The 144179-nt window shown below is 46.3% G+C and overlaps 2 protein-coding genes across 3 annotated transcripts; both read right to left on the reverse strand.

Annotated features, from left to right (window-relative positions):
- Positions 1 to 27358: 27358 nt before the first annotated feature.
- On the reverse strand, positions 27359 to 29625 carry LOC121000868 (gastrula zinc finger protein XlCGF71.1-like). The gene has a single exon (XM_040431610.1). The coding sequence runs from the start codon at positions 29341 to 29343 to the stop codon at positions 28525 to 28527; it is 819 nt and encodes a 272-aa protein (XP_040287544.1). The 5' UTR covers positions 29344 to 29625; the 3' UTR covers positions 27359 to 28524.
- Positions 29626 to 35749: 6124 nt separating this feature from the next.
- Positions 35750 to 82534, reverse strand: LOC121000843 (zinc finger protein OZF-like). 2 transcript variants are annotated; one of them, XR_005778917.1, is made up of 4 exons: positions 82447 to 82534; positions 79318 to 79388; positions 50412 to 52398; positions 35750 to 35762 (listed from the first exon to the last, which is right to left on the reverse strand). XR_005778917.1 is itself a non-coding variant. In XM_040431558.1 (3 exons), the coding sequence occupies exons 1-3, from the start codon at positions 82482 to 82484 to the stop codon at positions 50996 to 50998; spliced, it is 1515 nt and encodes a 504-aa protein (XP_040287492.1). In that variant the 5' UTR covers positions 82485 to 82534; the 3' UTR covers positions 49506 to 50995. The 2 variants fall into 2 exon arrangements, 1 of the variants encoding a protein (XP_040287492.1); XM_040431558.1 differs by lacking the exon at positions 35750 to 35762 and having other exon boundaries at positions 49506 to 52398; positions 79318 to 79384; positions 82440 to 82534.
- Positions 82535 to 144179: the final 61645 nt, after the last annotated feature.

Below are 144179 nucleotides of genomic sequence, written 5' to 3' on the forward strand. Positions count from 1 at the left end.
ATCCTGTGTGATACTGTCTGCTGAGCTGTGTATCTAATCCTATCCTGTGTGATACTGTCTGCTGAGCTGTGTATCTAATCCTATCCTGTGTGATACTGTCTGCTGAGCTGTGTATCTAATCCTATCCTGTGTGATACTGTCTGCTGAGCTGTGTATCTAATCCTATCCTGTGTGATACTGTCTGCTGAGCTGTGTATCTAATCCTATCCTGTGTGATACTGTCTGCTGAGCTGTGTATCTAATCCTATCCTGTGTGATACTGTCTGCTGAGCTGTGTATCTAATCCTATCCTGTGTGATACTGTCTGCTGAGCTGTGTATCTAATCCTATCCTGTGTGATACTGTCTGCTGAGCTGTGTATCTAATCCTATCCTGTGTGATACTGTCTGCTGAGCTGTGTATCTAATCCTATCCCGTGTGATACTGTCTGCTGAGCTGTGTATCTAATCCTATCCTGTGTGATACTGTCTGCTGAGCTGTGTATCTAATCCTGCCCTGTGTGATACTGTCTGCTGAGCTGTGTATCTAATCCTCTCCCGTGTGATACTGTCTGCTGAGCTGTGTATCTAATCCTATCCCGTGTGATACTGTCTGCTGAGCTGTGTATCTAATCCTATCCTGTGTGATACTGTCTGCTGAGCTGTGTATCTAATCCTATCCTGTGTGATACTGTCTGCTGAGCTGTGTATCTAATCCTATCCTGTGTGATACTGTCTGCTGAGCTGTGTATCTAATCCTATCCTGTGTGATACTGTCTGCTGAGCTGTGTATCTAATCCTATACCGTGTGATACTGTCTGCTGAGCTGTGTATCTAATCCTATCCTGTGTGATACTGTCTGCTGAGCTGTGTATCTAATCCTATCCTGTGTGATACTGTGTGGTGAGTGTGTATCTAATCCTATCCTGTGTGATACTGTGTGGTGAGTGTGTATCTAATCCTATCCTGTGTCCACAATCCCTGGACTCAAAAGATACTAAAGGGCGGGTAGAAGGGAGAGGCAATACTCGCCTCCGTGTCTTTCATAAAATCATGACCTTACGTCATAAAATAGGAAAATCATGCAATTTTATTTCAAGACACGGAGGCTCCTATTGCTGGTTCAAAGCTGCTCCATGACAAAAGAAAAGGCATGCTGAGGAGGGCGAAAATAGAACTCCCTAAACGTGGAAACCCTAGACCAATCTGGTAGCCTCATGATGTCCTCCAGCCGCGTCCCCGAGATCACCATAGAGGTAGCCGAAGCCCCTTTCACGGAGTGAGCCGTAAAAATTGATGTGTTCCCCCCTGCCAAGGTCATGATCCATTTAACCCAACGCGCCAGAGTGGTGCTAGTGACCGGAGCAAACGGGCGGTAGAAGAAGAGAAAAAGATGGGGAACAGCGGAAGATCGATGCGCCAACGTCTTCAAGCAGGCCACCGGGCAGAGTGATGGGGAAGAAGAAAACCTGGGATACGAGACCGATCGAATGTGAGTATTAGTACGATGGGTGATATTAAAGGAAACCCCTTTAGGGGTAAAAGATCTGACATCGTGATCCAGGACGCGGACATTCGAAACCCTCTTACAGGAAATGAGGCAAAACAGAGTAACCAATTAAGCTGACAACTGGCTCAGAAGTATGAAAAAGTGAAGTTATCCAGACTGTATGAAAAACTCCGAATCGCACTGGCAACTGTAACACCTTTCAAAAGCACTGTTAAGTGGGAGCAAGAGCTGAATTGCCCCCCACTACAGTGGTCTACTATTTATAGGAATGTGAGAAGGGTGTCAGTTTCCAGTGCGCATAGGTTAATCCAATTTAAGATCCTTCATAGACTTTACTACACGCCTAAAATCCAAGGAAAATTTCCCCAAAATAAAGATCGGGATTGCTGCTGCTCCAAATGCGGATATATTAATGCGGACTATGTCCACTTGCTTTGGAGCTGCAGCAAAATAAGAAGTTACTGGGATGAGGTTTTCGCTACCCTACAAAGGGAGAGCTCAATGAATTATAACCCAGGGATTCTGATAATGCTCTTTGGAGAATGTGGGTTAGAAGGGGAAGTCCCGGCCCAGGTCAAACGGATTTGGATGCGGGGTTTGATGGTCGCTAAAGCTATATTGATGAAGTATTGGGGCTCTGTCTCCCCGCCCTCAATAAGGGAATGGGGTGCATATCTTCAGAAAATTAGAGTTTATGAGGACATTGAAAGGAAACGGAGAATTGCACGCAGATCTACATAGCCATAAATTGTTATTATTGTAAACATTAAATGATGGAGTGGACGGCAGCCAATGGGGGGGGGGGGGTGGATATAGTTATTAATATTTATTGTCGTGAGGGTGTCCTTGGGATGTTGTATAGAAATTTTCTTTTTGTAAGGATGTTTATGTTTGCCATGTCAGGCATACCGTTATGATCATTACTGTCTTATGTACTAACTATTTTTTTTTTTATTTTTTTTTTTTTATTTTCCAAATCACTATGATTTGGAAAATAAAAATATTAAAAAAAAAAAAAAAAAAAAATATTACTTAATAATAAATATGTTCCCAAATAAAAAAAATAAAAAATAAAAAAAAAAGCTGACAACTGGCGCAACGACAAGTCTGAATTAGACGGTGTGACAACCACCCGCCAATCCCGTCGTACTAAGCCACAGTTGCCATACAGGTCTCGTCCACTAGAGACTTCTGGAGGCGAATCCACTGTGAGCACAGAAGACGTTTAAGATTGGTTGGTGGGCCCAGACAGGATCCAATCACGATTGTATGTACAATCGGTAAAAATAAAATTACTGATTTCACGCTGGAAATCAACTTAATTTGCTGCCACCACTCTTCGTATTGAATTGGGGCGAAGAGACCCCGGCTAGCTAATCCTAAAGGGACGAAACGGTTATTTGCAACCTAGCTAGTAAATTAACAATTTATAAAAAATAAAATAATTTGGTAGTATGTCTTCTGAGGACAGAGTTCTTAGCATAGACAGGTCATCAAGTAACAAGGGCAAAACTGGAACGATGAAATCGTTAGTTTTTATTCTAAAACTATACACAAAAATATATACATTAAACCTGACAGATAAATCTACCTGCCAGTTGGACAGATTGGTTTGGATAGAAATAGGTAAGAGGTGGAAGGGAATAGAATGTCTGTAAGTTCAGAATTACCGTGGTAGTGTCCAGTAAAAGGCAAAGTCTTTGTAGAATAATCCAAGATGGTGGGGTGTGCCCGTGTCCAGCGGGCGGTCGTGATGTTCGTCGACGTCAGATGGTAGAAGAAGGACGAAGGACCTGAGTGTGACACTGTTTTTACCCACTCTGAAGCGGGGAGTGGTTATGACACGTTCAGGTCCAGCCTTGTGTAATTGGAACAGGGGCAGTCCTTTGCCCCATAGGGAGAAATTCTGGCAGAATCTTTGCTTTGCCCATTTCTCCATATCCCGTAAGTCCAATCAAGAAATAGAGTTGATTTTGATAATCAGTACAATTTTACGCATCATCTGATAACAAATACGACTAAAAGATAATACAGGGTGCCTGAGAACCTTTATATCTCAGAGCGGGAATCTCTGATTTGCCCGCGGGTTTCCTGGAAGGTGGGTTAGAAGAACCAAAACCATCTCTGAAAAGATGGTTCCTTTCACATTTCCATAACCCATGAAATATTAGGAAAATATGGGAAAAATATGAAACTTATGGATTGAAGGGGACTTTCAGGTCATCTTCCTTCCTGTACCAACCAGCTGTGTGATAAGGATCTGTCCTTTTCTTCTGAAGCTCGCTGCCCAGGCTAAAGGTGTGAGACCCCTGCTGGTATTGGAGACACTATGGCTGCAGAAAGACCAGGTTTATGAGGTTCTGTCATAAGAGAACTAGATTGATGGCTACTCAACTTGGCCTGGGCAGGAAAGGTTTGTCACAAGGTGGTGATAATGGCACCTCTGCTCTGTGAATTACTCCTTTAGTGAAAAGAGAAGATTTTTAGTGAAGGCTCTTTTGTCTTTGTGATTGCGAAATAAGATAGGATAGGGGGCTATCCATAGTATTCAGTATATTGTGCAGACTAGATGGGCCAAATGATTCTTATCTGCCAACACATTCTATGTTTATATATTTCTATGTTGATATGGCGCATTTGCGATTTCCTAGTATCGCAAAGCGTCACACCTCCCCCCTTTGGAAGATTGGGGAAGGAGTGGTCAGCAAGACTGGGACTGAAGCAATCCCAACTCCCTATTTGAGCTCGTTACAGCGGGAAAGTCCGTCCGCATTCTGATGGCGACTTCCCGGTTTGTGCTGAATCGTGAAATCGTACTGTTGGAGCGCTAGGCTCCAGCGGAGAAGTTTTCCGTTGGTACCAGAAGTACGTTTCAGCCAGCTGAGAGGGTTGTGATCTGTGATGACCATGAAGGATCGTCCATATAGGTACGATTGTAGTTTCTGTAGGGCCCATACGATCGCTAGGCACTCTTTCTCAGTGGTGCAGTATGCGGTTTCCCGCGGAAGTAGTTTTCGGCTCAGGTAGAGGACAGGGTGCTCATTCCCGGTTGCGTCCACCTGACTAAGGACGGCTCCCAGACCGTGGTCTGAGGCGTCAGTTTGTACTAGGAACTGACGGGAGAAGTCGGGAGCTTGAAGGACAGGAGCACTAGCTAGCGCTTCCTTCAGGGCCCGAAATGCCTGTTCTAGTTCCGAGTTCCATGTGACCGTGTTGGGTTGTTTTTTGCCCGTTGCATCGGTCAGTGGTTTAGCCAGAGTACTATAGGATGGAACAAACTTCCTACAGTACCCTGCCGTTCCCAGAAATGCCTGTATTTGTTTTTTGGTGTTAGGCCGTGGCCATGCTACAATGGCATCGACCTTCCCTATCTGAGGTTTCAGGGTCTGGCTGCCTACTCTGTGTCCTAAGTACTGAACCTCTGTCATGGCAATCTGACATTTGTTGGGCTTAACGGTCAGATTGGCAGCGGACAGTCTTCCCAATACCTGTGACAGATGGTTAAGGTGATCTTCCCAGGTTGGACTATATATGGCTATATCGTCCAGATATGCTAGGTGTAAGGGATCGCCTCTCATTCGGGGGTCATTCTCACAAGGATCTTCATAACCACTGGGTTTCAGGTCCAAACAGTGCAATTTATTTTACACTCTTCATACACAACATGGCATAAAACAAAAGCCTGCCCGTCTGGGCTCTACCTAAACATAATAAACATCGTATCCCTAACTCGGCTATACGATAGCGTTCACACATGGAACCAGGTGCGGCTTACCCCAGACATACAGTCCACCAGCCCTCAGGCTGTAACAAATGCAGTACCTTTGGAGGGGGTTGTGGTCTAGCAGTCCTCCTGACTCTGACCTTTCAATGCTTGTTCCTGGGTGTCGCTGAGTCCCCCAAAGTCCAGGCTATTGCATAGCCTCGTGGCCCCTCAGCCTTGCCTAGCTGAGACCACACTGACAGAGCCTCACCAGGCCTCTGTCTGCACACTCTCCAGAGTGAGACACACCCAGGATCCATTAGCAGGATTAAATAGGATCCCTGGACATGAGCATGCCCTAAGTCCCGGACTGGAACCTGGGGAAACAACACCTCAATGTTCACATTGCCACATATCCCCCCCCTCTGTTCAAACCTGTGGGGGTGAACACATGTACCAACTGGATGCTCGTGACAGGGCATCCGCATTTTCTTGCCATCGCCTGGCTCAACCTTCCCCCTGGAAGATGTGGTCAGGGTCAGAGGCTTCCCTTTATTTTGCCAGACCCATGCCATCAGTGCTTGGTTTGTTACCCACACTGACATCTTGCCCAAGAGACATTGTCTACAATGTTCCCATGTCCATGTGACAGGCAGACCCTCTCTTTTTATTTTTTATCTTTCTCGCTCTTTGACTTACACAGCTGCTTCAGCCGAGCACGCTTCTTATGACTCGCCTCTTTTTGTCTCTTTATTTTAACAGCAGATCGTACATTTCTTTTTCCTTTACTCTTAGAATTTCGATCTCGGCTTCTGGAACTCCCTTCAGAATATATTTTTATGCAAACGACAGACTCTCTGTTTGACTTCGCTGGCTCTTGCAGACGCTTAGGCCTTTTCTTCTTGTCTTTGCGAAGCTCCGTCAGCAGAGCTGGCTTGCCCCCGCTCGCTTCTATTAGTGACTCTAGTTCCTTCAGTTCATTCATCTCTTTCTGTGACTCCTCTGGAGACTCCTGCAGTTGCTCTGCGAGAACCGCTAGCCCCATTTCTAGTGTATCTAGCGACTGTGCGGAGCGAGAGAAAACATCTTCAAGTTTGTAGCTGTACTGTCCTGTCAGGTCATCTACAACTGTCAGGATATGAGCTTCAGACACTAGGCTGTCACCCGACTGAACTCTCGTCTCGTCAGATATAACTGTCATCTGGTCGCTAGACTCGCTACTAGTAACCACTTTAGTTTTGCTGGGTCTTGACATGGTAGCCTCACTCCCAAAGTTGCTAACTGTCACGGCACAGAAACACAGCAATTCCTTGGCAACATTCAGCAGCACCTTCTCTTTTCCGCGTCAGGTCGTTGCCCCTAGCAACCTGCTGTTATTGCCCGCATCCTCCACCATATGTAAGGGATCGCCTCTCATTCGGGGGTCATTCTCACAAGGATCTTCATAACCACTGGGTTTCAGGTCCAAACAGTGCAATTTATTTTACACTCTTCATACACAACATGGCATAAAACAAAAGCCTGCCCGTCTGGGCTCTACCTAAACATAATAAACATCGTATCCCTAACTCGGCTATACGATAGCGTTCACACATGGAACCAGGTGCGGCTTACCCCAGACATACAGTCCACCAGCCCTCAGGCTGTAACAAATGCAGTACCTTTGGAGGGGGTTGTGGTCTAGCAGTCCTCCTGACTCTGACCTTTCAATGCTTGTTCCTGGGTGTCGCTGAGTCCCCCAAAGTCCAGGCTATTGCATAGCCTCGTGGCCCCTCAGCCTTGCCTAGCTGAGACCACACTGACAGAGCCTCACCAGGCCTCTGTCTGCACACTCTCCAGAGTGAGACACACCCAGGATCCATTAGCAGGATTAAATAGGATCCCTGGACATGAGCATGCCCTAAGTCCCGGACTGGAACCTGGGGAAACAACACCTCAATGTTCACATTGCCACATAGGGCATAACCTTGCATTCCTTCCAACAGTTCATTCATGGCCCGCTGAAAGGTGGCGGGCGCATTCTTCATCCGAAAGGGCATACGAGTAAACTCATAGAGGCCAAAAGGGGTGATGAATGCGGATTTCGCTCTCGCCTCTGGCGCAAGCGGAATCTGCCAGTATCCACGGCTCAAGTCTATGATTGTTAGATAGCTGGCGGACGCCAGCTGATCCAGCAATTCATCAATTCAAGGCATGGGATACGCATCGGTTATGGTGATGTCATTCAGTCTCCGATAGTCGACACAGAACCGGGTTGTCTTGTCCTTTTTGGGGACTAAAACAACCGGGGCGGCCCATGGACTAGAGGATTTCTGGATGACCATTAACTGTAGCATCTCATCAATCTCTCGTTTGATCTCAGCCTGCACTTCGGGTGAGGTGCGATAGGGGCCCTGCCGTAAGGGCTTGTGGGTTCCCGTGTCAACTCGGTGAGCTGCTAGGTTGGTTTGGCCAGGGATGCCTGAGAATGTGGCGCTGTGCGCACTCAGGAGAGTGGTGAGCTGAAGCTTCTGTGGGTACGAGAGGTGGGGGTTGATGTTCCAATCATCTGTCACATCTCGTAGCTCTGCTAGCAAGTCTATCAGTGGATCTGGCTCTTCGGGTTCTAGCTGGCTACACACTGCTAATACATACTGCTCTCTTTCCTCGTGTGCTTTTAACATGTTCACGTGGAACAGTTTCTGTCGCTTACCCCCGAGACTCACGAGGTAAGTGACTGGGTTCACCCGTTTCAGAATGGTGTATGGCCCGTCCCAGGCAGCCTGCAATTTGTTCTGCCTGACAGGGAGTAGGGCGTATACCTTCTGACCTGCTTGGTATGACCGCTCTCTGGCATGCTGATCATACCAAGCCTTCTGTTTGGCCTGTGCCTTTGTGAGGTTTTCCGTCACTATGGTCATGAGGGACTCCATCTTGTCCCGAAATTTTAGGACATATTCAACCACTGAGACTTCTGAGGGTTCACCTTTTCCCTCCCAGGTCTCCCGAATCAGTTTTAAGGGCCCTCGGACGTCTCGTCCATATAGGAGTTCAAATGGTGAGAATCCAGTGGACTCCTGTGGCACTTCTCTGTAAGCGAACAGCAAATGAGGCAGGTGCTGCTCCCAGTCCTTCCCCTGCGATTCCACGAACGTGGCCAGCATTTGCTTTAACGTTCCGTTGAAACGTTCGCAAAGGCCGTTGGTTTGCGGGTGATACGCACTGGAAGTGGTGTGCTTGATTTGCATCCTCTCACAGAGGGCTTCCATTAGCTCCGACATGAAGCAAGAGCCCTGATCAGAGATCATCTCAGCGGGGAAACCTACACGCGAGAAAATCCCGATCAAGGCGTCCGCCACCGTGGCCGACCTAAGGGAAGACAGTGCTACCGCCTCTGGATAACGGGTGGCATAGTCCACGACCGTTAAGATGTAGCGCTTGCCAGAACTGCTAGGAATGGGAAGGGGACCAATTATATCCACTGCCACTCTCTGGAAGGGCTCTGTGATCATGGGCAGTGGCTGCAAAGGAGCTTTGCGGGGTCCTCCAGCCTTCTTAACCCTCTGGCAAGTGGTACACGATGGGCAGTACTTAGTTATGTCCGTTCCCATAGTGGGCCAGTAAAAATGGTTCTGAACATGTTTGTGGGTCTTTCTGATACCCAAATGTCCTGCAAGGGGAATGTCGTGGGCTGCTTTGAGCACCTGTGCCCGAAATTCCCTAGGGACTACCAGCTGTCTCGTGTTCTCACCTGCGCCACCTTTTGCAGGCTGTACAGCTTCACAGTACAGTCGGTTGTTCTCCCAATAGATTTTATATGGAGTGCCCTCACCTGGAGGCTGGCCGGCTCGGGCCCTAAGTGCCTCCAGACTAGGGTCACCCTTCAAGGCCTGCACGAATGCAGCGCCACCGGTCTCCTCCAGCTGACAAGTGACATATGAAGTCAGCTGTGGAGAGTTACCTTCAATGCTGGGGTCAGAGGTGGGTGGAGGGACGGCTGGTTCTGTCCCCGCAGCCCCATCTGAGCCCAGGTTATTGGCGATACTGGAAGCGTCTACCAGCGCAGTGACACAATCATCATCATCACATGAGAAGGTCGTTCTCGCATTGTCATCCGCCTGAGGGTCAGAATTGCCCGAGGGTGTCCCTTCGGTCGGTTCTGAGTTCAGGCGGCTGGCCATGGAACGTGTAATGGCCAGAACAGGTACAGCATCATTTATATCACCATTGCTAACACTAACACACGCATTCGGATCAACAATGACAGGTGCAGAAGTAGGCAAATGACATTCGGTTGCTTGTACATTTAAATCTGATACCTCCCTAGGTGCGTTAGGGACAGTAGAAATAGCAGGCAAAGTGTCCCCGTCTCCCTGTTTCCCCAAAGGGCTGTACAGTACCTGGTTTTGGTCAGGGAGTCCTGCTTGGGCCTCCTGCGCGCTTGCAGGGTATTCGTAATGGGAAACAAGGGTGCCCAAATCAGTGCCAAGCACTGTGGCAACGGGAATATCATCCAGGACCCCAACAACCCGCTTTTGCCGTCCCATTCCCCAATCAATGGTGACTTGGGCTTGGGCCACATGAGTGCGAGTGCCCCCAACTCCGGTCAGAGCGAGGTACTTTCCTGGAAGGATATCCTTCTCCGTAACAAGATGTGAACGGACCAAGGTGACATCTGCACCGGTATCACGGAATCCGATGACAGTCTGGCCGTTCACAGTGACAGGCTGGTGATTCTGGGATCCGCTGTGCACCTCGGGTCCTCCGACCAGCAATACAGCAGACGAGGTAGGTGTGGAAGCGTTGGCCCCCTTAGGGCTTGGCGTCGTCGTGGTGCTAGGAGGTTGGGCCGGCTTCCCTGCGTAACAGGTTTGCTTGGTGTGACCGGGCCTGCGACACAGCTCACACCAGGGCCTGGTTGTCTCACGGTTCACAGGGCCAGCGGGCCTGCCTTCTCTCCAGTTCTGGGACATGGCTCTGTCCTGGTTGGGTACTGGAGTTTTGCGGCTGTCAGGTACCAGGGGTTTGTGGATGTCTGATACCACCGGCCTGCGGATGTCCGTCATCACAGGTTTGCGAATGTCCGGTACCCGGGTTGCGACAAACATGTCTGCCAGCTCAGCAGCTTCTTTCACAGACTGGGGCTTGCGCTCCAGCACAAACTGTCTCACATCTGTAGAGCATATCGCAAGGAGTTGGTCATGTATCATCAAATCCTCAAGGTGAGCATAAGTCTTTTCTTTAAGAATTCTAGTCCATTGGCGGAATGTGGTGCATAAGCGGCAAGCCACATCCGCGTAAGAGTCTGTGGATCCTTTCTGGATGGCACGGAACTTTCTCCGGTAAACCTCAGGGGTTAACTGGAACTTAGCAATTATGGCATCCTTGATAGTCTGATAATCGCAATCTTGGTCTGTGGGTAGTTCCGCAAAAGCATCCAGCGCCTTACCAGTCAGCTGAGGCGTCAGGTGTAGAGCCCACTGATCCTCAGGGATGCAGAACTGCCGGCATGCTCTCTCAAACGAGCGTAAATATAAATCAATGTCCCCGTTTTTCTCCATAACTGGAAACCTTGCTTTGGGGACCACGGGTAGAGGAATGCCTCCTGCAGCAGGAGTGTTAGGAGAGGAAGACCGCTCGGCCTGTCTCATTTGGGCCAGTTCTAGTGCACGCTGGTGTTGCAGCGCTTCTCTCTGAAGCTGGAACTGATGCTGTTGCTCCTCTCTTTGCTGCTGCATCTGAAGCTGGAACTGATGCTGTTGCTCCTCTCTTTCGAGCTGCATCTCCAGGTATAAACGCAAATCCGTGCCAGTCAGGCCTGGTAACAACTGCTGGCTCATAGGGCCCAAGGCAGTGAAGTTTAGTCCAGAGCTGCTTGTTCCTTGCTGAGGGTTAGCAGGAGCTGTGGACATGCTGTTATCCAGGGTACCTGCATCACCCGGAGCTGAAGTAGCAACCTCAGCACTCCCATAGCTGGCGATGCTGGGTGACGTTGAACGAAGGGGCAGCGAAGCCTCCCGTATGGGATTGGAATCCTTCATCGCTTGGCCGTCTCTCTCCGTCAAAGCTTTGATCAGCTGTGATCGATTTTTGTGTAGAATGGCAATGCCTTGCGACTCACACACGGCTTGTAAGTCGGCGACAGACCAACTTAGGTAATTTGGAACTGAATCAGACATTCAGAAAAGAACAGAAAAAGAATAGGATATAGCAAAGAAAAGGTGGGGAAAATATAAACCAATCTATTCCTATCAATGTGTACCGTTTTGCGCCCGGAACTCAAGTTCCGCAGGACAGGATACTAAGTAACCGCTGTCCTATTGTTATGATTGCTCAGAAAGCTGCACTTGTCAGTTCTTTGTGCTCTGATCTCCCAAAAGCTGACTTCTGCCTGGTTTTGGGTTCTGCTATCCCACTAGCTGCCAACAATGTGACAACCACCCGCCAATCCCGTCGTACTAAGCCACAGTTGCCATACAGGTCTCGTCCACTAGAGACTTCTGGAGGCGAATCCACTGTGAGCACAGAAGACGTTTAAGATTGGTTGGTGGGCCCAGACAGGATACAATCACGATTGTATGTACAATCGGTAAAAATAAAATTACTGATTTCACGCTGGAAATCAACTTAATTTGCTGCCACCACTCTTCGTATTGAATTGGGGCGAAGAGACCCCGGCTAGCTAATCCTAAAGGGACGAAACGGTTATTTGCAACCTAGCTAGTAAATTAACAATTTATAAAAAATAAAATAATTTGGTAGTATGTCTTCTGAGGACAGAGTTCTTAGCATAGATCAGGTCATCAAGTAACAAGGGCAAAACTGGAACGATGAAATCGTTAGTTTTTATTCTAAAACTATACACAAAAATATATATATTAAAGCTGACAGATAAATCTACCTGCCAGTTGGACAGATTGGTTTGGATAGAAATAGGTAAGAGGTGGAAGGGAATAGAATGTCTGTAAGTTCAGAATTACCGTGGTAGTGTCCAGTAAAAGGCAAAGTCTTTGTAGAATAATCCAAGATGGTGGGGTGTGCCCGTGTCCAGCGGGCGGTCGTGATGTTCGTCGACGTCAGATGGTAGAAGAAGGACGAAGGACCTGAGTGTGACACTGTTTTTACCCACTCTGAAGCGGGGAGTGGTTATGACACGTTCAGGTCCAGCCTTGTGTAATTGGAACAGGGGCAGTCCTTTGCCCCATAGGGAGAAAATTTGGCAGAATCTCTGCTTTGCCCATTTCTCCATATCCCGTAAGTCCAATCAAGAAATATAGTTGATTTTGATAATCAGTACAATTTTACGCATCATCTGATAACAAATACGACTAAAAGATAATACAGGGTGCCTGAGAACCTTTATATCTCAGAGCGGGAATCTCTGATTTGCCCGCGGGTTTCCTGGAAGGTGGGTTAGAAGAACCAAAACCATCTCTGAAAAGATGGTTCCTTTCACATTTCCATAACCCATGAAATATTAGGAAAATATGGGAAAAATATGAAGCTTATGGATTGAAGGGGACTTTCAGGTCATCTTCCTTCCTGTACCAACCAGCTGTGTGATAAGGATCTGTCCTTTTCTTCTGAAGCTCGCTGCCCAGGCTAAAGGTGTGAGACCCCTGCTGGTATTGGAGACACTATGGCTGCAGAAAGACCAGGTTTATGAGGTTCTGTTATAAGAGAACTAGATTGATGGCTACTCAACTTGGCCTGGGCAGGAAAGGTTTGTCACAAGGTGGTGATAATGGCACCTCTGCTCTGTGAATTACTCCTTTAGTGAAAAGAGAAGATTTTTAGTGAAGGCTCTTTTGTCTTTGTGATTGCGAAATAAGATAGGATAGGGGGCTATCCATAGTATTCAGTATATTGTGCAGACTAGATGAGCCAAATGGTTCTTATCTGCCAACACATTCTATGTTTCTATATTTCTATGTTGATATGGCCCATTTGCGATTTCCTAGTATCGCAAAGCGTCACAGACGGCCAAGTGGAAAAAAGGGACAGAACGCAGGAGACATCCCACGTAGTGGAGAACTTCGGTCTCGAAGGACGAGACAGATGCGAGCCCCACAGCAAATGGCACACCAATGGGTGCTGACCTGCCAGGCAACCATCGAACCCCTGATGAGCGGAGGAAATGGCCGATCTAAACAAATTAATCATGCGGTAAGCCTTACCGTCCTCGAATAACGACGTAAGGATGCGTAGAACCTCCGTTACAGGTGCCGAAATGGGATCAAAATCCCGAGTCAAGCACCAGCCAGACCAAGATCTCCAGGCTGCTCTATAAGTTTGTCTTGTGCCGGGAGCCCACGCATCATCCAGAAGTCTTCTAGTCGCATCCGAAAGTCCTCGGACTCCCCAAGAATCCCTGAAATTTTGCATGCTAGAAGCCGCAGGGAGCCGTCCAAAAGAAGGGGATGCTCCAGACGAAACAGTCCTTGAAGGAGACCTGGAATTTCTGACAGAAGAAAGGGGATCTCTACCATCAGCTCCAGTAACAGACGAAACCAGGACTGGGTGCCCCAACAGGGGACTACTATCACCAGATCGGCCCGGTGCACCTGGCTCCGGACCTGCGGGATCATGGCGAATGGCGGAAATGCGTACATTAGGGATCCGGACCAATCCTGGAGGAAGGCATCTACTGCTTCTGCGTCTGGATCCGGGCACCAACTGTAGAATCGGGGAAGCTGCACATTCAGACGGGAGGCGAAGAGGTCAATAGAGAAAGGACCCCAAAGAGACGAGATAGCAGAGAACACCTTCTCGTCCAACTTCCAGTCGCTGCCGTCCGAGAGATAACGAGAACTCCAATCCGCCTGTGAGTTGTGTAGGCCCGGGAGATACTCCGCCAGCACAGTAATGTCTCTGGAAAGACACTACGACCAAAAATCCGTCGCTAGATGAGTAAGCATGGCCGAGTGTGTACCTCCCATGGAGTTGACGTAACGGACAGCCAAGGTGTTGTCCATGCGCAGCCTGATGCAAGCCCTGGCCATGCCGTTCGAGAAACTCTGAATAGCAAACGAGCCCGCCAGAAGCTCCAGGACATTGATGTGAAGTCTGGATTCATCTTCTGACCAGCGTCCTCCTGTGGTTACACCATCACAATGCGCGCCCCAACCTTGAAGACTGGCGTCTGACTCCACCGTAAAGTCTGGTCGTAGACCGCAAATCGCCTTGCCATTCCAAGCAGAGAGATTGTGGATCCACCAGGTCAGTTCATCCCTGGTCTCCGAATCCAAAGATATTAGGTCCGCATACGAAGCTCCGGAGTGGAGATGAGCAGTCTTCAGACGTTGAAGGGCCCGGTAATGGAGTGGGGCTGGGAAGACCGCTTGGATACAAGAAGACAGGAGGCCGATGATCCGGGCCAGGTGACGAAGAGAGATCTGCGACATTGCCAATGCCCTGCGCAATTCCTTGGGGAGGGAGGCTTAAAGTCTCCGTTAAGGAGTCTACCATAAAGCTTAGGAATTCTATGGTCTGAGATGGGACCAGCAGAGACTTCTCTCGATTGAGTAGGAAGCCTAACCGGGAGAGGAGGTTCACCGTCCAATTCAGATGTTTCAGCAGAACAGAATGATCCTGAGCTAAGATGAGAATATCGTCCAGGTAAATAACCAGGCGCACTCCTCGACTGCGGAGCCACGCCATAGCTGGTCACATCAGCTTGGTGAAATACCAAGGGGCGGATGAAAGACCGAAAGGAAGACAGGTTAAACACCAGATCTCCCCTTTCCATAAGAAGCAAAGGAGGTCTCTGCGACCGGAACAGTCAGGTACGCATCCTTGAGATCGAGTTTCACCATCCAATCCCCCTAAAGAAGTAAGTCTCTGAGGAGGTGAATACCTTCCATCTTGAAATGTCGGTATCTGACAAACCTGTTCAAGGCCCGGAGGTTGATAACGGGGTACATCTGACTCTTCTCCACCAGAAAGATGTTGCTAAGAACCCCTGAATGCGAGTCTAGAGCTTGCTCAACCGCCTCTTTTTGGCAAAGGTCTGACATCTCCCTGTCTATCAAAAGTTGAGATGACCCCGAGAGAACCTGAGGGTGGGGAAAAGGAAAATGACGCGGGCAGTCTACCAGCTCTATGCAGAACCCCCAGACTGTGGACAGGACCCAATGGTCCGAGGTGATGCATGACCAGGCGCGAGAAAAATGACAGAGTCTGCCCCCTACACAAGCATTTGAAAAATGTCGAGGTAGGATGCTTACCGCAAGGTCGTCTTGAATTTGTGGTCCCTCTCTGGTAGGGAAGAATACCGATGGTTGTCGGGCCTCCTGGTAAGAGGATCTTGGTGCAAAGGAAGATCTATGCGAGTAGGAGCCTCTGGTATGAAAAAAGGCCGGACAGACGGTCCCTTGAACTGCCGACCCTGGTGAAAACCCTACCATGAAAAACCCTCATTACAGAGGACTGGGCTTTATCAAGAGCCGTAAAGGCGCCCACAAACTGTCTCAAATCTTTAATAAAGGAGTCTCCAAAAAGCAAACCTTGTGCCTCCTTGCCTGCCTCAGTAAGGGCGAGATTGGCCACCTTGGGCTCAATCTTGAACAGAATGGCCTTGCGTCTTTCAATGGAAAGGGACGTGTTGACATTGCCGGCTATACAAATGGCCCTTTGGATCCAACCTCAATGCTCTTCCGGGTCCACCTTTCTATTGTCCGCCCTAGCGGATTCCGCCAATTAAAAAATTCTGGCTAAGGGGCCAAAGATATCCAGGAGCTTATCCTGGCAGGCTTTAAGGGCCAACTCCAGGCCCTTGCGGGGATTCCAACCCGACCTAGACAGGAACTGTGCCGTCTTTGGGTCTACTACCGGGGTATCGCAGACCTTGTTGGGCACTAGCAGTCTAGGACATTTCGCCCTAAGTTTGTTGCGAGCCTCCTTACCAAGAGGGCAACGCACCCGGGCCTCTAAATACTTGGCCACACGGTCCACCGGGAGCCACTCTGCCAATCTCGGATGATGGCGGCCGACCGGATCGAAAAGTGGTTCGCCGGATGGATCTATCAAGGAGACCGGGGCGCAGTAACGGCTTCAGCTAAGGAACTGCTTTTTTTTTTCCCATCCTACGGGAAATTCCTCATCTAAGTCAAACAAAACATCTGACTTAGCCTCCTCATCAGATCCGACCTCGGATTCAGATTCAGTGTCAGGCTGTGCTCTGGCACATTTCCAATGTCATGCCTTTTCTGCCTGGCGCGGATAGGCTCTTTTGAGCGTTATGGGTGCGCTATCTTGGGTGGTAAAAGAAACACCATTCACAGAGTTTCTGGAGGCAGAGTTTCTGGATGCACAAGGGTCCTGTGTTCGCGGCTGAGATACGCAAGCACTGGGGTGACCCTGACCCCTGGATGGCTGGGTCTGAAAGGCCTCAGAAATGGACCTAGAGAGGGTATGCGACATAGACCCCATGGCCGCAATAGTCGCGTTCGAGACCCACGCTGAATGGCCGCCGCCTGGGACTCATCCAACAAAGGGATGTCATACCCTGTGGATGGATGAGGAGCCCGGTTGTGGTATAGGTTCTCAATATCAGGATCCTCAGGGGCTTGAGGACTAAGGGGGGTCCCCTGCCTAGAGATAATAGAGAGATTGTCTATGGACTAGCAAAAATTTTAATATATATATAAATCTAATATAAGCTAGTGGGAGTAAGTCACGTCCCACAAGCTAAGAGAATACCCCACAAGCTCTGTCACGGGCGGATAATAATGATTCAAGGTCCCCAAAACCTACAAAATCACCCTGGGCTCTGCCAACTAACCGCCTCGCTGGCAGAAGGACGCTGAGTGAAGATGGCGGCTGAACTAACGCGCGAGCACAAACGCGTCACAGAAGGGGGCGTGGCCGCCAAAAGGCAAGGAGATGCGTCACAAGAATAGGAGTTAGCGCAATGTAAGAGCTAGCCTATAGCAGAGTGGCGTGAGTAGTGGAAGCAGAGGAGGAGAAAAAGAGAATCCAAGATGGCGGCAGAAGTCTCGCTATATTTCGGGCGCGCCAACAGACTGGAAGAAAAGGCCACAGCGCGGGAAGCGGGACGAGGCGGGCGCCGACCGGTAAGAGAGGAGATAACCCACGCCAGTCCACCAAGGGGACTGGCGTGGGGAAGAGGGGGAAAAAGGAGAAAACAGTCAGAAAACAGAAAAGACCCTAAAGAAGAAGGGGTAAAGAAAAGGGAATACAGCCCAGGAGGGCTGAAAGGGGAAAAACTGGAAATGGAAACCCAATATATCTATATAAATATATATACAGTACAGACCAAAAGTTTGGACACACCTTCTCATTCAAAGAGTTTTCTTTATTTTCATGACTATGAAAATTGTAGATTCACACTGAAGGCATCAAAACTATGAATTAACACATGTGGAATTATATACATAACAAACAAGTGTGAAACAACTGAAAATATGTAATATTCTAGGTTCTTCAAAGTAGCCACCTTTTGCTTTGATTACTGCTTTCCACACTCTTGGCATTCTCTTGATGAGCTTCAAGAGGTAGTCCCCTGAAATGGTTTTCACTTCACAGGTGTGCCCTGTCAGGTTTAATAACTGGGATTTCTTGCCTTATAGATGGTTGGGACCATCAGTGGCGTTGAGGAGAAGTCAGGTGGATACACAGCTGATAGTCCTACTGAATAGACTGTTAGAATTTGTATTATGGCAAGAAAAAAAGCAGCTAAGTAAAGAAAAACGAGTGGCCATCATTACTTTAAGAAAAGAAGGTCAGTCAGTCAGCCGAAAAATTTGGAAAACTTTGAAAGTAAGGGCTATTTGACCATGAAGGAGAGTGATGGGGTGCTGTGCCAGATGACCTGGCCTCCACAGTCACCGGACCTGAGCCCAATCGAGATGGTTTGGGGTGAGCTGGACCGCAGAGTGAAGGCAAAAAGGGCCGACAAGTGCTAAGCATCTCTGGAAACTCCTTCAAGACTGTTGGAAGACCATTTCAGGGGACTACCTCTTGAAGCTCATCAAGAGAATGCCAAGAGTGTCGAAAGCAGTAATCAAAGCAAAAGGTGGCTACTTTGAAGAACCTAGAATATGACATATTCTCAGTTGTTTCACACTTGTTTGTTATGTATATAATTCCACATGTGTTAATTCATAGTTTTGATGCCTTCATAGTCATGAAAATAAAGAAAACTCTTTGAATGAGAAGGTGTGTCCAAACTTTTGGTCTGTACTGTATATATCAGGCCCAATATATATACAGTACAGACCAAAAGTTTGGACACACCTTCTCATTCAAAGAGTTTTCTTTATTTTCATGACTATGAAAATTGTAGATTCACACTGAAGGCATCAAAACTATGAATTAACACATGTGGAATTATATACATAACAAACAAGTGTGAAGCCACTGAAAATATGTCATATTCTAGGTTCTTCAAAGTAGCCACTTTTGCTTTGATTACTGCTTTGCACACTCTTGGCATTCTCTTGATGAGCTTCAAGTGGTAGTCGGACTGGATTAATGGGACAAGTCACTATTCGGATTTGTCCTTGGAAAAGGGGTTCTGTGCTCCCTGGTCCTTGGTGGCGCTGCTTCATGCTAGGCTGACGTGCATTCCTGATTGTATTAAACAATCCATACTTATAAAGAACACTATAGCAACCTGGAGAATATTACGGAAACAATATTGGTTGTCTTATAGAATATCTAAACATCTCCCGCTATGGAATAACCCAGAGTTCATACATAGTCACACTAATAGCCTATTTGCAGAGTGGAAATCTAAAGGGTTATTCAGGTTAAGCACTTGTTGAATGACCTGGAGCCCAGATGGCTTCAAGAGAAAGAATTAATAGACAAATTCTCTCTGCGCCCTTTTCAGACAATTCAGTTTGCTCAGATCAAAGCAGCTCTTATTTCACACCTAATAGTGGTACACAAGGAAATGAATTAAAACATACTAGATACAATTCTGCCACCAATCATTTTAATACTGGAGAGGGAGGGAGGGGGGGCCGCACTGGCCACCAATGCTTTTAATACTAGGGAGGGAGGGAGGGGGGGGGCCGCACTGGCCACCAATTCTTTTAATACTGGGGAGAGAGGGGGGGTCTGGCCCCTTCTGCCTGGCAGCACCCGATCTCTTACAGGGGGCTGAGATCCGCACAATTAACCCCTCAGGTGCGGCACCTGAGGGGTTAATTGTGCGGATCACAGCCCCCTGTAAGAGATCGGGTGCTGCCAGGCAGCAGGGGGCAGTCATGTACACAGTTCTTAGTATATTCTAACTTGAAGTGTCCCCATCACTATGGGAACGCCTCTGTGTTAGAATATACTGTCCGATCTGAGTAAATTATTTTTTATATTTTTTTAACCCCTCCAGCACTATTGTACTATGCATTCTGTATTCAGAATGCTATTATTTTCCCTTATAACCATTTTATAAGGGAAAATAATAATGATCGGGTCTCCATCCCGATCATCTCCTAGCAACCGTGCGTGAAAATCGCACTGCATCTGCACTTGCTTGCGGATGCTTGCGATTTTCACGCAGCTCCATTCATTTCTATGGGGCCTGCGTTATGTGGAAAACGCACAAAGAGGAGCATGCTGCGATTTTCACGCAACGCACAAGTGATGCGTGAAAATCACCGCTCGTGTGCACAGCCCCATAGAAATGAACGGGTCCGGATTCAGTGCGGGTGCAATGCGTTCACCTCACGTATTGCACCCGCGTGGAAATCTCGCCCGTGTGAACTCAGCCTTAATGTAATGTCCACATATAAATATTGGAATGGCTAAGGTTCAGAGTGTATATACTGTACAGTGTATCTACTGTATTTATATATATATATTGCTGGCAATCATGGATCTTGTGTAGTGGTTATCTGCTCACTACAGTACTATTATATGGTAGTAATAAAATGTGCAATTGTATTTTTCTATTTTTTTGTTATCTTTTTCAGTTTTTTTTAAATAAGGATACAGGGATTTTAGTGATTTTATGCACAGTAAATTATTTAAAAAATAAATAGATTAATATTTTATATACAGAGCCGACCATCGATCCTATATATAAATATATGCAAAAGGCTAGGCACAGTACTTTCTTATTTAATCTGTTTTGTCCATAGCGATAGTGCCAACATTACAATAAAAGATGGACACTTTACTTTCAGTGAGTCCGCGATCTCGAGATAACACCTGGTGCTATCAAAATCCAATCCACTTGTACCGTCACAGATCTAAAGACACACTGTACACTAATTGAGCGGTGTATACAGATCAGGATTAGCAGAGCTCAAGAGACCTGGCATTCTATTCATGAACCAGGAGGTGCAGGATGAACAGTGATACAGGTTGAACTTATTGTACTAAAAACCGTCATGCTCTGGTGGCAAGGACATGAGGGGGAGTTCTAGTACTCCTTATTACCTTCTACCTTACTACAGTATTTAAATAAATAGTCATCCATACTGGGTACAGATTATGTCACTGAGCTCTCCGTTTATGTATATAGAGAAAAACAAATAATAATAATATATATTATATCTTCTTATTAACGAAGATAGAAAATATGGCGCTATATTCTCTATCTTAGTTAATTCTAGCAAGCAATTTTTATTTATTATTTGTTTTTCTCTGTATACATCAATATATATTTAGCATATCCAAAGCTACAGGTTGTCTGTTATCACTATGAGGGAGTGGTCTATTGTGGTGGAACTACAAGTGCCAGCATACATCATTAATAAAAGTGCAGCGCTCCAGTGTGACTTGTACTTGAAGGGCAGGCACTTCATCATTTCTGAGGCTGCGGGGTTAGAATACATACTATATACACTCAGAAAGATACCATGGATAAATATAATGAGAAGAATAAAACAGAGTTTCCCCTCCCCCCTCTATTTCTGGTTTGGTGTTACACATTTGGTCTGTTACCCTCCCCCCCCCTCCCCCAGCTAAAGAAAGTACTATATGCACTACGTTTTTTTTTTCTTTGAGAACAATAGATGATAATTGTGGGGGTTGGGATTAGGCCTCATGCACACGACAGTATTTTTTAGCGGTCCGCAAAACGGGGTTCCGTTGTTCCGTGATCCGTTCCCGTTTTTGTTTCCGTGTGTCTTCCTTGATTTTCGGAGGATTACCAGACATGAAGGAAAGTGAAAGAAAATCTAAGTCAAGTTTGCCGTGCAAATGGTAGGAAAAAAACGGACGCAGATGACAATCTTGTGTGCCTCCGTGTTTTTTCACGGACCCATTGACTTGAATGGGTCCGACAACCGTTGTCCGTGAAAAAAATAGGACAGGTGATATTTTTTTGACGGACTGGAAACACTGATCACTGACGCGGATGACAAACGGTGCATTATCCAAGTTTTCAACGGACCCATTGAAAGTCAATGGGTCCGCAGAAAATCACGGAAAACAGAACGGACACAGAACACAACAACGGTCGTGTGCATGAGGCCTTAGTCACCGCAGTTGTGAGTCCAATGGTTTGAAGCGCTCTTCTTTCTTTTTGTTAGCAGCTGTAGCTGCGCTCATGCTAAGCACCGTCACAGGACCAACTACTGTACAATGGACGAACTGTACGTTCATATATTTATGCATCACAATTATGATTCAGTACATCTAGAATATTAGACTATATATTTGCATATGCAGCTCTATAATATATCTGTATACACCGCTCCATCATGTCTTTACATCTGTGATACAAGTGGATTAGATTTGGATAACACCTGGTGATACATTGTACCGGATTTTTTGCGGTCTACTGCATACAGATATATAATGGAGCGGTGTATACAGATATATAATGGAGCGGTGCATACAGATATGTAATGGAGCGGTGTATACAGATATATAATGGAGCGGTGTATACAGATATGTAATGGAGCGGTGTATACAGATATGTAATGGAGCGGTGTATACAGATATGTAATGGAGCGGTGTATACAGATATATAATGGAGCGGTGTATACAGATATGTAATGGAGCGGTGTATACAGATATGTAATGGAGCGGTGTATACAGATATGTAATGGAGCGGTGTATACAGATATGTAATGGAGCGGTGTATACAGATATGTAATGGAGCGGTGTATACAGATATATAATGGAGCAGTGTATACAGATATATAATGGAGCGGTGTATACAGATATGTAATGGAGCGGTGTATACAGATATATAATGGAGCGGTGTATACAGATATGTAATGGAGCGGTGTATACAGATCTATAATGGAGCGGTGTATACAGATCTATAATGGAGCGGTGTATACAGATATATAATGGAGCGGTGTATACAGATATATAATGGAGCGGTGTATACAGATATATAATGGAGCGGTGTATACAGATATGTAATGGAGCGGTGTATACAGATATATAATGGAGCGGTGTATACAGATATGTAATGGAGCGGTGTATACAGATATGTAATGGAGCGGTGTATACAGATATATAATGGAGCGGTGTATACAGATATGTAATGGAGCGGTGTATACAGATATATAATGGAGCGGTGTATACAGATATGTAATGGAGCGGTGTATACAGATCTATAATGGAGCGGTGTATACAGATATATAATGGAGCGGTGTGTACAGATATATAATGGAGCGGTGTATACAGATATATAATGGAGCGGTGTATACAGATATATAATGGAGCGGTGTATACAGATATATAATGGAGCGGTGTATACAGATATGTAATGGAGCGGTGTATACAGATCTATAATGGAGCGGTGTATACAGATATATAATAGAGCGGTGTATACAGATATATAATGGAGCGGTGTATACAGATATATAATGGAGCGGTGTATACAGATATATAATGGAGCGGTGTATACAGATATGTAATGGAGCGGTGTATACAGATATATAATGGAGCGGTGTATACAGATATATAATGGAGCGGTGTACAGTATACAGATATATAATGGAGCGGTGTACAGTATACAGATATATAATGAAGTGTTGTATACAGATATATAATGGAGCGGTGTATACAGATATATAATGGAGCGGTGTGTACAGATATGTAATGGAGCGGTGTATACAGATATATAATGGAGCGGTGTATACAGATATATAATGGAGCGGTGTATACAGATATGTAATGGAGCGGTGTATACAGATATATAATGGAGCGGTGTGTACAGATATGTAATGGAGCGGTGTATACAGATATATAATGGAGCGGTGTATACAGATATATAATGGAGCGGTGTATACAGATATGTAATGGAGCGGTGTATACAGATATGTAATGGAGCGTTGTATACAGATATATAATGGAGCGGTGTATACAGATATATAATGGAGCGGTGTATACAGATATGTAATGGAGCGGTGTATACAGATATATAATGGAGCGGTGTATACAGATATATAATGGAGCGGTGTATACAGATATATAATGGAGCGGTGTATACAGATATATAATGGAGCGGTGTATACAGATATATAATGGAGCGGTGTATACAGATATATAATGGAGCGGTGTATACAGATATATAATGGAGCGGTGTATACAGATATATAATGGAGCGGTGTATACAGATATATAATGGAGCGGTGTATACAGATATGTAATGGAGCGGTGTATACAGATATATAATGGAGCGGTGTATACAGATATGTAATGGAGCGGTGTATACAGATATATAATGGAGCGGTGTATACAGATATGTAATGGAGCGGTGTATACAGATATATAATGGAGCAGTGTACAGTATACAGATATATAATGGAGCGGTGTATACAGATATATAATGGAGCGGTGTATACAGATATATAATGGAGCGGTGTATACAGATATATAATGGAGCAGTGTATACAGATATATAATGGAGCAGTGTACATATATATAATATAGTGGATACAGAGTATTTATTAGCTATGTTCCTATAGTGGCTGAATGTTAATACAGTATCGAAAAACAACATGTACAGTATGGATACATTTGTACTTAGCAAAGCCTTTTGATTAGGGCACTTTCACACTAGCGTTTTTCTTTTCCGGCGCTGAGTTCCGTCCTAGGGGCTCAAATCCGGAAAAGAACTGATCAGTTTTATCCCCTGCATTCTGAATGGAGAGCGATCCGTTCAGGATGCATCAGGACGTCTTCAATTCAGTCTGTTTCACTGATCAGGCTTTTCAGAAAACCGTAGCATGCAGTATTTTTACCTCCGGCCAAAAATCCTGAACACTTTGACTGAACGCCTGATCAGGCTTTTTTCCCATTGACTTGCATTAACGCCTGATCCGGCGTCGTGTGTTCAGTCAAACCGGATCCGGTTTTTGCATGTTAAACCCGAAAAATGTGAAAAAAAAGTTAAAGTCCATAAATGGCGGATCCGTTTTTTTCAATGCATTTTTTCATTGTGATCAAAATCCTGATCAGGATTCAAATGTAATCCGTTTTCACACGTTTTTCCGGATCCGGCGGGCAGTTCACGGGTCGGAATTGAACGCCGGATTTAAACAATGCTAGTGTGAAAGTAGCCTTATTTCCTCCTTGCCGGCAGCCCCCCCCCCCCCCCCTTCTGCCAGGACAATTCCCACACCTATTCTTGCTATTCTTAATGTTGGATCTTTCTTCACGATTGTGCAATGGAAACCTAATATGAATTATGATGTTAACACTGACACCATTAAACAAATAATATTGTTACATGAAAACCAAAAATAAATAAATAAATAAAACTCCATATTATAGCCTAAACTGTGCCTTTTTAGACTGGGTTAATGCGGTAATAGCAATCACTATTGTGCCGTAATAATCTATCTCATATCTATCTTTCTACATATCAATCCTTCTACCTAATTAATGCAGTATCATCGCAGGATCATAGTGGCAGTAGTATAGTAATAAATCAATACAGCTGCAGCGCTGAGTACGTTTTAAAATACACCAAACAGGCAAAAATAGACCAATATATACAGCGTTGCTGCTATATTGATTATTATAAATATATTTATATAAATTTACATATAGAATAATTAGTATAATATTGTATAATTATTTTCTCCATGATCCATATGTGGTATGGTGATTTAGATATAGTGTATTGTACAGTATAATGGACATATAGAGATATAGATAGATAATCATCTAATAATTATACAATATTACACTAATTATACTATATGTAAATGTATATATAATATAAATATATAAAATATATATAAATATATTTATATATAATAAATCAATATAGCAGCAACGCTGTATATATTGGTCTATTTTTGCCTGTAAACTTTTGGTGTATTTTAAAACTTACCCAGCGCTGCAGCTGTATTGATTTATTTTTGGTTTTCATGTAACAATATTATTTGTTTAATGGTGTCAGTGTTAACATCATAATTCATATTAGGTTTCCATTGCACAATTGTGGAGAAAGAGATCCAACATTAAGAATAGCATTATACACTTAAAGGATAAAAAAAACAGATGAATGCAATAATATAGATTGTGTATCTGACATACTTGAAGAAAACTATTTTATTACTTGAAATTGGGACATTCTCTAATAACTTTCTTATTCCCTAAACACTGAAGGTATTTAGATGCAAATTGCGATTCATATGCTAATGCCGCCCTTCATTATCACATGTGAACAAGTGAGGGAGTCTGTTTAACACTATATGGTGTTACTTTACACCCTCAGTATGGCTGCAATAGGATCTAATACAGACAAGCAGTGGAGCCAACACACAAAAACCCTATACAACCCCATACATGTCTTGGGATCGCGGACTCACTGAAAGTAAAGTGTCCATCTTTTATTGTAATGTTGGCACTATCGCTATGGACAAAACAGATTAAATAAGATAGCTATTGTCCTGATTTTAGTTAATAAACACATACTCCACCAGAAGCGCAGTGAAAGGCACCAGCAGTGAAAGGGTCCCCAGCAGGAAAATAACCTGCACTTTACCTGCACTACTGACTGTAGTTCCATGCACCACCTGGTGTTCACAAACCAACATTGCACCCTGAATTTTCTCAATGGCTATTTACGCGATTCGGGTTTGCTAAATGAATTGGAAATCGCTTTGCGCTGCCGCGATTCTGAAGGGAGCGCTAGCGATGCTATATCTGTATATACTGCAAATATGGTTACAAAAAGAAATGCCAACAATACATAAAGAGCAATTAAAAAAAACTATTTCTTATGGAACGCTTAGACATAATGAAATCCAAGGATAGACATACACACAAACTCTTTCAAAAGTGGAAATGCTTTATTATCACATATATGTCTGACACAGAAATACAAAACATAATGCAACCTTTTTCTCTAACAGAATGGTATTTGATTGAGCAGATGAAGGGGACATTGGGTAGATTGTTACTACAGCACATGAGCCTGAGACCTGCACAAAATACCTACTAAATAAGGTATCACTGGTTAACACAGGGACGGCTCAAGATAGAGTCAATCGGTAGAAGGAGAAAGTGATATAAGTTTACATCTGAATAAAAATATTGCTTTGAATGATGCTCAATTGATGTGCTGAGGGGTACCCTAGATTTATATCATACAGTTTGAAGATTTACGGATTTGTTTGGTACCGCAAATCATAATTATATTTACATATTATAAAAAAAAAATGTTTGGGTCTGCGTACCCAGCTGTTATTTAATAATAATAATAATTAAAACTACAAAAAAGCACTGCTGATGAGGAGGATCCAGGCGAGCACGCGTGCCGTGAAGCTTCCTTTTTGTTAATGGGAGGCTACATGTTCCCATAACTTATTGGTATAGTCACATACCATAACATATAGCAATGAAGTCATAAAAATATGTAGGGAAAAAAGAAATCTGATGGGAGCAGAGAGGCATATACTGAATGATAACATGGATGGACAGATCAACAGCACACGTCAATCACAGGAACGAGATAGTAAGAGTAGAAGAACAGGTCTGAATGGTGACGGTGATGGACCTGCTGTATGGTGCCATCAGATGACAGGAGTCATCACATGTGTGGAGCGGTGGTGAAAGCTATATCCAAACTATTGTTGAAGTCGCTTTTAATTGAAGCGTTTAAGATACACTCTGCGGCTACAAATCAAGGTTCCCGAGGAATTTATATCCACGCGTGGAGAGACTAGACACCGACACAAAGAGGGTCAAGGCAATCTCTTTCTTTATTACAATGAGTTAAGCTGTATATACATCATCTTCAGGCTCATGCCATTATTTCATTAGCTAAGAAGATAAGATAACACTTGGCTTCTGCGCAGTGTGCACTGTCTTACAAACCTTGGTATGTGAACTAATGTGAACATCTGGGTGTCAGCCGCCATCTTGTAATGGCCTCTTACTAATATCAATACTGCATATGTCATATGTGACACTTCAAGGAGGTGCTTTTTTATAGGCAGTGAGTATACATGTATATTATATAACTAAGTCATTGGCTCATGCTTTCTTCTACAGTCTATACATATGTGAGACCAGGGGGCCTTCGATGCTCGCCGCATCACCCCCCCCCCCCTCTTCTCTCTCCAGAGTTGTATACACATACAGCTTGGCTAGCAAAGGGGGAAGCACTTAAGATAAGAAAGAAGCAGCTTAAAGTAAATACATAAGAAAATCATCTAGGTTTACAAAAATTATATTCACATCTCTATCACTATCATGAGGATACATCTGTGTAACGAAAATGAGAGGGGGGCTCCACACATCGTATGTTATCATAGCAGGGAAACTAAGGGCTGTTGTTGTCGGGTAATCAAACACCAGTGTGCAAATGGCTTATTAATATAGGTAAGAACAGAAAATACTCCATTATCATGTAAGCAATCTCTCTAATGGTTTGTTTATGGTAGCTATGGTAAAGGCCTTGAACTACAATCCATTCTCTGTTATATCTTTTATTCACTATACATCATATGGCTATTGTTATATTTGGTTTTATGAAGTTATCTATGGTTCTAATTGATATGCTCTTCAAGCTGTAACACCTCGCTCGCTCCCAGTAAATGACTGCTCAGATGCTGTGGTTGCAGTTGGCTAAAGCATCTGATGGAATGTCAGCGATCAGAGCTATCTCCAATCATGGACGCTGCTGTGTGAAACCGCACGCATGCTTCGCCTATGGCACTTACTTAATTCTTGAGTGGGCACCATCTTTATATTCCCAACATCCGCCATACATGTATGGAGGATGTTGGGAAGGGGTTAGAACTTCTTCTCCCCTGTATGAATTCTCTGATATTGAACAAGGGCTTATTTCTGAATAAAACAGTTTCCACATTCTGAACATAAACATGGCTGCACCCCTGTGTGACTTCCCTAATGATTCTCAAATTTACATTCTTTAGTAAAACACGTTCTGGGCATTAATATCACTTCTCCTCTGTGTGAGATTTCAGATGATTAACAAGATTTGCTTTCCGAGCATACCATTTTCCACATTCTGGGCAGGAAAATGACCTCTCCTCTGTGTGAATTTTTGAATGCGCGGCAAGATGATTTTTCCTAGCAAAACATTTTCCACATTCTGGACATGAAAATGATTTCTCCCCTGTGTGAATTCTCTGATGGTTATGAAGAATTGATTTATTAGCAAAACGTTTACCACATTCTGAACATGAATATGGCTTCACCCCTGTGTGATGTCTTTGGTGGATATCAAGATGTGATTTTAGAATAAAACATTTGCCACATTCTGAACATGAATACGGTTTCTCCCCTGTGTGATATAATTGATGGATATCAAGACTTGAGTTCCGAGAAAAACATTTGCCACATTCTGAACATGAATATGGCTTCTCCCCTGTGTGATGTCTTTGATGGATATCAAGATTGCATTTATGAGTAAAACATTTCCCACATTCTGAACATGAATACGGCTTCTCACCTGTGTGAACTATCTGATGCCTCCCAAGATTTGATTTCTCACTAAAACATTTGCCACATTCTGAACATGAAAACTGCTTCTTCCCTGTGTGAATTTTCTGATGCCTCGCAAGTTTTTTTTTCTCAGTAAAACATTTGCCACATTCTGAACATGAATACTGCTTCTTCCCTGTGTGATGTCTTTGATGGATATCAAGATGTGATTTCCGAGCAAAACATTTGCCACATTCTGAACATGAATAAGACTTCTTCCCTTTCTGAGCTCTTTGGGATCCAGCACCACTCCTGTGGTTTGCATTCTGCATAACAGTCTTTTTTAAAGGATCAGGTGGCAGATTTTTGATTTGAAGGTCTGAGTGTACAACTGGGATAATGGCACATTTTTCATACGTATCAGGTGCGACAACCAAATCATCTGCATCACAATATGTAGGTATCAGGTGTTCCTCTGTGCTCCCGGTACAGTCGTCTGTCAAGAACAAAACTTTTAAAAATAATTCTTAAATAATATAATCTTTAAAATGATATTGATTTTTTATAACATAAAAATTCTGATACAAATTGCAAAACATGAAGCAAAATTCTATCAAAAATTGACAAAGACAGTAGACCTCAGACCACCAGGCTCGGATACCAAGTGGAGAATCATAAAGGGACCTACGAGTCAGTGCTATTAGGTGGTGCCCGTGTCCCTGACAGCTACATGCACTGTTGTACAGGGCAGTGGAGAGGAACAGTGCGGTGATATATGAGGAGTGTTGAACAAAGTCAATCACTTGCAGTATAGACCCCAAAGACAAAAATGAGGGAAAAAGAGTGCCAAACCCCGTATCAAAGTACAGTTAGAAATGGAATAGAATTGGAATAGAAAGCACCACTCGCAGTGATAACTACTATATTGCACAAAATGTATCATAAAACAATAGCGTGGAGCAAAGATAGTGGGTACTCCGTGTGACAACCACCCGCCAATCCCGTCGTACTATGCCACAGTTGCCATACAGGTCTCCACTAGAGACTTCTGGAGGCGAATCCACTGTGAGCACAGAAGACGTTTAAGATTGGTTGGTGTGCCCATACATGATACAATCACGATTGTATGTACAATCGGTAAAAATAAAATTACTGATTTCACGCTGGAAATCAACTTAATTTGCTGCCACCACTCTTCGTATTGAATCGGGGCGAAGAGACCCCGGCTAGCTAATCCTAAAGGGACGAAACGGTTATTTGCAACCTAGCTAGTAAATTAACAATTTATAAAAATAAAACAATTTGGTAGTATGTCTTCTGAGGACAGAGTTCTTAGCATAGATCAGTTCATCAAGTAGCAAGGGCAAAACTGGAACGATGAAATCGTTAGTTTTTTATTCTAAAACTATACACAAAAATATATATATTAAAGCTGACAGATAAATATACCTGCCAGTTGAACAGATTGGTTTGGATAGAAATAGGTAAGAGGTGGAAGGGAATAGAATGTCTGTAAGTTCAGAATTACTGTGGTAGTGTCCAGTAAAAGGCAAAGTCTTTGTAGAATAATCCAAGATGGTGGGGTGTGCCCGTGTCCAGCGGGCGGTCGTGATGTTAGTCGACATCAGATGGTAGAAGAAGGACGCAGGACCTGAGTGTGTCACTGTTTTTACCCACTCTGAAGTGGGGAGTGGTTATGACACGTTCAGGTCCAGCCTTGTGTAATTGGAACAGGGGCAGTCCTTTGCCCCATAGGGAGAAAATCTGGCAGAATCTTTGCTTTGCCCATTTCTCCATATCCCGTAAGTCCAATCAAGAAATATAGTTGATTTTGATAATCAGTACAATTTTACGCATCATCTGATAACAAATACGACTAAAAGATAATACAGGGTGCCTGAGAACCTTTATATCTCAGAGTGGGAATCTCTGATTTGCCCGCGGGTTTCCTAGAAGGTGGGTTAGAAGAACCAAAACCATCTCTGAAAAGATGGTTCCTTTCACATTTCCATAACCCATGAAATATTAGGAAAATATGGGAAAACTATGAAGCTTATGGATTGAAGGGAACTTTCAGGTCATCTTCCTTCCTGTACCAACCAGCTGTGTGATAAGGATCTGTCCTTTTCTTCTGAAGCTCGCTGCCCAGGCTAAAGGTGTGAGACCCCTGCTGGTATTGGAGACACTATGGCTGCAGAAAGACCAGGTTTATGAGGTTCTGTCATAAGAGAACTAGATTGATGGCTACTCAACTTGGCCTGGGCAGGAAAGGTTTGTCACAAGGTGGTGATAATGGCACCTCTGCTCTGTGAATTACTCCTTTAGTGAAAAGAGAAGATTTTTAGTAAAGGCTCTGGTGTCTCTGTGATTGCGAAATAAGATAGGGCCAGGGGCTATCCATAGTATTCAGTATATTGTGCAGACTAGGTGGGCCAAATGGTTCTTATCTGCCGACACATTCTATGTTTCTATATTTCTATGTTGATATGGCGCATTTGTGATTTCCTAGTATCGCAAAGTGTCACACCTCCCCCCTTTGGAAGATTGGGAAAGGAGTGGTCAGCAAGACTGGGACTGAAGCAATCCCAACTCCCTATTTGAGCTCGTTACAGCGGGAAAGTCCGTCCGCATTCTGATGGCGACTTCCCGGTTTGTGCTGAATCGTGAAATCGTACTGTTGGAGCGCTAAGCTCCAGCGGAGAAATTTTCCATTGGTACCAGAACTACGTTTCAGCCAGCTGAGTGGGTTGTGATCTGTGATGACCATGAAGGATCAACCATATAGGTACGATTGTAGTTTCTGTAGGGCCCATACGATCGCTAGGCACTCTTTCTCAGTGGTGCAGTATGCGGTTTCCCGCGGAAGTAGTTTTCGGCTCAGGTAGAGGACAGGGTGCTCATTCCCGGTTGCGTCCACCTGACTAAGGACGGCTCCCAGACCGTGGTCTGAGGCGTCAGTTTGTACTAGGAACTGACGGGAGAAGTCGGGAGCTTGAAGGACAGGAGCGCTAGCTAGCGCTTCCTTCAGGGCCCGAAATGCCTGTTCTAGTTCCGAGTTCCATGTGACCGTGTTGGGTTGTTTTTTGCCCGTTGCATCGGTCAGTGGTTTAGCCAGAGTACTATAGGATGGAATAAACTTCCTATAGTACCCTGCCGTTCCCAGAAATGCCTGTATTTGTTTTTTGGTGTTAGGCCGTGGCCATGCTACAATGGCATCGACCTTCCCTATCTGAGGTTTCAGGGTCTGGCTGCCTACTCTGTGTCCAAGGTACTGAACCTCTGTCATGGCAATCTGACATTTGTTGGGCTTAACGGTCAGATTGGCAGCGGACAGTCTTCCCAATACCTGTGACAGATGGTCAAGGTGATCTTCCCAGGTTGGACTATATATGGCTATATCGTCCAGATATGCTAGGGCATAACCTTGCAGTTAATTCATGGCCCGCTGAAATGTGGCGGGCGCATTTTTCATCCCAAAGGGCATACGAGTAAACTCATAGAGGCCAAAAGGGGTGATGAATGCGGATTTCGCTCTCGCCTCTGGCGCAAGCGGAATCTGCCAGTATCCACGGCTCAAGTCCATGATTGTTAGATAGCTGGTGGACGCCAGCTGATCCAGCAATTCATCAATTCGAGGCATGGGATACGCATCGGTTATGGTGATGTCATTCAGTCTCCGATAGTCGACACAGAACCGGGTTGTCTTGTCCTTTTTGGGGACTAAAACAACCGGGGCAGCCCATGGACTAGAGGATTTCTGGATGACCATTAACTGTAGCATCTCATCAATCTCTCGTTTGATCTCAGCGTGCACTTCGGGTGAGGTGCGATAGGGGCCCTGCCGTAAGGGCTTGTGGGTCCCTGTGTCAACTCGGTGAGCTGCTAGGTTGGTTTGGCCAGGGATGCCTGAGAATGTGGCGCTGTGCGCACTCAGGAGAGTGGTGAGCTGAAGCTTCCGTGGGTACGAGAGGTGGGGGTTGATGTTCCAATCATCTGCCACGTCTCGTAGCTCTGCTAGCAAGTCTATCAGTGGATCTGGCTCTTCGGGTTCTAGCTGGCTACACACTGCTAATACATACTGCTCTCTTTCCTCGTGTGCTTTTAACATGTTCACGTGGAACAGTTTCTGTCGCTTACCCCCGAGACTCACTAGGTAAGTGACTGGGTTCACCTGTTTCAGAATGGTGTATGGCCCGTCCCAGGCAGCCTGCAATTTGTTCTGCCTGACAGGGAGTAGGGCGTATACCTTCTGACCTGCTTGGTATGACCGCTCTCTGGCATGCTGATCATACCAAGCCTTCTGTTTGGTCATGAGGGACTCGATCTTGTCCCGAAATTTTAGGACATATTCAACCACAGAGACTTCTGAGGGGTCACCTTTTCCCTCCCAGGTCTCCCGAATCAGTTTTAAGGGCCCTCGGACGTCTCGTCCATATAGGAGTTCAAAGGGTGAGAACCCAGTGGACTCCTGTTGCACTTCTCTGTAAGCGAACAGCAAATGAGGCAGGTGCCGCTCCCAGTCCTTCCCCTGCGATTCCACGAACGTGGCCAGCATTTGCTTTAACGTTCCGTTGAAACGTTCGCAAAGGCCGTTGGTTTGCGGGTGATACGCACTGGAAGTGGTGTGCTTGATTTGCATCCTCTCACAGAGGGCTTCCATTAACTCCGACATGAAGCAAGAGCCCTGATCAGAGATCATCTCGGCGGGGAAACCTACACGCGAGAAGATCCTGATCAAGGCGTCCGCCACCGTGGCCGACCTAAGGGAAGACAGTGCTACCGCCTCTGGATAACGGGTGGCATAGTCCACGACTGTTAAGATGTAGCGCTTGCCAGAACTGCTAGGAATGGGAAGGGGACCAATTATATACACTGCCACTCTCTGGAAGGGCTCTGTGATCACGGGCAGTGGCTGCAAAGGAGCTTTGCGGGGTCCTCCAGCCTTCTTAACCCTCTGGCAAGTGGTACACGATCGGCTGTACTTACTTAGGTCCGTTCCCATCGTGGGCCAGTAAAAATGGTTCTGAACACGTTTGTGGGTCTTTCTGATTCCCAAATGTCCTGCAAGTGGAATGTCGTGGGCTGCTTTGAGCACCTGTGCCCGAAATTCCCTAGGGACTACCAGCTGTCTCGTGTTCTCACCTGCGCCACCTTTTGTAGGCTGCACAGCTTCACAGTACAGTCGGTTGTTCTCCCAATAGATTTTATATGGAGTGCCCTCACCTGGAGGCTGGCCGGCTCGTGACCTAAGGGCCTCCAGACTAGGGTCACCCTTCAAGGCCTGCACGAATGCAGCGCCACCGGTCTCCTCCAGCTGACCAGTGACTTTTGAAGTCAGCTGTGGAGAGTTACCTTCAATGCTGGGGTCAAAGGTGGGTGGAGGGACGGCTGGTTCTGTCCCCGCAGCCCCATCTGAGCCCAGGTTACTCTCGACACTGGAAGCGTCTACCAGTGCAGTGACACAATCATCATCATCACATGAGAAGGTCGTTCTCGCATTGTCATCCGCCTGAGGGTCAGAATCGCCCGAGGGGGTCCCTTCGGTCGGTTCTGAGTTCAGGCGGCTGGCCATGGAACGTGTAATGGCCAGAACAGGTACAGCATCATTTATATCACCATTGCTACCACTAACACACACATTCGGATCAACAATGACAGGTGCAGAAGTAGGCAAATGACATTCGGTTGCTTGTAAATTTAAATCTGATACCTCCCTAGGTGCGTTAGGGACAGTAAAAATAGCAGGCAAAGTGTCCCCGTCTCCCTGTTTCCCCAAAGGGCGGTACAGTACCTGGTTTTGGTCAGGGAGTCCTGCTTGGGCCTCCTGCGCACTTGCAGGGTATTCGTAATGGGAAACAAGGGTGCCCAAATCAGTGCCAAGCACTGTGGCAACGGGAATATCATCCAGGACCCCAACAACCCGCTTTTGCCGTCCCATTCCCCAATCCATGGTGACTTGGGCTTGGGCCACATGAGTGCGAGTGCCCCCAACTCCGGTCAGAGCGAGGTACTTTCCTAAAAGGATATCCTTCTCCGTAACAAGATGTGAACGGACCAAGGTAACATCTGCACCGGTATCACGGAATCCGATGACAGTCTGGCCGTTCACAGTGACAGGCTGGTGATTCTGGGATCCGCTGTGCACCTTGGGTCCTCCGACCAGCAATACAGCAGACGAGGTAGGTGTGGAAGCGTTGGCCCCCTTAGGGCTTGGCGTCGTCGCGGTGCTAGGAGGTTGGGCCGGCTTCCCTGCGTAACAGGTTTGCTTGGTGTGACCGGGCCTGCGACATAGCTCACACCAGGGCCTGGTTGTCTCACGGTTCACAGGGCCAGCGGGCCTGCCTTCTCTCCAGTTCTGGGACATGGCTCTGTCCTGGTTGGGTACTGGAGTTTTGCGGCTGTCAGGTACCAGGGGTTTGCGGATGTCTGATACCACCGGCCTGCGGATGTCCGTCATCACAGGTTTTCGAATGTCCGGTACCCGGGTTGCGACAAACATGTCTGCCAGCTCAGTAGCTTCTTTCACAGACTGGGGCTTGCGCTCCAGCACAAACTGTCTCACATCTGTAGAGCATATCGCAAGGAGTTGGTCATGGATCATCAAATCCTCAAGGTGAGCATAAGTCTTTTCTTTAAGAATTCTAGTCCATTGGCGGAATGTGGTGCATAAGCGGCTAGCCACATCCACGTAAGAGTCTGTGGATCCTTTCTGGATGGCACGGAACTTTCTCCGGTAAACCTCAGGGGTTAACTGGAACTTAGCAATTATGGCATCCTTAATAGTCTGATAATCGCAATCTTGGTCTGTGGGTAGTTCCGCAAAAGCATCCAGCGCTTTACCAGTCAGCTGAGGCGTCAGGTGTAGAGCCCACTGATCCTCAGGGATGCAGAACTGGCGGCACACTCTCTCAAACGAGCGTAAATATAAATCAATGTCCCCGTTTTTCTCTATAACTGAAAACCTTGCTTTGGGGACCACGGGTAGAGGAATGCCTCCTGCAGCAGGAGTGTTAGGAGAGGAAGACCGCTAGGCCTGTCTCATTTGGGCCAGTTCTAGTGCACGCTGGTGTTGCAGCGCTTCTCTCTGAAGCTGGAACTGATGCTGTTGCTCCTCTCTTTGCTGCTGCATCTGAAGCTGGAACTGATGCTGTTGCTCCTCTCTTTGCTGCTGCCGCTCCTCTCTTTCGAGCTGCATCTCCAGGTATAAACGCAAATCCGCGCCAGTCAGGCCCGGTAACAACTGCTGGCTCATAGGGCCCAAGGCAGTGAAGTTTAGTCCAGAGCCGCTTGTTCCTTGCTGAGGGTTAGCAGGAGCTATGGACATGCTGTTCTCCAGGGTACCTGCATCACCCGGAGCTGAAGTAGCAACCTCAGCACTCCCATAGCTGGCGATGCTGGGTGACGTTGAACGAAGGGGCAGCGAAGCCTCCCGCATGGGATTGGAATCCTCCATCGCTTGACCGTCTCTCTCCGTCAAAGCTTCGATCAGCTGTGATCGATTTTTGTGTAGAATGGCAATGCCTTGCGACTCACACACGGCTTGTAAGTCGGCGACAGACCAACTTAGGTAATTTGGAACTGAATCAGACATTCAGAAAAGAACAGAAAAAGAATATGATATAGCAAAGAAAAGGTGGGGAAATATAAACCAATCTATTCCTATCAATGTGTACCGTTTTGCGCCCGGAACTCAAGTTCCGCAGGACAGGATACTAAGTAACCGCTGTCCTATTGTTATGATTGCTCAAAAAGCTGCACTTGTCAGTTCTTTGTGCTCTGATCTCCCAAAAGCTGACTTCTGCCTGGTTTTGGGTTCTGCTATCCCACTAGCTGCCAACAATGTGACAACCACCCGCCAATCCCGTCGTACTATGCCACAGTTGCCATACAGGTCTCCACTAGAGACTTCTGGAGGCGAATCCACTGTGAGCACAGAAGACGTTTAAGATTGGTTGGTGTGCCCAGACAGGATACAATCACGATTGTATGTACAATCGGTAAAAAAAAAATTACTGATTTCACGCTGGAAATCAACTTAATTTGCTGCCACCACTCTTCGTATTGAATCGAGGCGAAGAGACCCCGGCTAGCTAATCCTAAAGGGACGAAACGGTTATTTGCAACCTAGCTAGTAAATTAACAATTTATAAAAATAAAACAATTTGGTAGTATGTCTTCTGAGGATAGAGTTCTTAGCATAGATCAGTTCATCAACTAACAAGGGCAAAACTGGAACGATGAAATCGTTAGTTTTTTATTCTAAAACTATACACAAAAATATATATATTAAAGCTGACAGATAAATATACCTGCCAGTTGAACAGATTGGTTTGGATAGAAATAGGTAAGAGGTGGAAGGGAATAGAATGTCTGTAAGTTCAGAATTACTGTGGTAGTGTCCAGTAAAAGGCAAAGTCTTTGTAGAATAATCCAAGATGGTGGGGTGTGCCCGTGTCCAGCGGGCGGTCGTGATGTTAGTCGACGTCAGATGGTAGAAGAAGGACGCAGGACCTGAGTGTGTCACTGTTTTTACCCACTCTGAAGCGGGGAGTGGTTATGACACGTTCAGGTCCAGCCTTGTGTAATTGGAACAGGGGCAGTCCTTTGCCCCATAGGGAGAAAATCTGGCAGAATCTTTGCTTTGCCCATTTCTCCATATCCCGTAAGTCCAATCAACAAATATAGTGGATTTTGATAATCAGTACAATTTTACGCATCATCTGATAACAAATACGACTAAAAGATAATACAGGGTGCCTGAGAACCTTTATATCTCAGAGTGGGAATCTCTGATTTGCCCGCGGGTTTCCTAGAAGGTGGGTTAGAAGAACCAAAACCATCTCTGAAAAGATGGTTCCTTTCACATTTCCATAACCCCTGAAATATTAGGAAAATATGGGAAAAATATGAAGCTTATGGATTAAAGGGGACTTTCAGGTCATCTTCCTTCCTGTACCAACCAGCTGTGTGATAAGGATCTGTCCTTTTCTTCTGAAGCTCGCTGCCCAGGCTAAAGGTGTGAGACCCCTGCTGGTATTGGAGACACTATGGCTGCAGAAAGACCAGGTTTATGAGGTTCTGTCATAAGAGAACTAGATTGATGGCTACTCAACTTGGCCTGGGCAGGAAAGGTTTGTCACAAGGTGGTGATAATGGCACCTCTGCTCTGTGAATTACTCCTTTAGTGAAAAGAGAAGATTTTTAGTAAAGGCTCTGGTGTCTCTGTGATTGCGAAATATGGCGCATTTACGATTTCCTAATATCGCTGTGGATCGCAAAGCGTCACACCCCCCCCCCCTTTTTTTCTTGGTGGGGGGGTTATAGTCTTGTTTCCCTTCCTTTCTCTTCCCCCTTGGTTGGTTTTTCTCTCCTCCTTGGACACACAGTCTTCTCCCCGGCCTTCCCCGCTACTTTAGTTCCCGGCTTCTGCCTGGACTAGGCCTCATCTTCCATGGCCCGTTCCCGGCTCCCAGGTGCTCCGTTTGCCCTGATCCGCCCATCCCCAGGCGTCGCTTCTCCCCCCCTACCCTCCTCACCTAGTTTTGTGGGTCCAGAGGGCCCTCGGTCGGCCGCGATTCCCCCCGCCCCCCTCGCTCCATTCCCGGCCGCCTCATAAATCGAGGCCCTGGCTTTTGGGCCTGCTATCTGGTTCCTTTTTCCCCTGATACTTCATATGCCCAGAGTTTCCTCTGGTCTTGCGCTTCACAGTAATATCTTGTTTTCAGAGGCTCGAGCATCGTCTCCTTTTTTTGGGACCCAGGTCTTATCATTCTCTTTTCCTGGCCTTTACTTACAACCCCCTCCTTCTCCAAGGGTTGGCGGTTTCCTCTAGCAGCCTTGGGTTTTCACCTTTAAATAGGGCGCTTAACTTCTTCACCTGCCTTGCGGTGAGGGGAGACCTGCTCCCTTCACATGTGAGCCTTGCTATGGCTTCCCTCACTCGTTTGGCTTCCAGTGCTTCCCTGTTTCCTTTCTCCCCTGGCCTGTCAGGGGTTGGCCACAGGTTCTTTCGCTCTTTTGGTCTGTGACAATTTAGAGCGTTAGGTAGTTCCAACACGCGGTGCTGTCCTAATTTTTTTCTCCAGCCCTTGGCTGAGCTCGGTGTTCCCTTTTGCCGCCTTCTTGCATTTGGGATTTTCTTCCAGGCATTTATCCTGGGGTGCCGGCAGTCTTCACTGCTTCTTCCTTGAGGTTTCTTCCTTGTTATGGAACCTCTTGCCCATTCCGTGTTTTTTCCTGTTGGGTCACATGGTTCTCCTGCACCTGTATTCCCAACCGGTGGCATGGCTGTTCTTTTCCCACCCTCGGGGACTGCTTTGGGACGTCCTATGGTGCTGTGTCCCCCAATGCCATACACGAGAAAATTGGATTTTTTGTACTCGCCGTAAAATCCTTTTCTCGTAGTAGGCATTGGGGGACACAGATCCCACCCTATGTTTTTATTTCCGCTTCTCCGGGCTGGTCTCTTGATCTTTCCCGGTACGGGAGTTGTTGGTTCCTTGCTTTTCTTCTCTCTCCTACTGTTTTTGGTACAAACTGAATAGCCTAGTGCCTGTGGAGAGGGTATAGCCCACCTGGGAGGAGCCAACACTTTTTGTGTCTAGTGCCTCCTAGTGGTAGTTGGACGTATACCCCATGGTGCTGTGTCCCCCAATGCCTACTACGAGAAAAGGATTACGGTGAGTACAACAAATCCAATTATTCCAGTCGACATCAATGACTCTTATGGACTAAAGCCATACCTAGTCCATACAGTTACTAATGTGCTCACCACACAGGTCATGTGACCCTGCGTATTCAGGTAAAAGTAGTGAACTTCGACAGTATTACCACCTCCGACATCTTCTTATCGTGTCTGTGTAAAAGCTGCCCGCATGTGGTTCTGTCTCCTCTTTCTTTTGTTAATAAAGTTAACTGTATTACACAAAGATGCTGGAATAAAGATGAGATTTATTCCTATTCAGTTACCCACAGATGTCATATAATATTGTTCCTAACTGAAGGCCAGAAGGTCACACGACTGTATATCTGTGTAGTCTATTAAGTTAGCTTATGGATGCCTTATACAGGACTCCTCTGTGGTCCATTGTATTCTACTGTGCAGAGAGGGACTAATGCACTGTTAGAGAAAGACTTGAGCTATATTTTAAAAGCATGTCTTTTTATGGAAGTGTGATTTTTAAAATATAGAAATGTTTAATAAACTGATAGCATCTTGAACTATTTAAATGAACATTTTGATAGAAATGTGACATGGATAAGAGCAAGACATTCATTTTTGTGGCAATTTTTTTTTTTTATTCGCTTTATTGAACACACAAAGCCAATTATAATGACACTTTTTGTACATAATCCATATTTGTTACATAGCAGTAAGAACAGATCGAAGCGTACAAATATCATGTATATAATACAATATATAAAACAATAAACTCCTGTGCTGTATCTGTATAATTGTGTCTTTTTTCCATACGAGAGTGTGACAAACTGCCATTTGCCACTGGGCATTGTAGAAAACTTATGGCTAGCCTCCTGCCCTACAACTATGGCCCCGGGACATACTACCCTTCAAGAACAGTGTAACAGAACTATGCCGCATGTCTGGACTGGTAATAGGACCGAACGCGGTTGGAATTTGTGACAGACCCATCCGTATGGACTAAAAAATGGCACCCAGATAGCTAATTTTATTGTATTTGTGTACTCTGAGCGGCATTCCCCTAATGATATGCCCTCAGACTTGAGCTATCTGGGAATATGTTAAATGTCTCTGTTTGCTGTGAGGGTGTGACATTGTGTGTTTGGGTGGTGATTCTTGTCCTGTTGTTCCCACATGTGTATTGGTGATTTCCCTTTGTCCTGAGAGATAATTGAATTGCTCTTCGGGTGTCTCCAGGGCAGAGAGGAGGAAACCATGATGCATTGTGGGGATGTGTTGTGTTTGTGTGTCCTGGGTGCTGCGTGTCTGTCCTGTGTCGCAGTCCTCCTTCTGGTCCCCTAGGGGCGTGTACACCAGATAGGGACCTGCATAAATACGGGCGGGTAGCCCTCAATAAAGGGGTCAGTTCTTCTTGATCCCTAAAAAACGTAGACTTGCCTCGTTATTGGAGGGGATTGCCATGCTCTGCATATTCCCTGGAGCTTTAATCTTTTTCTTCTTGTCCCTGATACCCTCTCCTGGAGGAGAGATCTTTCCCGCACGGTCCTGAATGCTGGAGGTTTATTCAGGGTGGAAGGAAGACGGCGCGGCTCCAGTTAAGCTACGGCGGTTGTGGAGTCTGCGGTGGTTGTGGTGTCCAGTGCGGTGCTTGTGGTCCTCGGCGCAAGCTAGGAAGCGTCCATAAACGGAAGGTGATCCGTTACAGAGAGGTTTACATTTTTAGCAAAGAATAGCAACATTAAAATCATTCACATATTGTGGTTTATCTACTTCATTATGTCCCACCTCCTCTCTCCCTTCAAACTTTATGACAGTCTAACTTTTTCTGTCCTTAAGGCTTCCATTAATCTTTGAGCTGAATAAAGAGTTCTCGGTGACTAACACCATACCCCCCACACCTTTTGAAACTTGGGCGTGCAGCCTCTATTCTTGAAAACTATGTTCTCATAAGGTATAATAGTATTAACCAATTGTTTCCATTGCACTAAAGTGGGTGCCCTATCTCCCATCCATCTAATGGCTATTGCTTTACGCGCTAAGAACAGTGTTTCTCTCAGGAATATCCTTACATGATGAGAGTAGAGGGTCTCATCCAATATTCCAAAGAGACAGGTCCTCGGTTGCAATGGCACTGCGCTGTCCAATAGGTCTGAAAGTAGCTTTACCACTTCTTCCCAAAATTTTTGTATGTAGGGACATGCCCAGATAAGGTGCCAAAAATCAGCGTCCGCTGACGCACATCTATGACACTCAGAATGGGGAAGTCTACCCATCCTATGTAGCCTCTGTGGGGTTAGGTAGCTTTGATGTATTATACACACTTGAATGAACTTGTTTATGGCTGGTGACACTAGTGTGGGGGATTCCAGAATATTCTCTTCGTCATCATTAGACAAATCTGGAATCATAGCTTTCCATCTAGATAATGCTTGCATCGGATTACTTTTAAGTTTAACATCTAGGAGGTGGGTATATAATGCTGATATAAAGCCACGCGGTCCTTGAGAGCGTATAACTCCGGTCATTGGAAATGTTGACAATTGAACTGGGGTATCTCTGTAGTGTGTTTGCATGGCATGTCTTAATTGTAGGAATCTATAGAATGCCCGTCTAGGAAGTTCATGTCTGCGATTCATGGACTCATAATCGTTGAAAACATTGTTGCTATATAGGCTTCCCAATGTGACAACCCCATGTTCCCTCCAGAACGCTCCTTCTTGTAGTGCCATCAAGTCAGGAAACATGGGATTATCCCAAATCGGGGTTTCCAACAGATCCGACTCCACCCCATGTAGACGTTTACATGCTGTCCAAACCTGAACAGCAACTCTATGGATCGGTAGCAGCTTACGTGGGAATAGTTTAGGTTGCTCTAGAACTGGCCATAAATTGGTAAGTTCCAGGTAGTCTGCTAGCTGTTTCTCCTGCCTGAAGAGACCGTCTCCCTGTGACATCCATGACTTAATATTTCTCAATTGCCCAGCTAGGTAATATAATTGAATATCAGGCAGGGACATGCCTCCCTCCTTTTTAAGGCGTGACAGGTTTAATATAGATAGCTTGGCTCTGTTCGCACCCCACAGAAAAGGTGACATCAAGGAGGCAATTCTCTGGAAGAATGTTTCTGGGACTATATATGGTGCGTGCTGTAGAATATACAGACATTTCGGTAAAATAATCCGTTTTATCAAGTTTATCCTTCCTGACACAGACAAAGGCAATCCCTGCCATACACTGAATTTTTATTTGCAATACTCTATGAGAGGTTGGATATTTAGTGTATGAAAGGAGGTGACCTCTTTTGTTATGTATATCCCTAAATATTTATAACTGTTCACAATAGGTAACTCCCCTTGGGGGAAAGAGTCTTCTAACTCATATAGAGGGCATAGGGTCGATTTAGACCAGTTTATCCTTAGTCCTGAGAACTGGCTAAATATTTCAATTATGGTGATTGCTCTAGGGAGTGTGAGTTCCGTTTGTGACATAAAGAGCACCATATCATCAGCATATAAGCCGACCCTATCCTAATGCTCTCCTATTTGAATTCCATGGAATTGCGAGTCCACCCTTATTCGCATAGCCAACGGCTCTATAGCCAAGGCAAATAGCAGTGGTGACAATGGACACCCTTGTCTTGTCCCTCGTCCCAGGCTGAAACTATCCGACAGCAACCCATTCACCAATATGCCCGCTCTAGGATGTTTTGTATAGCATTTCCACCCATTGTATAAAGTTAGGGCCAAAACCAAATCTATTAAGAACTTGAAATAAGTAGGGCCATTCAACAGAGTCGAACGCCTTTGCTGTGTCCAAGGACGCCAAAGCCCATTTCTCCTTCTTCTGTAGTCCTATCTGGGTTACAACTTGCACCCTCCTGATATTATCAGTGGTGGACCTGCCTGGTAAGAATCCAGATTGATCCGGGTGCACCAAGGTGTTAGCTACTTTTCCAAGACGTATGGCCAACAACTTTGCTATGATCTTATAGTCGATGTTTAATAAGGATATCGGACGATATGACCCGCACTCATCTGGTTCCTTGCCCGGTTTTAATAGTACTACTATAGTTGCATCATACATTGATGGTGGAGAGCATCTATTTTGAAATGCATCCTTGTACATGCACAACAGAAGTGGGTTGATGTGGGCAGCATATTTAATATACACTTCTAGAGGTAGTCCATCTGGACCGGGGGCTTTACCCCTAGCTAACTGTGCTATAGTATCCTGCAACTCCAAAGCAGTTATAGGGGCCTCCAGACTTTCTACTGCCTCCCGCGTTAAAGTAGGGAATTCCAGATCCTCAAGATATTGCATGACATCTATCCCATAATTCACTTTAGACTCATACAGATCCCTATAGTACTCTTGGAATCTACCTGCTATAGTTTCCGGGTCTGATAATATCTGTCCATCCAATGATTTGATGCGCAATACTGCTGGGGATGTCTGATTTTGTTTAACTATGTGAGCGAGCAGTTTACTGGACTGGTTACCCAGTTCAAGATACGTTTGTTTGACAAAAAAACATTTTTCTTTGAGCTTTTTCTTTAAGTAGAGCAAGGTACTGACTGCTTGTTATTAACCAAGACTCTTTATTTAAATCATTGGGGTCAGCAATATATGCTGCTTCCAATCTGGAACACTCTGCCGCCAATCTTTCCTCTTGTCTAGCTGATGACTTTCTAATGAATGGTATAGTAGATCTGAGACAACCTCTAAGATACGCCTTCATAGTTTCCCACAATAATGCGCAATCCAATTCCTCTTCATGTCCTTCCATAAAAATCTGCAATTGATCGGGAATGCGATCAGACGGACCAAACAGGGACAACCAAAAAGGATTAATCCGCGTTGAGCGTCTGATCACATCCCCTCCCAGCCCCAATACTAATTGTACTGGTGCATGGTCTGAAATACCTTTTGGTCCGTATTCTATAGTATAAGCTAAGGAACACATAGATGAGTTACCCATGGCATAATCTATTCGCGACAGTGTGTTATGACTGGTTGAATGACATGAGTATTGTCTGATGTCAGGATATTTAAGTCGCCACATATCCGTCCATCCTACCTCTTCCATTAATGCAGCCAGGGACGTCTTATTATTTAGGCGGTTATCAGCAACCTCTGCCTGATGATGTCTATCTAGATTCCTGTCTAGGGTCATATTGAAGTCTCCAAGACTTACTATACGAGCTGACGGATAGAAGGCTGCAAAGCTCACCGCCTGCTGAACCACCTGCAAGGAAGAAGGCGGTGGAATGTATACACCAAGAATAACCTATAATATACAGTTTATGTACGCAGCTACGAACACATATCTCCCTGCTGAATCTATCTGACATGCTTCCACTTCCCATCTAAGGGACTTGTGTACCATGAGAGATACTCCCCTTGACATGCTAGTATGGCATGAGTGTTGTGCCCATTGAACCCAGGGCTTTTGTATATGTCTAGTATTTTCTGCCATTAAGTGGGTTTCCTGCAAGCAGAGAATATGTGGATTGAATCCCCTGATTGCAGAAAATACCATGGTGCGTTTCCTAACTGTACCCAGTCCTCTGACGTTCCAGGACATTATACGTAATTCCGCCATTTCAATCTTGTGTAAATGACCTTAGTTACCTCTTTTCTTTCTCCCAACACTTCATCATTTCCGATACAGCACATAACACATAACTTTTGAACTATCAGGCTTACCCTGACATATACTGCGAGGGCCTGCCTGATGCAACCTTATACCATTCACATCACTCTTGTCACTTATAGACAAAATACCTCGTTTGTAAGGTGGCACTTCAAGTAAACGGGGTGTGCATATGGTAATTTACCAGTAGCACTGTAGATCTTGTATATAAACAAACTGTAACTTAACCAGGGACCCTATCCCTAACCTCTAATGGGATCCGGCCGTCTCCCGGAAAACTATGCCAGCGGGGACTGTTGTCAAACTAGATACTACAACTAGTACTAAATACCTCCTGAAACGTGTGAGATTATTTTACCCCTATCATCCTCCTGTAGCTCCTGTTTAGTGTGCGCCATTTGCAGCACATGATCTCTGTCCATAGAGTTCAGTAGCCTTGCAAGTAGAGGTCTTGGAGGAGCTCCCGGTGGAAGGGGTTTGGCGGGAACGCGATGTGCACGTTCTATAATAAACGTTGTTGAGAATGTCGCTTCTGGGAAGGAATTGCGGAGCCAGGTAGTGACGAATGCACATGGGTTATTGCCCTCTGCTTTTTCAGGCATCCCAATTATCCGCAAATTATTACGCTGTGTGCGATTCTCATAGTCGTCACATTTCTGTTGCCAAAAATTAACCTTTTGCTCCAGCTCTTGCATTTTAATGGGAAGTGGTTGCAGTCGATCCTCCACGTCTGAGATCCTGTCCTCTGTCTCTTTAACGCGGTCCCGTATGGCCTGCATGTCATGGCGGAGTAGGCCTATATCCACTTTCACTTCCTCCAGCTTACCCACCATTGATGGGCGGCAGGTGGCTATTGCTTGCAGCAGCTGCTCAGTAACCTGCTTAAGAGATGGTTCGGCGGCTGTATGCGCTGCTCCTTCAAGTGCAGGATCCTTCTGTGTCCCGTCTAATGAGGGTGAGCGAGAGCCTGCGCCATCTTGGTCTTCCACGTGGGCAAACTCTCGTAGCCGGTCTGCAGCCGACTGCGCTCTATTCCGGGACATGTTCGTGTTGCGGGTCTTTCCCGACCTCCTGCCTGTTCTGGAGGTAATTTTTGCGGCAAATAAGTGTCAGGATCAGTTATAAGTTAGGGATTTGGGTCCGGAGCTCCACTACATGCGTCTGCTCATGTCAGCTTCCGGCCACGCCCCCTTTTGTGGCTAATTTTATTATAATTTTTTTTTGCAGGTGCATGGTCTGGTCATATCGGAGGCATACAACAATAGAGGTTGACGCGCGTTACCAGAAAGATATGTGGTGGTGATGTTTCCTGAGAACATCGAGCCTTAAGGAAAACGCTAAAGAATGGATATTGTGTGAAAGGTAAGTGTTTTACACTGCTCAAAAAAATAAAGGGAACACTTAAATAACACAATGTAACTCCAAGTCAATCACACTTCTGTGAAATCAAACTGTCCACTTAGGAAGCAACACTGAGTGACAATCAATCTCACATGCTGTTGTGCAAATGGGATAGACAACAGGTGGAAATTATAGGCAATTAGCAAGACACCCCCAATAAAGGAGTGGTTCTGCAGGTGGTGACCACAGACCACTTCTCAGTTCCTATGCTTCCTGGCTGATGTTTTGGTCACTTTTGAATGCTGGCGGTGTTTTCACTCCAGTGGTAGCATGAGACGGAGTCTACAACCCACACAAGTGGCTCAGGTAGTGCAGCTTATCCAGGATGGCACATAAATGCGAGCTGTGGCAAGAAGGTTTGCTGTGTCTGTCAGCGTAGTGTCCAGAGCATGGAGGCGCTACCAGGAGACAGGCCAGTACATCAGGAGACGTGGAGGAGGCCGTAGGAGGGCAACAACCCAGCAGCAGGACCGCTACCTCCGCCTTTGTGCAAGGAGGAACAGGAGGAGCACTGTCAGAGCCCTGCAAAATGACCTCCAGCAGGCCACAAATGTGCATGTGTCTGCTCAAACGGTCAGAAACAGACTCCATGAGGGTGATATGAGGGCCCGACGTCCACAGGTGGGGGTTGTGCTTACAGTCCAACACCGTGCAGGATGTTTGGCATTTGCCAGAGAACACCAGGGTTGGCAAATTCGCCACTGGCGCCCTGTGCTCTTCACAGATGAAAGCGGGTTCACACTGAGCACATGTGACAGACGTGACAGTCTGGAGATGCCGTGGAGAACGTTCTGCTGCCTGCAACATCCTCCAGCATGACCGGTTTTGCATTGGGTCAGTAATGGTGTGGGGTGGCATTTTCATTGGAGGGCCGCACAGGTAGCCTGACTGCCATTAGGTACCGAGATGAGATCCTCAGACCCCTTGTGAGACCATATGCTGGTGCGGTGGGCCCTGGGTTCCTCCTAATGCAAGACAATGCTAGACCTCATGTGGCTGGAGTGTGTCAGCAGTTCCTGCAAGACAAAGGCATTGATGCTATGGACTGGCCCGCCCGTTCCCCAGACCTGAATCCAATTGAGCACATCTGGGACATCATGTCTCGCTCTATCCACCAACGTCACGTTGCACCACAGACTGTCCAGGAGTTGGCAGATGCTTTAGTCCAGGTCTGGGAGGAGATCCCTCAGGAGACCGTCCGCCACCTCATCAGGAGCATGCACAGGCATTGTAGGGAGGTCCTACAGGCACGTGGAGGCCACACATACTACTGAGCCTCATTTTGACTTGTTTTAAGGACATTACATCAAAGTTGGATCAGCCTGTAGTGTGTTTTTCCACTTTAATTTTGAGTGTGACTCCAAATCCAGACCTCCATGGGTTGAAAAATTTGATTTCCATTTTTTTTTTTATTAAATGCATTTTTATTTTCCAAAGGATAGAAATCTACAATCTTCAAATTTGACATCACATAGCAATATGATAATACATCATCTCATCTTATACTAAATTTCCCTCTTGTTTTTAACCCTCCCTTTTTTTATTTTTTTCGAGGAGCTACCGTCATTGCACCAAGTGTTGTCATTTCCAATTACCCCATATCCGCATCCAGGCTGCCTTTTTCCCCGCTGTTTGGGCGAGAGTGTTTTCATATTGCTTAACCCTATTCATCCACTCCATCCATTCCTGAAAATTAGGATATTTCGTGGAACCCCAATGTTTAACAATTATTATTTTGGCCAAGTCGATGCCCCGGAGCCAAAGTATCTGCTCAGTTTTATTTTTATCTGTCTCTGGGAAAGTGCCCAGGATCACATATTCAATACATGCTTCGTATTCCATAGGGGAACTGTCCTGCAGTTTCCGGAATATTTTGATCCAATAGTCTTTTATCCCCGGGCATTCCCACAGCAAATGTTTATAGTCTCCTCTATTTTTGTTACATTTATAACAGTTCTGTTTTCTGTCTTTATAAATGGTGTGCAATAATGCTGGTGTGTAGTAGAGACGGTGTATGATTTTCAAAAGAATCCATGTATGGGCGGGGGAGACCGTCAATCTTTTAATATTTCTATAAACAGTATTCCACAGAATGGGTTCCCCATTTTGCAGATCTTTGCGATATAGAAGTGTTAAATGTCATATCTTGACAAAAATCTAAAAAAGTGTTCCGTACAATGTTTAAATAATTTTTATTTTCAGTATAGTGTATAGCGTGTCGTAGTTCATATCTGAATTTATCAATAAAACCTAATGTGATGTCAGGTAAGATTTCATTTAAGGGCTTAATCTGTCCTTTATGAAACACCTGTGCAATTAAGTGTATCCCATTTTTTTCCCAGTATTCAACCTCACCCAGTTGCCTAATTTGTGGTAAATGTGCATTCCCCCACAGTGGGGTATACTGAACTGCTTGGGATACTCCAACCATGTATCTAACTTGTTGCCAAATATACCCAAGCATTCTACTAAACTGATTTATTATTGTTTTCTTCTCAGTAATGCCAGTTTCGAGAATGTGAAAGGTCCTCCCAGGGTCTACAATGCTCCCCAAAAATAAGCCGGATACATTTATTCTTTCGATTCCTCACACACCATCTCAATTGTGCAGCTACATAGTATCCTTTTAGGAAAGGGACAGAGATTCCACCCTCTTCTTTATACAAATATTGTATCTTGATTCTAACTCGTTTGCGGCCCCATATTAGTTCATTGAAGACTCAGATCTAGGATGTTATTTTTGTGTTCCCTTTATTTTTTTGAGCAGTGTATATATATATATGTAGCAGAGCTGTATAAGCGGATGGTCAGCCTCAGTGATGGTGGAATAAAGAGTTGTAGCAGAGCTTTATATGCGGACCGTCAACCTGAAGGATGGTGGGAGAGTATAATAAAGATGTAGCTGAGCTGTATAGGAAGCCCTTGAGCCAAACTTATGATAGGAGACTGGAGAAGAAACATGTTCCTGAGCTGTATATGCCTCTATACATATACATAGTGTAAGGTTTATACACAATTGTATTACAGCTGTAATAGAAAGAAATCTGCATCAATGCTGGTAGGTGGAGGATGGTCATGTTTTATGGGAATCAAATGCACAGATTATAAGTCTACTGGCTGACAATCTTTAGAGCTAATGTATAATATGGAATTATAGTGTTTGCTGCACAGAATTGGTTTGTAAAAGATCAGACTGAGATTGTGTATAAAACTGTGCAGAAGAGCCACATGTTACTGTACACTGAGCTCACTTATCACAGCTCTCTGAGGATTCCACAGCAGGGGGAGGGGACTCAGACACTGCAGGCTGCCAGACTGATGAGTCATACTTTTCACATGAACGAGCACATAAGAACTCAGTGCTCAGTGTGATGTCATAAGGAGGTGTGGCCGGCCTTCATTCTAGCTGCCTAAGCCCGCCCAGCCTTATCTGCAGAAAACCAGGAAGTGGACAGCTAGCTGACTGCAGGGAAGGCTGAATAAGCGAGATGAGAATACCCCTTTAAGATAAGAAAGAAGCAGCTTAAAGTAAATACATAAGAAAATCATCTAGTTATACAAAAATTATATTCACATCTCTATCACTATCACGAGGATACATCTGTGTAACGAAAATGAGAGGGGGGCTCCACACATCGTATGTTATAGCAGGGAAACTAAGGGCTGTTGTTGTCGGGTAGTCAAACACCAGGCAAGAACAGAAAATACTCCATTATCATGTAAGCAATCTCTCTAATGGTTTGTTTATGGTAGCTATGGTAAAGGCCTTGAACTACAATCCATTCTCTGTTATATCTTTTATTCACTATACATCATGTGGCTATTGTTATATTTGGTTTTATGAAGTTATCTATGGTTCTAATTCATATGCTCTTCAAGCTGTAACACCTCGCTCGCTCCCAGTAAATGATTGCTCAGATGCTGTGGTTGCAGTTGGCTATAGCATCTGATGGAATGTCAGCGATCAGAGCTATCTCCAATCATGTGGACGCTGCTGTGTGAAACCGCACGCATGCTTCGCCTATGGCACTTAACTCTTCAGTGGGCACCATCTTTATATTCCCGACATCCGCCATACATGTATGGAGGATGTTGGGAAGGGGTTAGAACTTCTTCTCCCCTGTATGAATTCTCTGATATTGAACAAGGGCTTATTTCTGAATAAAACAGTTTCCACATTCTGAACATAAACATGGCTGCACCCCTGTGTGACTTCCCTAATGATTCTCACATTTACATTCTTTAGTAAAACACGTTCTGGCCATTAATATCACTTCTCCTCTGTGTGAGATTTCAGATGATTAACAAGATTTGCTTTCCGAGTAAACCATTTTCCACATTCTGGACAGGAAAATGACCTCTCCCCTGTGTGAATTTTTAAATGCTCAGCAAGATAATTTTTCCTAGCAAAACATTTTCCACATTCTGGACATGAAAACGACTTCTCCCCTGTGTGAATTCTCTGATGGTTATTAAGAATTGATTTATCAGCAAAACATTTACCACATTCTGAACATGAATATGGCTTCTCCCCTGTGTGATGTCTTTGATGGATATCAAGATGTGATTTTCGATTAAAACATTTGCCACATTCTGAACATGAATACGGCTTCTCCCCTGTGTGATGTCTTTGATGGATATCAAGATGTGATTTTCGATTAAAACATTTGCCACATTCTGAACATGAATACAGCTTCTCCCCTGTGTGATGTCTTTGATGGCTCTTAAGACTTGATTTATGAGAAAAACATTTGCCACATTCTGAACATGAATATGGCTTCTCCCCTGTGTGATGTCTATGATGGATATCAAGATGTGATTTTCGATTAAAACATTTGCCACATTCTGAACATGAATACGGCTTCATCCCTGTGTGAACTATCTGATGCCTCTCAAGATTTGATTTCTCAGTAAAACATTTGCCACATTCTGAACATGAATACAGCTTCTCCCCTGTGTGATGTCTTTGATGGATATCAAGCTGTGATTTTCGATTAAAACATTTGCCACATTCTGAACATGAATAGGGCTTCTCCCCTGTGTGAACTATCTGATGCATCTCAAGATTTGATTTCTGAGTAAAACATTTGCCACATTCTGAACATGAATACGGCTTCTCCCCTGTGTGAACTATCTGATGCATCTCAAGATTTGATTTCTGAGTAAAACATTTGCCACATTCTGAACATGAATACGGCTTCTCCCCTGTGTGAACTATCTGATGCCTCTCAAGATTTGATTTCTCAGTAAAACATTTGCCACATTCTAAACATGAATACGGCTTCTCCCCTGTGTGATGTCTTTGATGGCTCTTAAGCTTTGATTTCTGAGTAAAACATTTGCCACATCCTGAACATGAATACGGCTTCTCCCCTGTGTGAACTATCTGATGCATCTCAAGATTTGATTTCTGAGTAAAACATTTGCCACATTCTGAACATGAATAAGACTTCTTCCCTTTCTGAGCTCTTTGGGATCCAGCACCACTTCTGTGGTTTGCATTCTGCATAACAGTCTTTTTTAAAGGATCAGGTGGCAGATTTTTGATTTGAAGGTCTGAGTGTACAACTGGGATAATGGCACGTTTTTCATATGTATCTGGTGCGACAACCGAATCATCTGCATCATAATATGTAGGTATCAGGTGTTCCTCTGTGCTCTCGGTACAGTCGTCTGTCAAGAACAAAACTTTTAAAAATAATTCTTAAATAATATAATCTTTAAAATGATATTGATCTTTTATAACATAAAAATTCTGATACAAGTTGCAAAACATGAAGCAAAATTATATGATAAATTAACAAAGACAGTAGACCTCAGACCACCAGGCTCGAATGCCAAGTGGAGAATCATAAAGGGACCTGCGCGTCAGTGCTATTAGGTGGTGCCCGTGTCGTACAGGGCAGTGGAGAGGAACAGTGCAGTGATATATGAGGAGGCTATGGCTATGGAGCCAGCGTAAGGCTGGATTACCATTCCCTATTAGAATGTTCTCTTCCCTTAAAATAAAAAATTCTGCATTAAAAAGCATGTGTCAGCAGAATCAACCCTGCTAACCCAGATATACTGCCTCTTAGAGTTGATCACACTGAGTGAAACAACCTCTCTCTTCTTGAAATCCAGTGCCCTGTTTTTCAGAAATTAATTAATATGCTAATAAGGTGCTCACAGGGTCGCAGTGCCAAATAAGCAATGTGAGGTGATTGTCTGAGGCGGTTCCGGGTAGGGTCAATTGGGGGTTGGTGGCAGGGACCTGGGCAATGAGCGCTTCCATTGTGGAAGGATTCATATATGCATATTAAACTGTAGGATGCCTCCCTGCTCCGCCATCCCCTCTGCAAAGCTACAGACACTAGGCCTGAAGCCCATCAGAGGCCAGCGCAGCTCAGGGCACAGACCAGAAGAGCCCTTTGCCCTGCATTGTATCCTGACAGCCACATGGAGGGAAGTATTTGATTTCTTTTTCTTTGCAGCATGCTGTTGGGCCAGGTCGGGGTGCACATTATTATAACTGGGGGCGCTTGAAAAGGGCATTTTTCCACTAGCACACATTATTTAGGGGGTGGGGCACTAGGGGGACAAAGGTTCTGCTAGTGGCACTAAAAGGGGTATTTTTTGTACTGGCAAACAAAGGGGATTTTTTGTACTGGCACATATTGTAAGGGGGTATTTTTGTACTGCCACACATTATAAGGGGGATTACTGTCATGGTCTTACCTTCTTGCTGTTCTCCTTCGTTTGACATGTGCTGGCGGCCATCTTGGTTTCTGGGTTTCTTGTAGCCTTCCACCCTGCGGCTCCTCCTTCCCACTGGGAGGAGCTGGATGCCTAGCTCATATATATAGGAGGTCTGTGGCTTCAGTTCCTTGCTTGGTCCTCCTGTGTTCACATGCTTCTAAGACTGCTGCTGCTTCTGGTTCCTGATCCTGGCTTCGTCTGACTACCCTGCTGGTTCCTGATCCTGGCTTCGTCTGACTACCCTGCTGGTTCCTGATCCTGGCTTCGTCTGACTACCCTGCTGGTTCCTGATCCTGGCTTCGTCTGACTACCCTTCTGGTTCCTGACCCCTGGCCTCTCAAAGACTCTGCTTCGGTTTCACCATCCGTTTGGACTTTTGCTTTACAGCTTTATTTTCAATAAAGCCTTCTTATTTTCACTTATCTCTTGTTGTACGTCTGGTTCATGGTTCCGTGACATTAGGACCAAGCCCTGAATTCTGATGGTACAGGGCCATCCTCGCTACCCATGCTGGTTGCCAGACTTGATCAGCAGGATCACCTGTTGGGTCGGTTCGCTGTGGCGTTGCTAACCCTGCTTGAACGCACGGCTCATTTCGCTCCCGTTGCCGATGGGTCGGTTGTCGCTCCTACTGCCGCTCCGGTTGTTGCGCCAGAGTCTACCCCGACACCTGTTGTTGCGCCTGCGGTGTTTCGGGGTAGGACCGGTTCTGCCCCTCTTCCACAGCGCTTTGGGGGAGAGCCAACTCAGTGCCGAGGTTTCCTTAACCAGGTGGGCATTTATTTCGAGTTGCTGCCACATGCCTTTCCTACTGAGAGATCAAAGGTGGGCTTCTTGATCTCGCTGCTCTCGGACAAGGCCTTGGCCTGGGCCAGCCCTTTATGGGAGAACAACAATCCGGTGGTTGCCGAGTTTTCCGGTTTTGTTGCTTCTCTTCGGAAGGTATTCGATGTGCCGGCTCGTGCTGCCTCTGCTGCGAAGCTCCTTATGTCCATCAGACAGGGTTCACGATCCGTAGCTGAATACGCCATTGAGTTTCGTACCCTGGCAGCAGAGGTGGGCTGGAATAATGAGGCTCTGGTCGCTGCTTTCTCTCATGGTCTCTCGGATGCCTTGAAGGATGAGGTTGCAGCTAAGGACCTACCAGTGGAGCTCGAGTCTCTTATTTCTTTCCTGATTTTGATTGACACCAGACTCAGGGAGAGACCTTCCTTTAAGGAGAGCCTGCGGAGGTCTTCTAACAGATTGGCGCCTACGTTTGCTGTCCCACCCGTGCCTCCCTCTCCTCCCACGCCTCCTGGGGATGACTTGTCTGGGGGTGAACCCATGCAGCTGGGGTTTGCTCGCCTGTCCGAGGGGGAGAGGGTACTCCGGAGACGCGAGGGCCGATGCATGTACTGTGGTCTCGGTGGGCATTTTCGGTTGGCATGTCCGAACCGTCCGGGAAAACGCTCGCACCTGAGATCCTGTCGGGGGCAGATCTTGGGTGGAGTCTCCTCGTCCCCGGTTTCCCGTGTTGACAAACCACTGATCACTGTTGTCCTCTCCTGGGTCGGGGGCTCGGTGACGACCCAGGCGTTGGTGGACTCTGGTGCTGGTGGTTTGTTCATTGATAGTGTGTTCGCTGCCGCCAATTCCATTCCTCTGCAGGCTCGAGGTTCCCCACTGGCTCTTGAGGCGATAGACGGCAGACCCCTTCTGCCGCCACACGTGACTCATGAGACCCTTCCAGTGGGGATAGCCATTGGTGCCGTTCACAGAGAGTCGGTCTGCCTCCAGGTTATTTCGTCTCCACACTACTCGGTGGTCTTGGGGTACCCCTGGCTCCAGAAGCATAATCCGACTTTCGATTGGAGATCGGCCGAGATCCTCTCGTGGTCACCGCAGTGTGGGGCTAGTTGCATCCATGGGTCTGTCAAGTTGCTGTGTACTTCCTCGGACTCTCTGTTGCCTCCTGAATACGAGGAGTACCGGGATGTATTCGATAAGGTGCGCGCGGTTGCCCTACCTCCGCACCGCCCATACGATTGTGCCATAGAGTTACAACCTGGTGCCGTTCCTCCTCGTGGCAAAGTCTATCCACTGTCGGTAGCGGAGAATGAGGCCATGGAGGAGTACGTGAGGGAGGCGCTTTCACGCGGACACATTCGCAAATCCTCGTCCCCGGCAGGGGCTGGATTTTTCTTTGTGAAAAAGAAGGGCGGTGAGTTGAGGCCTTGCATCGATTACAGGGGTCTCAATCGCATCACGATCAAGAACGCTTACCCGATACCCTTGATTTCCGAGCTGTTCGATCGCCTTAAAGGGGCCACGGTCTTTACCAAACTCGACCTGAGGGCGGCATATAACCTGGTAAGGATCAAGGCGGGCGATGAGTGGAAGACCGCGTTTAACACCAGGACCGGTCATTATGAATCCTTGGTTATGCCCTTTGGGTTGTGCAATGCGCCCGCAGTCTTTCAGGAATTCATCAACGATGTTTTCCGTGACCTGTTGCAGCAGTGTGTGGTGGTCTATTTGGATGACATCTTGGTATATTCTGAATCCATGGAGGCCCACATTCTGGATGTCAGACGAGTGTTGCAACGGTTACGAGAGAACAAGCTGTTCGGTAAGCTTGAGAAATGCGAATTTCACCGATCCCAGGTAACCTTCTTAGGTTACATCATTTCCGCTGAGGGGTTCTCCATGGATCCTGAGAAGGTTTCGGCTGTCTTACAGTGGCCCCAGCCCAGTGGTCTTCGTTCCCTGCAGCGCTTTTTGGGCTTCGCCAATTATTATCGGAAGTTCATAAGGGACTTTTCCATGCTGGCCAAGCCTCTCACGGATCTGACCAGGAAGGGCAGTAATTCCCAGGTCTGGCCGCTCGAGGCCATCCGAGCTTTTGAGGCCCTAAAGTCCGCTTTTGTGTCGGCTCCGATTCTGTCGCATCCCAACCCTGGGTTGCCCTTTGTCCTCGAGGTGGACGCGTCTGAGACGGGAGTAGGCGCCCTTCTGTCTCAGCGTAGAACACCAGAGGGTCCTCTGCTTCCTTGTGGGTTTTACTCCCGGAAACTGTCTTCCGCGGAGTGCAACTATCAGATTGGTGACAGGGAGTTATTGGCCATCGTGCAGGCCCTTAAAGAATGGAGGCACTTGCTCGAGGGTTCGGTGGTCCCGGTTCTCATCCTGACGGACCATAAGAATCTGACCTACCTTTCTGAGGCCAAGAGATTGACACCACGTCAGGCCAGATGGGCTCTGTTCTTGTCACGTTTTAATTACGTGGTCTCCTACCTACCCGGTTCCAAGAACATCAGGGCGGATGCCCTATCACGGCAGTACTCCGAGCTGTCCAGGGAGGAGTCGATTCCGACTTCGGTCATACCTCCGAATCAGATCCTGGCCGCCATTCGCACCAGCCTGACCTCTCCCCTGGGTGAGCAGATTTTGGCGGCTCAATCTGGTGCTCCCTCTGGGAGACCCAACGGCAGATGTTTTGTGCCTGAGGAGTTGCGCACTCGGTTGTTGCGAACCTACCATAACTCCAAGACCGCGGGGCATCCTGGAAAGAATCAGCTGTCCTGGGCTGTTTCACGTCTGTTCTGGTGGCCTTCCCTACGTTCCGACATCGCCGCATATGTAGCGGCATGCTCCGTTTGTGCCCAGAGTAAGTCCCCTCGGCACCTTCCGTTGGGCCTTCTGCAACCCATAGCCACCGGGGAGCGCCCATGGTCACACCTGGGGATGGATTTCATTGTGGACCTCCCTGCATCCCGAGGCCATACGGTCATTCTCATGATTGTGGATCGGTTTTCCAAAATGTGCCACTGTGTTCCTCTCAAGAAGTTACCCTCTGCACAAGAGTTGGCCACGATTTTTGCCAGGGAGGTCTTCCGGTTGCACGGTTTGCCCAAGGAGATTGTGTCGGATCGGGGGAGTCAGTTTGTGTCCAGGTTCTGGCGCGCCTTTTGCTCCCAGTTGGGGATTCATCTCTCCTTCTCCTCGGCCTACCACCCTCAGTCCAATGGGGCCGCAGAACGATCCAATCAGGCCTTGGAGCAATTCCTTCGTTGCTATGTCTCCGATCACCAAGACAATTGGGTTGACCTCCTGCCTTGGGCTGAGTTTGCCAGGAACACGGCGGTGAACTCTTCCTCTGGGACGTCTCCCTTCATGGCCAATTATGGGTTCCAACCTGCCGTGTTACCGGAGGTATTCTCTCCCCAGGATATTCCGGCTGTGGAGGATCACCTTTCCGTCCTACGTGCTTCTTGGGTACAGATCCAGAAGTCCCTTGAGGCCTCTGCGCAGCGCCAGAGACTCCAGGCTGATCGCAGACGAGCGCCTGCTCCTTCCTACCAGGTCGGAGACCGTGTATGGTTGTCCACCCGCAACCTCAACCTTCGAGTGCCCACTCCCAAGCTGGCGCCTCGCTTTGTTGGTCCCTTCCGAGTGCTTCGCAGGGTAAACCCGGTAGCCTATGCCCTTGCGCTTCCTCCTGGCATGCGGATCTCTAACGTGTTTCATGTCTCCCTGTTGAAGCCACTGGTGTGTAATCGTTTCACTTCCTCGGTTCCTCGGCCTCGTCCGGTCCGAGTGGGCAATCGTGAGGAGTATGAGGTGAGCAATATCCTGGACTCACGCCTGGTCCGCGGTCGGGTGCAGTTTTTGGTCCATTGGCATGGTTATGGTCCAGAGGAGCGTTCCTGGGTTCCCTCCGCAGATTGTCCATGCTCCTGCCTTGCTCCGAGCCTTCCACGCACGCTTCCCTCAGAAACCGTTTTTTGCTCCGCGGAGGAGGGGCCCTTGAGGGGGAGGTACTGTCATGGTCTTACCTTCTTGCTGTTCTCCTTCGTTTGACATGTGCTGGCGGCCATCTTGGTTTCTGGGTTTCTTGTAGCCTTCCACCCTGCGGCTCCTCCTTCCCACTGGGAGGAGCTGGATGCCTAGCTCATATATATAGGAGGTCTGTGGCTTCAGTTCCTTGCTTGGTCCTCCTGTGTTCACATGCTTCTAAGACTGCTGCTGCTTCTGGTTCCTGATCCTGGCTTCGTCTGACTACCCTGCTGGTTCCTGATCCTGGCTTCGTCTGACTACCCTGCTGGTTCCTGATCCTGGCTTCGTCTGACTACCCTGCTGGTTCCTGATCCTGGCTTCGTCTGACTACCCTTCTGGTTCCTGACCCCTGGCCTCTCAAAGACTCTGCTTCGGTTTCACCATCCGTTTGGACTTTTGCTTTACAGCTTTATTTTCAATAAAGCCTTCTTATTTTCACTTATCTCTTGTTGTACGTCTGGTTCATGGTTCCGTGACAATTACTACTACTAGGGGACTAGAGGAACATGATTAGTATGGGCACAATGCTGACATTATTACTATTGGGGGCACTGAGTGCATTCTGGCAGAGATTTATTACTATTAGTGGGACTTTGGGTAGAAGTAATATTATGGGGAGGCATCCATCTCAGTGCAATTATTTTTGGGGAACATTATGTTTACACTATTAGTGTCAGGGACACTATTTGCTGAGTGCAGTTATTTTTTAGGGAACCGTGTGCCAATAATGTTTGAAGGGGCAATATCTGTTTCTACAGTACAGTATTGGGGAGCACAACGGGCACAGTATTGGGGGTGGCAGGATGGGATGTTGAGAAGGTGGGAGGATGATGGAAAAGTAAGAAACAAAGATTTCCGTTTGTGAAACTCTGCAGAGATGAGAGATGCTGAAAGAAATCATCATGGCAGTCTGGGGTGAATAGAGAAGATGAGGAAAGAGAACATCTACATCAGAGAAGACCTCACTGGATGTAAGAGGTATGTGCGCTGTATTACAGATGTCTGCTAGATTCTGCTACAATCACTGCTTATTAAATACCAGTCTTGGGCAGTGGCGCATGTCGTAGGAGACTCGACAGCGTCCTGAAGCTAAGCGACTTCCTTATTTCTGCATGCTGCCTGCTTAATTATTCTGCATCTATCATATTTTGTATCTTTATATATAGAAACTACTGGTGTGTTTCCATTTTTACTTCTCATCGTCTGATTACCATCCCCATCCTGGTCCAGTCATCTACTGATTGGTTCCTATCTCATGGCTTTCTTCTTACCTGCTAGTGCTGTGATATGTGCTTTGTACAGTCCTGATCAAAAGTTTAAGACCACTTGAAAAATGGCAAAAAATCATATTTAGCATGCTGGATCTTAACAAGGTTCCAAGTAGAGCTTCAACATGCAACAAAAAGAAATGGGTGTCCTGTTGAAAAACCCAGTCGCTACCACACAGACGAGGGCCCTCAGTCATGAGGAATGCTCTCTGCAACATCTGGACATAGCCAGCGGCCGTTTGACGCCCCTGCACTTCCTGAAGCTCCATTGTTCCACTGAAGGAAAAAGCACCCCAGACCATTATGGCGCCCCCTCCACTGTGGCGCGTAGAAAACATCTCAAGTGGGATTTGCTTGTCATGCCAGTAACGTTGGAAACCATCAGGACCATAAAAAGGTAAAAAAAATTCTCATCAGAGAATAAAACTTTCTTCCACCTTTGAATCTCCCATGTTTGGTACTCTCTTGCAAAGTCCAAACGAGCAGTTCTGTGGCGTTTAAGGAGACGAGGTCTTAGAAGAAGTTTTTTGTGTTTGAAGCCCTTCAGTCTCAGATGCCGTCTGATGGTTATGGGGCTGCAGTCAGCACCAGTAAAGGGCCTTAATTTGGGTCGAGGATAGTCCAGTATCTTGACGGACAGCCAATTGGATCCTCCGGCTCAGTGCTGATTAAATTTTTTTGGGTCTTCCACTTGACTTTGTTCCATAACCCTCAGGATCATTTAAGAAATTCCGCAGTCTTACTGCGTCCCACCTCAGCAGCAATGTGGCGCGCTGTGAGAGACCCTGCTTATGCAGTTCAACAACCTGACCACGTTCAAAAAGGGAGAAGTTTTTTTGCCTTTGCCATCACAACGTGTGACTACATGACAGAAAATGACAATAAATCCACATCTTTGCACAGATTTGGCCTTTTAAAAGGCATGTGGTCCTAAAATTTGGATCAGCTGAAAAACAGCCTGTTTCAGTTTAATCGTTATTTTTAATTAATTGAATGCTCAAAAAATGTTTTGTCTCACTCTCATTTCTTCTTGTTGCATGGTGAAGCTCTACTTGGAACCTTGGTCCTACTGCAAGTCCTGGGGGTATCTGAGTACTGGGGGACACCAAGTACCTGGGGAAGGCGCCTGCTATTGGGGAAGTCCAATTCAGGGTCGTTACAGTTACAGACTCATCTCTGCTTCATTTAGTGGTCCCTACTCACCTGGGCGTTTATCTGTAGGAATCTCCTCCTTATACTGTTCATCACCCCTCACATCTGTCTCTGTAGGAATGTCCTCCTTACACTGATTATCACCCCTAACATCTGTCTCTGTAGCATTAACATTCTTTATCCTGTTATAAATTCTGTTAAATACTCAAAAAATCAGTGCATTGTCTAAAAAAACTGCATGGAAAATGAAAAACTGGGAGTAAAGCATGCCAATATTTGAAGTACAACCATGCAAAAAGTGCTGCTCTCCAGTGTAAGTTTCATCCTAGTTCGCTTCTTTACTCCCTCCTCTGCAGCTCTGGTCTCTTTATTTTACCAAGGGAGGCAGAAGCTCGTTGTCACGGCGGACGTGCACAGTTAACAGATAACACACCAACCAGGCTCTGGACGAGAGACAGGGAAAGGGTCACCTCCTAATTTATCCCTGACCTCTTTCCCTACAATGCTCAGCCCACAGACAAATCTTGATGGTAGATTTGCTGTGTCCACCAGCCTATACTAACAAAACCCTGAACTCCCTGAGATGGTGAAGTGGGGAGAAAGGAGCTGCCAGCTCGCACAGAACCTGGACAGGTAAGATGACATAAACAACCAAACAAGAAAAGACACTTATCTGCTGAGAGCAGGAACAAAAGCCAACCTTCCTTCCTAGCTTCCAAGACCACAATGATGAGTATAATCCGCTCAGAGCACTTTAGCTGGAGACTATTTAAACTAATGACTCCACCCAGTGCACCTGATGCGAGGCGGATCCAGCACAGCATCAAAACAAATACTAGACTCGTGCTGCAATCCTGGCTGACCTCCGCACATCGTCAGAGTGGGGCATGACAGTACCCCCCCCTTCTACGGGTGACCTCCGGACACCCTGGACCAACCTTATCCGGATGGGACCTATGAAAGGCCCTCACCAGACGGCTGGCGTTGACATCTGACGCCGGAACCCACATCCTCTCCTCAGGACCGTACCCCCTCCAGTGAACCAGGTACTGGAGGGAACCCCGCAGAACTCTTGAGTCGAGAATCCTGGAGATCTCGAACTCCAAGTTTCCCTCGACCAGAACAGAAGGAGGAGGCAATGGCGATGGTACCACCGGTTTAACATATTTTTTTAGTAAAGACTTGTGGAAGACATCATGGATCCTCCAAGTCTGCGGCAGATCAAGTCGAAATGCCACAGGATTGATCACAGCAGAAATCTTATATGGACCAACAAATCTTGGACCCAGTTTCCAAGATGGCATTCTCAACTTGATATTCCTAGTGGACAACCACACCAAATCACCCACACACAGGTCCGGACCAGTCACACGTCTCCTGTCAGCCATTCGTTTATACCTCTCACCCATCCTCTCCAAATTCCCTTGAATCCCCCGCCAGATAGAGGATAAGGCAGAAGAGAATCTCTCCTCCTCTGGCATCCCGGAGGAACCAGACCCAGAAAAGGTACCAAACTGAGGATGGAAACCGTATGTGCCAAAAAATGGCGACTTACCCGTGGACTCCTGCCTACGGTTATTCAATGCAAATTCTGCTAAGGGCAAGAATGAGGACCAGTCCTCCTGATTCTCAGCCACAAAGCACCTCGAGTAGGTCTCCAGGTTTTGATTGGTACGCTCCGTCTGACCATTCGACTGTGGATGAAAAGCCGACGAGAAAGAAAGTTGATTGCCAAGTCGAGAGCAGAACGCCCTCCAAAACCTGGAGACAAACTGCGTGCCCCTATCAGAGACAATATCCGAAGGAATACCGTGCAATTTAACAATATTATCCACAAAAATCTGCGCAAGAGTCTTAGCGTTAGGCAGACTTGTTAGTGGTATAAAGTGAGCCATTTTACTGAAACGATCGACTACCACCAAAATCACTGTTCTCCCGGAGGAACTCGGTAGGTCCGTAATAAAGTCCATGGACAAATGTGTCCAAGGACGAGATGGAATAGACAATGGAAGAAGTGAACCAGGCGGTCGAGTATGAGCAACCTTAGACCGAGCGCAGGTTTCACAAGCTGCCACGTAATTCTCAATACACTTACGCAAACCTGGCCACCAGAACCTCCGGGACACCAGATCACAGGTGGACTTACCACCAGGATGTCCAGCGAGAACAGTATCGTGATGTTCCTTGAACACCTTGTATCGTAGGCCCTCAGGAACAAACAACCTCCCTGGGGGACACGAACCAGGAGCCCCCTCCTGAGCTCCCAACACCTCCATCTCCAATCCAGGGTACAGAGCGGAGACCACCACTCCATCCGCCAAAATCGCTGGATCTTCTGTATCACCTCCCCCAGGGAAGCTGCGAGACAAGGCATCTGCCTTGACGTTCTTGACCCCTGGGCGAAAGGTAACCACGAAATTGAACCTGGTAAAAAACAATGACCATCTGGCCTGTCTAGGGTTCAGACGCTTGGCAGATTGCAGGTAAGCCAAATTCTTATGGTCTGTATACACAGTAACGGGGTGAGAAGCCCCCTCTAACCAGTGACGCCATTCTTCAAAGGCCAATTTGATCGCCAACAACTCCCTATCTCCAACATCATAATTCCTCTCAGCGACCGAGAGCTTCCTGGAGAAGAAGGCACACGGGACCCACTTGCCAGGAGAAGGGCCCTGCGAAAGCACCGCCCCAACCCCCACCTCTGATGCATCGACCTCGACCACGAATGGCTGAGATACATCCGGCTGCACCAGAATGGGAGCAGACGCAAAACGCTCCTTAATAGCCGAAAAGGCCTGCAATGCCTCATCCGACCAGACAGAGGCATCAGCGCCCTTCTTGGTCATATCAGTAAGAGGTTTGACTAGCGTGGAATAATTCAAAATACATTTTCTATAATAATTCGTAAACCCCAAAAATCGCATCAAAGCTTTCTGATTCTCCGGTCGGTCCCACTCCAGAACCGCCCGGACCTTTTCGGGGTCCATACGAAAACCAGAATCAGAAAGCATGTATCCCAAAAATGGAAGCTCTTGCTCCGCAAATAAACATTTCTCCAATTTGGCGTATAACTTGTTCTCCCGCAGGATCGTCAAAACCTGTCTCACATGATCCTGATGGGTCTTCAGATCAGGAGAATAAATTAAAATGTCATCAAGGTAGACTACTACGAACCTCCCCACCAAATGATGAAAAATATCATTTACGAATCGCTGAAATACCGCTAGCGCATTCGTCAACCCAAAAGGCATTACCAGGTTCTCAAAATGACCCTCGTGCGTATTGAAGGTCGTTTTCCACTCATCCCCCTCCTTGATCCTGATCAGATTGTATGCTCCTCTCAAATCCAACTTGGAGAACACCTTGGCTCCAACAATCTGATCAAAAAGATCAGAGATCAAAGGCAGGGGATATGGATCCCGGACTGTAATACGATTCAGCTCCCGGAAATCCAAACACGGTCTCAGTGATCCATCTTTCTTCTTCACGAAGAACAAACCTACAGCCACTGGAGACTTAGATGGTCTAATATGACCCTTTGCCAAACTCTCGGCGACATACTTTCGCATGACCTCTCTCTCGGGTTGAGAGAGGTTGTAGAGCCGAGACTTAGGCAACTTAGCCCCCGGAATAAGATTCACAGGACAATCATAGTCACGATGAGGGGGCAATTCCTGAGCCCCACCCTCCGCAAACACGTCCGAAAAATCTGAGAGATACTGAGGCAAGGCCGTAACGGACACTTCAGAAATAGATGTGACAAGACAATTATCCGAACAAAACTTGCTCCAACCAATGATTTGTCTCGCCTGCCAGTCTATAGTTGGGTTATGTTTAGACAACCATGGCAACCCCAAAACTATTGGAGCTGGCAAATCCTTCATGACGAAACAGGAAATAATCTCAGCATGTGAATCACCCACCCTTAAATGACTATCATGTACAACGTGAGTAAGGCTCCCTTGAGAAAGAGGGGAAGAATCAATGGCAAAAACACGAATCTCGTTCTCTAACGTGCAAATACTTAGTCCCAAACCCTCAAGAAACAGAAAGTCAATAAAATTTACCCCAGCACCACAATCAAGAAAAACATCAACAAACACATTTCGAGACTCTAGCGCCACCATAGCTGAAAGGAGAAAACAGGAACTGCAGGGAACTTGCATACCAGTCTGCTCTACCACACCATTCATACTACCAAGTGTGAGGGAGGTTTTTTTTTTCTTTTTCTTTTCTCTTTATCACTCTCCCCTGTGGTTCAACATACGGACAAGAAAAAACAAAATGACCCCTCTTTCCACAAAAGAATCATAAATTGTGCGCTTTACGAAAGTCTCTACTATCCGAATGGAAAGATATCTGACCTAACTGCATGGGTTCCTCTCCTAGGCCAGAATAACAAGCAATATCTCCCTGGGCAGCTGGTGGAACAAAACTACACGCGGGAGGAATCCCCTGCACAGAGGGACCCTTACCCCTCTCTCTGATACATCTATCCAAACGTATCGCCAAAGACATTGCATTTTCCAAAGTATCAGGGTATTCATGAAAAGCCAGAGCATCCTTCAACCTTTCAGATAACCCCTGACAAAACTGGCTACGTAACGCGGGGTCGTTCCACCCCGACTCAGTAGCCCACCTCCTAAACTCTGTGCAGTAAACCTCAGCAGTATGTTTACCCTGTAGTAAGTTACGTAATTTTGACTCTGCCATTGAAACTCGATCTGGGTCAATGGCAGAGAACTGGGCGGCAGGGAAAAAGCCCAGGATTGCGCGTCCCCTTTCAGCAAAGACATGACGATACCCACCCTCTGATCCTCATTACCTGATGAAAATGGGCACAAACGAAAGTACAACTTACATGATTCCTTGAAACGGAAAAAATCATCAGTACCCCCTGCAAATTTCTCCGGAAGAGCGACTTTAGGCTCCCCAACAATTTGACTTGTACCTGAAGCTAACACCCTCTGACACTGTGTGACCGTACTACGTAGATCCGCAACCTCCAGGGACAAACCCTGCATGCGGTCAACCAGTGCATCAATTGACGCCATCACATAAACGCTGAGCAATGGCAGTCACAGTATGGCGGATTATAATGTCACGACGGACGTGCACAGTTAACAGATAACACACCAACCAGGCTCTGGACGAGAGACAGGGAAAGGGTCACCTCCTAATTTATCCCTGACCTCTTTCCCTACAATGCTCAGCCCACAGACAAATCTTGATGGTAGATTTGCTGTGTCTACCAGCCTATACTAACAGAACCCTGAACTCCCTGAGATGGTGAAGTGGGGAGAAAGGAGCTGCCAGCTCGCACAGAACCTGGACGGGTAAGATGACATAAACAACCAAACAAGAAAAGACACTCATCTGCTGAGAGCAGGAACAAACAGCCAACCTTCCTTCCTAGCTTCCAAGACCACAATGATGAGTATAATCCGCTCAGAGCACTTTAGCTGGAGACTATTTAAACTAATGACTCCACCCAGTGCACCTGATGCGAGGCGGATCCAGCACAGCATCAAAACAAATACTAGACTCGTGCTGCAATCCTGGCTGACCTCCGCACATCGTCAGAGTGGGGCATGACACTCGTCTCATGTGACTATCAAGCACCTGCATCTCCCAGAAGTGCGCTGCAGCCAGCTCTTTTTAGGCCCTTCTCCAGATTTCCTCTTCCTCACATACAGCCCCAGGGATTCCCATAATAGATGCCCCCCTCCCCTCTAGCCCCACTGTCTAGAGAGATATAGCTATATACCTCCATGAATATACAAGTAGGGATGAATTAAAGGAGTCTGCACTGCTTCACCACGAGAGGACTACACCGACACTGACAGGAGGAAGGGAGCAGGGAAGATACTGAGAATGTGTCCATCCCAAAATGCAGGACCAGAATTTTAGCCAAAGGATAAACAGCAGGGGGCGCTACCAGAAGGAAAGTGTAAAGTACAAAATAATGCAAACAATATTATTACAGCATGTACATTGTATTTAACCCTTTCTACGCCAGTTTTCACCTTCCTGCCCAGGCCATTTTTTGCAAATCTAATGTGTCACTTTATGTAGTGAGTACTATGGCACTGGTCGGGAAGTCACTTCCCGCAGTTCCGTACTTTTACAGCGCTGGTCGGAAAGGGGTTAAACGCCATAAAACCTTTTCATTGCACAGTTATAATTTACAACCCTTTTAAGGCCTCATTTACAATATGAGTTTTACAGTCTGCAAACTGCAGATCTGCGAAATATGAGTCAGGTCTGTGTGTCGCCGACCAGTACACTTTGCAGCATTCGTATTTTCATTCCCAAAACAGAACATGTCCTTTACTGGTCTGCAAAACGTGAACTCATAGTTCATGCAATCACAAAAAATGGCGGATGGCACATGGGCTGCATCCGTATTTTGTAGTTTCACAGTTTGTAAACCGCACAATGGATACAGCCCTGTGCAGGGGGCCTAATTATCATGACAACCGAAAATAGAAACACAGAAGATTGACGGCAGAAAATGATGATTACTTACCGTTAATTTGATTTTCCAGAGCGCATGACAGCACCACAAGAGACAGAGAGGATCCGCCCCCACAGACAGGAAACCTGCAGAATAAAAGGGCGGACACTCTCCTCCTCAGTGTAATATCCAAGCATCGGAGGAAGGCCACCAACATAATGTTAGATAGTCAATAATAAATTCAGTTTAACAAGATTCTCTTTTATTTTTTTTTGCTACACCCGTGTGAACATAAGATAACCATAAAGAACCAAAGGGAGGGAATATAAGGGTGCTGTCATGGGCTCTGGAAAATAAAATTACCAGTAAGTAATCATCAATTTTCCCTTCGCCCATGACAGTACCACAAGAGAATTACCAGAGGAAATTTCAGGGTGGGAGAGTAGAAAGAAGCACCTTTTCCCCAAAGGATGACCCCGAAGGAGAGGAGTTTAAATCAAGCCGATAGTGCTTAAAAAAAAGTTGAAGGAGAAGACCAGGTGGCATCTCTGCAAATATTCTCTATGGGACCTGAGGATCTTTCCGCCCAGGAGGTAGCCACTGCCCTGGTAGAGTGTGCCTTGAGACCCGCTGGAGGAGATAATCCAGAAGACAGGCAAGACAAGGAAATAGCTGAAACAATCCACCTTGCAATATAACTTTTAGAGGCTGCAACACCCTTATTAACTCCTTGAAAAAGAATAAAGAGTGAAGAAGATTTGCGCCAATCTTTAGTGCGAGAAAGATAGTTAATCAAAGCCCTTCTGACGTCTAGGCAGTGAAGGGATTTCTCTTCTTCTGATCCAGGGTTTTTAAACAGGGTAGGAAGAATATTCTCTTAATATCTATAAAATTTTGAAACAACTTTTGGAAGAAAAGCCGGATCTGGACTAGGGCTGCAGTAAACGAATATTTTAGTAATCGAGTATTCTATCGATTATATTTCTCGATTCATCGAGTAATCTAATAAGAAAAACCTTCTTAAAATAATGTATTGCTTTATAAAAATGTCCCCCTTTCCCAGTGCCATCAGTTCAGCAGCCCCTCCATGCCATGTTCCCCAGTGCCCCCATGATGGCACTGCCATCAGCCCCTCCATCCAGATTGCCATGATGTCCCCCTTCCCCAGTGCCTCTTATGCCATACGCCATGTCCCCTAGTGCCATCAGATCAGCAGCCCCTCCATGCCATGTCCCCTAGTGCCCCCATGATGGCACTGCCATCAGCCCCTGCATCCAGATTGCCATGATGTCCCCCTTTCCCAGTGCCTCCATGCCATCCACCATGTCCCCCACTCCCCCAGATCAACCTTCCGAGTGCCTAATCACAGGTGCCCCCCCCCCCAATACTTTTATACATGGCAAACCATAGGTGCTCCCATTAACCCCTCTAACGCCAATAACGTTATACATGCCAAATCACAGGTGCCCCCGCCAATAACTTTATACATGCCAAACCACAGATGCCCACATTTCCCCATGCCAAATCACAGGTGCCCCCGTTTTCCCCAGCCCATGCAAAATCACAGGTGCCCCCATTTCCCCATGCCAAATCACAGGTGCCACCAATTTACCGCATATTTCTGTCAGTGCAATACTTATCTATGCCTGTATATTTATGGCACTGCAGTACTATTTTCCGACTGCCAAATCACAGGTGCCACCAATTTACCGCCGCCACAACCCCCACTCCCCCTTCCCCGCTAACTTTATACTTACCTTTCAGTGCAGAGTGCGCCGACACACGGAGTCCGCAGGAGACGCGTCTTCATCCCAGCATGCACTGGGGACCTGACGTCACACACAGCGTCATCCAGCGCGCTGACGATGTGTGAACGCAAGGTCCTGCAGCGCGGTGCCGACAGGAGGCCACGGAGCGGTGAGTGAGAAGCTTAATTTCACTCACGCTCCGTGGTCATGTGATTTAAACGAATCCTCGATGCAGAAAAACTGCATCGAGGATTTTTTTGCCTCGATTACATCGATTAAATCGATGAATCGTTTCAGCCCTAATCTGGACGTATCACAACCTTGTCCTCTAAAATTGTGGTATAAGGAGGATTGATGGAATTGGCCTGAATCTCATTAATCCAGCGAGCAGATGTTAAAGCTATTAGGAGACATAACTTCAAGGTGAGACATTTTATGGAGCTGGACTCTATAGGTTCAAATGGAGGACGAGTTAAAGCCTTACTACATCTAAATCCCAAGGAGGAGGTCTAACTGAAGCTATCGGGGTGGATCTGTCCACTGCTCTAAAGAATCTAGATACCCATGGGCATCCTGCAATGTCCTGATTAAACAGGGCCGACAGAGCTGAGACATGCACTTTTAAGGTATTTCCTGCTAGTCCCAGATCTAGACCCTTCTGAAGGAACTCCAATATTAGATAAATGGGAGCAGAAGATGGGATGTCATTAATCTGGATATGCGCAAAATCAAAAAATTTCTGCCACACTCTGGCGTAGATGGCTACTGTTACTTTCTTCCTACTCTTAAGAGTCAAAATCAAGGCATCGAAAAATCCCTTCCTCCCTAGCATGTACCTTTCGAGTTCCAGGCAGTTAAGTGGAGATTTTTTATGTCTGGATGGAATACTGAACCTTGGCTCAACAGACCCCGGATCTCTGGAAGGATCCATGGATCCCAGATTGACATGATCAGGAGCCACGTGAACCAAGACCTTCTTGGCTAGAATGGAGCAATGAGGATAACCCTCGCCCCTTCTTCCCTGATTTTCCATAACACACGAGGAATCAAAGGAAGAGGAGGAAAGGTGTAGTGTCAGGGGAAATTTCCATTTCTGCATCAAGGCATCAGACAGATCTATGTCCAGCTGTCCCCAGAGGGCTGTTATATTCTTGAAAATTGATAGGTCTAGAGACCTCTCGCCCTGAGAGAGAGGGTGATGACTGAGAAAGTCCGCCTGTCTGTTTTCCACGCCACTCATATGTACCGCTGAGATCGACGCACATTATTTTCTGCTAGTAAGAGGATACTGTGGGCTTCCTGCATTAGAGTTCTGCACCTTGTGCCCCCCTGTTTGTTTAGGTACGAGACTACCATCTTGTTGTCCATCATAATTCTTTGATTTTTTCCTCTTATTCATGGAAGAGCAGAATTCATCGCTAGGCTCACGGCCATCAGCTCCTTCAGGTTGATGGACCCTCTTTCTTGGATACTTTCCCAACAACCTTGAAGGGAGATCTCCTGAATGTGAGCTCCCCACCCCCAGGGACTTGCGTTCGTAGTCAGACAAATCAGATCTTCCAGCTTCCACGGAACACCCTGAATTAGATTTTTCCTCTCCAGCCACCATTTCAAGCTTTGGAGAGTCTGATCTCATATCCTTATTTTTACATCTAGGGAGCTGTTTTCCTCCCAAAGAGACAGGATTTCCCACTGGAGCGCCCTTGAGTGGAGTTGTGCCCATCTTATCGCTGGAATACAAGATGTGAGGGATCCAAGGATAGACATCCCTTTCCTTATTGAGGTCACCGGATTTCTGATCAGGCGCCTAGTTTTTTTCTGGATGAGAATTACTTTTTCTTCTGGAAAAAAACAGCTCTGGCAAGAAGAATCTAAAATCAATCCCAGAAAAGACTGTCTTCTGGTGGGATGCGGTCTTGATTTTTCTTGATTTAAAATCCATCCTAATCTGTTCAGGATCTCTGATACCGCAGCTACTGCTTTTTTACAGGCATTTTCTATTTTTCCTACAATCAGAAAATCATCCAGGTATGGTATGAAAAAGAATATTCCTCTCCCTTATACGAGCCGCCATCTCTGCGATTATTTTCGTAAACACTCTTGGACCCATGGATAGGACAAAGAACTGAATTTAAAAATGCTGTAACTGACCCCCTATTCTGACTGCGACTCTTAGGAATTTCTGATAACCTGCAAAAATTGGAACGTTATAGTATGCGTCCTTGAGATTGAGTACTGCCATGAAGCAGCGAGGAGAAAGAAGCTTTATGACCGATTTTATAGTTTTCATTTTGAACTTTTTGATCTGAAGAAAATGATTCAATCTCTTTAGGTTTATTACAGTTCTGAATGAACCATCCGTTTTTTGTTTTTTTTTTTACTAAAAACGGGGGGGGGAATAAAATACCTCGCCTTTTTCCTCCTCTGCTACCGGGACTAAAATTGATTTTTCTACTAATTTTAGAACCTCGGTTTCCATGGCCGAATTTCCTAGAGCTGAGACTTGATCTTTTGTAATTAAGAATCTTACTGGAGGGGCCAGACGGAATTTTAATTTTTACCCATTGAGAATGGAGTCTAGAATTCACTAACTTGACAAAATCTGGGACCAGGCTGCAAAGAAATGTTTTAATCTGCCCCCACCTGACTTCTGGCATCATTGTTGATCCTGTTTATTTTTATCTCCAAAGGACTGATTGAAGAAATAACTTCTACCTCTCCTTTGGATCTGGAACCTGTCCTTCCAGGACTTTTTATCTGATTCCTGATTACTTTTGAAGGGGCGAAAGGAACGGTTAAACCTATTCTTAGAGGGGAAAGAGCTCTGGAACCCCGGAAATTTTCTCTTTTTATCCGCAGCCTTATCTAATAAGTCGTCCAGAGTTGGCCCGAACAGGTATTCCCCTTCACAGGGGACACCACATAGTTTGTTTTCAGAAGGGAGATCTCCACCCCAATTGTTTAACCAAAGAGCTCTTTGTGTCGAATTTGACAAGGCTGCTGAATTGGCCTCCAGGTCTGACAGAATCAGCAGAGGCATCTGCCAGGAAGTCAGCCGCTTTTTAATTGTTGGCAGGGATGCTAAAATCTCTTCCCTGGGGCATCTGTTCTTTAGCTGATTTTCTAATTCAGAGAGCCAGACTATAAGGGACCGGGCCGTACAGGTAGAGGCTATACTTGGTCTGAAGGAAGAAGTGGATGCCTCCCAAGGCCCTTTTAAAAAGGTATCGGCTTTTCTATCTAATGGGTCCTTCAAAATCCCCATATCATCAAAAGGGAAGAGCCGTCTTCCTTGAAACTTTAGAGATCGCTACAACTATCCTGGGAGCCTTATCCCATGTAGCAGAATCATCTTCTTTAAAGGGGTATTTACTCTTAATATTTTTTGAGATGTAAACCTTCCTGTTAGGCTTTCTCCATTCTCCTTTAATTAAGGCAGAAACATTCTTGTGAACTGGGAAAGTGCTGTGGTGTCTGGATTCTAGACCCCAAACATAATGTCCTGTATAGACCGGGGCTCTTTTGTCTCCTCAATGCCCATAGTCGAGCGTACAGCTTTCAGGAGTTTTTCCGTATCTTCTATGGGAAAACAGTGTCTACCACTAATCTCACCATCTTCAGGAGGAAGATAGAGATGAATCATCAGAATGTCCAAATAAAGAAAAGTGTATCTCCTCTTCCTCAGATTCAGATGATAAATGTTCTTGTACAGACTCATGGCGCCTCGTTTTAGGATCTTTCTCCCCCAAGACTTTTTTGGATGACAGAGTAGAATAAACTTCTAATCTGACTAATGCCTGGAGACATTTATAAAAAGATGGTGATTCTTCAGCCACTGTTCTATCAATCCAGGACTGACATTTTCTTTTCCCAATCCGAAGACAACCCAGTTTTACACAGAGCACATTCCTTATTCTTCCTCTTAGTAACCACTTTCCTAGGTTTTGTCTGAAATTACATTAATACAACTGTATCAGCATAAGGAAGCATAACATAATGCCCCAAAACACTCACCCCCTCAGAGGTACCAACACTGGAGGGACTGCAGACTCCTCAGTGAGTATGTCCTTCTCCATGCTTCCTGTTGCTGGTAACCAAAGCGCTGCTTAGGACGCCAGTCTGTAGCTCAAAGCGCGCACTACTCATAGGCGCTCCTGAGATGATGTCACATCCAACGCTGCGAGCCGATCACGTGACCTCCCGAAATTCTCACTGCCGGAAGCTCCTCTTCTTCCCCCTGGGGTTCGGCGTCTGTGCTTCTAGCGCATCAGCGATGCCGATAGGCACTACAAGCTCCAGCACACAATCACCCCCTCCGGAGCTCTGCCTCTGCCCGCCCTCAGGCGCACCAACTGATGCCGCCTTACCTACTAAGGGACTGCAGGCATGTTAGGGAGCACAACCAGAGGGAAGGACCTAAAAAAAAACTGCAGGCTTCCCCAGAGACAGGAAACCACACTGAATTGGGAGGAGAGTGTCCGTCCTTTTATTCTGCAGGTTTCCTGTCTGTGGGGGCAGATCCTCTCTCTCTCGTGGTGCTGTCATGGGCGAAGGGAAAAAAAGACCACCTGGTCCATCTAGTCGCCCTTTATCTTTGGATAGACCTGCGCTTATCCCGGGCAGGTTACCGTCACTTACTGTAGGCTTTTCAACCACATCTGCTGGAGGTTTGTTCCAAGCTTCAGCCAGTTTTTCAGTAAAATAATATCTGACATTGCTCCTGATCGTACCCCCGGCTGATTTCAGACTGCGGTTTCCATTGTTTGGACCATTTATCTAGTTCTCCATGTTACTAACCCCTCCAGGAACGTCAACCCTCTTACATACTCAGAATGCACCCCATTAACAACAAGCCTCTGATATCTGTCCAACAGCCGACCGCGGATCCACTGGACTATCCGCGGATTAAGTCCAATCTTCAGCCATTTATCTGTCAGCTTTGGCTGTGGCTTTGTATCAAAGGCTTTGCTAAAATCCAGGCAAGAAACATCCACGGAACCTCCTTCATAGTCAAAGAAATCTATAAGATTAGTCTGACGTGATCGGCCCTTGGAGCAGCCATGCCGTTTTAGGTCCAGTACATTGCTAGTTTTTAGGTGGTCGATCATCTTCTTTTTCAGGAGGGTTTCCATCATTTTACTACTACAGATGTTAGGCTCACTGCTTTGGGTTTTCTCCCCGCACTCGGTTGTAGCTCTCAATAACTGATGGAAATTACTGAAGTGTGAACTCGGCCTAAGAGGGACTGGTTAAACAAATCAAGTCACAGACTGGAGTTCTTTAAGGACTCGGATGCCATCTGGCCCCATGGCCTTGTTAGACTTTAAAGCGGTTATCTTATCTCAGACATTGGGGGCATATCGCTAGGATATGCTCCCATTGTCTTATAGGTGCAGGTCCCACCGCTGGGACCTGCACCTATATCGCGAACGGAGTCATGCAAGGTGGTGGCTGGAGTACTCCGGTCCGGCCACCACCAAGCGCGGTCCCCATAGAAGTGAATGGGAGCACACCGCGCATGACTGCCCATCGCTCCCATTCACTTCTATGGGCTCAAGGGAAATAGCTACAGGGAGTGCAGAATTATTAGGCAAGTTGTATTTTTGAGGATTAATTTTATTATTGAACAACAACCATGTTCTCAATGAACCCAAAAAACTCATTAATATCAAAGCTGAATATTTTTGGAAGTAGTTTTTAGTTTGTTTTTAGTTTTAGCTATTTTAGGGGGAGATCTGTGTGTGCAGGTGACTATTACTGTGCATAATTATTAGGCAACTTAACAAAAAACAAATATATACCCATTTCAATTATTTATTTTTACCAGTGAAACCAATATAACATCTCAACATTCACAAATATACATTTCTGACATTCAAAAACAAAACAAAAACAAAATCAGTGACCAATATAGCCACCTTTCTTTGCAAGGACACTCAAAAGCCTGCCATCCATGGATTCTGTCAGTGTTTTGATCTGTTCACCATCAACATTGCGTGCAGCAGCAACCACAGCCTCCCAGACACTGTTCAGAGAGGTGTACTGTTTTCCCTCCTTGTAAATCTCACATTTGATGATGGACCACAGGTTCTCAATGGGGTTTAGATAAGGTGAACAAGGAGGCCATGTCATTAGATTTTCTTCTTTTATACCCTTTCTTGCCAGCCACGCTGTGGAGTACTTGGACGCGTGTGATGGAGCATTGTCCTGCATGAAAATCATGTTTTTCTTGAAGGATGCAGACTTCTTCCTGTACCACTGCTTGAAGAAGGTGTCTTCCAGAAACTGGCAGTAGGACTGGGAGTTGAGCTTGACTCCATCCTCAACCCGAAAAGGCCCCACAAGCTCATCTTTGATGATACCAGCCCAAACCAGTACTCCACCTCCACCTTGCTGGCGTCTGAGTCGGACTGGAGCTCTCTGCCCTTTACCAATCCAGCCACGGGCCCATCCATCTGGCCCATCAAGACTCACTCTCATTTCATCAGTCCATAAAACCTTAGAAAAATCAGTCTTGAGATATTTCTTGGCCCAGTCTTGACGTTTCAGCTTGTGTGTCTTGTTCAGTGGTGGTCGTCTTTCAGCCTTTCTTACCTTGGCCATGTCTCTGAGTATTGCACACCTTGTGCTTTTGGGCACTCCAGTGATGTTGCAGCTCTGAAATATGGCCAAACTGGTGGCAAGTGGCATCTTGGCAGCTGCACGCTTGACTTTTCTCAGTTCATGGGCAGTTATTTTGCGCCTTGGTTTTTCCACACGCTTCTTGCGACCCTGTTGACTATTTTGAATGAAACGCTTGATTGTTCGATGATCACGCTTCAGAAGCTTTGCAATTTTAAGAGTGCTGCATCCCTCTGCAAGATATCTCACTATTTTTGACTTTTCTGAGCCTGTCAAGTCCTTCTTTTGACCCATTTTGCCAAAGGAAAGGAAGTTGCCTAATAATTATGCACACCTGATATAGGGTGTTGATGTCATTAGACCACACCCCTTCTCATTACAGAGATGCACATCACCTAATATGCTTAATTGGTAGTAGGCTTTCGAGCCTATACAGCTTGGAGTAAGACAACATGCATAAAGAGGATGATGTGGTCAAAATACTCATTTGCCTAATAATTCTGCACTCCCTGTATATTCGCCGGCCCCATAGAAAATGAATGGAGGGCGGATACGCATGCACAGTGCGCTGTCCTTCACTTTCGGGGCTCTGTGTCCCAGCGGTTGGACCCGCACCTATAAAACAATGGGGGCATACCCTAGCGATACGCCCCCATTGTTTGTCATGAGACAACCCCTTTGAGCCTCTGAAATCCCTGAAGCTCCTCTCTTACGACTGTAACTGCCCTGCCCATACAAGTGACGATTCTGAGAGCTGCCGACTCAAAATACTGAACAAAAGGAGATATTCAGACGCTCAGCCATAGCCTGATCCCCATTTCTGATTGTTGTAATGGTAGTTTTTCTTCTATCACTAATAGACCTGAAGAAGGCTTTATCTCTTGGCTTCACTTCTAGTCTTTAGACTTCCTATATGCTTCTTCTCATCTTTTACTATATTTCTTACTTCTCTAGTAAACTTGGGAGGGCTCTTCTTCCTTTTACTAATCTGTCTGACATATAGTTTGGTTGCCTTTAAGACGACCACTTTTAATGGAGTCCACTGGGCTCTTGCTCCTGCTGCGTTATCCTCCCCCAATTCCTTGAAGTTCTTCTTTCTAAAGTCTAACACTTTGGTTGTAGTGTAGGATCGTTCCCATAAACATTAGTCATCGCTGGAACCCAAATGTTCCTCCACATGAACCTCCGACACCAGATCTCTACGACTAGTTTCACACTAGCATTGGAAGATCCGTCAGGGAACAGCCGACTGGGTCTCTCTGGATCTGCCAGAAGCCACTGCGATCCTGTCCGGGCTACTTACCGCTGCACGCAGTGGATTCCAGCAATACCGGATCCAGAGAGACCCGCCGACTGTTCTCCGGATCTCACAATACTAGCGTGAAGCTAGCCTAAATCTAGAACGTCCTCTCCTCTGTGGGGGATGTGACGAGCTGCTGCTCCTGTAAGTGCATCCATTAGATTCCTGCTCCTACATGTAAGAGCACTGGAAATATCCGAGTCCACACCAGTCACCCATAACTACAAGATCCCCCTTTAATGCCATTTCAAGAATGTCACCCACCACCTTGATATGGTGATCCTCACTTTGCCCTGGAGGCCAATACCCCCCGGCACCAGTTCTAATATCACTTCCCTCCTCCATCTGCATCCAGCTCTGAACTACCCCCCCCGACAACCTGAGCCGACTGTCTGCAGGTCTCCCAGAAGCTGGACCTAGATGGCGGCTCACAGCCAAAAACCTTGTACACATGCATCCTCGGCAAAGCTGGACACAGAGGCTGGGGGGGACGGGGGGGGGGCTTCTATCAATACAGATGGAAGTGTTCATTGCTAGAGCCCCAATAAACGTCTCACTGACCGCTCTGCTCCCCGCGCTCCTTCCCTTCTCTGCTTCAACATTAAGACCTGCAGACACAGATCGCGCTGCCGGACCGTGTAGGAGGAGCCAAAAATCTGCCTGTGCTCCTCCCACACAGCACTGCAGCGCCAGCTGTGCCCACAGTGGACTACAAGAGGGCATTACCACTGTTCGGGGGGGCCCAGAGAGGGCATTACCACTGTTCGGGGGGGCCCAGAGAGGGCATTACCACTGTTCGGGGGGGCCCAGAGAGGGCATTACCACTGTTCGGGGGGGCCCAGAGAGGGCATTACCACTGTTCGGGGGGGCCCAGAGAGGGCATTACCACTGTTCGGGGGGGCCCAGAGAGGGCATTACCACTGTTCGGGGGGGGCCCAGAGAGGGCATTACCACTGTTCGGGGGGGCCCAGAGAGGGCATTACCACTGTTCGGGGGGGCCCAGAGAGGGCATTACCACTGTTCGGGGGGGCCCAGAGAGGGCATTACCACTGTTCGGGGGGGCCCAGAGAGGGCATTACCACTGTTCGGGGGGGCCCAGAGAGGGCATTACCACTGTTCGTGGGGCACAGAGAGGGCATTTCCACTGTTCGGGGGGCACAGAGAGGGCATTACCACTGTTCGGGGGGCACAGAGAGGGCATTACCACTGTTCGGGGGGCACAGAGAGGGCATTACCACTGTGCGGGGGGCACAGAGAGGGCATTACTACTCTCAGGGGGGCACAGAGAGGGCATTACTACTCTCAGGGGGGCACAGAGAGGGCATTACTACTCTCAGGGGGGCACAGAGAGGGCATTACTACTCTCAGGGGGGCACAGAGAGGGCATTACTACTCTCAGGGGGGCACAGAGAGGGCATTACTACTCTCAGGGGGGCACAGAGAGGGCATTACTACTCTCAGGGGGGCACAGAGGGGGCATTACTACTCTCAGGGGGGCACAGAGAGGGCATTACTACTCTCACGGGGGCACAGAGAGGGCATTACTACTCTCAGGGGGGCACAGAGAGGGCATTACTACTCTCACGGGGGCACAGAGAGGGCATTACTACTCTCAGGGGGGCACAGAGAGGGCATTACTACTCTCAGGGGGGCACAGAGAGGGCATTACTACTCTCAGGGGGGCACAGAGAGGGCATTACTACTCTCAGGGGGGCACAGAGAGGGCATTACTACTCTCAGGGGGGCACAGAGAGGGCATTACTACTCTCAGGGGGGCACAGAGAGGGCATTACTACTCTCAGGGGGGCACAGAGAGGGCATTACTACTCTCAGGGGGGCACAGAGAGGGCATTACTACTCTCAGGGGGGCACAGAGAGGGCATTACTACTCTCAGGGGGGCACAGAGAGGGCATTACTACTCTCAGGGGGGCACAGAGAGGGCATTACTACTCTCAGGGGGGCACAGAGAGGGCATTACTACTCTCAGGGGGGCACAGAGAGGGCATTACTACTCTCAGGGGGGCACAGAGAGGGCATTACTACTCTCAGGGGGGCACAGAGAGGGCATTACTACTCTCAGGGGGGCACAGAGAGGGCATTACTACTCTCAGGGGGGCACAGAGAGGGCATTACTACTCTCAGGGGGGCACAGAGAGGGCATTACTACTCTCAGGGGGGCACAGAGAGGGCATTACTACTCTCAGGGGGGCACAGAGAGGGCATTACTACTCTCAGGGGGCACAGAGAGGGCATTACTACTCTCAGGGGGGCACAGAGAGGGCATTACTACTCTCAGGGGGGCACAGAGAGGGCATTACTACTCTCAGGGGGGCACAGAGAGGGCATTACTACTCTCAGGGGGGCACAGAGAGGGCATTACTACTCTCAGGGGGGCACAGAGAGGGCATTACTCATAAACCAGTATAAACCTAAAAAAGTACTGGATAAAACAAGGCGTCCTCCTACAGAGGAGGAGACATCTCCATTACCTGACCATCCTGTGGAAGAAGAGGACGCGGACATCTCTCTGGTGTTGTCCTCTGACTGTAGCTCTTTCTGCAGGAGACACAGAGACTGGACTCAGACTTTACAGACAGAGAATTCCAGGACATTTGTATTTAGTCCTGTCCGTTACCTGGAGATGTGAGGGGCTGGTCCTCCTCCATCATCACCTCCTTCTACTGCCGTCCTATCCTCCTCCATCATCACCTCCTTCTACAGCCGTCCTGTCCTCCTCCATCATCACCTCCTTCTACAGCCGTCCTGTCCTCCTCCATCATCACCTCCTTCTACAGCCGTCCTGTCCTCCTCCATCATCACCTTCTTCTACAGCCGTCCTGTCCTCCTCCATCATCACCTCCTTCTACAGCCGTCCTGTCCTCCTCCATCATCACCTCCTTCTACAGCCGTCCTGTCCTCCTCCATCATCACCTCCTTCTACAGCCGTCCTGTCCTCCTCCATCATCACCTCCTTCTACAGCCGTCCTGTCCTCCTCCATCATCACCTCCTTCTACAGCCGTCCTGTCCTCCTCCATCATCACCTCCTTCAACAGCCGTCCTATCCTCCTCCATCATCACCTCCTTCTACAGCCGTCCTGTCCTCCTCCATCATCACCTCCTCCAGCTGTCCGGACATCATACACTGCACTACTGAAGCATCAGCTGCCAAAGACATCATACACTGCACTACAGAAGCATCAACTGCCACAGACATCATACACTGCACTACTGAAGCATCAGCTGCCAAAGACATCATACACTGCACTACTGAAGCATCAGCTGCCAAAGACATCATACACAGCACTACTGAAGCATCAGCTGCCACAGACATCATACACTGCACTACTGAAGCATCAACTGCCATAGACATCATACACTGCACTACTGAAGCACCAGCTGTGACAGACATCACACACTGCACTACTGAAGCATCAGCTGCCACAGACATCATACACTGCACTACTGAAGCATAAGCTGTGACAGACATCATACACTGCACTACTGAAGCATCAGCTGTGACAGACATCATACACTGCACTACTGAAGCATCAACTGTCAGAGACATCATACACTGCACTACTGAAGCATCAGCTGTGACAGACATCATACACTGCACTACTGAAGCATCCGCTGTGACATCCATCATACACTGCACTACTGAAGCATCAGCTGTGACAGACATCACACACTGCACTACTGAAGCATCAGCTGCGACAGACATCATACACTGCACTACTGAAGCACCAGCTGTGACAGACATCACACACTGCACTACTGAAGCATCAGCTGCCACAGACATCATACTAGAGTTGTTGCGATACCAAATTTTTGATTCGGTTTCGATACCATGAAAAAGTATTGCGATACTCGATACCATTCGATACCACGCGAAAAAAATAAACAAAAAAAGCCACGTGCATTCCTCATTTTTAAAAATGGCGAATCGCGCAGTTTTTATTTTATTTTTTCTGTTCCGGCATTCACCACCTAGATTTTTTTTTTATATTTTAATAGTTTGGACTTTTCTGACGTGGCGATGTAATATGTTTATTTATATATTTTATATGTGAAATTGGGAAAAGGGGGGTGATTTATACTTCATATTTTAGTGGGGGTTTTTTTTCACTTTTTATTTAATAACTATTTCCCCCCTTAGGGGCTAGAACCTGGGATCTTTCATCCCTTTTCCTATTCACCCTGATAGATCTCTATCAGGGTGAATAGGACTCCACACTGTCCCTGCTGCTCTGTGCTTTGTGCACACAGCATCAGGGATGTTACCATGGCAACCAGGGCTTCCTGGCTGCCATGGTAACCGATCGGAGCCCCAGGCTTACACAGCTGGGGCTCCGATCAGAAGCTGCCACTGCACCACCAATGAGGGGGAGTGGAGAGGTCCCTGTGGCCACTGCCACCAATGATTTTAATACTGGAGGGTTGAGAGGGGCCGGCGCACTGTGCCACCAATGATTTTAATGGGATGGGGGGATTGAGGGGGGGGGCACACTGCACCACCAATGATTTTACCCCTTTATACAGGAGGCGGGTACTAGCAGATCAGCGGCAGTTAACTGCCGCTGATCGCAGCTCCCTGTCAGGGGCAGGGTGCCGGCAATGCGATTCTGCTGCCGGCACCCGCCTCCTGTATGTGTTAAAGACTGACTACTGTATATGAGTCCAGACTTTCACTATTAGGCCACACAGAGCGGCGCCCAGCGATGTCTCAGCACTCACCATTTAGTCCTGGGCGCCGCTCCGTTCGCCCGCTGTGCCCCATTACTGTCTCCTCTCCTGCTCCACATGCTGCTGATTACTATCGGAGCGATGGGAGGAGACATCAGCTTCACTAGTGGGCGTTCCTTCTCCCTGGCTGTAGCGCTGTCCAATCGCAGCGCAGGGAAAAGGAACGCCCACTAGTGAAGCTGATGTCTCCTCCCATCGCTCCGATAGTAATCCTATCATTGGTGGCGCAGTGCGCCCGCCCCTCCTCCGCCCCTCTCTTCTCATTGCCGCCCCTCCTCCGCCCCTCTCTTCTCATTGCCGCCCCTCCTCCGCCCCTCTCTTCTCATTGGTGGCAGCGGCAGCAGCACAGGGGGGAGGGAGGACAGCTTCCTTCTCCCCGTGCTGCTGAGAGAACATGAGCGCGCCGATAGCAGCGCGCTCATGTTCAGAGATACTAGACTGCGCAGAAGCGCAGCCCAGTATCGAAAAAACGGAAATCCCGGTATCGTATCGATACCGGGACAAAAGTATCGATTGGGTATCGAAATTTCGATACCCGCAACAACCCTACATCATACACTGCACTACTGAAGCATCCGCTGTGACATCCATCATACACTGCACTACTGAAGCATCAGCTGTGACAGACATCACACACTGCACTACTGAAGCATCAACTGCCATAGACATCATACACTGCACTACTGAAGCACCAGCTGTGACAGACATCATACACTGCACTACTGAAGCATCAGCTGCCACAGACATCACACACTGCACTACTGAAGCACCAGCTGTGACAGACATCACACACTGCACTACTGAAGCATCAGCTGTGACAGACATCATACACTGCACTACTGACTGCGGCCCCCGGCTCCCCGGTACCTGCTCCTCCTCATGCCGGGGCTCTCCCTCCCGCTGTCCGGACATCAGAGCCTCTTTACAGGACGTTTCCAGCAGAACTTCCTCTTTCCCTCAGGTTCCTGCAGTTTTCCTCTCCCAGCATGCTTTGCGGTGTGACGTCACAGGGCTGGCCCCGCCCGGCACACTGGTCAGTCAGCTCTAGCCCCGCCCCCTACACCTACGGCGGCCATGTTAGTACACCCAGACATGGCTCCTGCTCCTCTCCTCACATCACTGAGGGCCACAGGCGCTTCCCTCACCATCTCCAGAGCCCCAAACACTGGGAGCGGCCAGCACAGCCGTATCTAAGCCTCTCATGTGAGATACAGCCTGCTGAGCCTGGATCACAGCTTCTCTTGTGTGATACTGTCTGCTGAGCTGTGTATCTAATCCTATCCTGTGTGATACTGTCTGCTGAGCCGTGTATCTAATCTTATCCTGTGTGATACTGTCTGCTGAGCCGTGTATCTAATCCTGTCCTGTGTGATACTGTCTGCTGAGCCGTGTATCTAATCCTATCCTGTGTGATACTGTCTGCTGAGCTGTGTATCTAATCCCGTCCTGTGTGATACTGACTGCTGAGCTGTGTATCTAATCCTATCTTGTGTGATACTGTCTGCTGAGCTGTGTATCTAATCCTATCCTGTGTGATACTGTCTGCTGAGCTGTGTATCTAAGCCTATCCTGTGTGATACTGTCTGCTGAGCTGTGTATCTAATCCTATCCTGTGTGATACTGTCTGCTGAGCTGTGTATCTAATCCTCTCCTGTGTGATACTGTCTGCTGAGCTGTGTATCTAATCCTATCCTGTGTGATACCGTCTGCTGAGCTGTGTATCTAATCCTCTCCTGTGTGATACTGTCTGCTGAGCTGTGTATCTAATCCTATCCTGTGTGATACTGTCTGCTGAGCTGTGTATATAATCCTCTCCTGTGTGATACCGTCTGCTGAGCTGTGTATCTAATCCTACCCTGTGTGATACTGTCTGCTGAGCTGTGTATCTAATCCTATCCTGTGTGATACAGTCTGCTGAGCCGTGTATCTAATCCTATCCTGTGTGATACAGTCTGCTGAGCTGTGTATCTAATCCTGTCCTGTGTGATACTGTCTGCTGAGCCGTGTATCTAATCCTATCCTGTGTGATACTGTCTGCTGAGCTGTGTATCTAATCCTATCCTGTGTGATACTGTCTGCTGAGCTGTGTATCTAATCCTATCCTGTGTGATACTGTCTGCTGAGCTGTGTATCTAATCCTATCCTGTGTGATACTGTCTGCTGAGCTGTGTATCTAATCCTATCCTGTGTGATACTGTCTGCTGAGCTGTGTATCTAATCCTATCCTGTGTGATACTGTCTGCTGAGCCGTGTATCTAATCCTATCCTGTGTGATACAGTCTGCTGAGCTGTGTATCTAATCCTCTCCTGTGTGATACTGTCTGCTGAGCTGTGTATCTAATCCTGTCCTGTGTGATACTGTCTGCTGAGCTGTGTATCTAATCCTCTCCTGTGTGATACAGTCTGCTGAGCCGTGTATCTAATCCTCTCCTGTGTGATACTGTCTGCTGAGCTGTGTATCTAATCCTCTCCCGTGTGATAATGTCTGCTGAGCTGTGTATCTAATCCTCTCCCGTGTGATACTGTCTGCTGAGCTGTGTATCTAATCCTATCCTGTGTGATACTGTCTGCTGAGCTGTGTATCTAATCCTATCCTGTGTGATACTGTCTGCTGAGCTGTGTATCTAATCCTATCCTGTGTGATACTGTCTGCTGAGCTGTGTATCTAATCCTATCCTGTGTGATACTGCCTGCTAAGCTGTGTATCTAATCCTATCCTGTGTGATACCGTCTGCTGAGCTGTGTATCTAATCCTATCCTGTGTGATACTGCCTGCTAAGCTGTGTATCTAATCCTATCCTGTGTGATACCGTCTGCTGAGCTGTGTATCTAATCCTATCCCGTGTGATACTGTCTGCTGAGCTGTGTATCTAATCCTATCCCGTGTGATACTGTCTGCTGAGCTGTGTATCTAATCCTCTCCTGTGTGATACTGTCTGCTGAGCTGTGTATCTAATCCTATCCTGTGTGATACCGTCTGCTGAGCTGTGTATCTAATCCTCTCCTTTGTGATACTGTCTGCTGAGCTGTGTATCTAATCCTCTCCTGTGTGATACTGTCTGCTGAGCTGTGTATCTAATCCTCTCCTGTGTGATACAGTCTGCTGAGCCGTGTATCTAATCCTCTCCTGTGTGATACTGTCTGCTGAGCTGTGTATCTAATCCTCTCCCGTGTGATAATGTCTGCTGAGCTGTGTATCTAATCCTCTCCCGTGTGATACTGTCTGCTGAGCTGTGTATCTAATCCTATCCTGTGTGATACCGTCTGCTGAGCTGTGTATCTAATCCTCTCCTTTGTGATACTGTCTGCTGAGCTGTGTATCTAATCCTATCCCGTGTGATACTGTCTGCTGAGCTGTGTATCTAATCCTATCCTGTGTGATACTGTCTGCTGAGCTGTGTATCTAATCCTATCCTGTGTGATACAGTCTGCTGAGCTGTGTATCTAATCCTATCCTGTGTGATACTGTCTGCTGAGCTGTGTATCTAATCCTATCCTATGTGATACTGTCTGCTGAGCTGTGTATCTAATCCTATCCTGTGTGATACTGTCTGCTGAGCTGTGTATCTAATCCTGTCCTGTGTGATACTGCCTGCTGAGCTGTGTATCTAAGCCTCTCCCGTGATGAATGATTGGTCGGTGACGCGTATAGGCCGGAGTGCACTGGCACCGCTCTACCCAGCACCACCGTCTCTGCTGTACTCGTTAGGATAGCCGACTGTGCCCGATGTCTACTAAGCCGCCATACTTGGGGTGTAACTTGTGGCATCGACCTGTTGGCAATGAGTGTTTTTCATCAAGCACACAGGTTTTAGCGTAACTCAATGGAGTGCAGCAAATGAAAACCTAAATTCCGCCCCCGACATGTTTCGCCAGCTCCTCTGGCTTCATCAGGGGTATCGGGCAGACTTCAACTGCTCCGACCCCAAACACTGTAGCGTGTTTCTCATTGGGGGAGCAGTCCCACCGCATGTGGACCGCAGCAAACGACCATCCCCAGCAAAACAATGCGTACAATGGAGGATGCCGGCGCGGTCCACATGCACCACAAAGGCATCCTACAAAAAACGGAGCATTGTGCGGATGTAAATATATAAATCGCAGAAAAAAAATTCACCAAACGGATATGGCACTGACTATACTAGCTACTACGCTCACTATGGTGTGAACACGGTCTGAAGGTGATGAAATGTGATTTATATATATATATGACCAAATTGCGCTTAATCGGAACGTCCAGGTTTCTAGGCCGAGGTATAATGACCGTTCTTTAGAGAGATTCTAGAATTGTGATGTCTCTCATGGTCGCCAATTAGTTGATGGCAGGATTAATGCAGTCCCTTCTCTCCTAATATCGCTCTCCGGTCGGTGGGATAGTAATCTGTGACGATAGTAGCTCACAATACAGTTAGTGCGGTTAGTCATGTTGTTCCAGAGCCAGACCGCAGTATTTCTGCTGTTAATTAGTCACTGCAGCTGCTCTTACAGTCCGGTTGTGGTCCGAATAATATATACGGCAAAAACTTGTGAAAACGAATGAATCCGTTGCAAAAAGGACACTTTATGTGTTAGTCAATTAAAGTTCATCTGCAATGTTGCCACTTCATAAGTGGTCCGATGTCAGAGACAATGGATAAAGAGGAGTGGTCTTTAACTCACTATTTAGTCTGTGGGCAATACCGCTGTGGCGTCCCACGTGGTTTCTCTTACCTAACTTGATGCGAGTCTTTCTATAGGATCTTTGCGGTGTCAGTTAACAGATTCAGACCGAATTCTGGCAGCGCTAGATGTCGGCGTCTCACGTGTTCCACTCTACATCTCGCGAGACAAGATATTTAGATTTAATGTTAGTGTGTCTCTGATCCTGTGGGCATAACTACTGTATGGGGGCATAATGTGGGTATAATTACTGTGAGAGGGCACAATGTGAGAATAACTACTGTATCGGGCCACAACAGAAACATAACTACTGTGTGGGGACACAATGGAGGCATAACTACTGTGTGAGGGCACCGTGTGGGCATAACTACTGTGTGAAGAACAATGTGGGCATATCTACTATATTGGGGCACAATGTGGATATAAATACTGTTTTGGGGAACAATGGAAGCACAACTGCTGTATGTGGGCAAAAGGTGGGCATAACTACTGTATGGGGGCATAATGTGGGTATAATTACTGTGAGAGGGCACAATGTGAGAATAACTACTGTGTCGGGCCACAACAGAAACATAACTACTGTGTGGGGACACAATGGAGGCATAACTACCATGTGAGGGCACCGTGTGGGCATAACTACTGTGTGAAGAACAATGTGGGCATATCTACTATATTGGGGCACAATGTGGATATAAATACTGTTTTGGGGAACAATGGAAGCACAACTACTGTATGTGGGCAAAAGGTGGGCATAACTACTGTATGGGGGCACAGTGTGGGTATATCTACTGTATAAGGGCACAATGTGGGCATAACTAGTTTCTGAGGGCAAAGTGTAGGCATAACTACTGTGTGAGAGCACCATGTAGGCATAACTACAAACCGGATTCCAAAAAAGTTGGGACACTATACAAATCGTGAATAAAAACTGAATGCAATGATGTGGAGGTGCCAACTTCTAGTATTTTATTCAGAATAGAACATAAATCACGGAACAAAAGTTTAAACTGAGAAAATGTACCATTTTAAGGGAAAAATATGTTGAATCAGAATTTCATGGTGTCAACAAATCCCCAAAAAGTTGGGACAAGGCCATTTTCACCACTGTGTGGCATCTCCCCTTCTTCTTCCAACACTCAACAGACGTCTGGGGACCGAGGAGACCAGTTTCTCCAGTTTAGAAATAGGAATGCTCTCCCATTCTTGTCTAATACAGGCCTCTAACTGCTCAATCGTCTTGGGCCTTCTTTGTTGCACCTTCCTCTTTATGATGCGCCAAATGTTCTCTATAGGTGAAAGATCTGGACTGCAGACTGGCCATTTCAGTACCCGGATCCTTCTCCTACGCAGCCATGATGTTGTGATTGATGCAGAATGTGGTCTGGCATTATCTTGTTGAAAAATGCAGGGTCTTCCCTGAAAGAGATGACGTCTGGATGGGAGCAGATGTTGTTCTAGAACCTGAATATATTTTTCTGCATTGATGGTGTCTTTCCAGACATGCAAGCTGCCCATGCCACACGCACTCATGCAACCCCATACCATCAGAGATGCAGGCTTCTGAACTGAGCGTTGATAACAACTTGGGTTGTCCTTGTCCTCTTTGGTCCGGATGACATGGCGTCCCAGATTTCCAAAAAGAACTTCGAATCGTGACTCGTCTGACCACAGAACAGTCTTCCATTTTGCCACACTCCCTTTTAAATGATCCCTGGCCCAGTGAAAACGCCTGAGCTTGTGGATCTTGCTTAGAAATGGCTTCTTCTTTGCACTTTAGAGTTTCAGCTGGCAACGGCGGATGGCACGGTGGATTGTGTTCACTGACAATGGTTTCTGGAAGTATTCCTGAGCCCATTCTGTGATTTCCTTTACAGTAGCATTCCTGTTTGTGGTGCAGTGTCGTTTAAGGGCCCGGAGATCACGGGCATCCAGTATGGTTTTACAGCCTTGACCCTTACGCACAGAGATTGTTCCAGATTCTCTGAATCTTCGGATGATGTTATGCACAGTTGATGATGATAGATGCAAAGTCTTTGCAATTTTTCGCTGGGTAACACCTTTCTGATATTGCTCCACTATCTTTCTGCGCAACATTGTGGGAATTGGTGATCCTCTACCCGTCTTGGCTTCTGAGAGACACTGCCGCTCTGAGAAGCTCTTTTTATACCCAATCATGTTGCCAATTGACCTAATTAGTGTTAATTGGTCTTCCAGCTCTTCGTTATGCTCAAATTTACTTTTTCCAGCCTCTTATTGCTACTTGTCCCAACTTTTTGGGGATTTGTTGACACCGTGAAAATTTTAATCAACGTATTTTTCCTTTAAAATGATACATTTACTCGGATTAAACGTTTGATCTGTCATCTACGTTCTATTACAAATAAAATATTGACATTTACCATCTCCACATCATTGCATTCAGTTTTTATTCACAATTTGTTTAGTGTCCCAACTTTTTTGGAATCCGGTTTGTACTGTGTGAGAGCATAATGCAAGCATAGCTACTGTGTGAGGGCACAATGTGAGAATAACTACTGTTTCAGGGCACAATGGAGGCATAACTGCTATGTGGGGGCACAATGAAGGCACAACTACCATGTAGGGGCACAATAACTACTGTGTGGGACATAATGAAGGCATAACCACTGTGTTGGGGCACAATATGGGTATAACTACTGTGTGGGGGCACAATGGAGGTATAACTACCATGTGAGGGCACAGTGTGGGCATAACTACTGTGTGAAGAACAATTTGGGCATAACTACTATATCGGGGCACAATGGGGATATAACTACTGTTTTGTGGTACAATGGAAGCATAACTAATGTATGGGAGGCACAATATGGGCATAACTACTGTATGGGGGCACAATGTGGGTATAACTACTGTATGGGGGGCACAATGTGGTATAACGGGATTAGCTCACGCAACCACCGTCTCCTGGGATAGACGGGCACTACAGGCACACAAATCACAGTCCAGTCCACACAAGTTTGATGCCTCCGCCAGTTTTATTGACTTTTTCAGAAAAAGAATTAAACAAAAACAGTTTAAAATAAATGAAAACCTGGCCACTACGTCTAAACAGGCAGTAGTCCCTAACTACATGAAACTGAGCCTTGTGCCCAGCGCCATTAACAAAACACACGGTTGTTTTCACTCACATAGCAGGTTCTTCCCAGGAGCAGAGCCATCAGCTAGTGAGCTGTCTGCCCTTTTATAGCACCCCCAGGTTCCAAGGTGATTAGCCACAGTTACCCTGAATACCTGGAGTGGCTAATTGCATGATTCTCCTATTTTATGACGTAAAGTCATGATTTTATGAAAGACATGGAGGAGAGTATTGCTTATATCTTTCTTTACTGTCCACCACAGCAGCAAAGAAAAAGAACAAAGACATTAGAATAATACCATGACAACAGGCCCCTCCCATGTCGAACCAGTATATAAAGTCCATATTTCCCTAAATCCTCCTCTTTCTTAGCGGGGTGCCACCGAGACGAATGCATAAACTCTGGATAATTTCCAAACACGAACTGGAGAAAACCGGAACAGAGGAAACTATAACGTGAATAACTCCGGAATCTGCAGACCTCCTCTCAAGATCCGCACGCCATCAAGACATCATCCTGCAAATACAGAAACACGTGAAAAGAACATTACTCTCCTCTTGGGAGAAGCAGTACTCAAAATCATAAATAAACGGTCAATTACACAAGTACCATTGGCGAAAAACCACAAATCCTGGACTCAAAAGATACTAAAGGGCGGGTAGAAGGGAGGGGCAATACTCACCTCCGTGTCTTTATAACTTTACGTCATAAAATAGGAAAATCATGCAATTTTATTTCAAGACACGGAGGCTCCTATTGCTGGTTCAAAGCTGCTCCATGACCGAAGAAAAGGCATGCTGAGGAGGGCGAAAATAGAACTCCCTAAACGTGGAAACCCCAGACCAATCTGGTAGCCTCATGATGTCCTCCAGCCGCGCCCCCGAGATCACCATAGAGGTAGCAAAAGCCCCTCTCGCGGAGTGAGCCGTAAAAATTGATGTGTCCACCCCTGCCAAGGTCATGATCCATTTAACCTAACGCGCCAGAGTGGTGCTAGTGACCGGAGCAAACGGGCAGTGGAAGAAGAGAAAAAGATGGGGAACAGCGGAAGATCGATGCGCCAACGTCTTCAAGCAGGCCACTGGGCACAGTGATGGGGAAGAAGAAAACCTGGGATACGAGACCGATCGAATGTGAGTTTTGGTACGACGGGTGATATTAAAGGAAACCCCTTCGGGGGTAAACGATCTGGCATCGTGATCCAGGGCGCGGACGTCCGAAACCCTCTTACAGGAAATGAGGCAAAACAGAGTAACCAATTTAGCTGACAACTGGCGCAACGACAAGTCTGAATTAGACGGCCAAGTAGAAAAAAGGGACAGAACGCAGGAGACATCCCACGTAGTGGAGAACTTCGGTCTCGAAGGACGAGACAGACGCGAGCCCCACAGCAAACGGCACACCAATGGGTGATGGCCCGCCGGGCAACCATCGAACCCCTGATGAGCGGAGGAAATGGCCGATGTAAACAAATTAATCATGCGGTAAGCCTTACCGTCCTCGAATAACGACGTAAGGATGTGTAGAACCTCCGTTACAGGTGCTGAAATGGGATCCAAATCCCGAGCCAAGTACCAGCCAGATCAAGATCTCCAGGCTGCTCTATAAGCTCGTCTTGTGTCGGGAGCCCACGCATTCCTCCAGAAGTCTTCTAGTCGCATCCGAAAGTCCTCGGACTCCCCAGGAATCCCTGAAATTTTGCATGCTAGAAGCCGCAGGGAGCCGTCCAAAAGAAGGGGATGCTCCAGATGAAACGGTCCTTGAAGGAGACAAGGAATTTCTGACAGAAGAAAGGGGATCTCTACCATCAGCTCCAGTAACTGAAGAAACCAAGACTGGGTGCCCCAAAAGGGGATGTCACCGCCAGATCTCTGAGAAGTTCTGACAGACGTTCTTCAGTACCTCCTGCATGATGTTCTGTTGTTTTGGTTTCGCTTTGACATCTCTTCTCCCTCTCCTTTATATCCCCTCCCATACTGCCTCACTTTGCGGTTTATACTACTTCCTGGATTGTGCTCACTGCTAGAAGTTGCTACTGCTGGTTCCTCAGATAAGTCTATCCCTTTATTTGTGTTTTCCTGTTGGCTTGATTCTAGGTGACCCTGACTCCCTCCGTATTTAGTGCAGGGAGCCGGTGGTCGTGTCCCCTCACTATTATAGGGTTTTCAGGTGTCACTCAGTCTAGGTACGTGGACATGCAACTTTCTATCACAGAGATCTTTGCATGGGCTGAGCAGTCAGGGAGAGCTCTAGGGCTTTTATAGGGCTCACCCTTTTGTTCCTTAGTTTGGGATCAAGTCAGTCGGATCTTTATTTGTTACTTCTTGTTTTCTGTAACACCATCCATGACATTATAAACCGCCAAAACCGTCTTAAGCATGAATCCGGTTTTAGCCTTGACGGACCGCGTGCGGGTTCTTTCACTAGAGGTCGCAGAGCTCCGTAAAACTGTATCTCAGTTTCAGGTGACCAGTTCTGCTTGCGTTCATGGAGTTTGTTCTGAGCCTAAGATCTCTCTTCCGGATACCTTCTTTGGGGGTAGTGAGAATTTTGTTTGTTTTAGAGAGGCTTGTAAACTCCATTTTCGCCTACTTTCCCATTCCTCTGGTGATGAGCAGAGGGTGGGGATCATCATATCACTGCTCAGGGATAACGCTCAGTCTTGGGCCTTTTCGCTGCCGGTGGGGGCACGGCCCCTCTGATCAGTGGATGAATTTTTTGTAGCTCTGGGTCAGATATATGATGATCCGGATCGTATTACTCTGGCTGAATCTAAACTGCGTCTTTTATGCCAGGGTAAACAGTCCGCAGAGATATACTGTTCAGAATTTCGGAGATGGGCAGCTGATACTGGTTGGAATGATGCTGCACTCCGAAGTCAATTTTGCCATGGTCTTTCAGAGGGATTGAAAGATGCATTTGCCTTTCATGAGTGACCTACCTTCTTGGAGTCTGCCATGTCTCGGGCCGTTCGTATTGACAGGCGTCTTAGAGAGAGAGAAGAGATCACTCCTTCCTGTCATACTCAGTCCAAGGACAGTGGGACGGTCTCATTCAGTGCGCAGGGGTCTCAGTCTCTCTCAATCCCCTCTGAGCAGGAGCCCATGCAGCTGGGTTTGCTTGCCTCTAACAACAGAGGATTCAGCTCTCAGAGTTGGGTTTGTTTCTGTTGTGGAGGTATAAATCATTTGGCAAATGTTTGTCCCTCTAGGAGATTCAGGGAGTTTTTTGAGAGTAATAAAGAAACAAAGAAAAAAGTCCTCTAAAAACATTCCATCTGTTACTATTGGCAAGGTTGATGCGGAAATTGAAGGTTTTCCGTTTGCTTGTAGTTCCCGTTTTGTCCTACCTGCCAGGGTGGTGCTAGAGAGCAAGAACATTGTTTGTGAGATTTTTGTAGATAGTGGAGAAGCTGTCAATCTCATTGATAATCAATTTGCTATAACACATGGTTTCCAGGTATGCACTTTGGGAAAGGACATACCTGTTTTTGCTATTGATTCCGCTCCACTTTCTCAAAAATCGTTAAAGGGCATAGTTCACAATATCCGTTTGACTGTGGGTGATGCTCATGTTGAGGATGTGTCATGTTTCGTCCTAAGCGGGTTACCTACTCCTCTAGTGTTGGGGCTACCTTGGCTCACTAAACATAACCCCACCATTGATTGGCAAGCGAGGCAAATAAATGGTTGGAGTGACTTTTGCAGAGAGAATTGCCTCTCGACGTCTCTTTCAGAGGTTTCTACTAAGACTGTACCATCTTTTCTCTCTGAATTTTCGGATGTGTTTTCTGAGAGTGGTGTTCAGGAGCTGCCCCCTCACCGGGAGTACGATTGCCCTATTAATCTCATCCCAGGCGCCAAGCTGCCTAAATCTCGTTTATACAATCTCTCCCAACCTGAAAGGGTCGCTATGCGTACTTATATCTCTGAGAGCCTGAGAAAGAGACACATACGACCCTCAAAGTCACCTGTTGCCGCTGTTTTTTTTTTTCTTAAGAAAAAAGATGGTTCTTTAAGACCATGTCTGGATTTCAGGGAGTTGAACAGTATCACAATTCGTGACCCTTATCCGCTTCCTCTGATCCCGGACCTGTTTAACCAGATTGTTGGGGCTAAAGTTTTTTCCAAGTTGGATTTAAGAGGGGCATACAACCTGGTCAGGGTCAGAGAAGGGGACGAATGGAAGACGGCCTTCAATACCCCTGAGGGCCATTTTGAGAATTTGGTTATGCCTTTTGGTTTGATGAATGCTCCAGCCGTCTTCCAACTTTTTGTGAACAGCATTTTTTATCATTTAATGGGGAAATTTGTACTAGTGTATCTAGATGACATTTTGATTTTTTTCTCCTGATTTCAAAACTCATAGGGACCACCTACGTCAGGTCTTGCTCATTCTGCGGGAGAATAAATTGTACGCTAAACTGGAAAAATGTGTGTTTGCGGTTCCAGAAATTAAATTTCTGGGTTTTCTCCTCTCCGCTTCTGGTTTTCGCATGGACCCCGAGGAGGTCCGCGCTGTGCTTGATTGGGAACTTCCTGAGAATCAGAAGGCGCTGATGCGCTTTTTGGGTTTTGCCAATTATTACAGGAAGTTCATTTGGAATTATTCCTCTGTTGTTAAGCCACTCACTGATATGACTAGAAAGGGGGTAGATTTTTCCTCCTGGTCGGTAGAGGCGCGTAAGGCCTTTTCTAGTATCAGAGAGTTTTGCTTCCACTCCCATCTTTGTACAACCTGATGTCTCTCTGCCCTTCATTGTTGAGGTGGACGCTTCTGAGGTGGGTGTGGGTGCGGTCTTGTCTCAGGGTCCCTCTCCTGCCAAATGGCGTCCGTGTGCCTTTTTCTCGAAGAAACTCTCCTCCGCAGAGAGAAATTACGATGTGGGAGATAGGGAGTTGTTGGCCATCAACTTAGCTTTTGAGGAATGGCGCCATTGGCTAGAGGGAGCCAGACACCCTATTACCGTGTTTACCGACCATAAGAATCTGGCCTACTTGGAGTCAGCCAAGCGTCTGAACCCGAGACAGGCCAGATGGTCTTTGTTCTTTTCAAGGTTTAATTTTGTTGTCACGTTCCGCCCTGGGGTTAAGAATGTGAAGGCGGATGCCCTGTCACCTTGTTTTCTGGGAGGGCGGAACTTTGAAGACCCGGGTCCCATTTTGGCTGAAGGGGTGGTTGTCTCTGCTCTTTATCCTGAATTGGAGGCAGAGGTTCAGGCAGCCCAGGCAGAGGCTCCTGATCTTTGTCCTCCTGGGAGGTTGTTTGTGCCTCTCGCTTTACGACACAAGATTTTTAAGGAGCACCACGATACTGTCCTTGCTGGGCACCCGGGGGGTAGAGCCACAGTGGATCTCATTGCTCGGAGATTCTGGTGGCCGGCGCTTCGTAAGTCGGTTGAGGGTTTTGTGGCAGCCTGCGAGACCTGCACTCGTGCCAAAGTCCCTCATTCACGGCCATCAGGTCCTCTCCTCCCGTTACCCATTACTTCCCGTCCTTGGACACATCTGTCCATGGACTTCATTACGGACCTGCCTCGTTCCTCGGGGAAGACTGTGATTCTGGTGGTGGTGGATCGTTTTAGCAAAATGGCGCATTTCATTCCTTTTCCTGGGTTGCCCAATGCTAAAACGCTGGCGCAGGCATTTATTGATCACATTGTCAAATTGCATGGTATTCCTTCAGACATAGTCTCTGATAGGGGCACGCAGTTTGTTTCCAGATTCTGGAAGGCTTTCTGTTCTCGCTTGGGGGTTCGGTTGTCATTCTCTTCTGCTTTCCACCCGCAGTCGAATGGCCAGACAGAGCGCGTCAATCAGAATCTTGAGACATATCTGCGCTGTTTTGTGGTGGAGAATCAGGATTGGTGTTCTTTTTTGTCCCTTGCTGAGTTTGCTTTAAATAACCGTCGTCAGGAGTCCTCTGATAAGTCACCATTTTTTGGTGCATATGGGTTTCATCTGCAGTTTGGGACATTCTCTGGAGAGGGGGCTTCTGGTTTACCTGATGAGGAGAGATTCTCCTCGTCTTTGTCATCTATTTGGCAAAAGATTCAGGATAATCTAAAGAGCATGAGTGAGAGATATAAGCGTGTGGCGGATAAGAGACGTGTGCCTGGTCCGGACCTGAATGTTGGTGATCTGGTGTGGTTGTCTACTAAGAATATCAAATTAAAGGTTCCCTCCTGGAAGTTGGGTCCTAAGTTTATTGGGCCTTACAAAATCTTGTCCGTCATCAATCCTGTTGCCTACCGTCTTGATCTTCCTCAGACTTGGAAGATCCATAATGTTTTTCACAAGTCCCTATTAAAACCTTATGTCCAACCCACTGTACCCTCCTCTTTGCCTCCTCCTCCGATTGTGGTTGATGGTAATCTTGAATTTCAGGTCTCTAAGGTCGTGGACTCTCGTACTCAACGCTGAATGGCCGCCGCCTGGGACTCATCCAACAAAGGGATGTCATCCCCTGTGGATGGATGAGGAGCCAGGTTGTGGGATAGGTTCTCAATATCAGGATCATCAGGGGCTTGAGGACTAAGGGGGGTCCCCTGCCTAGACATAATAGAGAGATTGGCTATGGACTAGCAAAAATTTTAATATATACAGTACAGACCAAAAGTTTGGAGACACCTTCTCATTCAACGAGTTTTCTTTATTTTCATGACTATGAAGGCATCAAAACTGTGAATTAACACATGTGGAATTATATACATAACAAACAAGTGTGAAACAACTGAAAATATGTCATATTCTAGGTTCTTCAAAGTAGCCACCTTTTGCTTTGATTACTGATTTGCACACTCTTGGCATTCTCTTGATGAGCTTCAAGAGGTAGTCCCCTGAAATGGTTTTCACTTCACAGGTGTGCCCTGTCAGTGGCCATCATTACTTTAAGAAATGAAGGTCAGTCAGTCAGCCGAAAAATTGGGAAAACTTTGAAAGTAAGGGCTATTTGACCATGAAGGAGAGTGATGGGGTGCTGCGCCAGATGACCTGGCCTCCACAGTCACCGGACCTGAACCCAATCGAGATGGTTTGGGGTGAGCTGGACCGCAGAGTGAAGGCAAAAGGGCCAACAAGTGCTAAGCATCTCTGGGAACTCCTTCAAGACTGTTGGAAGACCATTTCAGGGGACTACCTCTTGAAGCTCATCAAGAGAATGCCAAGAGTGTGCAAAGCAGTAATCAAAGCAAAAGGTGGCTACTTTGAAGAACCTAGAATATGACATATTTTCAGTTGTTTCACACTTGTTTGTTATGTATATAATTCCACATGTGTTAATTCATAGTTTTGATGCCTTCATAATCATGAAAATAAAGAAAACTCTTTGAATGAGAAGGTGTGTCCAAACTTTTGGTCTGTACTGTATATAAATTATATGTCTAATATAAGCTAGTGGGAGTAAGTCACGTCCCACAAGCTAAAAGAATACCCCACAAGCTCTGGCACGGGCGGATAATAATGATCCAAGGTCCCCAAAACCTACAAAATCACCCTGGGCTCTGCCAACTAACCACCTCGCTGGAAGAAGGACGCTGAGTGAAGATGACGGCTGAACTAACGCGCGAGCACAAACACGTCACAGAAGGGGGCGTGGCCGCCAAAAGGCAATTAGATGCGTCACAAGAATAGGAGTTAGCGCGATGTAAGAGATAGCCTATAGCAGAGTGGCATTAGAAGCGGAAGCAGAGGAGGAGAAAAAGAGAATCCAAGATGGCGGCTGAAGTCTCATGCTATTTCGGGCGCGCCAACAGGAAGCGGGACGAGGCGAGCGCCGACTGGTAAGAGAGGAGATAAACCCACGCCAGTCGACCAAGGGGAAGAGGGGAAAAAATGAGAACGGTCAGAAAACAGAAAAGACCCCAAAGAAGAGGCTAAAAGGGAAAAAACTGGAAATGGAAACCCATGAAGGCGATTGAAGATGTAACTGATAATGACTTTGTGACTGTCCTACCTTCGTATCCAAGCAGTGGAGCAGACCGGACCGGCAGATGCTCAGGTTAGATGGACCCAGACGTAGACATGAGGATGCAATCAAAACGTGGGTTTATTTGATCCAGAGCAGTGACATACAGTGATGCAATACAGGAATGCAGTAGATGCTGTCATGTGGATGTCTTTCTGAGGCTAACTGCTGAGGCAACTGCTGGTCAAAAACTGATGCCTTCACAAGCCGAGGTGTGTGTCTCCAGTCACAAAGAATGCAGCACTGAAAAAGGCTACAGGAATTGACCAGGCCCAAGGCTGCTAAAACCACGCCCAGAGATAAAACTTTATAGACAACGAACAAAGCGTGCAGCATACGAATTCCGGCCAGCAGATGGCAGCAGAGAACAATAGACTTAAACAACATAGGTAAAACAAGAAATAATACAGTGCAGAAATTCAATATGAAAGGAACAGCACACTCCCCGTCTGAAATTCACTTTGGGGATTTCACTATGACGAATGTCCATAAAATATAAACAACCTGTAAAAGAAAACATGTTAGAATGCAAACATAGATAGTCCTGTTTTCCAACTTGGAATGGAGAAGATCTGCGAAGCTAGATACAGTCCTGTTCACCCTGCAGGGACGTTCTCGATGGGCAATATTAAAATGAGTTCGTTGATTGGTCTTGAGAACGTTTTGAGCTCGCCTTTCCTGAAGATCTTCAACTCCACCTTCCGGACCTTGCCATCCTTGCTAGGGAAAACCTTTGAAATTAGTCCGATAGGCCAGTCAATCCTTTCGGTTTGTTGCTCTTTCATCAATACAAGGTCTCCTTCCTTCAAGTTTGGTTTGTTGTGTTGCCATTTTCTTCTTCCTTGAAGAATACTGAGGTACTCCTTTCGCCACCTGTTCCAGAAGTAATCTGCTAGGTATTGTACACGTTTCCAGTGTTTTTGATAGATGTTGGCATGAGTAAATTCTCCACTAGGTATTAGCGTACTCTCAGTTTTTTGGGTAAGTAGAATAGCCGGAGTCAGTATGGCTGGTGTTTCAGGATCCATAGACACTGGCACAAGGGGTCTTGAATTGATAATGGACGAAACTTCGGCAAGAAGGGTGACTAGAGTCTCATGTGTGAGTCTTGACGAGTTTACATCCATCAGCATAGAATTTAAGATGTTGCGTGAGATGCCGATCATTCTCTCCCAGGAGCCTCCCATGTGGGAACTATGAGGAGGATTGAAAATCCAGGTGCAACCTTTTTCCGCCAACTGATCTTGAATGGACTTGGTGTCGATGTTAAGTTCTCTACAAGCTCCGATGAAGTTGCTTCCCTGGTCAGACCTCAATTGTTTAACTGGTCCTCTGATAGTGAAGAACCGTCTTAAGGCATTGATAAGGCTGGATGTGTCCATAGATTCTATCACCTCTATGTGAACTGCTCGCACGCTCATGCAAGTAAATAGTACAGCCCAACGCTTACTGTTTGCGTGACCGCCGCGGGTCCTGCGTGCGGACACCATCCATGGCCCAAAGACATCTAGGCCAACGTAGGTGAAAGGCGGCTCTGTACATAGTCTATCCGCAGGCAAGTCGGCCATTTGTTGGTGTAGTTGTTTTCCTCTTGCTTTACGACAGTGCACACATTCATGCAGTACTTGGGCCACACGTTTTTTCATACCTATAATCCAAAGGCCTGCAGACCGTAATTTGCCCTCAGTAATTTGCCTGCCTTGGTGTTCGGCCCTTTCGTGGTAGTGTCGGATTAGCAAGACGGTGATATGATGTTTGCTGGGAATGATGAGAGGATTTTGTTCTGCAATTCCCAGGTGGGCTTGATTCAAACGACCACCAACTCTCAGCAAGCCAAAACTGTCGATAACTGGATTTAAGTTGGCAAGAGGACTTTTTAAAGGAATCTGCTGTTTGTTGTGCAAGCACTTCCATTCTATGTTGAAATTTTCCTGCTGGACGTGACGTATTATGAGGTACTCACTATGAGAGATGTTCTCAGCAGAGAAGGGTTTATGACAGGCATGCCAACCATGACAATCTTTATCTTGGTGAGTATTATGATAACATCTTGCAATGTGCACTAACCTTGCAATAGTTCTGACGAGTCTCATCCAGCTGGAGAAACGTTCAAAGCGCTGACAACCGAAGCTGGCGGTTTGCTTTGTTCCAGTGACTAATGCACTAACTTCAGCGCGGATTTCTGGATCATTATCCGGATCCTGGATGCTGAAAACTTCCTGTACACATTCGTCCCCCTCTTCAAGCAGAAACTCTGGACCTGTAAGCCAAGTAGAGTTAATAAAGGAACCTATAGACATAGGCCGAGTGGCGTGATCTGCTGGATTAAGTTTGGATGGTACGTAGTGCCATTGTTCAGGTTTGGAGGACCTCCTGATTCTCTCTATGCGGTTACTAACGTACACATAAAATCGCTTGGTCCGATTGTGGATGTAACCTAAAACGACCTTACTGTCGGTGTAATACTGGACTTCAGCTATGTCGACACCCAGTTCTTGTTGTATGAAATCCGCGATCTCCACTGCCAACACAGTCCCACAAAGTTCCAGTCTGGGAATATTATGATCGGGCTTGGGGGCTAACTTAGCCTTACCAAAGACGAATCCAACGTGATTTTGGTTGTTGGGTTCTGTCACCTTCAGATAGGCAACCGCTGCGATGGCCTCCGTGGAGGCGTCCGAGAACACGTGGAGTTCTTTCCTTATGCTAGAGGAAAGTGAAGTTTTAATATAGCATCTCGGGATGTGGATCTCATCCAAGGCACACAAGGATCGCTTCCAGGTTTCCCATTTTTGCTCTTTCTCGGAGGGAAGTGGGGTATCCCAATCCTTGACTGTTTCAGAAAACTGTCTCAGTAGAGATTTACCTTGTATGGTGATGGGCGCTACAAATCCCAGCGGATCAAATAGGCTGTTTACTACGGATAAGACGCCTCATTTTGTGAATGGCTTGTCTGCACAACTTATCTGAAAACCGAAGGAGTCAGCCGAGAGATCCCATCTGAGGCCCAAGCTCCTCTGCACAGGTGGACTGTCCAGTCCCAAGTTAATGTCCTTGAATCCTGGTGCATAATCGCCTGATTCGAAGGCCCTCATAACAGCCAGGCTGTTTGAAGCAATTTTGTGTAGTCTAAGTTTAGCTTGGTACAACATACTTTGAGTCCTTTTGAGCAGATCGATAGCCGCTTCTTCGGTCGGTAGTGATTTGAGTCCATCGTCTACGTAGAAGTCCTTTTCTACAAAGTCTCTGGCGTCTTTACCGTACTCGGATTCTCCCTCTAATGCAGTTCGCCGAAGGCCGTAAGTTGCGACGGCAGGTGAAGGGCTGTTTCCAAATACGTGTACCCTCATTCGATATTCTGCCATCTCTGCGTTGGTGTCATTATTCTTGTACCACAGAAACCTGAGGAAATTCCGGTGGTCCTCTCTGACTACGAAACAGTGGAACATCTGTTCAATGTCAGCGGTGATGGCAACGAGCTCTTTTCTGAACCTCATCAGCACTCCAACTAGGTTATTCGTCAGATTAGGACCTGTGAGAAGGACATCATTAAGAGATACACCTTGATGTTTGGCGCTTGAGTCAAAAACAACCCTAATTTGATTAGGTTTCCGTGGGTGATACACTCCAAATGAAGGCAAGTACCAGCACTCGTCGTTCTTCCCTAAGGATGGAGCTGGTTCTGCATGGTTGTTGCGGAATATTTTGTCGATAAAGGCAAAGATGTGTTCTCTCATCTCAGGCTTACTGTTCATGGTACGCTGAAGAGAGTTAAATCTACACAGAGCTTGTTCCCTATTGTTCGGGAGTCTCACCCTGGTAGCTCGGAAGGGTAATGGAGAAACCCAGTGATTGGTTTCGTCTTTAAGGAACTCATTGTCCATTATCTTGATAAATTCTCTGTCCTCTACTGACAAAGCTACTTTATCATCGTCCTTGCTTGTGTGAAAGACTAATCTTCCCAAGTTGTCAGCAAAGAAGGGAGGAATGTCGTCAGGTGGTTGTATGAGGTCTGGAGGCTTCTCTTTCACCTCATAGTGATGAGGGCAAGGCTTAATGCAAGTTGTGCGTCCATCTCCACGCACGTACGTTTTAAATGAGTGGATTTTTGGCTGATCCAAGCATACATTTCCTATGACTACCCATCCCAAGTCCAGTCTCTGGGCGTATGGTGCATAGTCGAGACCATTACACTGTTGACGCACCTTGTGTACCCTTAGATTGTCTCTGCCAAGCAGGAGTAGAATCTCGGCGTTGTTGTCCATAGGTGGGATAACGTTGGCTAGGTGCCTTAGGTGTGGATGGTGAAATGCAGCTTCCGGGGTAGGAATTTCATCCCTATGGTTGGGTATTTGATCGCATTCGATCAGCGTCGGTAGAGGTATTTCCGTATTTCCACTGACGGAACAAGCAATGAATCCTTGTGCCCTCCTGCCGCTAGTCTCTATGCGACCCGAGCAGGTGTTTAAGATGTAGGGTTCTGACGGTCCCTTTATTCCAAAGGCTTCAAAGAATTTTGGTCCTGCTAGGGAGCGGTTGCTTTGGTCGTCAATGATGGCATACATTTTTACTGCCTTTTCTGGTAGCCCCTCCGGGTAGACCTTGATTAGGCATATGCTGGCACAACATTTCTCACTCTGGCCCTCCCCACATACGTCCGAGCATGAGCAGGAAACAGCAGTGGCTGTGTTAGCGTGGTTCTGGGGCTCCCCGCCATGACTTTGAGCAGGACTGGTGGTGACAGCAGCAGGTGAATCCCTTGTGAGTGGGGTTGGGTGCATAGCTTAGGCATGTCTATCACTATGACACTCCTCACACTTGATAATGGATTTACAGTCCTTAGCCATGTGCTCCAATGAAGCGCAGCACCTAAAGCATACCCCAAGCTCGGTGAGGACTTTCTTCCGCTCCTGTATGGTTTTGGATCTAAATCCTCTGCATTTGTTCAGTGAGTGTGGTTTTTTATGAATGGGACATTCACGATTGAAGGCCTTGTCTCCTGATGAGGTAGTGTACTGTCTACCAGTGGGTACTGCAGATGATGGTAGGTTAGTCTTTCTAACGTTCACGCTGCTCTTAAAGTCTCTGTGTTTATGTACAATACTTTCATACCTTGATGATGGTGTCACTGAGGCTGTAGTATTGAACTCCAGGAAGTCGAGGCTGGGGTCATTCCTCATCTGGGACTGTTCATCGATGAATCTACAGAAATGAATAAATGGGGGAAAAGTGATGTCATGCACTCTTTTGTACCTTGAGACTGATGCCGCCCACTTCTCTTGCAGGCTGTATGGTAACTTCACGACAATTGGGTTCACCCCATGGGCTGTATCCAGGTAGCACAGCCCGGACAGACGAGGGTCTCTTTTGGCGAGCTCCAGTTCCATGAGCAAATCACTTAAATCCTGAAGCTTATGGACATCTTTGAGACTGATCTTGGGGACGTTCTGCAGTCTCCTGAATAGTGCCTTCTCTATTGCTTCTGCACTGCCAAAGGTGCGTTCGAGTCTCTGCCAGGCTGCAGCGAGACCTGCTTCTGCTTGTCCCACATAGACAGTTCTAAGGCTCTTGATGCGATTTGTGGAGCCTGGGCCCAGCCAGTTGATCAAGAGGTCGAGCTCCTGCTCTGCGGTTAGGTTGAGGTTGGAGATGGCGGCTTTGAAGGTTGCCTTCCAGGCTCTGTAGCTCTCCGCACGGTCATCAAATTTTGAGAGACTGGTGTTAATTAGCTCTCTGCTCACCATAAACCTGGCAAACTCAGACATATCTGATTTCTCACTGCTTGTTGCCATGACAACTTGTGATGCCCCTGGGGCGTATAGGCTGCGTGGCGTGAAAGGGTGAGATGCTTCCGGGTAGAATGATATTGCTGCAGGGTTGAGCTGTGGTCTAGCCTCTGTAGATTCTGATGACTGCTGCTTGAGCTGTGGAGGTAGGCCAGGAAACACCTGGTAGCCATCTTGCTGTAATAACTGCCCTTGAGAGAGCACGTCTGGGCGACTGTTATTGGATTGCTCGGGTGCTGTGGGTGTCACTGGCACTGCAGGTAGAGCTGACTTGGAGGTTTCAGTGTTGTTGGCTTGGACAGTACTGCACACTGGGGGTGGTGCAGATAACTGTTTCAGTATGTAGTCGCTGGTGCGATCAACTGGATCGTCTATCTCCTCTGGCGGTAAGCAGACTGAATCAAGGTCTTGGCTCAATGCTTGCTCAAGTAGTCTTACTCTTGATAATGCGATTTCCTCTTCCCTCTCTGATTCAAGGATCTTTTTTCGAGCCTCTGCTTCTGCTTCTGCCCTCTTGGCTTCTGCCTCCGCTCCTGCCCTCTTGGCTTCAGCCTCTGCTTCTGCCCTCTTGGCTTCTGCCTCCGCTTCTGCCCTCTTGGCTTCTGCCTCCGCTTCTGCCCTCTTGGCTTCTGCCTCCGCTTCTGCCCTCTTGGCTTCTGCCTCCGCTTCTGCCCTCTTGGCTTCTGCCTCCGCTTCTGCCCTCTTGGCTTCTGCCTCCGCTTCTGCCCTCTTGGCTTCTGCCTCCGCTTCTGCCCTCTTGGCTTCTACCTCCGCTTCTGCCCTCTTGGCTTCTGCCTCCGCTTCTGCCCTCTTGGCCGCCGTCTGTGCTTCTGTTCTCGCAAGGACTTCTTTTTCGGTGAAGGAACGCCTCACTTTGGATAGCTCTGCATTTATGCGGGCCTCTAGTAATCTGTCGCTCAGGGCGGAGCTTCTAGAGCATGATGATCTGTAGGACCGTGAGGAATGTTTGGACGAATGTGATCTGTGTGATCTGGTTTCTTGTAAATGAGAGATGCGGAGTTCCACTTTATCTTTAGCGTCCAGCACCATGGCGTCTCTTTGTCTGTCTATTGATTCTGCCTTGCACAACTCTGACGGGGCTTCTTCAATATTAGAGTCTTTTAGAAAGGTTATATACCTTGTGGACAGTCTCTTGTATCTTTCATGGGCTGCGTTCAGCCGCCCGACGGCAACTTGTAAACTGGTGGCATCGCCTGAGGAGGACTTAAGTCCTGATATGAGGGAGGAAACTCGTTCCCATAGCTCTTCCAGGTTGTCACATAGCTCATCTTTCATGGTGTGATAGTTTTCTGTGATCTTTATAGTTGGTTTGAGAGAGCGCCTTGGTCGAGTGACTTGGTCTGCTGGAAGTGTGGGTTCTATCTCCAGCTCTTCATAATGATCAGTATCAGGTTGCATTTGCTTTGTTTCATCACTGGGGAACTGCACGAGGTCCTTTTCGGCCATTTTTATTTAAGGTGCGCTGTCTCTTTAACCCCTTAAGGACATAGGACGTACCGGTACGCCCTATTTCCCGAGTCCTTAAGGACCAAGGACGTACCGGTACGTCCTGACTTAAAATCTGTATTCCGGCGCCCCAGGGGTTAATCGGAGCGGGATTTCGGCTGAAATCCTTCAGCCGGCATCCCGTAACAATGCAGGGGGGGGTCATTTGACCCCCCCGTATCGGCGATCGCAGCAAACCGCAGGTCAATTCAGACCTGCGGTTTGCTGCGCTTTTTGCAGTTTCTGATCCCCGCGGGCCCTGACCGCGGGGATCAGAAACTTTAGAGTGCCTGAAATCAATATTTTTCACCCCCCCCTGCACCCCTGCATGATTTGATGCCGGCGGGTGGTGCGGGGGGGGTGTCGCAGGCGGTGGGGGCATTGCGGGAGGCGGGCGGTGCGGCAGGCGGGATCGCGATCCCCCGCCCGCCTCCCCATGAATGATCGTTGGCGTCTAGTGGTTATACCAGGGTGCCAGCACATTGCTGGCACCCTGGTATAAACGGCTGACATCTGTGAAGATGTCAGCCGTTTAACCCTTTCCATACCGCGGTCCGTACGGACCGCTGTATGGAAAAAGTTAACTGTAATCGGTCAGGGAGCTCCCTCCCTCTCCATGCTGTGCCTTTGCAGCCCCCCGATGGAGAGGGAGAGAGCCCCCAGAGAGCCCCCCTCAGCCCTGTGCTTACCCTTCCCATGCTCAGGCGTCCTGCTGTCCATGGTGCTGAACAGATCTGTGCTAAAAGCATAGATCTGGTCAGTGTAAGTAAAATACAGTACAGAACAATACATATTGTTCTGTACTGTATTATACAGACATCAGACCCACTGGATCTTAAAGAACCAAGTGGGTCTGGGTCACAAAAATGTAAAAAAAAGTGAAAAAAGTTAAGATAAAAAAAAAAAACATTTATCACTGAATAAAAATTAAAAAAATAAAATACACTACACATATTAGGTATCGCCGCGTCCGTAACGACCTGATCTATAAAACGGTCATGTTACTTTCCCCGCACGGTGAACGCCATAAAAATAAAAAAATAAAAACTATGAGAAAATTTAAATTTTGCCCACCTTGCTTCCCAAAAAAGGTAATAAAAGTGATCAAAAAAGTTGCATGTACGCCAAAATAGTACCAATCAAACCATCATCTCATCCCGCAAAAAATGAGACCCTACCCAAGATAATCGCCCAAAAACTGAAAAAACTATGGCTCTTAGACTATGGAAACACTAAAACATGATTTTTTTTGTTTCAAAAATGAAATCATTGTGTAAAACTTACATAAATAAAAAAAAAGTATACATATTGGGTATCGCCGCGTCCGTATCGACCGGCTCTATAAAAATATCACATGATCTAACCCCTCAGATGACCACCGTAAAAAAAAAAAAAAAAAAACAGTGTAAAAAAAGCCATTTTTTGCCATCTTACGTCACAAAAAGTGTAATAGCGAGCGATCAAAAAGTCATATGCACCCCAAAATAGTGCCAATCAAACCGTCATCTCATCCCGCAAAAAATGAGACCCTACTCAAGATAATCGCCCAAAAACTGAAAAAACTATGGCTCTTAGACTATGGAGACACTAAAACATTTTTTTGGTTTTAAAAATGAAGTTATTGTATAAAACTTACATAAATAAAAAAAATAGTATACATATTAGGTATCGCCGCGTCCGTGACAACCTGCTCTATAAAACTACCACATGATAAAACCTGTCAGATGAATGTTGTAAATAACAAAAAAAAAAACGTGCCAAAAAAGCTATTTCTTGTTACCTTGCTGCACAAAAAGTGTAATATAGAGCAACCAAAAATCATATGTACCCTAAACTAGTACCAACAAAACTGCCACCCTATCCCGTAGTTTCTAAAATGGAGTCACTTTTTTGGAGTTTCTACTCTAGGGGTGCATCAGGGGGGCTTCAAATGGGACATGGTGTCAAAAAACCAGTCCAGCAAAATCTGCCTTCCAAAAACCGTATGGCATTCCTTTCCTTCTGCGCCCTGCCGTGTGCCCGTACAGCGGTTTACGACCACATATGGGGTGTTTCTGTAAACTACAGAATCAGGGCCATAAATAATGAGTTTTGTTTGGCTGTTAACCCTTGCTTTGTAACTGGAAAAAAAATATTAAAATGGAAAATCTGCCAAAAATGTAAAATTTTTAAATTGTGTCTCTATTTTCCATTAAATCTTGTGCAATACCTAAAGGGTTAACAAAGTTTGTAAAAATCAGTTTTGAATAGCTTGAGGGGTGTAGTTTCTTAGATGGGGTCACTTTTATGGAATTTCTAATCTAGGGGTGCATCAGGGGGGCTTCAAATGGGACATGGTGTCAAAAAAAACAGTCCAGCAAAATCTGCCTTCCAAAAACCAAACGGCGCACCTTTCACTCTACGCCCCGCTGTATGCCCGTACAGTAGTTTACGGCCACATATGGGGTGTTTCTGTAAACAGCAGAGTCAGGGCAATAAAGATACAGTCTTGTTTGGCTGTTAACCTTTGCTTTGTTAGTGGAAAAAATGGGTTAAAATTGAAAATTAGGCAAAAAAATGAAATTCTCAAATTTCATCCCCATTTGCCAATAACTCTTGTGCAACACCTAAAGGGTTAACGACGTATGTAAAATCAGTTTTGAATACCTTGAGGGGTGTAGTTTCTTAGATGGGGTCACTTTTAGGGAGTTTCTCCTCTAGGGGTGCATCAGGGGGGCTTCAAATGGGACATGGTGTCAAAAAACCAGTCCATAAAAATTAGCCTTCCAAAAACCATACGGCGCACCTTTCACTCTATGCCCCACTGTATGGCCGTACAGTAGTTTACGGCCACATATTGGGTGTTTCTGTAAACGGCAGAGTCAGGGCAATAAAGATACAGTCTTGTTTGGCTGTTAACCCTTGCTTTGTTAGTAGAAAAAATGGGTTAAAATTAAAAATTAGACAAAAAAATGAAATTCTCAAATTTCCTCCCCATTTGCCAATAACTCTTGTGCAACACCTAAAGGGTTAACAATGTATGCAAAATCAGTTTTGAATACCTTGAGGGGTGTAGTTTCTTAGATGGGGTCATTTTTGGGTGGTTTCTATTATGTAAGCCTCGCAAAGTGACTTCAGACCTGAACTGGTCCCTAAAAATTGAGTTTTTGTAAATTTCTGAAAAATTTCAAGATTTGCTTCTAAACTTCTAAGCCTTATAACATCCCCAAAAAATAAAATATCAATCCCAAAACAATTCAAACATGAAGTAGACATATGGGGAATGTAAAGTCATCACAATTTTTTGGGGTATTACTATGTATTACAGAAGTAGAGAAACTGAAACTTTGAAATTTGCAAATTTTTCCAAATTTTTGGTAAATTAGGTATTTTTTTGTGCAAAAAAAATAATTTTTTTGACTTCATTTTACCAGTGTCATGAAGTACAATATGTGACGAAAAAACAATCTCAGAATGGCCTGGATAAGTCAAAGCGTTTTAAAGTTATGATTTGCACTGGTCAGATTTGCAAAAAATGGCCTGGTCCTTAAGGTGAAAATGAGCCCGTTCCTTAAGGGGTTAAGAAAATGAACTTTTGAATTGGGGGCTGAAAATTGCAGTGCGGCTCAGATGAGGCACCCCGATGAGTTTCCCAAAGTCCTTTTAGTGAATTGCGGGGTTTTGGTATAAGGGAGGCCCCGCGTGGGTGAACAGTTCTTATATCATGCGAGCAAGGGTTAACATAGGATGTAGAAAGTGGCTTGGCGAGTAGTGGAGGACTTCCAGGCGAGAATATATCTACTGCGGACACGTCGTGCTTCCCCTTAGGCTTATGGGACGTGCACTGTTGCTGGGCAGATTTGCTGGGAGTCGGCCTGTTGCAGGGGAGGTTCCTGAGTGTGGCGCTGGGCTCTGAGGGAACCTGTAGCCGGCATTGGACATTCAGACGGATATTGACTGCGGTATAAGGCTTTAAGGCAGTTTTTGACTGTTCTGTCCCCACATGAAGGCGAATGAAGGTGTAACTGATAATGGCTTTGTGACTGTCCTACCTTCATATCCAAGCAGTGGAGCAGACCGGACCAGCAGATGCTCAGGTTAGATGGATCCAGACGTAGACACGAGGATGCAATCAAAACGTGGGTTTATTGATCCAGAGCAGTGACATACAGTGATGGAATACAGGAATGCAGTAGATGCTGTCATGTGGATGTCTTTTCTGAGGCAACTGCTGGTCAAAAACTGATGCCTTCACAAGCCGAGGTGTGTGTCTCCAGTCACAAAGGATGCAGCACTGAAAAAGGCTACAGGAAGTGACCAGGCCCAAGGCTGCTAAAACCACGCCCAGAGATAAAACTTTATAGACAACGAACGAGGCGTGCAGCATACAAATTCCGGCCAGCAGATGGCAGCAGAGAACAATAGACTTAAACAACATAGGTAAAACAAGAAATAATACAGTGCAGAAATTCAATATGAAGGGAACAGCACACCCCAATATATCTATATAAATATATATATATCAGTGTAGTAGAATATAGTCACTGCATAGGCCCCGCTGTCATTATAAAACCAGATGCGACCCCCTGTATTGGGGGTCATTCACACTACAGGGACACTGTTATGGAGGGGATCTGTGGATGACACATAGCATAAGATGCTATATATGTGTCATCCACAGATCCCCCCCCATAACAGTGTCATCCACAGATCCCCATAACAGTGCCATCCAGAGACCCCAATAAGAGCCATCCAGAGATCCCCATAACAGTGTCACCCACAGATCCCCCATAACAGTGTCACCCACAGATCCCCCATAACAGTGTCACCTACAGATCCCCTATAACAGTGTCACCCACAGATCCCCTATAACAGTGTCACCCACAGATCCCCTATAACAGTGTCACCCACAGATCCCCTATAACAGTGTCACCCACAGATCCCCCATAACAGTGTCACCCACAGATCCCCCATAACAGTGTCACCCACAGATCCCCCATAACAGTGTCATCCACAGATCAACATTAGTTCAAAACCCCCCAAATTTTTTTTCTTATTTTCCTCCTCAAAAACCTAGGTGCGTCTTATAGGGGGAAAAATACGGTACTTATCTGGTGGCAGCAGCAAAGAAAGCGGGAGGATTTAGGGAAATATGGGCTTTATATACTGGTTCGACATTTGAGGGGCCTGTTGTCATGGTATTATTCTAATGGCTTTGTTCTTTTTCTTTGCTGCTGTGGTGGACAGTAAAGAAAGATATAAGCAATAGGAGCCTCCGTTTCTTGAAATAAAATTGGAGCAAGGACCCACCCAACTCTCCCTGCTCCAAGCAGCCAGGCCCTTCTAACCAGGTTTTTTTTAAAAAAAATTGCAAAGGAAAAACCTAGTTTTCCTTGCTGTCAATTCCCCGGCTGCTTTTTAGAACGTATAAGACAGGAACCTAGGTGAAATGTAGACTCCTTCTACCACTTTCCCCCTGGTCCTGTCACAGTGGGCATAACTGCTGTATGGGAGCACAATGTGGGCATAACTAGTTTGTGAGGGCAAAATGTTGGTATAACTGCTGTGTGGGGGCACAATGGAGACATAACTACTGTTTGAGGGCACAATATGAGCATAACTAGTTTCTGAGGGCACAGTGTGGGTATAACTACTGTGTGAGAGCACAATGTGGGCATAAGCGCTGTGGAATGGAATAGTGATGAGCGGGAGGTGCCATATTCGATTTCGCGATATTTCGCGAATATTTGATTGAATATTCGTCTTATATTTGTCGAAATCGAATATTCGTCATCATTCTATTTATCGCGAATAATATGCGATTTAATTATTCGTGTATTTCGATTTTCTTTTAACTGTATAAGGCAACTTTCCTATTGGTTGGCTATGGCTAATATGTGTATTTTACGAATATTCACTACCGTATATACTAGAGTATAAGACGAGTTTTTGGGCACATATTTTTGGCACATTATTTTATACTCGAGTCTAGGTCTGTATTATGGCAACTTACACTGCCATAATACAGACCAACAGTGGCGTAGCTATAGGGGTCGCAGCGGTCGCAATTGCGACCGGGCCCCTAAGTCAGGGGGCCCACGGGGCCCCCCAGGAGATAATGAGTAAAGCCCTGGATTATTTATTTGGATATCTTACTTTGTCTTAGCTCCGGTAATAGCAGGCAGTGCGGGGGGCGGCGCTCAGTCACTGACGTCACGCGCCTGCGCCGCCTAGTGGAAGGAGCAGGCGCGTGACGTCAGTGAGTGAGCGCCGCCCCCCGCACTGCCTGCTATTACCGGAGCTAAGACAAAGTAAGATATCGAAATAATCCAAGTAAAGAGCTGCTGGGGGAAAGAGGAAGTTCTGCTGGAAACGTCCTGTAAAGAGGCTCTGATGTCCGGACAGCGGGAGGGAGAGCCCCGGCCTGAGGAGGAGCAGGTACCGGGGAGCCGGGGGCCGCAGTCAGTAGTGCAGTGTGTGATGTCTGTCACAGCTGGTGCTTCAGTAGTGCAGTGTGTGATGTCTGTCACAGCTGGTGCTTCAGTAGTGCAGTGTATGATGTCTGTCACAGCTGATGCTTCAGTAGTGCAGTGTATGATGTCTGTGGCAGCTGATGCTTCAGTAGTGCAGTGTATGATGTCTGTCACAGCTGGTGCTTCAGTAGTGCAGTGTGTGATGTCTGTCACAGCTGGTGCTTCAGTAGTGCAGTGTGTGATGTCTGTCACAGCTGATGCTTCAGTAGTGCAGTGTGTGATGTCTGTCACAGCTGATGCTTCAGTAGTGCAGTGTGTGATGTCTGTCACAGCTGATGCTTCAGTAGTGCAGTGTATGATGTCTGTCACAGCTGATGCTTCAGTAGTGCAGTGTGTGATGTCTGTCACAGCTGGTGCTTCAGTAGTGCAGTGTGTGATGTCTGTCACAGCTGGTGCTTCAGTAGTGCAGTGTATGATGTCTGTCACAGCTGGTGCTTCAGTAGTGCAGTGTATGATGTCTGTCACAGCTGGTGCTTCAGTAGTGCAGTGTATGATGTCTGTCACAGCTGGTGCTTCAGTAGTGCAGTGCGTGATGTCTGTCACAGCTAGTGCTTCAGTAGTGCAGTGTATGATGTCTGTCACAGCTGATGCTTCAGTAGTGCAGTGTGTGATGTCTGTCACAGCTGATGCTTCAGTAGTGCAGTGTGTGATGTCTGTCACAGCTGATGCTTCAGTAGTGCAGTGTGTGATGTCTGTCACAGCTGATGCTTCAGTAGTGCAGTGTATGATGTCTGTCGCAGCTGATGCTTCAGTAGTGCAGTGTGTGATGTCTGTCACAGCTGGTGCTTCAGTAGTGCAGTGTATGATGTCTGTCACAGCTGGTGCTTCAGTAGTGCAGTGTGTGATGTCTGTCACAGCTGATGCTTCAGTAGTGCAGTGTGTGATGTCTGTCACAGCTGGTGCTTCAGTAGTGCAGTGTATGATGTCTGTCACAGCTGGTGCTTCAGTAGTGCAGTGTATGATGTCTGTCACAGCTGGTGCTTCAGTAGTGCAGTGTGTGATGTCTGTCACAGCTAGTGCTTCAGTAGTGCAGTGTATGATGTCTGTCACAGCTGATGCTTCAGTAGTGCAGTGTATGATGTCTGTCACAGCTGATGCTTCAGTAGTGCAGTGTGTGATGTCTGTCACAGCTGATGCTTCAGTAGTGCAGTGTGTGATGTCTGTCACAGCTGATGCTTCAGTAGTGCAGTGTATGATGTCTGTCGCAGCTGATGCTTCAGTAGTGCAGTGTATGATGTCTGTGGCAGCTGATGCTTCAGTAGTGCAGTGTGTGATGTCTGTCACAGCTGGTGCTTCAGTAGTGCAGTGTATGATGTCTGTCACAGCTGATGCTTCAGTAGTGCAGTGTGTGATGTCTGTCACAGCTGGTGCTTCAGTAGTGCAGTGTGTGATGTCTGTCACAGCTGATGCTTCAGTAGTGCAGTGTGTTATGCAGGGGCGTAGCTAGAAATGCATGGGCCCCATAGCAAAAAAATGTATGCCCCCCCGTGCCATCCACAGATCTCCCCCCTAAACAGTGCCATCCACAGATCCCCACTAAACAGTGCCATCCAAAGATCTCCCCACTAAACAGTGCCATCCACAGATACCCCCCCTAAACAGTGCCATCCACAGATCTCCCCCCTAAACAGTGCCATCCACAGATCCCCCCTAAACAGTGCCATCCACAGATCCCCCCCTAAACAATGCCATCCACAGATCCCCCCTAAACAGTGCCAGCCACAGATCCCCCCCCCTAAACAGTGCCATCCACAGATCCCCCCTCCCCTAAACAGTGCCATCCACAGATCTCCCCTCCCCTAAACAGTGCCAGCCACAGATCCCCCTCCCCGACGCTCACAGCAGTATATTAACAGCCACAGATCCCCCTCCCTGACGCTCACAGCAGTATATTTATAAACTAATCAGTAACTACTTTAACTTTAATCATTGCTCATTGCTGAGCTCTTTACTTGGATTATTTCGATATCTTACTCTGTCTTAGCTCCTCCGCTAACAGCAGGCAGTGCGGGGGGCGCCGCCTAGTTGGAGGAGCAGGCACGTGACGTCACCGGAGGAGCTAAGACAGAGTAAGATATCGAAATAATCCAAGTAAAGATCTCAGCAATGAGCAATGATTAAAGTTAAAGTAGTTACTGATTAGTTTATAAATATACTGCTGTGAGCGTCAGGGAGGGGGGGGATCTGTGGATGGCACTGTTTAGGGGGAGATCTGTGGATGGCACTGTTTAGGGGGAGATCTGTGGATGGCACTGTTTAGGGGGGAGATCTGTGGATGGCTCCTTTTATTTAATGCAGAGTGTGTGTGTATATAATGCACACACTCTGCATTAACCACTTCCCGTCACACTAACGCCGAAAGGCGTCATCGCTGCGGCGCTCCCAGTTCACACTAACGCCGATTGGCGTCATCTCGCGTGAGCCGAGATTTCCTGTGAACGCGCGCACACAGGCGCGCGCGTTCACAGGATCGGAAGGTAAGCGAGTGGATCTCCAGCCTGCCAGCGGCGATCGTTCGCTGGCAGGCTGGAGATGCGATTTTTTTAACCCCTAACAGGTATATTAGATGCTGTTTTGATAACAGCGTCTAATATACCTGCTACCTGGTCCTCTGGTGGTCCCTTTTGCTTGGCTTGACCACCAGAGGACACAGGCAGCTCTGTAATAAGTAGCACCAAACACCACTACACTACACCCCCCCCCTGTCACTTATTAACCCCTGATCACCCCATATAGACTCCCTGATCACCCCCCTGTCATTGATCACCCCCCTGTCATTGATCACCCCCCTGTAAGGCTCCATTCAGATGTCCGTATGTTTTTTACGGATCCACGGATACATGGATCGGATCCGCAAAACACATACGGACGTCTAAATGGAGCCTTATAGGGGGGTGATCAATGACAGGGGGGTGATCACCCCATATAGACTCCCTGATCACCCCCCTGTCATTGATCACCCCCCTGTCATTGATCACCCCCCTGTAAGGCTCCATTCAGACATTTTTTTGGCCCAAGTTAGTGGAAATTATATTTTTTTTTCTTACAAAGTCTCATATTCCACTAACTTGTGTCAAAAAATAAAATCTCACATGAACTCACCATACCCCTCACGGAATCCAAATGCGTAAAATTTTTTAGACATTTATATTCCAGACTTCTTCTCACGCTTTAGGGCCCCTAAAATGCCAGGGCAGTATAAATACCCCACATGTGACCCCATTTCGGAAAGAAGACACCCCAAGGTATTCCGTGAGGAGCATATTGAGTCCATGAAAGATTGAAATTTTTGTCCCAAGTTAGCGGAAAGGGAAACTTTGAGAAAAAAAATATATATCAATTTCCGCTAACTTGTGCCAAAAAAATAAAATTTCTATGAACTCGCCATGCCCCTCATTGAATACCTTGGGGTGTCTTCTTTCCAAAATGGGGTCACATGTGGGGTATTTATACTGCCCTGGCATTTTAGGGGCCCTAAAGCGTGAGAAGAAGTCTGGGATCCAAATGTCTAAAAATGCCATCATAAAAGGAATGTGGGCCCCTTTGCGCATCTAGGCTGCAAAAAAGTGTCACACATCTGGTATCGCCATACTCAGGAGAAGTTGGGCAATGTGTTTTGGGGTGTCATTTTACATATACCCATGCTGGGTGAGATAAATATCTTGGTCAAATGCCAACTTTGTATAAAAAAATTGGAAAAGTTGTCTTTTGCCAAGATATTTCTCTCACCCAGCATGGGTATATGTAAAATGACACCCCAAAAAACATTGCCCAACTTCTCCTGAGTACGGCAATACCACACTTTTTTGCAGCCTAGGTGGGCAAAGGGGCCCATATTCCAAAGAGCACCTTTCGGATTTCACCGGCCATTTTTTACACATTTTGATTTCAAACTACTTCTCACGCATTTGGGCCCCTAGAATGCCAGGGCAGTATAACTACCCCACAAGTGACCCCATTTTGGAAAGAAGACACCCCAAGGTATTTCGTGATGGGCATAGTGAGTTCATGGAAGTTTTTATTTTTTGTCACAAGTTAGTGGAATATGAGACTTTGTAAGAAAAAAATTAAATAAAAATCATCATTTTCCGCTAACTTGTGACAAAAAATAAAAAGTTCTATGAACTCACTATGCCCATCAGCGAATACCTTAGGGTGTCTACTTTCCGAAATGGGGTCATTTGTGGGCTGTTTGTACTGTCTGGCCATTGTAGAACCTCAGGAAACATGACAGGTGCTCAGAAAGTCAGAGCTGCTTCAAAAAGCGGAAATTCACATTTTTGTACCATAGTTTGTAAACGCTATAACTTTTACCCAAACCATTTTTTTTTTTTACCCAAACATTTTTTTTTTATCAAAGACATGTAGAACAATAAATTTAGAGAAAAAATTATATATGGATGTCGTTTTTTTTGCAAAATTTTACAACTGAAAGTGAAAAATGTCATTTTTTGGCAAAAAAATCGTTAAATTTCGATTAATAACAAAAAAAGTAAAAATGTCAGCAGCAATGAAATACCACCAAATGAAAGCTCTATTAGTGAGAAGAAAAGGAGGTAAAATTCATTTCGGTGGTAAGTTGCATGACCGAGCAATAAACCGCTAAAGTTGTGGAGTGCCGATTTGGAAAAAGGGCCTGGTCACTAGGGGGGTATAAACCTGTGGTCCTTAAGTGGTTAAATACAGGGAGTCAGAGTCAGACTCCCATCAATCTGAGTCACCCTCTTGCAGATGTGTGTGCAGGGCTGGCCTTAGGTGTTCAGGCGCCCTGTGCGAGCTAATCTCGTGGCACACCCCCCCCCCCCCCGTTCACCTAAACATACACAAAGAGGAAAAAAAAATCTATATAACAAACAGTTTTCTTTAATTACAGATAATTTAAGTGCAAGTGCAAACAAGTACAATCATACCCAGTGTCACCTTTACCCAGTCTCCTGCCCTTCTTAATCATACCCAGTGTCACCCTTACCCAGTCCCCTGCCCCCTTAATTAGACCCTGCCCCCCTTAAATTAAGGGTGACAGACACTGGGTATGATTAAGGGGGAAGGGTACTGGATAAGGGTGACACTGGGTATGATTAAGAAGGGCAGGAGACTGGGTAAAGGTGAAAGGGTATGATTAAGGGGGGCAGGGGACTGGCTATGGGTGACACTGGGTATGATTAAGGGGGGCAGGGTCTAATTGAGGGGGCAGGAGACTGGGCAAAGGTGACACTGAGTGTGATTAAGAAGGGCAGGGGACTGTGTAAAGGTGACACAGGGTATGATTAAGGGGGGCAGTGGACTGGCTCTGGGTGACACTGGGTATGATTAAGGGCCTTAATCATACCCAGTGTCACCCATAGCCAGTCCCCTGCCCCCCTTAATCATACCCTGCCATCTTTACCCAGTCCCCTGCCCCCCTTAATCATACCCAGTGACTGTCACGGTGTCACCCACCTTATCCAGTCCGCTGCCCCCCTTAATCATACCCAGTGACTGTCACCCACCTTACCCAGTCCGCTGCCCCCCTTAATCATACCCAGTGACTGTCACGGTGTCACCCACCTTATCCAGTCCGCTGCCCCCCTTAATCATACCCAGTGACTGTCACGGTGTCACCCACCTTACCCAGTCCGCTGCCCCCCTTAATCATACCCAGTGACTGTCACGGTGTCACCCACCTTACCCAGTCCGCTGCCCCCCTTAATCATACCCAGTGACTGTCACCCTTATCCTTATCCAGTCCGCTGCCCCCCTTAATCATACCCAGTGACTGTCACGGTGTCACCCACCTTATCCAGTCCGCTGCCCCCCTTAATCATACCCAGTGACTGTCACGGTGTCACCCACCTTATCCAGTCCGCTGCCCCCCTTAATCATACCCAGTGACTGTCACCCTTATCCTTACCCAGTCCCCTGCCCCCAGGCCCCACACCTGTTACATCCAGTGACCTCTCCTGTGATGTAGACTTTCCTCAGCATCTTCATTCGGAGATAGGACCGTCATGATAACTTCTTTCAGCCGCGCCTCATCTAGAGTTTCACAGAAAATTTTGGGGATTTCTCACTTTTAGCGCAATCTATATGAGAAATCGTGTTTAAACAGATATATGTATAATGACAGGAGGAATTAGTGAATTTATAAAATGTAACTTCGATAATTCCGATATGCTATCTATTTTACCAACTCTGTTCACACAGATTTGTTTAGTTTGATAGAAGGAATAAGTGAAGTAAAAAAACGCATGAGTATTAAAATAACGCTTAGGAACCGCATGTATACAAAAAATGCATGTAAGAAATGGATGTTGAATTTTCAGAGGAGGGAATCCAGGGACCTATATCTGAATAATCTTGAAGTGCAATCTATATGATAAATTGTGTGTAAATAGACATATGGGTAACGATGGGAGCAACAAGTGAAAAACTGCAAAAGTGAAAAACCGCAAAAGTATTCAAATAGATGTATAGCAAGTGTATGCACTATAAATACATGCCTACATTCCAGAAGAAACAATCCAGTGATCCATATTTTGGTGCTATTCAAGATATAAAAGGTGGAGGCTCACAGGTGATGTGACACCACTGATGAAGGGAAGGAGCGTTCCCGAAACGCGTATGGACCGGATCACACACCTGTAACAAAAAGCACCTCCACGTCCACAAGCATGGCCATGCTGTGATATTGAATCGAAGGACTTTTCCAATAATATATTGGCGATTCACTGTACTCTCTCCTTTGTGCCGGACGAAATCCCGTTAGGAAATCCCGTGAGACTTCGGGTAAGTCAGCTGCAGCTGAACGTAGTCAGACGCCGGCAGTGTCCCGCGCTGCCCGACTCACGCTGGAAACAGACCGTCCACCACGAGGGAGGTAAGAAGCTTTTGGATATAAGCTGCTATATTTACAGCAATTACGGGACTTTGTAACACGATTCAGCAAACTGGTGTACAAAACCAGCACCCAAGGTTTGGGGAATATACAAGAGACTGAAATAGGTGATCTCTATACCTTTTATCTATATTGGAGCTACTACCAGCATATATCTGTGCAATAGACCTGTGATTGAAGATCTCCTGGACAGGAGAATTTAAGATACCTCACTTTATTAATGGACTTCCATATGATATTTATAGGTATATGATTATCTGGTCCAACACCAGCAATTGGACTTTAGCACATTATGCATACCATCCCATTCACCTGCGGTATCCAAAGTGTATTATTCCAAGTACACAAGTTATTTTATTGTATTTTATCATTGTATGACTTGATTTTATGTTCATACACGTGTCTATGTATTGGATTTAATTAAATATTTTATGTACCATATGATCCAAATGAAGTGTGCTCGCCCATTATTCTAGTTTTATCCATTCACCTTTTGAGGGGGGGTGTCCCTCACATTTGGGCTAGCAGCACCTGTTCCACATCTCCGTTTAGAGTGAGCCACCGCCTTATTGTTTGCTTAGTAGATTTCTCACTTTACTCTCATCCTCAGATAACAGACCTCCCCTCCCCCGTAGTGCCCATAACTATAATGCCCTCCGTATAATTATAATATATACTGGCCCCTCTATATTATTATTATTATTATTTCCTCCTCTGTATTATTATTATTATTATTAATATTATAATGGCCCCCTCTGTAGTATTATAGTAATAATCATGCCCCCCCCCCTCAGCCCCTCCAGCATACAGTCCCATGTAAGATACAACCTTCCCCCTGCCTTTAGCCCCTCTAGCATACAGTCCTATGTAAGACACATTACTTCCCTGCCTTCAGCCCCTCCAACATACAGTCCTATGTAAATAATATCACACTCCCTCTCTTTGCCGCCTGCCTTCAGCCCCTCCAGCATACAGTCCCATGTAAGATACATCACACCCCTGCCTTCCAGTCCTTCTTGCACAGTCCCATGTAAAATGCATCACTCATCCTGCCTTCAGCCCCTTCAGCATACAGTCCTATGTAAAATACATCACTCCCCCTGCCTTCAGCCCCTCCAGCATACAGTCCTATGTAAAATATATCACTCCCCCTGCCTTCAGCTCCTCCAGCATACAGTCCCATGTAAGATACAACGCCCCTCCAGCATACAGTCCCATGTAAGACACATCACTTCCCTGCCTTAGCCCCTCCAGCATACAGCCCTATGTAAAATAATATCACACTCCCTCTCTTTGCCGCCTGCCTTCAGCCCCTCCAGCATACAGTCCCATGTAAGATACATCACACCCCTGCCTTCCAGTCCTTCTTGCACAGTCCCATGTAAAATGCATCACTCATCCTGCCTTCAGCCCCTTCAGCATACAGTCCTATGTAAAATACATCACTCCCCCTGCCTTCAGCCCCTCCAGCATACAGTCCTATGTAAAATATATCACTCCCCCTGCCTTCAGCTCCTCCAGCATACAGTCCCATGTAAGACACATCACTTCCCTGCCTTAGCCCCTCCAGCATACAGCCCTATGTAAAATAATATCACCCCCTTGCCTTCAGCCTCTCCAGCATACAGTCCCATGTAAATAATATCACCCCAACTACCCTCTCTTCAGACCCCTCTAACATACAGTCTCCAGTACAAAGATGATTCCTTCTCCCTTCAGCCCCTGCAAAAAGCCCCCCAAGTAAAAATACCAGTCACTATTCTCCTCCACATACTGACCTGCAGACTCTGATCCTGCTCTGTAGAATCTCCTGCACATCGTTAGGCCCCGCCCCCTGGGTGACGAGACTCCGCCTCTTTCCCCTGACATCCTACCTCCTAGGATCAACTACATTCTAGACACTACGCTCGCTCTACTGCCTCATAGGTTTCAGGCGCTGTAGCCTATGAGGAAGAACGGAGGGGACTGGAGCCATAGGCTCCCATGATCCTCATTTTAGTGTTTGCTGCCTGGCGCCCCCTGCAATTTTGCGCCCAATCTCGGCTCAGGTCGGGCCGGCTGCTGTAGCCTGTAGAGACCGACTGCGAGCTGTGTCGGTTGCCGGGCGCCCCTGTTGCCAAGGCCGGCCCTGTGTGTGTGTATATAATGTAGAGTGTGTGCATTATATACACATACACTCTGCATTATAGCTGCATTTCCCACCCTAGTCTTATACTCGAGTCAATAATTTATCCCATTTTTTTGGGGTAAAATTAGGGGCCTCGGCCAGGGGCGGATTAAGTGCATGATAGGCCCGGGGCTGTCTAACCAACTTGGCCCCCCCCCCCCCCCATTTTAGTTTAGTGGGGGTTTTTTGTATGAAGAGGCTGCGGTGCTTCATGAGCGCCACAGTCTCTTCTTAGGCCATATGACATCTTCAGACAAAAAAAAAATACCCCAAATTGGGTCCTAAACTGAAAAATTTGGTCGCCAAATTTAAATACATATAATTAGAATAAAAAAGACATGGAGGAGAATACAGCACCACATACCTCTTACATCCAGTGGCATCTCCTGTCATGTAGACCTTCTCTTTCCTCTTCACCTCCATTTGACCCAGACCGTCATGGCAAATTCTTTCAGCCGCATCTCGTCTCTACAGTTTGTAGCACAGACACGTTAGATTTCTCAATTCCTCCTCATCCTGCTGCCACCCCCAATACTGTGCCCGTTGTGCCCCCCAATGCCCCAGGTACTATACTGCTGAAAAAAATAGTGACCCTAATAGACATAATTAGAGTCATTTATCAAACTGGTGTAAAGTAGAACTGGATTTCCAAAAGAGCTGTCAAATATGAAAGGTGGAATCTGATTGGCTGCTATGGGCGACTAATCCAGTTCTGCTTTACACCAGTTTGATAAATGACCCCAAATGTCCCTATAGAGTCCACAGCAGCTATAATGTCCCCTAGAGACCCCCAGTAATAATAACACCCTATATTGTGCTCCAGGTAATAATCCCTGTATAGTGTCCCCAAAAATAATAGAATTGCCCCTACAGTGCCTCCCCAATAGCAACACCCCCACATAGTAATTTCCACCACACTGCCCCCACATAGTAATTCCCCCATTGTAATTTGCCCCCACACAGTAATTTCCCCCAAACTGCCCCCATATAGTACTTTGCCCCCACACAGTAATTTGCCCCACACTGCCCCTACATAGTAATTTCCACCACACTGCCCCCACATAGAAATTACCCCCACACAATAGTTTCCCCCCACACTGCCCCCACATAGTAATTTGCCCCTACATAGTAATTTGCCCCCACATAGTAATTTCCACTACACTGCCCCCACATAGAAATTACCCCACACTGCCCCCACACAATAGTTTCCCCCACATAGTAATTTGCCCCCACATAGCAATTTCCCCACACTGCCCCCCACATAGAAATTACCCCACACTGCCCCCCACATAGCAATTTCCCCCACACTGTCCCCACACAATAGTTTCCCCCACATAGTAGTCCCTCCCATAATAATTTGCCCCCACACTGCCCCCACATAGTAATTTGCCCCCACATAGTAATTTGCCCCCACACTGCCCCATATAGTAATTTGCCCCCACATAGTAATTTGCCCCCACACTGCCCCATATAGTAATTTACCCCCACATAGTAGTCCCTCCCATAAGAATTTAGCCCCACACAGCCCCACATTCCCCCTCCCATGTACTCAAGGTCCCTTCCCTAATATGTCCTCCTCTGTGTCTCGTCCCCCACTTGTCCCCCAAAGTAGGCACATGAAATAAAAAAATTAAAATTGGAAAAAAAAATGAAAAGCTAAATACTTACCGTCCAGGGCCAGGCACTTGATCGCAGACGAAGGCGGGATGAGGCAGGCACACGTCAATGTGCTGTGTCCCGGCTAGGCCTGAAGCCTATGGCGGTGATAGGCGACGGGACAGGGAGCTATGCGCAGGGCCGGACTGGGGATAAAAACCAGCCCTGGAAAAAGTTGCATACCAGCCCCACAGCATTGTGTCCTTATTTACTTTATAAAAGGCGAAAGCATTCATTTTAAAACACGTGTGTAAACACGAATATGAATTTTGCCCCACAATAGCTCTTTTGTAGAACCCCCATTGTTTATATTATCACAGTAGACCAGCTTTTCCCAAACAGGATGCGATAACGATATGCGATGCGATATTTTAAGGGAATTGTGGTAGAGGTCTATTTGCACTGTTATGGGGGATCTGTGGATGGTGCTGTTATGGGGGATCTGTGGATGACACTTATCGAGGGGATCTGTGGATGGCACTGTTATGGAGGGGATCTGTGGATGACACTGTTATCGAGGGGATCTGTGGATGACACTGTTATCGAGGGGATCTGTGGATGACACTGTTATCGAGGGGATCAATGGATGACACTGTTATGGAGGGGATCTGTGGATGGCACTGTTATGGGGGATCTGTGGATGGCACTGTTATGGGGGATCTGTGGATGGCACTGTTATGGGGGATCTGTGGATGGCACTGTTCTGGAGGGGATCTATGGATGGCACTGTTATGGGGGATCTGTGGATGGCACTGTTCTGGAGGGGATCTGTGGATGGCACTGTTATGGGGGATCTGTGGATGGCACTGTTCTGGAGGGGATCTATGGATGGCACTGTTATGGGGGATCTGTGGATGGCACTGTTCTGGAGGGGATCTGTGGATGGCACTGTTATGGGGGATCTGTGGATGGCACTGTTATGGGGGATCTGTGGATGGCACTGTTATGGGGGATCTGTGGATGGCACTGTTATGGGGGATCTGTGGATGGCACTGTTATGGGGGATCTGTGGATGGCACTGTTCTGGAGGGGATCTATGGATGGCACTGTTATGGGGGATCTGTGGATGGCACTGTTCTGGAGGGGATCTATGGATGGCACTGTTATGGGGGATCTGTGGATGGCACTGTTCTGGAGGGGATCTATGGATGACACTGTTATGGAGGGGATCTGTGGATGGCACTGTTATGGGGGATCTGTGGATGGCACTGTTATGGAGATCTGTGGATGGCACTGTTCTGGAGGGGATCTGTGGATGACACTGTTATGGAGGGGATCTGTGGATGGCACTGTTATGGGGGATCTGTGGATGGCACTGTTATGGAGATCTGTGGATGGCACTGTTATGGAGATCTGTGGATGGCACTGTTATGGGGGACCTATGGATGATGCACTGTTATAGGGGATGTGTGCTATGACACATAGGGCCATGAGGGGGGCCTGCATAAGATGCTATATGTGTGAATGACACACATATAGCATATTTTGCTGGCCCCTCTCATGGCCCTATGTGTCATAGCATTACTTTATTAATGTCCCCTCATGTGTCCTAAACCACGCACATAACTGTCTTTGTATGCAAAGTCTTTCTTTACTGCTGAAACAATCGCTCTACTATTGAAACTCCTATTGATATTGAAAATCACCAGCCTCTCTGTATTCAGCCTCCTACCTGACACACAGCCCTGAACAGCCGGATGACAGCTCTGCACAAGCAGCAGCTAGCAGGTTATTGCTAAAGGACCTTCCGTGATGTCATGATCATGTGATCAGTCACATGTGTGGGAGGAGTCAGGCTCCGGGCAATGTCTGTGCTGGAGCCTGCTGTTGGGGGCGGGGCCGGGCTCCTCTCTCTGTCAGTCACTCTGTGTAATATACTACACCAGCCAAGGAGCCTCCTCGCTGTCGGCACGGCCGGCAGTATGTGGGCGTTCGGGTCGGTGCTGGGCCCAGGGCTGCCGACCCGAACGTCCCTATTGTAATCCACCACTGGCCTCGGCTTATATTCGGGTTGGCTTATACTCGAGGATATACAGTATATTGCTATATATTCTTGTTTTAGAATATTCGTCATATTCGGAAAATACACATATAGACTGCAATTTAGCTAATATAGTGCTATAATCTTTTTTTATAGTCTAATTTTTTTGTCTCTTCTGATGTTCAGATTTGGAAAAAATGTACACTATTAAAAAAAATACTATAGCACTATATTAGCTAAATTGCAGTCTATGTGTATTTCACGAATATTCGCTATATTGCTATAACTTCGTGTTTTAGAATATGACGAATATTCTAAAAATCAAAGTTATAGCAATATAGCGAATATATTCGTTATTTTGAATATTCATATTATTTTTTTTCAATCTGTACTGTTATTCCACTTTTAGCATACTCCTCCCCGACAAGCGTCCCCATCACCATGGGAGCGCCTGTGGGTTAGAATATACCATCCGATCTGAGTTTTCACGATCTCAGGGAAAACTCAGATCCGATGGTATTTTCTAACCCACAGGCGTTGCCATGGTGACGGGGACGCTTGGCGGGGAGGAGTATGTGAACAACCGTACAGATTGGAAAAAAAAATGTGAATATTCTAAATAACGAATATATTCCCTATATTGCTATATATTTGTTTTTTAGAATATTCGTAATTTTATTTTCCATATGAAAACATGATTCCTTCCTGCTTAAAGGGAACTTGTCGCCTGCAAAACGCATATTAAACCGACCACAGTACCTTACAGTATCCCCCAGTGTGTTGCTAATCATGTTTTTCTTTCCTCTTTGTGTTTCTTCATACTCGTTAAAAACGCTGTTTTAATGTCGGTTGGCGCTGTCTCCGAGTCAGGCTTGAAGTCAAGGGGGCAGCGGCCTCCTTGCTTCAAGTAAAGCTAAGCCCGCCCCTTACCCCTCCTCTCTACAATTAGATGGACATGCTGCCATGAAGCCCCCTTGACTTCAAGCCTGACTCGGAGACAGCGCCAACCGACATTAAAACAGCGTTTTTAACGAGTATGAAGAAATACAAAGAGGAAAGAAAAACATGATTAGCAACACACTGGGGGATACTGTAAGGTACTGTGGTCGGTTTAATATGCGTTTTGCAGGCGACAGGTTCCCTTTAAGTTGCTTGTGGGCCAATGACTCATTGACCCACAAGAAAGAAGCAGGGAGGAATCATGTTTTCAGATAATAAAAGATTACAAATATTCGATATAGTTAATGTATACAAACAGAAAATGCAAATGTGATCGCACACTACATCCAGCACTCTGCCCTGCCTCTATGCTGGATTGAGACATTGGTGTACATTTTGGCCAAAGCGTAGTAAGCCACTCACCGCGTCAAGGTCGTCTCATTTGAGTGGTCCCTAACTCTTGTTCCTACCTGTTTATGGGCCATGACAGCCACATAAAGTCCAGGGAATGCAGGTCAGCATATACCACCATATACTTCTCCTGGAGCCAAATGGCTACTGGTAGGTTCTATATAAGCAGACTCAGTTTTATACTGACTTTAAAACCAGCCTCCAGGACAGATTGACTGGTCAGGTGTGCAGGACTCAAAGGAGATCGCCACGCCTCCAATATATACTACAAAGAAAAAATGTGGGGGGTTGAGTCCGCACAGTTAATATATAGCACTATATTTGTAATATTCCCGAATTAGCGAAGTTGAAATATTCGCGATTAATATTCGCTATTCGAATATTCGCGCTCAACACTACAATGGAAGCATAACTACTATATGGGGGCACAATGTGGGCATAACTGCTGTGTGGGGGCACAATGGAAGCATAACTACTGTATGGGGGCACAATGTGAGGATAACTACTGTGTGAGGGCACAATGTGAGAATAACTACTGTTTGAGGGGGACAATGTGGGCATATCTACTGTGTGGGGGGGCACAATGGAGGCGTAACCACTGTGTGGGGGCACAATTGAGGCACAACTACCATGTGAGGGCACAGTGTGGGCATAACTACTATATTCGGGCACAATGTGGATATAACTACTGTTTTTGTGGCACAATGGAAGCATAACTACTGTATGGGGGGGACAATGTGGGCATAACTACTGTATTGGGGCACAGTGTGGGCATAACTACTGTATGGGGGCACAATGTGGGTATATCTACTGTATAAGGGCACAATGTGGGCATAACTACACTGTGTGCAGAATTATTAGGCAAATGAGTATTTTGACCACATCATCCTCTTTATGCATGTTGTCTTACTCCAAGCTGTATAGGCTCGAAAGCCTACTACCAATTAAGCATATTAGGTGATGTGCATCTCTGTAATGAGAAGGGGTGTGGTCTAATGACATCAACACCCTATATTAGGTGTGCATAATTATTAGGCAACTTCCTTTCCTTTGGCAAAATGGGTCAAAAGAAGGACTTGACAGGCTCAGAAAAGTCAAAAATAGTGAGATATCTTGCAGAGGGATGCAGCACTCTTAAAATTGCAAAGCTTCTGAAGCGTGATCATCGAACAATCAAGCGTTTCATTCAAAATAGTCAACAGGGTCGCAAGAAGCGTGTGGAAAAACCAAGGCGCAAAATAACTGCCCATGAACTGAGAAAAGTCAAGCGTGCAGCTGCCAAGATGCCACTTGCCACCAGTTTGGCCATATTTCAGAGCTGCAACATCACTGGAGTGCCCAAAAGCACAAGGTGTGCAATACTCAGAGACATGGCCAAGGTAAGAAAGGCTGAAAGACGACCACCACTGAACAAGACACACAAGCTGAAACGTCAAGACTGGGCCAAGAAATATCTCAAGACTGATTTTTCTAAGGTTTTATGGACTGATGAAATGAGAGTGAGTCTTGATGGGCCAGATGGATGGGCCCGTGGCTGGATTGGTAAAGGGCAGAGAGCTCCAGTCCGACTCAGACGCCAGCAAGGTGGAGGTGGAGTACTGGTTTGGGCTGGTATCATCAAAGATGAGCTTGTGGGGCCTTTTCGGGTTGAGGATGGAGTCAAGCTCAACTCCCAGTCCTACTGCCAGTTTCTGGAAGACACCTTCTTCAAGCAGTGGTACAGGAAGAAGTCTGCATCCTTCAAGAAAAACATGATTTTCATGCAGGACAATGCTCCATCACACGCGTCCAAGTACTCCACAGCGTGGCTGGCAAGAAAGGGTATAAAAGAATAAAATCTAATGACATGGCCTCCTTGTTCACCTGATCTGAACCCCATTGAGAACCTGTGGTCCATCATCAAATGTGAGATTTACAAGGAGGGAAAACAGTACACCTCTCTGAACAGTGTCTGGGAGGCTGTGGTTGCTGCTGCACGCAATGTTGATGGTGAACAGATCAAAACACTGACAGAATCCATGGATGGCAGGCTTTTGAGTGTCCTTGCAAAGAAAGGTGGCTATATTGGTCACTGATTTTGTTTTTGTTTTGTTTTTGAATGTCAGAAATGTATATTTGTGAATGTTGAGATGTTATATTGGTTTCACTGGTAAAAATAAATAATTGAAATGGGTATATATTTGTTTTTTGTTAAGTTGCCTAATAATTATGCACAGTAATAGTCACCTGCACACACAGATATCCCCCTAAAATAGCTAAAACTAAAAACAAACTAAAAACTACTTCCAAAAATATTCAGCTTTGATATTAATGAGTTTTTTGGGTTCATTGAGAACATGGTTGTTGTTCAATAATAAAATTAATCCTCAAAAATACAACTTGCCTAATAATTCTGCACTCCCTGTAGTTTGTGAGGGCACAATGTTGGTATAACTACTGTTTAAGGGCAAAATGTGGGCATAACTAGTTTGAGGGTACAGTGTGGGCATAACTACTGTGTGGGGGCACAATGGAGGCATAACTACAATGTGAGGGCACAGTGTGGGTATGACTACTGTATCGGGGCACAATATGGATATAACTACTGTTTCGTGGCACAATGGAAGAATGACTACTGTTTGGGGGCACAATGTGGACATAACTAGTTTGTGAGGGCACAATGAGGGCATAACTGATGTATGGTGGGCACAAATGGGTAATAATTACCATTTGAGGGCACTATGGGGACTGGAGGGAATTAGTCGCACATAGATAGGCAATGGGTACAGTTAGAGACATGTCTGCGCCTGTGTAGGGGTAGTAATAGTAGTACTGGTATTAGTAGCGGCCTCATCAGTACTCTAAGGATGTTTTACTATGGAATCTGGGATATGGGAAAAAATAGTCTTAAACAGCAGGTAAGTGAAAAATGATTTACTGAATAATATCCGCGATAAAAGGCATAAACAGGTACAGCAGCACTTATACCATATAAAAGCATATAAAGGAACAGTCACTTAGGGGCAATCGCCTGGTCGCTTGCGGAGGAGACCGCTGCTATTACATCGGGAGGAGCGATCACTATGCCATCATTCCTCCCCATGCTGTAAAGTTGTGTAGCGTAAATGGTGAGAGAGAGAAGGCGCTCATAGGGTTAGTGGGTAAGGCATCGCACTAACGAAGTGACTGGTGGTAAGAGGCAGTACAGCTTCCTAACAAGGATCAGTGCCATCATGATTGAGTTGGATACTAGCGCCTACCGTATCCAAAAATGGAAATAGACTTGATAAAGGGGTCCTAGAACCCTGAACCGCATTGTCTGTTTTTCACCCACAAATAAAGCCCCTCTTATTCATCTGCTGGTCGTCCCCTGCGCCTATACCTCCCCTGCTCACCCTTTTATAAAGTTGTATGGGGAGGCGGAGGCCCCATGAGGCTAGTCAGGGCTGGCTCCACCCTTCCTCTCTAGGAGGAAGATTCTGACGTTAATGGCTGACTGCTGAGGAGTGAAGACCTCAGAGCAGCTCCTGGAGGGAGACACCACCCCCTACAGGCCACAAGCAACTTATCTGCCAGCCCTCAGAAGGGAGAAGACCTACAGAAGGTTTAGCTGACAGAAAGAGATTACGGATTTTGGCAAAGAAGGTAATGGTCACCTATCTGGCTACAGCCTCCTCTGCATGTGGTGGAAACACTGTAAGCTTCAAGCTGCCCACCATAACCAAAGGACAGGAGGGCCCCTGTTCAGAGACTACACTGTGGATATCATATACTTATATATCTGATGATAGAGAAAGCGCATCCCTTTAGGAGAGATTGACAAGTCTGATAAAGAGAGAGAAGCTAGCCTTCATATACCCAGTCTGATAGAGAAGCTAGCCTTCATATACCCAGTCTGATAGAAAGCTAGCCTCCATATACCCAGTCTGATAGAGAAGCTAGCCTTCATATACCCAGTCTGATAGAAGCTAGCCTCCATATATCCAGTCTGATAGAGAAGCTAGCCTCCATATAGTCAGTCTGATAGAAGCTAGCCTCCATATAGTCAGTCTGATAGAAGCTAGCCTCCATATACCCAGTCTGATAGAGAAGCTAGCCTACATATAGTCAGTCTGATAGAGAAACTAGCCTCCATATAGTCAGTCTGATAGAAGCTAGCCTCCATATATCCAGTCTGATAGAGAAGCTAGCCTCCATGTACCCAGTCTGATAGAGAAGCTAGCCTCCATATATCCAGTCTGATAGAGAAGCTAGCCTACATATAGTCAGTCTGATAGAAGCTAGCCTCCATATATCCAGTCTTTCTCCAGGTTTGTCCCCAACAGCTAGATGACAGCAAGATGTCAAAGCTGTTCTTCCATGTTAAGGAAATTATCCAGCTTTTCTGAAAGTGGATATAAAATTCATAGATATTTTTCATTTTCTCTGTGTACGTGATATAATGTGGTGACATTTGGAAAAAAACAAGCATATAACAAGCGTAAGCTAAAAACCTATAGAAGTGAGCCGTGTGTGCTAAGATAAGATAAGATTTGTACGTGCTAAATCGCAAATATGCATCTCTTGCTAAAAAAAAACTAAACTCATCAGTTAACAAATTTTTGGAAAAGTGAAACTTGTAAAATACTAACCAATCAATAGATGGATTCAGTTCTAACCAATCAAGAAGTATTATTTGTGTACCAATCAAAAGCCATTATTGAAATGTCTGTAAACCAATCATGTTTTACTTTGAGGGGTTACACCCTTTGAACTGGGTATAAATAAAGAGCCCAGGACACTCCCACTTTGGGTTCCTGACAAGGTTTTGAACTATACTCAGACTTCTGTCATTTTCCTCCGTCGACGTCATTCACCTGAACACGAGGCAACGATCCTCACGTGACTAACCCTTGGTCTGCCACAACATTTTCTGGTGGAGAATGCGGGCACCACAACAACGCTCCTAGCTGCAGATCGCGATACGGAGACCAGGACCCAGGAAGACCGCGGTAAGTAACCCATTGTGTTACTGCCTGTCTCCTGAGCTCTGCTCGCTGTTCTGCAGTGTGGTGTGTGAACGTGGTGCCTGCACCGTGTTCTGGTGAATGTATTATTTCCCCTATATGTGCAAAACTCTCTCTAGCCGTATGAATGCATGAATGTGTGAGTGGCTGAGATAAGCTGAATCTTGGAGGGGTCTGACCCTGCTCCCCCTGAGCCCAGCTGAAAGTCTGGAGCTCGCTGACTGGATTGTCCGGTCCCTGACTCTGGAGGCCTCTGGTTCTGGTGGAGAAAGGGTTGACGGACCTATCCTGGATGAGGCTGTGAGAAGTGGCAGTGTATAAAGCTGTCCAGTAAGATTGGATAGGGGCCCTGCAGTTCCTTGTTGGTACCAGAAAAGGCGCCTGAGGTCAGGGGTTGTTCCAAAGTTATGTCATACTGTGTGGTTTCACATGTACTGAGTGCCTGCTGATATTATATGAGGAAGAATTACTGCGTTACTGCTAACTCCTGTGCTGTATATTGTATACATGCGTGGGTATTATGATACCAGTTTGGATTGTAGTAATTGTTTGCTTCCTGTGCCATAGAAAGAACGTAGAGGGGTTTAAGGGGTTTCCAGCGAGTAACCCCAGAGAGGACATGTGAGTTACTCTGTGTGAGGGCAAGACTATACTGTAGTATTGCCAAACCAGTGGATAGTGCTGCCTCGGAAGTGTGCCCACAGCACCACTGGTAGTAGAAGAAAGTGGTGCCTCCTTGGAAGTGTGTCCACGGCACCACTAATAGTGCTGCCTCGGAAGTGTGCCCACAGCACCACTGGTAGTAGAAGAAAGTGGTGCCGCCTTGGAAGTGTGTCCACGGCACCACTAATAGTGCTGCCTCGGAAGTGTGTCCACAGCACTGTTGTAATTCACCAGGTGTGTGAGTACCTGGATAGTGAATTACAAGGAGCCACCCACGGGATGGGGGCTACACAGAGTAAGCTTTCCTCTGAGAAGGGAGCAGAGAAATGGGTCTCTGCAATTGATAATATGCAATGCGCAAAGGGCACTGAGGCAACCAAAGACTGTAGACAAATGCTAAAGAAATTGGGAGCAGGTGTGAATGGAACATTGGATGAACCAGTATGGCAGAAATTTCTCACTAATTTTAAGGGGTGGTTGGAAGACCATAACAAATATGACCAGGCCACAATGTGGTATGATGTAGCCCAGGGAATGTCTATGACTGCCCATAAGGCAAAAGACACTGACAAAGGGACTATGTATGAAATATGGGATGAAATTAAATTGCCAACAAAAGAATTAAGCATCCCTTCTGAAGTACGGTGTATTATCCCCCATAAACCACAAAAATCTCTCCCTCCCACAGCACCACCTCCATATAATGGCCCGGAGGGGTGGACTTGTTCTAATTGTGGACAACAGAACCCAGACTCAAGAGGGAGTAATGCTCAGCCTGTGGGGGGCCCAAGCCACACTCTCGTGTAGGCTTATACCCACTGGTTAATAAGACCCTCCCCACAGTCGAAGCTGGGCAACTGGAAATACATGATTATGAGGTTTATAGGCCATGGACTCCTAGTGAGTTGCAGGCCCCCGTACTGTCCCCAGTACTTTCCTTCGTAAATTGTATCCAGACCCCATATAAAGCCACTTGGGCGGATCTGGAGAGTCTTCTAGAGACTAAAGGAAGGAAAGTACTTAAGAATCAAATGATAGCAAAGGCCCCTGGTACTGTCCCTGTGGATAAGGCCACAGACCAGTCAGGCCAGGAATTTATCATGGCCCTTAAACCCTGGGTAAAAAAGGAACAGGACAATCAGACTGATACCTTTATGTCGCAAACACAAGACGCTAAGCAGACTGTAGCTGACTACGGCACAGCTCTAGAACAGCTCTGGCTTGACTATGGGTATGAGACAGGAGACAGTAAGGACATGAGACTACTAAAACATACATTTATGTCTGGATTAAAAGCACCCATACAGGATGCTATAAAGAAGGCTCACCCTGATAGTTCCCTGACCTAGTGGCCATAGCAAAGGGAGCTGAGCTAGACTTGCAAAATAAAAAAAGAAGCCAATGATGGCTAACCAACGCTTTAACCCCTTAAGGACCTAGGACGTACCGGTACGCCCTATTTCCCGAGTCCTTAAGGACCCAGGACGTACCGGTACGTCCTGACTTAAAATCTGTATTCCGGCGCCCCAGGGGTTAATTGGAACGGGATTTCGGCTGAAATCCTTCAGCCGGCATCCTGTGACAACGCCAGGGGGGGTCATTTGACCCCCCCGTATCGGCGATCGCAGCAAACCGCAGGTCAATTCAGACCTGCGGTTTGCTGCGCTTTTTGCAGTTTCTGATCGCCGCGGTCCCTGACCGCGGCGATCAGAAACTTTAGCGTGGCTAAAAAAAATATTTTTCACCCCCCCCTGCACCCCTGCACGATTTTATGCCGGAGGGTGGTGCGGGGGGGGTGTCGCATGCGGTGGGGGCGGTGCGGGAGGCGGGCGGTGCGGCAGGCGGGATCGCGATCCCCCGCCCGCCTCCCCATGAACGATCGTTGGCTTCTAGTGGTTGTACCAGGGTGCCAGCACATTGCTGGCACCCTGGTATAAACGGCTGACATGTGTGAAGATGTCAGCCGTTTAACCCTTTCCATACCGCGGTCCGTACGGACCGCTGTATGGAAAAAGTTAACTGTCATCGGTCAGGGAGCTCCCTCCCTCTCCATCGGGGGGCTGCTGTGCCTTTGCAGCCCCCCGATGGAGAGGGAGAGAGCCCCCAGAGAGCCCCCTCAGCCCCGTGCTTACCCTTCCCCGTCTGCGAAGTTCTGAGCAGACGGGGAGGGTTCCCATGGCAACAGGACGCCTGCTCAGGCGTCCTGCTGTCCATGGTGCTGAACAGATCTGTGCTGAAAGCATAGATCTGTTCAGTGTAAGTAAAATACAGTACAGAACAATATATATTGTTCTGTACTGTATTATACAGACACCAGACCCACTGGATCTTCAAGAACCAAGTGGGTCTGGGTCAAAAAAATGTAAAAAAAAAGTGAAAAAAGTTAAGATAAAAAAAAAACATTTATCACTGAATAAAAATTAAAAAAATAAAATAAACTACACATATTAGGTATCGCCGCGTCCGTAACGACCTGATCTATAAAATGGTCATGTTACTTTCCCCGCACGGTGAACGCCATAAAAATAAAAAAATAAAAACTATGAGAAAATTGAAATTTTGCCCACCTTACTTTCCAAAAAAGGTAATAAAAGTGATCAAAAAAGTCGCATGTACGCCAAAATAGTACCAATCAAACCGTCATCTCATCCCGCAAAAAATGAGACCCTACTCAAGATAATCGCCCAAAAGCTGAAAAAACTATGGCTCTTAGACTATGGAGACACTAAAACATGATTTTTTTTTTTTCAAAAATGAACTCATTCTGTAAAACTTACATAAATAAAAAAAAAGTATACATATTAGGTATCGCCGCGTCCGTATCGACCGGCTCTATAAAAATATCACATGACCTAACCCCTCAGATGACCACCGTAAAAAAATAAAAATAAAAACAGTCTAAAAAAAGCCATTTTTTGCCATCTTACGTCACAAAAAGTGTAATAGCAAGCGATCAAAAAGTCATATGCACCCCAAAATAGTGCCAATCAAACCGTCATCTCATCCCGCAAAAAATGAGACCCTACTCAAGATAATCGCCCAAAAACTGAAAAAACTATGGCTCTTAGACTATGGAGACACTAAAACTTTTTTTGGTTTTAAAAATGAAGTTATTGTATAAAACTTACATAAATAAAAAATAATGTATACATATTAGGTATCGCCGCGTCCGTGACAACCTGCTCTATAAAATTACCCCATGATCTAACCTGTCAGATGAATGTTGTAAATAACAAAAAAAAAAAAACGTGCCAAAAAAGCTATTTCTTGTTACCTTGCTGCACAAAAAGTGTAATATAGAGCAACCAAAAATCATATGTACCCTAAACTAGTACCAAGAATACTGCCACCCTATCCCGTAGTTTCTAAAATGGAGTCACTTTTTTGGAGTTTCTACTCTAGGGGTGCATCAGGGGGGCTTCAAATGGGACATGGTGTCAAAAAAAACAGTCCAGCAAAACCTGCCTTCCAAAAACCGTATGGCATTCCTTTCCTTCTGCACCCTGCCGTGTGCCCGTACAGCGGTTTACGACCACATATGGGGTGTTTCTGTAAACTACAGAATAAGGGCCATAAATATTGAGTTTTGTTTGGCTGTTAACCCTTGCTTTGTAACTGGAAAAAAAATATTAAAATGGAAAATCTGCCAAAAATGTGAAATTTTGAAATTGTGTCTCTATTTTCCATTAAATCTTGTGCAACACCTAAAGGGTTAACAAAGTTTGTAAAATCAGTTTTGAATACCTTGAGGGGTGTAGTTTCTTAGATGGGGTCACTTTTATGGAGTTTCTACTCTAGGGGTGCATCAGGGGGGCTTCAAATGGGACATGGTGTCAAAAAACCAGTCCAGCAAAATCTGGCTTCCAAAAACCAAACGGCGCACCTTTCACTCTACGCCCCGCTGTGTGGCCGTACAGTAGTTTACGGCCACATATGGGGTGTTTCTGTAAATGGCAGAGTCAGGGCAATAAAGATACAATCTTGTTTGGCTGTTAACCCTTGCTTTGTTAGTGGAAAAAATGGGTTAAAATTGAAAATTAGGCAAAAAAATGAAATTCTCAAATTTCATCCCCATTTGCCAATAACTCTTGTGCAACACCTAAAGGGTTAACGACGTATGTAAAATCAGTTTTGAATACCTTGAGGGGTGTAGTTTCTTAGATGGGGTCACTTTTAGGGAGTTTCTCCTCTAGGGGTGCATCAGGGGGCTTCAAATGGGACATGGTGTCAAAAAACCAGTTTATAAAAATCAGCCTTCCAAAAACCAAACGGCGCACCTTTCACTCTACGCCCCGCTGTGTGGCCGTACAGTAGTTTATGGCCACATATTGGGTGTTTCTGTAAACGGCAGAGTCAGGGCAATAAAGATACAATCTTGTTTGGCTGTTAACCCTTGCTTTGTTAGTGGAAAAAATGGGTTAAAATGAAAAATTTGACAAAAATATGAAATTCTCAAATTTCCTCCCCATTTGCCAATAACTCTTGTGCAACACCTAAAGGGTTAACAATGTATGCAAAATCAGTTTTGAATACCTTGAGGGGTGTAGTTTCTTAGATGGGGTCATTTTTGGGTGGTTTCTATTATGTAAGCCTCGCAAAGTGACTTCAGACCTGAACTGGTCGCTAAAAATTGAGTTTTTGTAAATTTCTGAAAAATTTCAAGATTTGCTTCTAAACTTCTAAGCCTTATAACATCCCCAAAAAATAAAATATCATTCCCAAAACAATTCAAACATGAAGTAGACATATGGGGAATGTAAAGTCATCACAATTTTTTGGGGTATTACTATGTATTACAGAAGTAGAGAAACTGAAACTTTGAAATTTGCTAATTTTTTTCAAATTTTTGGTAAATTAGGTATTTTTTTGTGCAAAAAAAAAAAATTTTTTGACTTCATTTTACCAGTGTCATGAAGTACAATATGTGACGAAAAAACAATCTCAGAATGGCCTGGATAAGTCAAAGCGTTTTAAAGTTATGAGCACTTAAAGTGACACTGGTCAGATTTGCAAAAAATGGCCTGGTCCTTAAGGTGAAAATGAGCCCGGTCCTTAAGGGGTTAAACCTAAGGGCAGGTTCCAGGAAAGGGTACCAGGTGGGGTTCAGTCTCCACGTAACTGGGACCAAGTAACATGCTCTAATTGTGGGAAAAAGGGTGTTAAACTTAACATTCATGATGCTGCATCTATTGTCACGCGTGTGTTGGTAAGCCCAGATATATTTTCTCTACTGCCCTACATTCTGTGTTGCAGTCCTGGCAGCCGGCCTATCCGGATACTGTTCTTTTACAATAGTCACCGCCAGATATCTGAGAAGTTCTGACAGACGTTCTTCAGTACCTCTTGCTTGAGGTTCTTTTGTTTTGCTTTCGTTTTGTCATCTCGTTTCCCTCTCTCAGCTGTCATCTAGTTGCACTGATTGCATCCCTTTATATCCCCTCCCATACTGCATCACTTTGCAGTTTATACTACTTCCTGGATTGTGTTCACTGCTTGAAGTTGCCACTGCTGGTTCCTCAGATAAGTCTATTTCTGTATTTGTGTTTTCCTGTTGGCTTGATCCTAGGTGACCCTGACTCCCTCCGTATTAAGTGTAGGGAGCCGGTGGTCGTGTCCCCTCACTATTATAGGGTGTTCAGGTTTCACACAGTCGAAGTACGTGGACATGCAATTTTATATCATAAAGATCTTTGCATGGGCTGAGCAGTCAGGGAGAGCTCTAGGGCTTTTATAGGGCTCACCCATTTGTTCCTTACGGTAGTTTGGGATCAAGTCAGTCGGATCTTTATTTGTTACTTCTTGTTTTCTGTAACACCATCCGTGACAACAATATATTGATGATCTGTTGCTTTGTTGCCACAGCTCAGAACAGTGTAATGAAGAAACTTTATCTTTGCTTATTTTCCTTGCTGAAAATGGTTGTAAAGCCTCCAAAGAGAAGCTGCAACTTTGTAAATCTACTGTGATTTTCCTAGGTCACTGTATTTCCCCAGGTACTAAACACCTTACATCTGGGAGGGTTACTGCTATACAGCAGCACCCCCTGCCAGGTACTCCAAGGGCTCTGTGTGCCTTTATTGGACTTGTCAGTTACTGTCGCCCCTGGATTAAGGATTGCTCTCAGATGATGCAGCCACTATATGACTGCCTCAAAGGAGAGACTTTTGAACTAACACCAGAAGCTGTGAGTGCATTTCATGCAGTTGCTGAACTACTACACACCACCAAGCTGAAACATTTGTCTCAAGCCAGAATCACAAACTATGAGATGACACTACTCAGTCACCACATTACCTTACAGCGATGTACAGTTCTATATCCAGCTACTTTGATGCCAGTGGATTTAGAAGAGGAGGAGGGAGTAGGAGGAGTAGAAATGTCTGATCCGGTTGCAAATCATAACTGTCATGAATTGATGATTGCAGAAACAAAAGGGTTACCAAAGGTTACTGAAACACCATTAACTAACCCTGATGCTGTATTTTGTAGATGGCTCCAGATGGTGGAATGATGAACAAGGACACCATCACCGGGTATGCGGTAATCCAGGATGGTAAGGTAATGATACAAAAAACACTCCCATCCTGTGCGTCTGCACAAGAGGCGGAATTGAAGGCACTCACTGATGCATGTACAATGGGTAAGGGACTGAGAATAAATTGTTACACTGATTCCAGATATGCCTTCGGGGTAGCACATGACTTTGGTGTTATCTGGAAAACCAGGGGATTTCTGACTTCATCGGGCAAACCAATTAAGAATTCAGAAGCAGTACAGAGCGTCATAGAGGCCCTAGAGCTGCCCACAGCCATTATTAAAGTGCCAGCCCATGTGAAGCAAGATGATCCGCCAGCCGTGGGAAACGCTCAAGCAGACCAAGCAGCCGGTCTGCCGCTCCTGACATTGTTTTTTTCCCAACTATGCCAGATTTGTCGCTCTTGCAGGAATTACAGGCCCAGATAACGCCTCAAGACAAAAAGGTATGGATGGAGGCGGGGACCACGAAGACAGGAGAGCACTGGCAGGTAAATGGCAGAACATGTTTGCCTCGGAGTCTGTATCCGATGATGGCCAGTTTTGCACATGGCCCTACATATTTGGTGAAAGGAGCTATGAGCGCACTAGTTTTAGAACATTGGTTTGCACCTGGAATTCAGACCCTCTTTGAAAAGTTTGTTCAGGGTTGTCTTACATGTGCCAGACATAACCCTGGGAGGTTTGTAAAGACCCCCAAGAAACACACTCCCAAACCCTTGTACCCGTTTCAAAGAGTGCAGGTGGATTACATACAGCTACCCAAGGTGAGCACATATGAGTATGTCCTTGTAGCCATTGATGTATTCTCAGGCTGGCCAGAAGCCTGGTCAATAACTATGGCTACGGCCAATAATACTGCTAAGAAAATATTGTCAGAGGTAGTCTGCAGATATGGGATTCCAGAGGTGATAGAGTCAGACAGAGGTACCCACTTCACTGGGGAGATAATGGGACACATACTGAAGACCCTAGGGATCACACAAGCTCTACGCTCTCAACAGTATGGAGTCACTATAGTGGTGGTCCCAGATGGAATCACTCAGGTTGTACGGTTATTGCGTTTATTACTTTCTGTTCTGTATTAAGTAGCTTTAGGACCTAAGTAGAAGTTGGAGGCTCATCTTTGGCAGGAAGGAAGTGTCCGTCCCAGGTTTCCCATCACCGAAGTGTCTATAACGTTGACTAGAGGAGGACGGAGGTGGACTTTCAAGGCGGTTCGAGGCCTACTCCACGTAGCTACACTTCCAGGTCGCACCATATTGGTCAAGGGATATGCCATGATTGACAGCACTGTCCAACCAAGGGACAGCAACGCCCAAGATGATGTTCATCTTCCTGATTCTACAACAGAGGACCACAGCTACACAGAAACTTTTAGGCTTACTACTGATGCTCCTAGCGGTATAGCTAACCTACCAGCTCCTAGAGATTCCAACACAGGAGCAGAAGAAGGTGTATCCAGAACTATGGACAATAATGTATGGAACAACAATGCTGCACTTACATCTACTTAGATAGTGTGTGTTTGTGTGCTGTGGTTTTTTTAAACTCGCTTTATTGAAAAATGGTAAGCAAATTATGTGACAGTACATTCCAAAATTATTGCATTGAACATAGTCGTACAATGTTGTAAGGAGAGTGATGTACAATTATACATTTCGCAACATTACATACAGTAATAAACAGGACCCAGTATCCATATTACCTCGTTTTGACTGACGTCATTGGGCAAAGCAATACACTTCATGCTGTGAATTATTTCAGCTAGGCAAATCGAATCAATAGAACCTAATATCGCACATTTGGACGGGTACATCCCTCAATCCATCGAATGCATATGGGCCGTCATAGCAGTCAGATGGGAAGCACACCAAGGTCCCCATATTTTCTCGAATTTTTGAGGACAACCCCTACAAGAATAAATGATCCTTTCGAAGGGAATAATATTATTAACCATGGTTTTCCATTGTCCAACCGTAGGAGGTCTGTCCGCCATCCATCTGATTGCAATGGCTTTTCTAGCCATAAATAGGGTTTCCCTAATGAAGGTGAGGGTGTAACGTGAGCGTGATTCATCTTCCACAATACCCAGAAGGCAAGATTTAGGGCAAACCCCCAGTGAATCCGGGATCAGAGACGAGACTACATCCACCACCCCTTTCCAGAACGATTGTATGTGACTGCAATCCCACATTAGATGCCAGAAATCCGCATTCAGTTGTGAGCACCTGTGGCACTCTGTGTGCTGCCTCCTACCCATTTTAAAAAGCCTGGTTGGGGTCAAATAACACCTATTTAAAATGAAGAGCTGTGTCAATCTATTATTGAGAGATGGAGATACAGCCACTGGAGCCTCCAGAGCTTCTCCCCATTCCTCATTCGTCATAGTAGGTATATTCCCTCTCCATTTACTTTCTGCACCCAATGGAGAAGCTGAAATTTTGAGACCAAGTAAGTGCGTATAGATAGCGGATATCAATCCCTTCAGGCCTTGAGTCCTGAAGATCCCTATCAAAGGATAGACTGACACAGGCCTATTCAGATCCTTTAACTGGGCTTGGAGGGCATGTCTCAGTTGCAAATACCTGAAAAAATGCGATCTCAGAACCCCCGCTTTGAACTGTAGCTGGGAGAAAGAGAACAGTATACCCTTTTCGTATAGGTCCCTCAAATAGCACACCCCATAACTTCTCCAAATCACCTCCCACTCACTCTGCATCAGATGTAGAAACATCGGGTTATTCCACAATGGCACATCCTCCGGTAGATCCTTATATTGCTGCATCTTTGCAGCCCCCCACACCTGATGCGCCAATTTATGAATCGGAAGGAGCGAGCCTGACACCGAAGATCGGCCCTCAAGTATAGGCCACAGGGTGGGGAGCTGCAAAAACTCCCGCAAATAGTATTCAGAGCTGGGGAGCACGTCCTGGGTCACCCATGGCACCAGATACCTCAACTGACCAGCAAGAAAATATAAGTGCAAGTCCGGCAGAGCCGCTCCACCCTGATCCCAACTTCTCTGTAGAGATCTGACGGCTAATTTCCTTCTATTCCTATCCCAGATAAAAGTTGCCAAAAGGGAGTGCAACTTATCAAAAAACGCGCGTGGTACAGGCGTGCAAGCGTGCTCTAATAGATATAGGGCTTTGGGCTGGAGAACCATTTTGATTAAGTTCACACGTCCCATTGTGGACAGCGGTAAAGTATTCCAAGATTTAAACTTGTCTATGAAGTATGACATCAGAGGAACTATGTTCAGCAAATGGGATGCTTCCGGGGCTTTTGTAATGATCACTCCTAAATATTTAAATTTATCTACCACTATCAAATTCCTGTACACCGCTGGCCAGTCTCAGGCCCACAAAGGCATAATGGCCGACTTGGCCCAGTTTATACATAGTCCGGAGAATGTGCCAAATTGTTCAATGATGGATATCGCTCTCGGTAAAGTGGAGTCCATGTACAAAATGAGGTCGTCAGCATATAAGCCCAGCCTATCCTCTCTGTTGCCTAACTTTATACCGCTATAGACATCATCTTGACGAATTCTCAGTGCTAGATGTTCTATAGCTACTGCGAATAACAAGGGAGAAAGGGGGCATCCCTGCCTGGTGCCTCTGTATAGTCTAAACGTGGATGATAAAAAGCCATTAATCAATATGTTCGCAGATGGGGAGCTATATAGTATGTTGATCCACTTGATAAACCTAGGACCAAAGCCCAAAAATTGCAAGACCTGCACCAGGAAGGGCCACTCAACAGTGTCAAATGCCTTGGCGGTATCCAAGGCCGCCAAAGCCCATGACCTCCCATCCGCACAACCCAGCTGAGCAATAACCTGCGCTCTGCGTATGTTGCTAGAGGTAGATCTGCCTGGTATAAAACCTGATTGGTCGTCATGTATGATAGTAGATATGACTCTGTTCAGTCTATTCGCTAATCACTTAGTAAGAATTTTGTAATCTAAGTTCAGCAGCGAAATAGGCCTGTATGATCCGCACTCTAGGGGTTCCTTATCAGGTTTTAATAAAACTATGTTGACTATAGTGACTCCGGAAGGACACCTCTGTCCAGAGACTTCTTGTACATGCGCAGGAGCTGTGGCGCTAGAATCTCCACATATTTGGAGTATGCCTCCAATGGTATCCCGTCCGGCCCGGGGGCCTTTCCCAGATTTAACCCTACGATCGCCTCACTTACTTCTTCCAGTGTAATCTCTCCATCTAGTATTTCCCTATCCGCCTCAGATAATTGTGGGTGAGTTACTTCCTGTAGATAATTCTCTAATGACTGGGGAGAGTACTCAGCGTGGGAACAGTAGAGGTCCTGGTAAAATTCCCTGAATCGGTCTAGAATACCTCCAGGGTCCGACACCACTGTTCCATCCTTGTTCGAGATGCGAAGTATCGGTGGGGACATGTTATTCCTCCTCACTATCTGCGCTAAGACTTTACCCACTCTGCTTCCCTGTTCAAAGGTCTGTTGCTTCAAAAAGAGCATTTTGCGGTCGCCCTTCTCCTGCAGGTGGTTCATATAGTTCCTACCCTTCAGCAACCAGTCACTCCTATTCTCCTCGGTGGCATCTAAGACAAACGCACATTCAGCATTTCTGCACTGCATGCCCAACCCCTCCTCTTTTCGGCGAGAGACCTTCTTGATATATGAGATGGAGGATTTCAGACATCCACGCAGAATCAGTATCAGCTGGGTGAGCCATTAAGAAGGTGTGAAGTTGATCGGGCACCCTATCATTCAGAGATAATAGAGACAACCAAAATGGGTGAATACGCTGTTTGGGTGTTCGGGTTGCCACGTAAGGGTCAATGAGTGAGGCCATTATTGGTGCATGGTCAGATGGGCCTTGGAACCCATATCGGATCTCTCGTATTGCCATAAAGGTGCCAGGGGTGCCCAGGAGGTAGTCAATCCTAGACAGAGCTCCCCTAGAAGGTGTAAAACAAGAATATTCTATCCTGTCTGGATATCTCTCTCTCCATACGTCCATCCATCCCAGCTCAGACAGGAGGCGCGCTAGAGCGGTTTTATTTAAGGGCCGTCCAGAATGACCAGCAGACGGATTGCAAAATCTGTCTTTCGAGTCATCCAGTATCATATTAAGGTCTCCCATGCCGAGAATCCCGGCAGTGGGGAACTGCGCTGCAAATCCCGCCGCTGCCTGAAGTAGTGATAGACTGGCCGGAGGAGGATTATACATATTCATAACCACATATGGCATACCATTTATGTGAGCATAAACAAAAACAAATTTCCCCTCTGGATCAATACTCGTGTGGTACGGTTCCCATCTGACTGCTGAATCAACAATGACACCCCTTTAGAGTATGAGTTCCCATACGCGCTTTCCACCCATTGGGCCCAGGGTTTCCGCACCCTCCCCCCGGTTTCAGCGGTGAGGTGTGTTTCCTGTAACCCCAGGATATGGGGAGCATAACTTCGGATATGTGAAAACACAGCCATGCGTTTCCTGGGCCCGCCTAGCCCTCTGACGTTCCAAGACATTACTTTAATGTCTGCCATAGTGGGCGCCAGATATTGGAGGAGGATTGAATCCCAGATGCTGGGGAACACTATGGCAGAGGAAATGTATATGGATCATAATACTCAGTAAGCGACTGTACATTTTAGAAAAAGCAAATAACATAAGGCATACATTTAACCACCCAAACAGTGGGTGAACCAGTAGAACATAAACATGCCCTTTGTAACTAGTGGCCTCGTACATTGGGGGACCTGCACGGTGTATAGGGATGTCAACCCAGTGCAGGTAGAGTAGCGGACCTCCACCATTTGCAGCGGAGTGTGCCGACTGAATATTCACTATCAACTCAGTAACGTGTATATATGTATGTGATTAACCCTCAACAACTCTGAGTCCAGATACAAAAGAGGTAATACATCACCAAGCGAGGACCCAGGTAAAATGGAGGAATAAGAGCATAGGACAGCCGCGTCACATATTCTGTGTAGAATGTCCTAAGTCTATTTTGATGACAGTGGATCTTCATCCATTTCCCAAATCAGTTTGGAGGGGAACGGCGAAGGTCTCCCAGAAAGCCAGTCCTCCGCCTCGGCAGGTGTAGAGAAGAATAGCGATTTTTCGCCGTCGACGATCCTCAAACGTGCCGGGTATGCCATGGAGTATTTGAAATTCATCTCGCGGAGTCGTCTTTTAATGGAGGCAAAGGTAGCCCTTCTTTTTTGCAGGTCAGCGGAAAAGTCTGGGTATAAAGATATGTTCGCCGAGCCCAGAGTAATAGCTTGTGCGACTCTGGCTTGCGCTAGGATAAGATCTCTGTCGCGCCAATTTAACATGCGGGCAAGTAAAGGCCTTGGCGGGGCGCCTGGTGGCAGCGGTCTGGCCGGGACACGATGCGCTCTCTCAACAGCATAAGCAGTGGAGAAGGTAGCGTTCGGGAATACCTCCTTGAACCACCCCTCCAGGAAAGCCGCCGGGTCAGCACCCTCCGCCCGTTCAGGCATGCCTATGATGCGCACATTATTGCGACGCGCGCGATTCTCCAAGTCATCGCATTTCTGGCGGTACAGCTCCACGGAAGCCTCCACGGCTGCAATTCTCGCCGGCAGGGGAGTAGTAATATCCTCCAAGTCAGACACTCTGGTTTCGGTGAGTTTAACTCTCTCCCGCAGCTGCTGTACGTCATGCCGCAGTAGGCCCAAATCCACCCTGACCTCCTCTATCTTCCCTGTCAGGGAGACCTGGCAACCTGTAATAGCCGCCATCAGCTGCTGGTGAGAGGTCTGCAGGGTAAGTTCTGGCGCGTCCTCTGTGTCAGTCGGAGGCTGTTGCAAAGACTGACTCCGCGTGCTG

Source organism: Bufo bufo, chromosome 5 (assembly GCF_905171765.1).
Source record: "Bufo bufo chromosome 5, aBufBuf1.1, whole genome shotgun sequence".
In the NCBI taxonomy this organism is placed as follows: Eukaryota; Metazoa; Chordata; class Amphibia; order Anura; family Bufonidae; genus Bufo; species Bufo bufo.

Excerpts from the sequence above, each read along its gene's own strand:
- LOC121000868 (XM_040431610.1), bottom strand. The coding sequence starts at position 29,343 with ATGCAGAATGCAAACCACAGGAGTGGTGCTGGATCCCAAAGAGCTCAG.
- LOC121000843 (XM_040431558.1), bottom strand. The coding sequence starts at position 82,484 with ATGTCCGGACAGCGGGAGGGAGAGCCCCGGCATGAGGAGGAGCAG. Across the intron at positions 79,385-82,439 it reads CCCGGCATGAGGAGGAGCAG|AAAGAGCTACAGTCAGAGGA; the intron begins GTACCGGGGAGC and ends TGTCTCCTGCAG. Across the intron at positions 52,399-79,317 it reads TTCTTCCACAGGATGGTCAG|ACGACTGTACCGAGAGCACA; the intron begins GTAATGGAGATG and ends TGTTCTTGACAG.